Source organism: Odocoileus virginianus, chromosome 23 (assembly GCF_023699985.2).
Source record: "Odocoileus virginianus isolate 20LAN1187 ecotype Illinois chromosome 23, Ovbor_1.2, whole genome shotgun sequence".
NCBI classification, from domain to species: domain Eukaryota; kingdom Metazoa; phylum Chordata; class Mammalia; order Artiodactyla; family Cervidae; genus Odocoileus; species Odocoileus virginianus.
Genome location: NC_069696.1, coordinates 44,311,753 through 44,455,931, shown reverse-complemented (window position 1 = coordinate 44,455,931; position 144,179 = coordinate 44,311,753). Strand labels below are relative to the sequence as shown.

Sequence of the window (144,179 nt, the reverse complement as noted above, 5' to 3'; positions counted from 1 at the left end):
TTCATGAGCAGAATGGCTTCCACAAGGAGAATCTGTTTGAAATCATTCCTTTAACCAATTGCTAAGCAACAGCAAGAGGAGGAAACACATGTGCAGAGTAAGAAATGCAGGTGCTAAGTGGAATGCCCTTTAGCAGGTAGGATTAGACCCCTTCAAATAACATTGCGAAACCTATAAAAACCTGTTGGAAAATGAATAATTTAAAGAGATAGCTCTAGGTGTTTTCCAGAAATAAGCATGTTACGTTGTTATCATTAGAATCAACATTGTCAGAGCAAGTCTTACACATTCATTAAGCTGGCAAATGCTTCTGAGTCTAATTTAGGCATTCAGGGAGTGATCAGAATAACTCCTAACATCCGTATGAATTGATGGTGCATTTGCTTTTTTACATATACCATATTGCTTTGTCCTTACCACAAACCATTAAGACCTACAGGATTTTCATTCAGAATTAAGGAGATGAATGTTAAGATTTTAGGTTTCCTGAATTAAAAGGCATTGATTTTTCCATTATTCTTAAATGTAACAATAATAATACATATAATAATAATAATAATAATGGAAATTAAGGGAATAGCCTGGCAAAGCAGATATACTCACCTTTCACAATTCTGCCTGGGCCTTATGTGATATGTTGGCTTCTTGTATTTTGTAAGAGAGGATGAACAGTGAGTTAAAAATGGATGTGATTCTTCCCTAATGGATGAGTACATTCAGGTGAGGTAATGGTATTGCCTGTCTAAAGAGAATGTGTTTGTGCATTCATCAAATACAAGGACATCCGGTTTTGCTGGCACATGACAAGATTTTGTGCAAATTCCCAAAAGGCGCCTCATCTTCTGGACTGATATGACCCCAGGTAAAGACATATTTACTGACCAGCACAGCACTGACCAGATTTAGCTCCCATTCATCCCTCAGGCTGGATTCCTTGGTCCAGTGTACAAATTGCTTACCCAAAGCAAAGACTCATACTCTAGAGGAGGAGATGATGTATATAAGTGGATCATTGCAGCAATGTAATTAATATCATAAAAGATTTGAGAAAGGCACTTCAGGAGGATTGACTAGGAGTTCTGTTCAAAATTTTACTTTTAATACTACTGTTGAGTACTTTTAACAGTAATACTACTGTTGAGGTTTGAGAGAGCCCAACTAATAGTATTCTTTTTCCCTGACCCTGAAACAACTGAGAGAGAAAATTTAAAAATAAACTGATATTAGAGAATGTGACTTTAAGCCTATGAGCAAGTAGACATTTTCTTACTAAACCTCAGAAAGAAACCAATTTACACATCTGATCAGTTACCAGTCACATTAGGTTTTCACTACCTTCAACCCACCTTGACCCACACTGGGGCCTGGTCATGTCAAACTCAGTGTTTGGAGAATCCAGGCAGAATGTGTGTCCCTACAAAGTGAATTATACATGAGAAATAAGGAAGATGAGATGGAGATACCCATTCCCAGTTCCTTATCCCCAATTCAAAAGTTCAAAAGGCCAGGAATTTTAGCAGAATTACTCCCCCATGTAAAGAAACATCAAAAATGGGGAAGGACTTCCACTCTACCCTGCTCTCATCTAACAAATATGAAGATGTTATCCTGTCCCAGCACTAGATCATGAACAGGGACCATATCTGTTTTACTCTCTACTTTTTCTCCAGTATCCATCACAGCCCTTGGAAAACAGTAGGCCCCCAATAAATTCATTTAAAAAAAAATAATGATTAAGGACTTAACTGGTGGTCCAGTGGTTGAGAATCCACCTGGCAATGCAAGGGACATGAGTTTGATCCCTAGTCCAGGAAGATTCCACAAGCTAAAGGGCAACTAAGCCCATGAGCCACGACTGCTGAAGCTCATGAGCTCTAGAGCCTGCGCTCCTCAACAAGGGAAGCCCCCGTCACAGGAAGCCCACACACCGCAAGGAAGATCAGCCTCTGCTGCTGCTGCTAAGTCGCTTCAGTCATGTCTGACTCTGTGTGACCCCATAGACAGCAGCCCACCAGGCTCCCCCCGTCGCTGGGATTCTCCAGGCAAAAACACCGGAGTGGGTTGCCATTTCCTCCTCCAATGCATGAAAGTGAAAAGTGAAAGGGAAGTTGCTCAGTTGTGTCCAACTCTCAGCGACCCCATGGACTGCAGCCCACCAGGCTCCTCCGTCCATGGGATTCTCCAGGCGAGAGTACTGGAGTGGGGTGCCATTGCCTTCTCCGAGCCTCTGTTAGCTGCAACTAAAGAAAGCCTACATCCAACCAAAAAGACCCAATGCAGTGCTCAGCACTTCAGTTATGTCTGACTCTTGCAACCCTATGGACTGCAGCCTGCCAGGCTTCTCTGTCCACGTGATTTTCCTGGCAAGAATACTGGAATGGGTTGCCATTCCCTTCTGCAGGAGATTGTCCCCATCCAGGGATCAAACCCACATCTCCTGCATTGCAGGTGGTTTCTTTACCACTGAGCCGCCAGGGGAGCCCAATCAAGACCCAGTGCAGCCAAAAATAAATAAATAAAATTTTTGAATGATTAAAAGCTGACTGAAAAGCTCAGAAAAAGCCTTCAGAAAGGAAAAGTCATGTGAGTTAAGCCTTAAAGAACCAGTAGCCAAGATAAAGCAGTGATGGAGGGGAATTGCAGGGATGTGAAAAGAAGCAGCAAGATCTGTGAAAAGGCGAAGGTGGGAGGTGATACAGGGGAAACCAGGTGGTAAGATGCTTCAGGTGTCAATCAGAGCAGTATTGGAAAAGAAAGAAAAATAAACAAGGGTGAGCTGTGCGTTCACGGAATAATGTCTGGGTAAACAGGACAGTATAGCCGTACAGTTGAGACCTTACAAACCTGCCTCCTCAAGCCTCCTATTCAAATGCCCGTGGAGATGTACCAAAGGGCAAAATCATCTTCAACAGAGTGAACAGAAGATTGTAGATTACATCATTCCTGGGAGAAGCTCCACCATCCACTTTATGGAAGGAGATGCTGCTACAAAGCATGTTCTAGAGGTTTTGTTTCATATGCTCCACCTTGAAGCAGAAGAGCAGAACCCCCAAAGGCAGCCACTGACATTGCCACTCACACCGCCACTCCCTTTTAATAGGCAAAGACTTTAAAGGTGCATAAAAGAGAGAAATGTTGAATTATGTGCTGCTTAGAAGATTTCACCTAGAAGAAAATGGCTTAAAACAGTTAAAAACAAAAAGATGAGTATATTATTGACCCGCAGACTTGGAATATCTGGGCTAGGGCAGGCAGAAGAATCCATTCATGAATTCTCAGTGTGACACCATAGCAACTAACTCCAGGAAGAAAATCATAACCAAGGCCAGTAAAATCAAACTACCAGAGTCATTACTTAATCTTTCCATCTTCCTCCTGGCTCCCATATTTGATTCCTACTGCCCGTGTGCCTCTTACCTGCCCCCAGGATGATCACCTACCGGGGCATGCTGGCCTGCAATCAAGTGTATGGTGAAAGCTCTCTCACACAGAACTGGGCACAAACTCTTCCTTGTACAAGACCATCCAATGTTCTCTTCTGGCCACAAAAGATAAATGAAGTGTGTGGGAGTTGTTGAACCTCGATTTTTTCTACAAGTCAATCTTTTAAATACACAGCCCAACCCAGGACCCCTGTGTCCTCAGATACAAGAGCAGATGCGAACAAAGAGGAAGCAAGGATGCCGACAGCCATATCAGATGATACAGAAAGCAAAGTAAAAGTGCTTTGCATATGGGACAGAGATGGTTATGTTATTTTTAAATGTATCTATTTATTTTGGGTGTGCTGGGTCTTCATTGCTGCTTGGGCTTTTCTTTAGTTGTGACACGTGGGCTTCTCAGGGCCACGACTTCTCTTGTCACTGAGCACGGCTCCAGGCTGCGTGGGCTTCAGGAGTTGCAGCTCAACAGCTATAGAGCATAGGCTTAGTTGCTTTGCAGCATATGGGGTCTTCCCAGACCAGGGGTTGAACCTGTGTCTCCTGCATTGACAGGCAGATTCTTTACCATTGAGCTGCCAGGGAAGCCCATTGAGGGTCATTTTAAATGGATACTGGTAGACTCCACTACAAAGACATCGCTAATTTTTATGGACCCAGTGACAGAGCATCAGTATTCATAAAGCGAAAACTGCCACTGCTTATCTCAGTCCCTCTCATTTCTCTTTGTATTGTGCAACCTCCCAGCTTGTCTCCCTACCTTCTCTCCTGGGACTCTAATCTCGCTGTCTACTGAAGACAGAAAAGATTTTTAAATGCATTCTGTGTGTCGGGGCTGTGAGAGCAGGGATTACACTTTATGCTGTTCTTTCTTAAAACTCAGCATGCAGCTCCAGTGCCTGGCACCTGCTAGGTCTACCTAAATGTTTTCAAATAAATAAAAGATAGAGAAAGTTGGGGGGGGGGTGGCATGGAGGAAGTAAGAGGAAGGCAGGGAAGGAAGGACCACTTAGAAGAGGCAAGGACAGAGAACTAGTAAATGTCTTCAGCATGAGGAAAGAAATGGAGTAAGACTCCATCAGGGAGATAAATGAAAGTCGCTTAGTCATGCCTGACTCTTGGAGGCCCCATGGACTATACAGTCTATGGAATTCTCCAGGCCAGAATACTGGAGTGGGTAGCCATTCCCTTCTCCAGGGGATCTTTCCAACCCAGCAATCAAACCCAGGTCTCCTGAATTGCAGGCAGATTCTTTACCAGCTGAGCCACAAGGCAAGCCCAAGAATACTGGAGTGGGTGGTCTATCCCCTCTCCAAAGGATCTTCCCGACCCAGGAATCAAATGGGGGTCTCTTGCATTGCAGATGGATTCTTTACCAACTCAGCTATGAGGGAAGCCCTCAGGGAGAAAGGGAGAGTCAACACATGAGTGTTCTCTGAGTCTTCTGTTGGGGGAGTTGGGGATTTGCTCCCAGAAATCTTTCATCCCTTTGAGGGTCTCAGACCCTTGGAGCCAAGCCAGGAAGGTCTGTCAAATGGACCAAGTATCTGAAACAAAGACACCCTAAAAATCCAGGAATTCTGCTCAGTTGTCCCTGTAACCCACATGAGTGTGTACATGCTAAGTCACTTCAATCAAGCCTGACTCTTTGCAACCCCATGAACGGCAGCCCACCAGGCTCCTCTGTCAGTGGGATTCTCCAGGCAAGAATATTGGTGTGGGTTGCCATGCCCTCCTCCAGGGAATCTTACCAACCCAGGAATCAAACCCATGCCTCTTAGATCTCCTGCACTGGCAGGCAGGTTCTTCACCACTAGCACCACCTGGGGAGCCCTGTACCCACATGCGACAGACCAAAGCCATACTCAGAATGAGGCCCCAGAAATCCAATGCATTCCACTAGAGAAGCAAACTAGCTAAACAGCCCATTTCACTTTCATTTGTCCTTTCAGGGGACATGAATATTATGTGAGATTTGCAGATTTGAAGAGAAGCATCCACCTGGTAAATAATGATGGGTCCTGTCACCTTGTGTTCACCATCATGGCTATCCAGGATCATCATCTTGGAGCCTCCAAGATGCTTCTTCTTAAGGACAGAAAGAAGCTCACATTCCTGCTCTCTGCTCCACCCACCCTCTCTTCCTCCCCTTCTCCCCAATCCTACCCCTCCCTAAACATACACACACACGCACACACACACACAGAGAACCCACCCCCACTCCTTCCCTTAACACACAAACAGCTGTGTTCTCATGATTGGAATGATATGAGATCTATTTATTTGGGCTTAAGAAGAAAATGTTTATAATTCACAAAGTCAATGAATGGTTTCCTAGCAACTTCTTGTATAACTATTATGAAATAATATTCTTCACTTTCTCCCTTGGTCACTCTCTCTCTCCCTCCTTCCCTCCCTCCCCTTCCCTTCCTCATTTCTCTCTCATATCCTCTCCCTGACCACCAAGGAGTCTTTTTCTATTTTAAATAACAGAACACATTGAGGGTTTGATTTAAAAAAAACTGCAAATCTCTCCCTAGAAAAACACATGTAAATAGACACATACTCATTCACACTTCTGTGCATACAATTCAAGGAGTTCATAGCACCCCTGAAAACTACTCATGGAGCCCACTTAATAACCCTTTCCTACACAGGTAATATCCCCTTAGTTTGACTTCTCTCTTATACAGACAAGAAAAAAAAATGGCTATGGGGTGGTTATTCTGGCAAAAACTTGATGAACTAAGCTTGCTTCAAACTATCTCCTCCACCCGTCCCCAGCATTACACATTCTAATCCCAAAGCATGGTTTCGTCGCCCAGCAGCATCTGTTCTGCCTGTCTCTCCCTGCTTCCCTCCAGCTAGCTAGCTGGCAGCTAGCACATGTGGACACACTTTATGATTGCCTGAGAAAATGCCATTAACACAAGGCACCTGCGAAGCTTTCAATGTGTATGTCACCAGTCTCCTCTCTGGGCCTGAGCCACCATTGGGTGGTGGCAAGAGCTATGGCCAAATGCAAATGCTGGAATACCCTGCTCTCCCACACTCCTAAACACAGCTCAAGGTTGACCTCACTGCTTCATGAGGCCCAGGGGCCTCGTAAATGTCAGCTGGTTTGGGGATAACCAGTCACTTCAACATCATCAAGTTGGAACATCTCCTTGATCAATCCTTTAATGAAATGAGAAACAAAATAAAAGCAGATGCTAACAATGATCTCTTCGTATTTATTATGATTACGTTCCAGGCACTGGGTTAGATGCTTACCTTACATATCCTTCTTTTGTCTAAGATATCACTTCCAGGAGTCAGTATGATGTGAAAATTAAATAGGCAGCCTCTAGAGACAGAGTAACCTGGTTGGAAGCCCATCTCTGCTACACACCAGCTATGTGACTTTGGCCAAGCTGTTTAGCTTCTCTGTGCTTCAGTTTTTCATCTATAAAAGAAGTCTCCTTTTACATCATTTACATTATTATTCTAACAATGCTTTCAAATATCTCCGTTATAGGGTTGTTGCAAGGATTAAGAGAACCATTACATATATGACATTTGGAACAATCTAGGACTTCCCAGGTGGCTCAAGTGGTAAAGAGTCTGCCTGCCAGTTTAGGGGCCACATGAGGTGGAGTTTCAATCCCTGCGTCAGGAAGATCAATCCCTGCATCAGGAGGAGGAAGTGGCAACCCACTCCAGTATTGTTGGGATAACCCCATGAACAGAGGAGCCGGGCAGGCTATAGTCCATGGGGTTGCAAAGAGTTGGACATGAATGAACTCATACACACGAACTGACAGTAGTTAAGTGCCTGATAAATGTAAGCCAATACCACTCTATCCATTTCACAGATTATAACACAAAGCCTAAGAGAGGTGAAGTCTTGAGAGAGACTCAAGTCATACTTCCCAAGTCATACTTCCAACTACATCTCTGACAAGTAATCCTAAGGCATGGAGTCATAACCAATTTGTGATGCTTCCAATCTTGCTTGAATTCCAAACCCTTTGAAATGCTCGCCTTTTCAAAGTTAGTCGTTATGACACCACACTATTCCCACAATATTCCTGTCCAAAATGCAAACCTGCATCTAACTTATAAGGAAATATCAGATAAATCCAAATTGAGAGCCTTTCTAAAAATAACTGGCCCCCACTCTTGACAAATATCAAGGTCATGAAAGACAAAACAGGACAATCTTACATTTCAAGAACTAAAGAGACTTCACAATTACATTCAACACAGGAGCCTGAAATGGCTCCAGAGTTAGAAAAATGCTTTTTTCCTTTGCTATAAAGGATATCATTAGGCCAGTTGGCAAAATTGAACAAGATCTGTGAATTACAAATAACATTACATCAATGTGACTTGCCTGATTTTGATCACTGCGAGAGACAGTCCTTGTTCTGGAGGGAATACACACTGAAGTATTCAGAGGTAAGGGGACATTGTGTCTGCAACTTCCTCTCAAGAAGGTCAGAAAAAGAAATGATAATATGTATATACAGAGAATGACAAGGTGAATCCAGTAAAATGGAAACTTTGGGGAAATCTAAGACTATTAGGGGAATCTTTGTAATATACTTGCTACTTTTCTATAGACCTGGAATTACTTTGAAATAAAGTGGTTTGGATGGGCTTCCGTGGTAGCACAAGGAATCCACCTGCAACACAGGAGATCCGGGTTCAGTCCCTGGGTTGAGAGGATCCCCTGGAGAAGGAAATGACAACCTACTCCAGTATTCTTGCCTGGGAAATCCCAAGGACAGATGAGTCTGGCAGACTACAGTCCATGAGGTTGCAAGGAGTTGAACACAACTGAGCTGCAAGGAGTTGAACACAACTGAGCTACGAAACAAGAACAAAAGCAAACTGTTCTGGGAAAAGAAAGACAAAGCATCAATCTTTGTCCATGATCGCCCCTGACCATACTAGCTGTGGGGCATGTTTTCTTACATTCTTAACTATAGACACAGCCTCATTCCAGAGAAGGCTTCTTTCTTGATGTTAAGACCATAGATATGCTTTTCCAAGAGAGAAAATACTCCTAAACCTTCCACTGAGCCCTTCACATTAAATGAGAGATTTTTAAAATTAGAAGGCATTGTTCTTTTTTGTCCAAGAGGATGTACCAATTCCTTATCCCTTTCCCCACTCCTAAAAAAAAAATCTCCATGGCTACACTCATCATCTAACACCCACTCACAAAGCCCTTTTTTGTCTGCCAGATTTTCACAGGCTTCTAAAGAATGCGGTGAATTTGCTGTTGCTGAATGTGGTTCATTTGAGCAAAATTCCTCAACCCCCTATTTCCATCCTCGCTTTCATCATCCCTGCCCTTTTCTCCAATAGGTCACTTAAAAACAGGACCAGAGGATGAGGGGAGGAAAGGCAAGGGCGAGGGGGAGCCTGCAGCTCGTTCCTGAGTAAGATCTGTTTAGTGAGCCCCTACTATGTGCTGCCAACAGGCATAGGGACCCAGCAAGAAGGAGGAGCCTGACCTGCCTGCCTGGAGATCGCCCTGCAGATGAAAAGTGGGAGCTGCTAACGAAAGTGGGGAGAGCCCTCCAGAAAGGGAGATACAGGAGGTACAGGGCACGGGTACAGGGTGATGGTGGGGCGTGCAGGAGAACGGGGCAAGGGAAGTTGTATACCTGAGGGATGACCATGTGTCAGTTAGATCAGAGGGGGTGTGGGTGAGAAGTGGGACGGAAAAAGAATGACTTTTCACTCATAAAAATAGACACCCTACTCTCCCCCACCCCATGTCCACATGTCCATTCTCTACACCTGTGTCTCTATTCCTGCCCTGCAAGTATCTGTACCATTTTCCTAGATTTCATTTAATTTGCTCAGTCATGTCCAACTCTTCGTGACCCCATGGACAGTAGCCCACCAGGTTCCTCTGTCCATGGAATTCTCCAGGCAAAAATACTGGAGTGGGATCAACTCAGGGATCAAACCCAGGTCTCCTGCATTGCAGGCAGATTCTTTACTATCTGAGCCACTTGGGAAGCCCCTATATTCCATATATATGCATTAATATATATTTGTTTTTCTCTTTTGACTTACTTCACTCTGTATAAAGGGCCTAGGTCCATCCACATCTCTACAAATAACCCCATCTCATTCTTTTTTATGGAGACATATATACAGCACCATGTGTAAAATAGCTATGAGAAGATGCTGATCAGCACAGAGAGCCCAGCTCGGTGCTCTGTGATGACCTAGGGGGTAGGATGGGGCGGGGAGGTTCGAGAAGGAGGGGATACATGTATGCATTTATCTGATTCACTTTGTTCTACAACAGAAACTAACATCATACAGCAATCATACTCCAATTTTTTAAATTAAATTAAATTTTAAAAATAAGCATGTACATACTTTCTTAAAGCAAAACCAAACAGCCCACAGTTAGTAGAAGGAAATAATACCGATCAGAGCAGAAATAAATGAAATTTTAAAATCACAGAAAAGGTCACTGAAAGTAACAGCCGTTCTTTGAAAAGATAGACAAGATTGATAAACCTTCAGCCAACCAAGAAAAAAAAAATAGACCAAGAATAAAAGAGAGAGGGTTCAAATAAATAAAATTATAAATAAAAAAAGAAGTTACAAAATGACACCCCAGAAATACAAAGGACCATAAGAGATCACTAGGAACAATTACATGCCAATAAAATGGATAGCCTAGAAGAAATGGATAAATTCCTAGAAACATACAGTTTAATATCAAAACCTCAGGTTCTAATCCAAGCTGAAATTTCTCCGTCCATACCCTGGCCCCTCCCCGCCACTCAGTTCAAGCCACACTCCAGTCTGGAAGTGGCCGTTGACAAGTGGGGACCAGAGGTCTTTCCTAGCCCTGCTCCAGCTCCTCTCTTGCTCCCTAATGCTGTTTCTGGTCCCTCGTGGGCAGGGGGAGAGCAGGAGCGAAAGGAAGCCCTGACTTGGTTGGTACTTGCAAGGGGGCCATCCGTGCAGCAGATGAGAATGATTTTGTGGTTGTTGGAGATTCTCTCCTTGGTACTTCTCTCTACCCCTTCTCTGGCCAAGGTGACCCACCCTGACTGACTGATTACCCCAACCTTCTCCCATCACCCCACACAGCCCTCAGCTCACCTCACAGTTCCAAGGAGAGGGGTGAATCCTGCCGTGATGATCTGCCATGGCTTCCCCATCTGTTCCCTGCCGCTGCTCGCCTCACCACTGGCTATCCTATCACGAGCCATGCAAACCAGCTTCTCACCTTTAAGCTTCTCCAAGCCAGAACCTAGCAACAGTCCCTGCATCTCTCCAAACGTCCCCAGACATCCCCAAATTCTCCCAAGAGCTCTCTAATTACACTCATCTCCAACCCGATGGAGGCCTGGAGGCCAGGAGTTTACACAGCTCGGCCAGTATGGGGGAAATGGGCATATTTGCTTCCTTCCTGGTGGCCCTCTCTACTCTCTGTGAAGGGGAGCTCCAAGTCTCTGACAGCTTTCTGCACACAAAATTCCCCCTCCCCTTCTTTCCTTGATCTGTCTCATATCTTTCAGTTCAGTCACTCAGTCCTGTCTAACTCTGCAACCCCATGGACTGCAGCACTCCAGGCCTCCCTGTCCATCACCAACTCCAGGAGTCTATTCAAACTCATGTCCATTGAGTTGGTGATGCCATCCAACCATCTCATCCTCTGTCATCCCCTTCTCTTCCTACCTTCAATGTTCCCCAGCATCAGGGTCTTTTCCAATGAGTCAGTTCTTCACATCAGGTGGCCAAAGTATTGGAGTTTCAGCTTCAGCATCGGTCCTTCCAATGAATATTCAGGACTGATTTCCTTTAGGATGGACTGGTTGGATTTCCTTGCTGTTTAAGGGACTCTCAAGAGTCTTCTCTTAAGCATTGGCTGAAATAAGTGATGGCTACAGGTCACAGAGCTGGTCTGGGACCACCCTGTACATGGATGGTGTAGCACAGTGGGTCTCAACAGGGACAATTTGGTGCCCTCCTCCACTTCAGGGGCATTTGACAATGTCTAGGCGGTCACACCTGGAGGGGTGTTACTGGCATCTAGAGGGCTGGAGAGGTAAGGATGCTGCTAAACATTCTACAGTGAGCAGGACAGCCTTTCATAGCAAAGAACTATCTGGTGCAAAATGTAAATAGTGCCAAGATATGGAGAAACTTGGCCTTGCACCTCCTTTATATAATGCTGGGGGGAGTGGAGAGGTGCCTCTCAGGTTTGGGACCTTCGTCGAGAGTAGAAAGAGTCCCATGAGACACCTGCCCTTTATTATTTGCAGTAAGAGCTCCTGAGGGACAGTGGCTCTAGACTGGACCAGTTCAGCACCTCAACCCTGCTTCAAGGGCCCTTTGAGAGGGACTGGGGCATCCCCGGTGCCAAACTCACTGTGCTAGTCCATCTGCTTAGACTGGCTCCCCTCACGTTCCCAAGGTGGCTCCTTCACCTTCCAGACTCCGAAGTCTGGGGAAAGAAGAGGGAATCTGCATGCATGCATGAGTGCTGTCATTTCAGTTGTGTCCAACTCTTTGTGACCCCGTGGACTGTATCCACCGGGCTCCTCTGTCCATGGGATTCTCCAGGCAAGGATACTGGAGTGGGCTGCCATGCCCTCCTCCAGGGGATCTTCCCAACCCAGGGATAGAACCCATGGCTTCTGCAGCTCCTGCCTTGCAGGTGGATTCTTTACTGCTGAGTCACTGGGGAAGCCCCAGAAAAGAGAGCGATTATCTTTTTAATCCACAAGGATGGCTACTCACAAAGACCCTGTTGACATCCGTTCCTATCTCCCTGCCAGCACTGGGTCACGGGGCCACACCCACAACTGCGGTGGCAAGGAGGGTCCCTGGCTTTCACCAATCAGGATTTGAGGCTGGAAGTGTCCAGCCTCACCAGAACAGCACAGCCACCCATGACCTCACACTATGTTTTGTCCTGGCAGCAAGTACAAATGTGGAAGGGTGGCTGATGGGTAGGAACCCAACAGTGTCTGCCACATCCTAATCCTATGTCCCTGGCCTTTCCCTCTCACAACTCAAACAATTTGTTCACACAGTGGCCCTAGGGCAGTGCTTCTCCAATATCAACACACATCACTGTTACCTGGGGATAGAAGCTTATGCACTGGGGCCCTTGCAGATTTTCCCTGTATACCACTTCCTCTGATTGCTCATGTATATCCTTTGAATAGTCATCATTCAGTATAGAGATTCCCTGAGTTCCATCAGGTCTTTCTAGTGAATTATCAGACCTGGGACCTATGGATCATGGGGGAAAAAAAAAAATTAAAATGTTAGTCACTCAGTTGTGTCCAGATCTTTTTGACTCCATGCATTGTTGCCCACCTGGCTCTTCTGTCCATGGAATTCTCCCAGCAAGAATACTAGAATGGATTGCCATTCCCTTCTCCAGGGGATCTTCCCCACTCAGGGATCAAACCTGGGTCTCCCTCATTGCAGGCAGATTCTTCACTGTCTGAGCCTCCAGGGATCATGGGGACTGCTGAATTTGTGGCCAAGTCAGGTAGGATGTGTGTAGCCTGGAGACTCCCACTTGCTTCTCACATCTGAAGTAAGAGCCGTCTTTTTGGGGACCTGACCCTTTGACTTGTGGAACGTGATGCTAACTCCAGGTAGTTAGTGTCAGAATTGAATTGTGGGACACCCAGTTGTCAGAGAATTGGTGTTGGAATGCATCAATCACTAAATCAGTATTATACATATATGTTTTAATCATTCCCATTTTGGAGATGAGAAACTGAGACAGAGTGGATTCACATTCCCACAATCACACAGGAGGAAGCCATAGAGCCCAAATTTACACTCATATAAATTTATCTCCAGAGCCTGAGCACAGTGCCAGGGGTAGTGCTAACATTTTGTTCATGTGGATGATCCTCCTGCCATTGTGCATTATTGTGCAATGCACAACAGCACTTCCGCAGCATTGGCTGGACTTGCCTGATCACCAGAATCACCTGGGGCATGTAAACAGGCATCCCCAGCCCCTCCTCCGATGACTCTGACTCAGAAAGTTTGGGGTGGGGCCTGGGAATTTTTATTTTTAACAAGTTGCCCCCCAGTGATTCTGACAATCAGACAGTTTGGCAACACTGCACTGCATTTACCAGCCTGCTTACTCAGGTGTGTCTACCTGCCCTAGAACCCAGCCCTCCTGTTGCCCAGGTTTTGTCAGGGACCTGACGCATCCCTGTGCAGTTTCTAAGAGCTGGATATAGTCTTCTCCAATCTCCATTCTGTTGCTCATTCTTACATGGGAAGACTTTTCATGAATCAGGCAGTGTGAGTCCAACTCAGCAAGGCCAAAGCCAAAGTCATCAACAGCCCCCTCCCGCTTCCTGCTCTTCCTCCTACGTCCTCCAGCTCAGCGAAGGACCCACCGTCCACCCGAACGGCAGAGCCAGGAATCTTTGGCACATCCTTGCTTCACTTTCTCCTTCACTCCTCATTTCCTGATCACAATTTCCTAGTGATTTCTACCTCCCACATAATACAAATTGAGTCCTCCTCTTCCACTCCTCTTTCTTACTGCTTATTTGACATCCCACTCCACTTTTCACCCAGACCAGCTTGCTAATAAGGCTTTCTGCCATCTTCTTCTGCTCCCATAGGAGACAGATTGCATAGTCCAAAGATGGTTACAGTATCTCCCGTCTCATACATTCTTCTAGAATCTTGCCACTACTCCATCAAAAGGTAGGGTTTAATATCCCTTGTCTTGAGTATGGACGTGCTTTTGTGACTATTTCAATCAATAGCATATGCAAAAGCTATGCTATATGACTTCTGAGGCTAATTCCTAAAAGGTGATTCAGATAACCCTTTACTCACTATGACACTCACTCTTGACACCTCCAGTCTCCATCTATGCCTCCACACCAGCAGTCAACTGTTCTGAGACCACCATGCTGAAAAGAAGCCCAATTAGCTCACAAGAAACTCTCTTGACATCACCTTGAAACTACACAGAGAAAGAGAGATGTCTGACCAGCCCCCACTTGCTCCAGTCCAGCACTATTAACAACTCCAGCCATCTCCAGCTATAATTGCACAAGAGACCCCAAACCAGAAGTGACCAACTGTGCCCCTCCCAAAATTCCTAATGCAAAGAAATCATGAGAGATAATAATAAAATAATTGTTCTAAGCCAGGAAGTTTTGATAGTGACATTTTTATGCAGTTGAAGTTAACCAGAGCCTCATTTGATGGGCACACAGTGGCCAGAACTACATGAAATAACAGCTACACAAAGTGTGGCCCCTGGCCCAGGGCTGGAGAGTGAATTGTTTGTTACCAGTCAGTATAGAAAATGAGAGTAAGTATTAAGAAGCTTTCTTAGGGTGGTTTTATTGAATCTAATAATTTTTTTAAAAATTGGACTTATGTTCTGTCTGGATGTGGGCAGACTTGGGTTCAACGAGCAGAGAAGAAAGCTTTTTTGATTGGTTGGTCAGACACAGCCCCTTTGGGAAACAATAGGGCATTGAAATGATGGAGAAAGGCCTCGGGTGAGGAGCAGGAGGAGAAAGAGGAGCAAGCAGAGGTGAGAGTATAAGGTGAGTCCCTATCTAACACAAGAAAAAGAGTGATGCATTCAGGGGACTAAAAGAAATTGAGGTGTCTTTAGACAAATGTTCACCTTAAGAATCCCTTTAGCTGCAAGTCACAGGAAGCCCTTCTCCAGGGGCTTAAAAATTGTGGTTTACTTTTCTCGTTGCATCAGAATCTTGTTGTGGCACACCATGTCCTCTTGGCAGTGGACACTTCTTGTGTACACCAGCTAGTCTTCCAGAGGCCAGAATGTACAACTTTCGAGGGCTTTCTCCAAAGCTTCAGAAGGTCACTCTGCCCTTGAGGGGGATGAGAAGTGTGTGTTTTGTTTGGGCTCCCAGGTGCCCCACCAGGATTCAGCCCCAGGTGCCCAGAGGGGTCATACTGAGTAACCCACCTTTTGTCGATTTTCTTCTCCCTCTTGTCTTCTGCTCCACGTCCCTCATCCACATTTCCAGGGATCACTTACTACATAAACTACTTGCATTCTGCAGAGCCAAAGCAGCCTGAGCAAGACAGAGAATGGTTGATGGTAATGCTGGAAAGTAGAGACCAGAGAGACAGAAGAGCATAGACTTGCCTGAAGACTCACAGAAATTGTCACACAGCTAAAATTAGAAGATGCTCCCACGTGGTAAGTCTGTCCATTTTATGAGGCTGCATTGTGCTCACTAAGAAGCCTGGAGCAGAATGGTCAACCTCGATTTGCCTCCAAAACCTTCCTGGTGATTCTTCCTGCAAAGGATTCCACCCAAATTCTTACTCCTCACGGTTTCCTCCAGCCAGGTAGTACCTACCTCAGAGCGTTTCTAATGCTGAGGCTCTTAGACCAAAAACAAAGGGGAAAAGAGGCTCAGAAGGGCTGGGAGTGCCCCTACTAGTACTTCCACATCAGTCAGCTTGAAGTGGAAGAAACAACCCTTGAAGTCACAGACTCTGCTGCATGTATGCCTCCTCTATCTGTTTGCTGTGCAACTAAGGGAAATTTTATTAATTTTTCTGTGCCTTTTTTGTAAATAGACTTATAAGCTCACAATGCAATCTTGCGGGGGGGTCATTTCAAAATAAAACATGGACGAATGCTGAAATTGTGCCTAACACCCATTAAGTGCTCAGTAATGGCCAATCTCCCCTCTTTCCATACATTCCCTTTCATTACAGAAGGAAAGGTCAAGGAAAGATATATTGGCCAAATAATCAGCTGCATCACCTGTCATTTCTCATCCCACTTGCTTCACATGATTATTTCTATGAGGCTAATACCTCATATAATATCACTGCACTCTAATACCAGCGGGTCCATAAAAAGAGGCCCAACTAAAATAAAACCACTATAATCATGGCCCAGTTTTAATCACTGGCTAGCGGGCTCCCCTGTGGTTTGAGTAAGAGCCAGGTCATAGTCAAATAATCAAACTGCAGATGCTAGGAGAGCAAGTCAGCTCGGATTTAAACAGTGGCGGTGACTCAAATGGCAGTGGGGAGAAAAGAGAGATGAGGAGGGGAGAGGCAACCTTGCACAATGTTGGAATTTCCCTTCCATGTCCTCCCGAGTTAATTGGCCCATAAAATGACCAGGCTTGTTAATGAATAATAGGCTCATTCCTGAGCAGCCCCTGGGTCAGGCAGTCACTCGGGCCCTGCTGGCTGTCAACTCTGCTCTTAGAGCTGAAAGGACCCCGAAGGGTGACATGAAGGCAGAGGCACTGTGATCTCCTCATACTCACTGCTCACGAGAAAGAGAACCCTGAGTCCCAGACCCCGTCAGGAGAGGGAAGAGAGGCAGGTTATCTTGAGGAGCCTGAAGTTAGCTCCCTAAGGCTTAGTGATAAAGAATCCACTTGCCAGTGCAGGACATGAAGGGTTCGATCCCTGGGTCGGGAAGATCCCCTGGAGGAGGGCATGGCAACCCACACCAGTACTCTTGCCTGAAGAATCCCATGGACAGAGGAGCCTGGCTGGCTACAGTCCATGGGCTCACAGAGTCAGATTCAACTGAGCGACTGAGCACGCACACACACAAAGCTTATACAACTGGGGTGGGGGGTGGGGGTTCCTCTTTGAGAAAAACCAGACAAAACTATGCTTATAGAATATACAATACCACTCTGGAGGAACACCATTCAGTACCAACTCACTCATCCCAATTCCACTCAGTCCAATAAGTGTGAAGGAGATGAAGTGGGGTGGAAAGAGAACAGCAGGCAGAGTCCACTGCCGCTAAAATAGCTTTAAAAAGCCCACAGCCAGGTGAACACAAAGCCAGGGACACACCTAAGCAACTGGGGGGCCCTCAAAGCTTCATTAGCTTCATGGTAAACTCACCTCTGATGGAGACATAAGACCATGAACTCCTGAGTTTTCCAGATTTTGTTTCCTGATGTCATTCCATCAAACCAAGAACCTGATGCTATCTAACTTCAGAGCTGGACTGTCAATAAGAGCATGGCTTAGCTAGTCATGCTGAGCAGGGCAAAGAATACCTGAATGTCAATGACAGCACATGAGATTGTTTCCAAAACCAAATCACCAAGGGATTTTTGATTCCTCAAGTTGTTCTCTCTTCTATCCATAAGAAACTACTTTAAAGCTAGGTACTTCAAGAAATAGGTGGATACTGAAGCCCAAATTCTTCAAAGGAACCTGGACATTCAAAGAGAACTACGGTTTAGACCCTCACTGGGCAGACTGTCAGTGGCTGAGAGCATCATGGCTAAAAGTATAGGTTTGGAGGCTTTCTTATTTTTTAATTAGAGGAAAATTGCTTTACAATGTTACATTGGTTTCTTCTGTACAACAACATGAGTCAGCCATGTATCCGCTCCCTCTTGTGTTTCCCTCTCCTCCATCCATGCCGCCCGTCTTGGTCGTCACAGAGCACCAAGCTGGGCTCCCTGTGTTATAAAGAAACTTCTCACCAGCCATCTATTTCACACATGATAGTGTAGGTTTTTAAATGAGGCAGATTTGGGCTCAAGTTCCTGCTATGCTGTTACTAGTTCTGTGACCTGAGATAACTTACTTAACTGCCTTCAACATCAGTTGCCTCTTATGTAAAATTGAGGTAAAGATAATATCTGTTTCATAGAGATTGAAGGGTTAAGATAATTCACATACAGCACTTAGCCCAGTTTCTGACATATCATCACGGGAGACAGATTCACTGAGATTGAGAATAAATCTACTATCCCTTCCTCTAGCCTGAAAGTTTGTTACCTCCCCAAAATTCATATGTTGATGCCCCAGCTGGCAGTGGAGATAGGGCTTTTGTAATTAAGGTAAATGAGGTTATAAGGTGGGTCCCTGATCCAGTGGGGTTAGTGTCCTTATAAGAAAAGATAGCTACCAGACAGTTCTCCAGGTGAGGACACAGGGAAAAGGCCCTTTAAAAATGTCTTTAGTTTAAGCCACTCCAAGCACTATCTGGGGATTGCCAGTCTTCCCAACCCCATTTCCAGCTACAGGGGTGGGTCAGCAATCCAAGATAGTCGATCAGAACATTTTATCTCTCCAGCCACAGGGATTGTACAAGAAGTGGACACATGACCTGAGCCAAGTTAATCAGCCTTCATTGAGACTTTTCTCTAAAAGCTATCTGGGAGGACAGCTTCCTGTTACGGGGGTTCTTGGGAGGATGTACAGTTATAGCTTCCAGGTAATCTTCCTCTATCAGAGGGAGCTAACTTGTCTATAGGTGGAGAAAATAAGGCCAATGAAGAGGAGGAAAAAGAGCAAAGAGATAAAGAAAAACAGGGCACTCTGAAGCTGAGTGAGGCTTTGCTCCAACTATGCCTGGAACCTGCCTTGGACTTGCCAGTTACATTTTACATTTTCCTTGAGCTAATTTGACTTGGGTGGGTGTGGATTTTTGTTGTTGCTGTTGTAACTTTTGTCACAGAGAGTTCTAATACACTTCCCATGATATGCAACCTGACCGAACATTTTCGGCATCATTTGGTCAGATGGGTCACCGCTGGGCAGCATTCTCCCACATTACTCCATACTCAACAGTGGCCATTCTTCCTTGTCGTCCAGTCCTTAGCCACCAAGGGGCATGGGTGGCATCATGCCTACAGGCCTCTGCAAAGCACGTGGCCCACACCGCAGCATCTCTAAAGCGGGAAAAACCGAGTCAGGGCTGCTCTGCTTAAGTCTATCTCAGGCACCTTTAAACTTGCAAATGCAGTTACCTGAGGGAAAGTTGGTGGAGTCTGCCGGCCCAACAGGTTCAGCCTGAGGGAGGGGTCGAAGTCTTTCTATCGCTCCCACAGCTGGCTTCCAAAGCTGGGACTGCCGGTCCAACGTCTGCTCCGGAGAGAGATGCAGTTTGTCTGTCTCGGCTCCTCTGTGCCGAGGAGGAGCCAGCACTTCTATTCACAGGACACAGAGAAGTGAAGCCAGCTGGATCTGAAGAGTGGCCAAACCATCTGACATGTGGCTGGAGGGCACCAGCTCCTGGAAAAGCACATTCCCGTGTGTTTGGTTGACAGCCCAGGGCAAGCAAAACAGAGCCATTGCTGGGCCGCCACGTCACCGCCCCGCACTCGCTGGTGACAACACCTCTGGGAAACAAGAAACCCAGAGGGATGGGATGCAGAGGGAGGTGGGAGGGGGGATCGGGATGGGGAACACATGTAAATCCATGGCTGGTTCATGTCAATGTATGGCAAAAACCACTGCAATATTGTAAAGTAATTAGCCTCCAACTAATAAAAATAAATGAAAAAAAAAAAAAAAGAAACCAGGGTTTCATAGCGTTTCTTCCCCTTTAACCTGTGAGAGGCTTTCACAGACGGCAGCAACATTCGAGTCTGCCCCCAGCCCAAGGACGGGAGGAGGGGACGGGGCAGAAGGGAGTCTCTTCCATGTGCTACCTGGGGACACTGAGGTTAAAAGACACTAAATTAGTTTTTCAAAGCCACATGGCCATTCCCATGCCTCAATTTCCCTGCCTCAGCCATTTCCAAGTGTGCCTTATCTTGACCCCCTGACCCATCCGTCCCTAAAACCCGGAAGGCCTTAAGTGATCCTTGCAGTGTCCTGCCAGAGCATCTTGGAATAAGGCAGAAATTTCTTCAATACAGAGACAAACAGCCCCACACAAGCACAGCTTCTTACACAGGTACACACACATGGACTTACACTCATTCATCCGTTCACAGGCATGTCATGCCCCCAGGCTTATCATGAACACATACACAAATACCTATGCAGGATACACAACAAAAAGACACGTTCACCTCTGGTAGAGTTTGGTACTGGCACCCCTTTAGGCAGGGGTTTCCCTGGTGGTTCTGTCTGTAAAGAATCCACCTTCAATGAAGGAAACCCGGGTTCGATCCCTGGGTCAGGATGATCCCCTGGAGAAGGAAACAGCAACCCACTTCAGCATTCTTGCCTGGAGAATTCCATAGACAGAGGAGCCTGGCAGGCTACAGCCCATGGGGTTATAAGAGTCGGACATGACTTAGTGACTAAACCGCTACCCCTTCAGGCAGCTTCACAACACGGACCCTTAGAACTGATGCCTGCTCTCCTCTGTTGAACCGAGTGTTCCAGCCTGTGACCCCTCCCCTACACCCCCAGAGTGATTTCATTCAGAACCAAGATCTGAGTTTTTCTTTATTCAGAACCTCTTACTGATGCTCCAGGACTATAGGCCTGTCACAACAGCCAGAACAAAATGTGTCACTAACATATGTGAAATGCAATGAAGAGGAGGTGTGATCCAGCGGAAAAACCAGCAATGGTTCACTTGTGCCAAAACTAAATATGGAGAAAATGCTAATAAAAAATATAGTCCATATTCACTAAAATAGATGATAAATTCCAAATAAATATTAACATCAGATTTAGCACTGTAATAAAAGAAATACAGTCATGAAAAGAGTCATGAAGTAAGACATCTATGATTGTAACTCATTACATTAACTCATTCAAAAATACTTATTGTATTGTTTGAACACTTACTCTTTGCCAATGTAGTACTGGCTCAAGTACAGAGCAATAGAACAAAATAGATGGATGATCATGATTAAGGTTACAAATACATAACCGGAACAGGAGATCCCAGAGACAGACTGATATCTAGAGACATACCATACTTTTCCGATAAGGGTGACAATTTAACTGAGAAAGGAAAAAGACTATCCAATACATGATATTGACACAATAGCTCAATTACAAAAGGAAAAAATAAAATTAGATCCTACTCAATGTTATTCAAAATAATATATCCCAGATGCTTTAGACTTCAATATAAAAACCCAAACTACAGAGAATGTCCCATAACAAATGAATTCAGATAAAGCACCAGTGACTGGCAATTAATTCTCATCTTCAGGGCCTGAACACCAGCCCCACCTCTTATGTGACAATGTTTTGGGCCCCACTTCTAGGAACATGATAGGGTTTTAGTATACCTAAAGAGAACATAGGAGAATATTTTTACAACCTTGATCTGGGGAGAAGTCCATTGTAAATGAGACATAAGTTCAGAAACTGTAAAGAAAAGATTGACAGATACAACTACACTAAAATGGAAAGTCCTACAGGGCTTCCCTGGTGGCTCAGTGGTAAAGAATCTGCCAATTAATGCAGGGGATACAAGTTCCATCCTTGATCAGGGAAGACCCTACATGTGGCAGAGCAACTAAGCCTTATGCCATGACTGTTGGGCCTGTGCTCCCGAAGCCACGTGCTGCAGCTACTGAAGCCTGCATGTCTAGAGCCTGTGCTCCGTAGCAGGAGAAGCCACTGCAATGAGAAGCCTGCACACCGCAGCTAGAAAGCAGCCCCCACTCTCAGCAAGTAGAGAAAGCCCTCACAGCAACAGAGATCCGGCACAGCCGAAAACAAATAGAACTTTTTCAAAGATAAGTGAAAAACTGGAAGAGTATTTTTTATTCAGTATTTTTCTTTTTTTTTTCTTTTTCATTTATTTTTATTAGTTGGAGGCTAATTACTTTACAATATTGTAGTGGGTTTTGTCATACATTGACATGAATCAGCCATGGATTTACATGTATTCCCCATCCTGGTCCCCCCTCCCACCTCCCTCTCCACCCCATCCCTCTGGGTCTTCCCAGTGCACCAGGCCCAAGCACTTGTCTCATGCATCCAACCTGGGCTGGTGACCTGTTTCACCCTAGATAATATACATGTTTTGATGCTGTCCTCTCAAAACATCCCACCCTCGCCTTCTCCCACCGAGTCCAAAATTCTGTTCTGTACATCTGTGTCTCTTTTTCTGTTTTGCATATAGGGTTATCGTTACCATCTTTCTAAATCCCATATATATGTGTTAGTATACTGTAATGGTCTTTATCTTTCTGGCTTACTTCGCTCTGTATAATGGGCTCCAGTTTCATCCATCTCATTAGAACTGATTCAAATGAATTCTTTTTAATGGCTGAGTAATATTCCATGGTGTATATGTACCACAGCTTCCTCATCCATTCGTCTGCTGATGGGCATCTAGGTTGCTTCCATGTCCTGGCTATTATAAACAGTGCTGCGATGAACATTGGGGTGCACATGTCTCTTTCAGATCTGGTTTCCGCAGTGTGTATGTGTTACATTAACACCAAGTGAAGTTCCAAGGTGAAGCACTGAAAACAATCTAAATGTTCTCAAAAGAGTAATCACTAATAAATTTAATAACATAACTTACTGTCCAGTCTTTTGATGCAATCTTAGTTCAGTTCAGTCACTCAGCCATGTCTGACTCTTTGTGACCCCCTGGACCAAAGCCTTATGTATGGAATTTTATATGGAATCTTAGTACTGGTTACCAAAAGTAATGCAAAGTTATATGTATACAGGTGGAGAAATTTTTCTAAGACATAGAGCTGTGTCAAAAATGAGTCACAGAACTAATGGGATAGATGGGAGATGACAGATCTCACTCACATTTAAGAAACAGTGTGAAAATTATCAGTGAACTCTGTTGAAAATGAGCAGCACTCATCCATAATGAAGCATTAATAATAGTTATCTCTGAAAGTAGGCCAATAGGTAAGGGGAAATTTTCACTTTTCACTCTATATGCTTCTGAATTTTTGAATTTTTACAAAAAGACTGCAGTTGTACATTCCATGTAAGAGACAAAGAAAATAACATGTGGAATCAGTCAGGCTGTCATCCTAGCTCCAACTTGGATCATCTTTCTGAGCTCTGGCAATTGACTCTGTCAAAATGGGGCAATAACACCCTCCTCATACTGATGTCCTGAGCACTGGATAAATTACAACCACTGTTTATTGAGTACCTACCTCATACCTTACCTGTGCTGTGTGCTAAATCACTTCAGTCGTGTCCAACTCTCTGCAGCTCTATGGGCTGTAGTCCACCAGGCTCCTCTGTCCATAGGATTCTCCAGGCAAGAATACTGGAGTGGGTTGCCATGCCCTCCTCCAGGGGATCTTCCTAACCCAGGGATTAAAACCGTGTCTCCTACATATCCTGCACTGGCAGGCAGGTTATTTACCACTAGCAGCACCACACTACCTTTTAAATCTATTACCATGCTGAACTGTAGTAGCAGCCTCGTAGCTATTGTGTTTTGCTTGTAAGGAAACTGAGGCCCAGAGAGGTAAAGTGACTTGCCCTGAATCATAGAACTGGTAAGGAGCAGAGCTGGGGAAAAACCTGGATCTTTTTGACTCCAAGATCAATGCTAATTCCTCCCATGTGCACCACTCAGGGTCCTTTCATCTTCTCTCAGAGGGGTGATGCTTGCCCTGGACTGAAGCAACAGTCCAGGGTAAATCTTCAGCCAGCTCCAGGACAGCCCCCAGCCTAGACCCTGCAGAAAGGGGACCAGGAATTCCTGACTCACAGCCGCAGCCGATTGCTCACAGACAGTGTCTGGAGGCGCCTATCTCCCACTTCCTCTGAAAGAGATAACAATGGCTATTTTAGCCTGAAATGCCCCTGGTGTAGACGCAAAGAGTAATAAATCTCGGACTGAAAAAACACTCATTGTAAGATAGTTAAGGATAGGGAAGCCTGGTGCGCTGCAGTCCACAGGTTCGCAGAGTCAGACATGACTTAGCCACTGCACAACAGCAATAACACAGTGACAGTAGGGACTTGCATTTTAAACCCGCTCACCCTGCTAAGTCTGTTGGAACTCCCACTTGGGGACCTCCTGCCAAAGAAAGGAGAGAAAGACCAGGGGACCGATACCATAAACAGTAGCAGGCTAATTAGAACAGTTAGTGGCAGAAACTGAACAGATGTAATTAGCCAAGAATGGCTAATCGGCTATTGAATTTTTTATGGCAGGGTACAGATTTCCCTTGGTGAATCCGAAATGTTCAATATACCTACAAATATTAGCCAAGCCCTTTTAAAACTTATTATGTGCCAGGAAGTGTCCTAGGAATTTTCACAAATTGCCCCACTTAATCTCCACAACAATTTAATTATTATCTCAAATTTCCAGATGAGGAAACAGAGGCATAGAGAAATTAGGTAAATTGTCCAAGGTCCCAAAGCTTGTGACAGGCCTGGGAAGTCTGACTTCAGGATCCCTGCCCTTCACTGCCACACCACACTGCCTCTCAAACCTTTGAGGGAGAGGGGTTGCTTTGCATTGAAATCAAAGTAGGAGCTGAAAGTTAGGTTTGGGTTGATGTAGCTCGGAGAGGTTTGTCTCAAGGCCAAAAATGGCCTAGAGGAAGTCAAGAATATTCAGAAGTCTGGAGAAGAGAGTTGGACTGCCTGGAGAATGGGATGAGTTTTCAAGCCAATCTTATCTGGATCTCAAGGGTTCCAGAAACCCAGCTGTTGTCTGAGTTATGTTTCTGAAAGACTTGACCACTTTCTCTCCCCCAGATCTCTTGGGAGGTCAAGAATTCCTAATATGTGCTGGTCCCTGGCAGCTGGGCCCCTCCCTTCTAGTCCCCTTTCATTCCCCAGTCCAGTTTCTGGACTGTTTCACCCTTGTCCTTGCTTGGCTGTGTTGGGATTTAAAGGGATCCATTCACCTCTACCATGAAGACAGGCTTCAACAGTATGTGAACTGTGAATTTCCAGATGTTCAAGCTGGATTTAGAAAAGTCAGAGGAACCAGAGATCAAATTGCCAACATCTGCTGGATCATTGAAAAAGCAAGAGAGTTCCAGACAAACACCTATTTCTGCTTTATTGACTATGCCAAAGCCTTTGACTGTGTAGATCACAGCAAACTATGGAAAATTCTTTAAGAGATGGGAATACCAGACCACCTGACCTGCCTCCTGAGAAATCTGTATGCAGGTCAAGAAGCTACAGTCAGAACTGCACATGGAACAACAGACTGGTTCCAAATTGGGAAAGGAGCACGTCAAGGCTGTGTATTGTCACCCTGCTTGTTTAACTTCTATACAGAGTGCATCATTGAAATGTTGGACTGGATGAAACACAAGCTGGAATCAAGATTGCCAGGAGAAATATCAATAACTTCAGATATGGAGATGACACCACCCTTATGGCAGAAAGCAAAGAAGAACTAAAAGCCTCTTGATGAAAGTGAAAGAGGAGAGTGAAAAAGTTGGCTTAAAACTCAACATTCAGAAAACTAAGATCATGGCATCTGGTCCCATCACTTCATGGCAAATAGTGAGAGACTTTATTTATTATTTTGGGGGGGCTCCAAAATCACTGCAGATGGTGACTGCAGCCATGAAATTAAAAGATGCTCACTCCTTGGAAGAAAAGTTATGACCAATCTAGATAGTATATTAAAAGTCACAGACATTATTTTGCCAACAATGGTCCATCTAGTCAAAGCTATGGTTTTTCCAGTGGTCATGTATGGATGTGAGAGTTGGACTATAAAGAAAGCTGAGCACCAAAGAATTGATACTTTTGAACTGTGGTTTTGGAGAAGTCTCTTGTGAGTCTCTTGGACTGCAAGGAGATCTGGCCAGTCCATCCTAAAGGAGATTAGTCCTGGGTGTTCATTGGAAGGACTGATGCTGAAGCTGAAACTCCGATACTTTGGCCACTTGATGCGAAGAACTGACTCATTTGAAAAGACCCTGATGCTAGGAAAGATTGAGAGCAGGAGGAGAAGGGGAAAACAGAGGATGAGATGTTTGGATGGCATCACCAACTTTATGAACATGAGTTTGAGTAAGCTCCAGAAGTTGGTGATGGACAGGGAAGCCTGGTGTGCTGCCGTCCATGGGGTCGCAAAGACTAAGACACGACTGAGCAACTGAACTGATTTGCCTCTGCTCTACTATCCCCAGGGCAAAATACCTCTCGCACTATAAACATGGAAGTCAGGTGGAGGGTGAAATGCCGATTTTGTATTGTCTGGCTGGAGAACACAGCTAATAGCCCTTGGCTAATGGGGTTCTTATGACTTTCCCCAAATGTCCAGCCCAGTGCCATCCAATTGAACTTTCTATGATGATGAATATGTCCTGTACCTGCACTGTCCAATAGGTAGTCATAAGCCATGTAAGGGTCTTGAATAGTTGAAATGTGACTAGTGCAATGGAGGAAGTGAATTTTAAATTTGTATTTAATTTTAATATCTACATATGGATAGTTAGTGGGCTTCCCTGGTGGCTGAGTCCCTAAAAAATCCACCTGCAATGCAGGAGACCCAAGTTCAATCCATGGGTCAGGAAGATCCCCTGGGAAAGGAAATAGCAACCTACTCCTGTAATCTTGCCTGGGAAATCCCACGGACAGAGAAGCTTGGTGGGTTATAGTCCATGGGGTCTCAGGAATCGAACACAACTTAGTGACTAAATCACCACCAATGGCTAGTGGCTACTGTTGTAAACAACACAGCTCTAGACCTTGGAGCACAACCCATGAAGATGAGCCAGATACCACACAGCTAGAAGAATTGCTGCCTAAAAGCAATTGAGTCTGTATTAGTATCTTACTGCTGCTGTAACAAATTAGCCAAACTTCGTGGCTAAAAACAACACAAACTTACTATCCTATAGTTCTGAATGTCACAAACACATATATTACTTTCACTGGGCTAAAACCCTATTGCCACTGGGCCATGTTCCTTTCTGGTGGCTCTAGGGGAGAATCTTTCCTGCATTCCTTGGCTCACAGCCCCATCCTCAATCTTCAGAGACACCAGCACAGCATCTTCAAGACTCTTTCTTCATCACATCACCTTCTGTCTATAATGACTCTATGATTTAACTGGACCCACCCAGATAAACCAGAATAAGCGTCTCAAGAAGACTCCTGAGAGTACCTTGGACAGCAAGGAGAACAGACCAGCAAAATCCTAAAGGATATCAATCCTGAATATTCATTGGAAGGACTGATGCTGAAGCTGAAGCTCCAATACTTGGGCCTCATGAGGTGAAGAGCTGACTCATTGGAAAAGACCCTGATGCTGGAAAAGATTGAAGGCATGAGTAGAAGGGGATGACAGAGGATGAGCTGTTTGGTCGTCATCACCGACTCAATGGACATGAGTTTGAGAAAGCTCCAGGAGATGGTGAAAGACAGAGAAGCCTGAAGTGCTGCAGTCCATGGGATCAGAAAGAGTTGGACATGACTTACCCACTGAGCTACTCAAATCCTTAACCTAATCATGTCTGCAAAGTTCCTTTTGCTGTGTAAGGTAACACATTTGGAGGTTTTGGGATTTAGGATGTGGACATCTTTGGGAGCGAGATGGCACTATTTTGACCACCAACAGCCTAAATGGGGAGAGCAAGAGATGCACTTGCAGACCTGCCTCTAAAAACTGTCTCTGAGTCCTGATCCAGAGGTGTTTCCTACTGGAGGCTGGAGTTGGAGAAGAATGCAGGGCTAGCACCCTGCTCAACTCTAGGGAGTGTCATTGCCCCTTTATGCAAAGGACTGCAAGGAGTTTTTCGGTGCACAACATGTGGGAGCACAATATGTGGGAGCCCTGGGAGAAAGGTTTCATCCTATGGACAGGTCATAATGAAGGAAGAAATAGAGAAAGAGGTGGGCATATATGTTCATTCTTTCTCCGGGTCTGGCCAATCAGATTAGATCTTCTTCATCCCTTGGGGGAAGATTCAGTGAGCAAAGGTAGAAAATGCATTGTTTTCAAATACTTTCACCTCCTGGAAGCATGAGGACAGAGAGAAAATTTCTCCTAAAGGGCTTCCTGGTTGAAAGCACCCAGCTACTAGTTGGCCAGAGTAAAGATTCCTTCCCACATCCCAACACATACCCAAAACCTCCCCACCTCAAACGCTCCACGGACTGACGCAGCTGAAAGACCGATAAACCCCAAAGTCCCTCACAATCGAGATCACTAGATATACAACTGGCCCACAAAAATGTCCTGTGGGCTTGACTTTTCCCCACTGCAGAGGACCAAGTGAAATCAGCATTCCTTACCCCACTCTCAGCCTCAGTCCCATTCACCATACCCCACCCCACCACCCTTCAAGATGAGGATTTGTCATTTAGCCACAGTTTTCCCCTCTACCCAGTACCAGGAACAAACAGAATTTCTCTGGCTCTAGCCCCACACAGTCAGGGGAGACCCAACCACCATCAGATTCCCCACAGTGAGCTGTGGGGGCCCCAGGTGGGGCTCAATGTGCTCACCAGTGTCCCCTCCCAGAGAACAACGGCCACTCTTCTGTCCTGCTCCCCCCATGACACGTCCCGGCCCTTGATGTCTGGGCCATCACGTCCTCTCTCTTCTCTGACTGCACTGTAGGCTGGGACAGGTCATAGCCTGACTTGCTCTCTGTTTCACAAAGGCTACGGTGCTGAGCTGCCTTCGGTCACCAGAGTCTGACAAGAGTTACCTACGTGGTCCCCTTAGCATCCCCCCTTCTTTGTTACCCTGGCTTCTCTGGGACTTTCCCTTAGACAGTGATGAGTGTTAGAAAGATAGTGAAACAGGGAGAAAATATACGTGTGACTTGAGGGCAAGGGGAGGGCAACTTGAGTGGGGTGAGCATGGTGTCTTCTCGGAAGAACAAGATTTGAGCTAAGACCTGAAGGAAGAGAAGGACAAGCGCTTGAGGAAAGTGTCCTCCAGGCAGAAGGAAAGGGTTATACAAAGACCCTGAGGCCAGGACAGGCTGGCTTTTGTCTGAGGAACAGAATGAAGACCAGCGTGTCTGGAGTTAAGTGAGCAAGAACAAGAGACTCAGAGACAAGGTTGAAATGTGGAAGAGTAGAAAGTGGTCAGACCATGCAGGGCTTTGCTGACCATGACCGGACATTCGAATGAGGCCTTGGAAACTGGGGAGATGGGGAGCCATTTACAGAGGTGAAGTGACAGGGGAAAGGAGTAGGCTTTTAAGGATTATAATGGAGACAGCAGGGACTAGCCATCAGGAGACTGGACACTTGGGATCGTCTGCCCAGTCAGAAAGATGGTTAGAGCAGAGTTTCTCAATGTCTACCTCAATGTCCCTCTAGAAGTGGCCAGACAGCATTCAGGCTGCAAAAACAGAATGAAACTCACAGATGCAGTGATAAATGAAATGCTCACTCACTTCATAAACAGTAGCCCCTCACTCGGTCAGTGAACAAACTACATCCGAAATATTAAGTCTTATGCTACCACTGAAAATCTTCTGTCTCCCATGCACTTAAAAAAAAATCATGGATAAATCCTTATCCAGATGTTAAGGCAGCACTAGCAGCTGTATCAAGCACACACCCAGATCTCAGTGGCCAAACCCAATAGAAGCTTAATTCTTGCATCTGTGCTGTGGACTGAATGTTTGTGTCCACCCCACCTCCAGCCCTGGCCCACCCAAATTCATATGTTGAAACCCTAATCATCAATGTCATGGTATTTGGGATGGGGCCTTTGGGAAGTAATTAGCTATAGATGAGATAATGATGGTAGAGCCCCCAGGAGGTAATTACTGTCCTCTTAAGAAGAGGAAGAAACCACAGCCCAGCCATCTTTCTCTCCCTCCCTCCCTCTCTCTGTCTTTCTCTCTTTGTCTCTCTGTCTGTGTGTGTGTGTGCGTGAGCCGTAAAAGCATACAGCAAGAAGGCAGCCATCTGCGAGAGAGACACCTGGTCCTGGACTTTCCAGCCTGCAGAACTGTGAGAAATAGATGTCTCTTGTTAAAGCCACCCAGTCTTTGCTGTTCTCTTATGGCAGCCAAAGCTGACCATGACGTGGATAAACTCCAAACAGGTGCTACTGAGTGCAGGGTACCTGGCCTCTAAATAATGATTCAGGACTCAGGCTCTTTCCATCCTGTGGTTCCACCATCTTAAAATGTGGCTTCTAATGTTATCATATTGAAGAAAGAGCATCAAGTACTGGGTCGATGGAGGTGCCATTGCCTAGAAATCAGTCAATGACCACACCTAACTTCAAGGAAGGCTGGAAATTGTAGTCTGTGTGCCCAAGAGGATGAGGAGGACATCTAATAGGCTTGCCCTCCATGTTTACAATCTCCCTCACAATCTGGCTTTTGTCTATATCTCCAACTTTCTCCTGGGATGCTCCTGTAACTGCTATGCCTCAGTCTTCTTTCCATTTTTGAATACCAAATCCCAAAACTCCCAAGCTTTTCCTGCTATGAAACTAGCTGTTCATCTGCCCAGAAACTGCTCATCTTCACCCGATCTGTCATTGACTAAATTCTTCTCATCAGGCTCATCTTCATTCAAAGGACATCTTTGACCTAGAAATTCCACTGTAAGTGATTTTCACATATATTATCTAATTTTCAAGTCCTTTTTATTTTGGTCTTTTTTTTTTTTTTTTTTTTTTTTGCACAGCAGGCTACAATAGCAAAACTTCCAGTAAGATATGTATGGACAAATGTCCTTATGGTGGTGACTGGGAACAGGTATGGGTTGAATTGTGTCCTCTCCCCAAAATTATGAAAAATGTCAAAACCCCAGGACCTCAGAATGTGATATTATTTGGAGACAGAATGTGAACTGAACAACAATACACACACACACACACACATATACACACACACATGTATATTTGTTGTTTAATCCTAAGGGAGATCAGTCCTGAGTGTTCGTTGGAAGGACTGATGTTGAAGCTGAAACTCCAGCACTTTGGCTACCTGATGCGAAGAACTGACTCATTTGAAAAGACCTTGATGCTGGGAAAGATTGAAGACAGGAGGAGAAGGGGATGACAGAGGATGAGATGGTTGGATGGCATCACTGACTCAATGGACATGAGTTTGGGTAAACTCTGGGAGTTGGTGATGGACAGAGAGGCCTGGCGTGCTGCAGTCCATAGGTCACAAAGAGTTGGACACAACTGAGTGACTGAACTGAACTGAACTGAACTGAATCACTAAGTCATGTCTGACTCTTTTGAGACCCTATGGATTATAGCCTGTATGTTCCTTTGTCAATGGGATTTCCCATGCAGAAATACTGGAATGAGTTGCCATTTCCTTCTCCTTATGCACACACACACATATGTAAAATTTACAGATGTATTTATAGGTATTTATTTATTTACTTATTTATTCATTTATCTATAAATATTTTAAAATCCTTGATAAATAGCAGTAATTAGTTCTGGATGGTCAGAGAAGGCAGTGGCACCCCACTCCAGTCCTCTTGCCTGGAGAATCCCATGGAGGGTGCAGCATGGTAGGCTGCGGTCCACGGGGTCGCTAACAGTCAGACACGACTGAGCGACTTCACTTTCACTTTTCACTTTCCTGCATTGGAGAAGGAAATGGCAACCCACTCCAGTGTTCTTGCCTGGAGAATCCCAGGGACGGGGGATCCTGGTGGGCTGCCGTCTGTGGGGTCGCACAGAGCCGGACACGACTGAAGTGACTTAGCAGCAGCAGCAGCAGCAGTCTGGATGGTAGGCTTATGGGTGATTTCTTTTTTTTTTTTTCTTTATATTTATTAACTATTCTATAAGAGACATGTGTTACTTACATAACATGTTTTTAAGTTTTGTTTTTATTATTTTAGAAAAGTCTTTGAGATTCTAAAAATTATATTGCAACACAGTGACATACAAGTTGATCAACAACCAGTTAACTAAAGAACATTTTCACCTCTGAGACCTGGGCTTGGGTTGTTAGTGTCATGGAGAAAGAGACCTGCAAATTTGCCGTTGGCAGGATTGAGCCCTCTTCCTGTTCCTGGATTGGTCAGCATGAGGAGGAAGACTGGGTAGAAAGAAGACGGCCTCACAGGTCACACCCCAGGAACAGAGGGTAAAGCTAACCCTTGCAGGCAGGGGAATCTGGCTTTTGATGATCACTCCCTCCATTCATGATGTGTGTCTACACCAGAAAGTTCTCAATTATTTATTAACTTACGTTCATTCCACTCATTGCATTCAAGAAACATTTACTACCTACTACACACCAGGTCTTGTATTGAGAATAAAAAGATGATTCAGATGTAGTTCCTGCCTTCAAAAAGCTCATGTTGCCCTTGACATCTTGTTCTTTTATATTTACACAACCAGCTGAAAAGACAAAGTCAGACATTTGAGAAAGAAAAGTTCTCCAGTCCCATAAAATGCAAACATTCCAATTTTTGACACTGGAAACCCCTGCCGGGTTAATAATATGCAATAAAACATTTGTACGAAGCTCTCTGCAAATCTGATAAAAAGGCATTGTAAAAGATCCTGGACAATGTGAAGAGATATGTAAATGATCAACAACAAGTAGTAATAAGGGGATGAGATGGTCAGACGACATCATTGACTCGATAGACATGAGTCTGATCAAACTTCAGGAGATAATGAAGGGCTGGGAAGACTGTGCTGCAGTTCATGGGGCTGCAAAGAGTCAGACAACTTAGTGAATGAATAGCAACAATATCTGGATAGCATTCTGTAACCTCTCTCCAGAATCTCAAGCCTCAGGCCAACAGAACCCAAATGCTTCATGTCATCATCTCCCAAAGGCTGTGTTGCCTCCTTCTGAAATGTTACCCCTTGGGTTTTCGACCTGCACTGCCTGTTATCAGAGAGAGGCTCTGAAACTGAGGTATGTCAGAAAAGAATAAAATTTGTGAAACCTGGAAAGGAGATTAACAAGCCCTCATCACCTCCATCATCACCATCATCATCCTCTCCTCTAGGAGATTTTATTGAGCACCAGCTATGTGTTCAACGCAACTGCAGCTACAGCACAAGCAACACAGAGGAGGTTTCTGCCCTCATGGAGCTCCCATCCTCATCGAAGAGCGACAATAAAACAATTTCAGAAAACACCAGATAAATGTTTTGAAAGAGGTAAGACAGAGTGACGTGATAGGGAGAAGCTTGTGTCCTCAAGCGGGGAGAAAGCTTAGATAAGGAGATGGGACCCTGGAGGTAAGAATCTAGGGATAAGAAGGAGCCATGAAGCTAAAAGTTTGTAAGGACCATTCTCTGTACATGTACCTTCCCTGGAGACCCAAGTTTGATCCCTAGTTTGGGAAGATCCCCTGGAAAATGAAAGTCCAACCCACTCCAGTTTTCTTGCCTGGAAAAATCTTATGGACAGAGGAGGCTGGGGGGCTACAGTCCATGGGGCCTCAAGAGTAGGACATGACTTGGCGACTAAACCACCACCACCATTCTCCATGCAGAGGGGATAACACAAGCAAAGGCTCTGAGCTGCGAACAGGCTTGGCATGTCAGAAAAGGCAGAGAAAGAGTGGTGTGTGCAACAGTGTGTAATAAACAGCAGGGAGAGGAGAGGAGACAGGGTGGGAGAGATATGAGGGGCCAGAGCACATGGGGCTTGTAGACCACGTCAAGGAGGTTGAATTGTGTTCGTAGTTTTACTGACTGTCTAGTACCTTCCAGGCATTTTACAGGTGCTCTCTCTTTAAATCTCAGAGTAACCACACAAAGCTGATGTCACGATTGCCATGTTTGAGATGATGATGACACAATGCAGGGAGTTTACAGGATATGTTCTATGTCCCACAGTAAAGGGCAGAGCTGGAATTTAAATCCACATCTGTTGGGCTGCAAACCCCGTGCACCTAACCACTGCACCATGCCGGGTAAAAGGATAGGATTTTAGTGGTTACAGTGCCACTGTGTTTTCCCCTCTCCTCCCTCCTCATCACCCCCCAACTCTTTCCCTCAAATATCTGTGGTATGTGAACAATTTGAGGGCCAGTGCAAGACAGCCTCCCTAGAACCTTCCACAAATCTCAGAGCCCAGCATCAGCAAGCAGTTCTCACCATTGAAAGGGAAACTTTCTTTCCCTCCCCTGGAGTAACATTTCTAGCTTCTCTGATTAATATGTACTTAAAAGACTGGGGCTCGAATCTTGGTTCTTACTGATGAACTTTATGACGAGCCCCCATCCCCTATCTAGGCCTCATTGCCATATGTGTAAAATGAGTAAATTAAAAAAGTAAAAACTCTATGCCCTGTTGGTGGAAAGGTAAACGATTATAGACATTTCCAAACGCAATCTATCAGCCCTGAGTGAAATTAAATGCATCTATGTCCTCCTGGGTACATATATCCCAGAGAAATTCTGGTTCACAGTAAGGGTTTATGGTAATAGATGTTGCCAGGGGAAATAAAGTTAAATATAATGAAAGTGGTCCATGGAACATAGTGTTGCAAGGAGAAGCGACAAAGTATACGTCCCTAGGGCAGAGTGGATAGATTTCAAAGAGATGGTATTAATATGCAAAATAAGCGAGCAGCCAGAAACACAAGAAAAGACCTACAACCTTTACTCACAATAACAACAACAACAAAAAAATGCCAATTAAATCTACAGTAAGATACCATTTCTCACCTATTGTGTTGTTTAGTCGCTAAGGCATGTCTGACTCTTTTGTAACCCCATGGACTGTAGCCCGCCAGGCTCCTCTGTCCATGGGTTTTCCAGAGCAAGAGTACTGGAGTGGGTGGCCATTTCTATCTCCAAGATACTATTTTTCACCTATCAGATTACTCCAAATAGACGGGTAGTACTTCACTCTATTGGTCACTGGGAACAGGGCATCTGTCTTCCTGTTCCACTGACCTCATCTGATTGCTTTGGCCTCAAGGTTATTTCATGGTCCAACACCAATGCCAGAATGCCACAGATACATCTACATTACAGGCCAGATAAAGGCGGAAATGTGAAAGACCAGAGGGAAGGAAAAACACTTTGTCCCCTCCCTTTTAAGCTTTCCAGAAACACCAAAAAACACTACAATGTGACTACATTTCATTGGATATAACTTAGACACTTGGGCACACCTAGATATTAGGGCCCAGTAAGGGAACCCAGGAAACACCATCCTTCATTCTGGAGGATGCACCCAACTGGAAATGATCGTTTGTTAGTGAAGAGAGAGAGTTAACAGGAGTTTGGGTAGTCTGCCAAAGGAGAAGGAAAATGGGCTTTTTGAGTACAAACTATGTGCTAGGTATTTTAGCAGACTTAGCACACCTATTCGTGGGTTAACCAAAAATATTTGTTTGAATTTTTCCATAAGATTATATGGAAAATTCATACAAAACTTTTGACCAACACAATATATGACCATAGAGCATGGGATACACTTATACTAAAAATTTATTTGTGGCTTCCTTGAAATTTGAATTGAATTGTGCATGCTATATTTTTGTTAGTGAAAAGTGGCACTCTTATACCTCAGGTGATAAAGGCTAGCAATTAGCCAGGAAAGGGTACCATTTAGCAGCAAAGAGCAAGCCAACTCCAGGGTCTGAGTACAAGGGTTCAAATCCCCACAGGTGATGAGACCTTGAATAATTTCTCGGTGTTTTTAGTCTCTTCCTATGCTTCAAGTTCTTTGATTGTAAAATGAAGATAATAATAAGCTCTATTTCTTAGGGGGTAGTCATTAGGATTGGATGAGCTATGTAAACAAAGCACCTAGGACAGGGTGTGTCTAAACACATATAGGAAGTCGGTTTTGGATAAAGGACCCAGTCCACTGTCTTGTCCTTCCTGCTGTCTTATTCTCCTGTCACCTTAACAGGCTGTGATCCAGAGAGCACATATAACCATTGACTTTCCATATTTCACAGTCAGTACTATTGCTAATTATAATGATTGATCATGATAGCAGATATTCTAATCATCTATCCACTGTGCTTTACTAGGTATGAAAACAGTCTCCCTCATACTAACTCATGCTCTCAGCCTCCATTTCCTCATCTGTAAAATAGCAGTAATGATACCACCTCTGGGGTTGCAGTAACTAGTGAGTGAGGTCATGTGTGTTGAGTGCTTGGCACATAGTAGGTCTTCAACAATCACGTGCTTCATCCCTGTGCTCTACTCTGTAGCCCTAGGTGTGCACCAAATAGCAAGTGTTTATATATTGACTATTTGTTTCATATATATTTGAATATTGAATATGCATTTATATCTTTATTGAATATATAGGTTGCTGTTGTTCAGTCACTAAGTTGTGTCCAACTCTTTGAGACCCCACAGACTGCAGGACTTCAGGCTTCCCTGTCCTTCACAGTCTCCCAGAGTTTGCTCAAATTCATGTCCATTGAGTCAGTGATGCTATCTAACCATCCCATCCTCTGCCAGCCCCTTCTTCTTTTGCCTTCAATCTTTGCCAGAATCAGGGTCTTTTCCAAAGCATTGGCTCTTTGCATCAGGTGGCCAAAGTGTTGGAGCTTCAGCTTCAGTATCAGTCCTTTCAATGAATATTCAGGATTGATTTCCTTTAGGATAGACTGGTTTGAATATATAGGTATATATATTGAATATTTATCATAAATAAATGCCTCCATGAACCAATTCTTGTCAGTGCCACTAGTCATCCTCAAAGATAACTTATTGGGGAATCACCCAAGGCAGTTTTGAATTGGGGTTTCCCTCTCTGGTGTTCTGAACTTAGTTGTTTCCATTTAGCTGGGCCTTCACACCAATATGGTAACTCAAACCTCACAATCACTGGCCAGTGCCTCTTCTGCTCCAAAAATCTTGAGTAGAAATCAGGCTCCAAATGAGAGGGCTTTCTGCTGTTGTTCTTTCTGGTGCTGGCCTGGCTCAGAGCTAAGAGGATATGTGGCAGAGGAAGAAAGGATGCAGTAAGGATGCTAAGTAGTACCTGGAGTGCTGAAAGCACCAGGTGGGTCCCAAGACCCAAGGAATGCTGTGACTGCTGGCTATTCCTGGGTGAGTGGGATTCTGAGGACTCCATCCCATTTCCTGGCAATGCCAGGTGGAGAAAGACAGCGAAGGGGACAGGAGAGCTGGTGTGAGTAGATAGGAGAGACGGAAGGGTGAGGCTTCCTCATGCAGGGGGAGTCTCACCAGGAGGGCTCAGACATCCCTGGTCTAACATAATCACATCTATGAAGTCCCTTTGCCATTAAGGCTGGAGTTTCACAGGGGCTGTAATTCTGCCCACCACACCTTCCTCTCCTAACCTACTCTGCTGCTGCTGCTAAGTCTCAACCTACTCTGCCAAGCCTTAAATTTCTCTCCTTGCTCACTGACCAGCTTAAACCAGGTTTGGAAAGAAAGAAGAAAGTGGAAGAAAGTAAAGTCGCTCAGTCGTGTCTGACTCTTTGCGACCCCGTGGACTGTAGCCTGCCAAGCTCCTCTGTCCATAGAATTTTCCAGGCCAGAATACTGGAGTGGGTTGCCATTTCCTTCTCCAGGGGATCTTCCTGACCCCGGCATCGAACTTGGGTCTCCTGCATTGCAGGCAGACTTCTTACCATGCAAGCCACCAGGGAAGAGCTTTGTCTCCCTTAAATAGATTGATTGATTAGTCAGACCTTGAGTTATTTCACAGACAGCACTGCATCTGTTCAAGTTGGGCGCCCAAGTCTCCAGGATGACCCAGAACCCAGAACCTTCCGTCTACAGAGCTCAAAGAATAGAAATGCTGCCACCAGAGCCCTTTACGAAGCAAGGAGTGCTGCAATAAGGAAAATCTGGCCTCCAGCAGCCCGAGTAGCTAATATGGGTTGATTGGAGACTAGCCAATCAGCTTCCACGTTTTAAATTCCCTGAGCCCTTTAAATTTCACCCTAGATTCTGGATCAGGGAAACAGACTTGTGAGCTTGGCCTCCTGTCTCCTTGCCAGTCGACCTCTCAATACAGCTCTTTCTTTTCTCAAAAGCTGGTGCCATAATATCAGCTTCTTTGTGCGTCACAGAGTGAGCCCCTGTTCAGTGACACTAAGACTGTGGATCTGTCCTAGAAAATGTTTTACAAGCGCGATCCGATCCAGGTTTTAGAGAGACACCTGGGGTGGCAGTGTGCAGGAGGGAGTGGGGAAGGAAGGAAGAAAGTTTAGCTGGTGTGGGAGAGGATGAGTGTGGAAACTAGGATGCTGGTGGTGGGAGCAGACAGGCCATGGAGGGTGATGGAGAAACCGAGTGGAGACGGAGGTAGAGAGCCGGCTCTTCCTAGTTTCCATCCTCATCTGATGCCTTAAAGCAAAGCAGGAAACTAGGGAGGAAGAAAAGCAGGTTGGCTGGGTGGGGGGAAAGTGGCTTTTATTTGAATGTGTTGCATGGGAGAGGCCTGAAAAATATCACAGTGAACATGCATCCCCAGGTCCCAGGAGGAGGCAGAGGGACCTTGAGAAAACAAAAGTTAAAGCCAAAAACAGCGAAAGGAAAGGGAGCCGGGAGGGACTGGGAGGGAGTGGGAAGCACAGTCAAAGGAGGGAGAATTCAGAGCGTCTCAAACATGTGAGAGTGCTGCAGAAGACTCAGATCCTGCTGGCTGGGCTTGGTCCGACATGTGACTTCTAGTTCCCATCTGCTGCCTAATCATCCACGCCAGCCACTGCTTCCAGAGCACAAGGCTCTCAGGCTTCCCGGCAAAGCTGCAGCTCGGCACCGGCCGGCTGGCCTGATTTCGCAGAGATAAAGGCTGCTTGCGGGGACTTCATGGAACTCCAGATGGCACTCTGGGATGTCTGCCCACACGCCTTATGCTTCCCAGTTCAGTTCAGTCGCTCAGTCATGTCCAACTCTTTGCGACCCCATGGACTGCAGCACACCATTCTTCCCTGTCCATCACCAACTCCCAAAGCTTGCTCAAACTCATGTCCATCGAGTCAGTGATGCCATCCAACCATCTCATCTTCTGTCATCCCCGTCTCCTCCTGCCTTCAATCTTTCCCAGCATCAGGGTCTTTTCCAATGAGTCAGTTCTGGGAAGTCAATCATGCTTCCCAGGCCCGATTCTCTTTTCCTGCTTCCCATCCCCAAACGTCCTACGCAACAGCCCCTTATCTTTCTCCTTCCTCCTGCCTCTGCCCGTGAAGCAGCGGAAAGATCATGGACTCAGGAACCCAACAGATTTAGGTTAGTACCTTCACCAGCTGTGTAGTCTCAAGCAAGTTTCTTTTTTTTTTTTTCCATTTATTTTTATTAGTTGGAGGCTAATTACTTTACAACATTGCAGTGGTTTTTGTCATACATTGAAATGAATTAGCCATGGATTTACATGTATTCCCCATCCCGGTCCCCCCTCCCACCTCCCTCTCCACCCCATCCCTCTGGGTCTTCCCAGTGCACCAGGCCCGAGTACTTGTCTCATGCATCCAACCTGGGCTGGTGATCTGTTTCACCCTAGATATACATGTTTCGATGCTGTTCTCTCAAAACATCCCACCCTCGCCTTCTCCCACAGAGTCCACAAGTCTGTTCTATACATCTGAGTCTCTTTTTCTGTTTTGCATATAGGGTTATCGTTACCATCTTTCTAAATTCCATATATATGTGTTAGTATACTGTAATGGTCTTTATCTTTCTGGCTTACTTCGCTCTGTATAATGGGCTCCAGTTTCATCCATCTCATTAGAACTGATTCAAATGAATTCTTTTTAATGGCTGAGTAATATCCCATGGTGTATATGTCCCACAGCTTCCTCATCCATTCGTCTGCTGATGGGCATCTAGGTTGCTTCCATGTCCTGGCTATTATAAACAGTGCTGCGATGAACATTGGGGTGCACATGTCTCTTTCAGATCTGGTTTCCTCAGTGTGTATACCTAGAAGTGGTATTGCTGGGTCATATGGCAGTTCTATTTCCAGCTTTTTAAGGAATCTCCACACTGTTTTCCATAGTGGCTGTACTAATTTGCATTCCCACCAACAGTGTAAGAGGGTTCCCTTTTCTCCACACCCTCTCCAGCATTTATTGCTTGTAGACTTTTGGATAGCAGCCATCCTGACTGGCATGTAATGGTACCTCATTGTGGTTTTGATTTGCATTTCTCTGATAATGAGTGATGTTGAGCATCTTTTCATGTGTTTTTTTGCCATCCATATGTCTCCCTTGGAGAAATGTCTGTTTAGTTCTTTGGCCCATTTTATGATTGGGTCATTTATTTTTCTGGAATTGAGCTGGAGGAGTTGCTTGTATACTTTTGAGATTAATCCTTTATCTGTTGCTTCATTTGCTATTATTTTCTCCCAATCTGAGGGCTGTCTTTTCACCTTGCTTATAGTTTCCTTTGTTGTGCAAAAGCTTTTAAGTTTCATTAGGTCCCATTTGTTTATTTTTGCTTTTGTTTCTAAAATTCTGGGAGGTGGGTCATAGAGGATCCTGCTGTGATTTATGTCGGAGAGTGTTTTGCCTATGTTCTCCTCTAGGAGTTTGATAGTTTCTGGTCTTACATTTAGATCTTTAATCCATTTTGAGTTTAATTTTGTGTATGGTGTTAGAAAGTGTTCTAGTTTCATTCTTTTACAGGTGGTTGACCAGTTTTCCCAGCACCACTTGTTAAAGAGGTTGTCTTTTTTCCATTGTATATCCTTGCCTCCTTTGTTGAAGATAAGGTGTCCATAGGTTCGTGGATTTATCTCTGGGCTTTCTATTCTGTTCCATTGATCTATATTTCTGTCTTTGTGCCAGTACCATACTGTCTTGATGACTGTGGCTTTGTAGTATAGTCTGAAGTCAGGCAGGTTGATTCCTCCAGTTCCATTCTTCTTTCTCAAGGTTACTTTGGCTATTCGAGGTTTTTTTGTATTTCCATACAAATTGTGAAATTATTTGTTCTAGTTCTGTGAAAAATACCATTGGTAGTTTGATAGGGATTGCATTGAATCTATAGATTGCTTTGGGTAGTATAGCCATTTTGACAATATAGATCCTTCCAATCCATGAACATGGTATGTTTCTCCATCTGTTTGTGTCCTCTTTGATTTCTTTCATCAGTGTTTTATAGTTTTCTATGTATAGGTCTTTCATTTCTTTAGGTAGATATACTCCTAAGTATTTTATTCTTTTTTTTGCAATGGTGAATGGTATCGTTTCCTTAATTTCTCTTTCTGTTTTCTCATTGTTAGTGTATAGGAATGCAAGAGATTTCTGTGTGTTAATTTTATATCCTGCAACTTTACTGTATTCGTTGATTAGCTCTAGTAATTTTCTGGTAGAGTCTTTAGGGTTTTCTATGTAGAGGATCATGTCATCTGCAAACAGAGAGAGTTTCACTTCTTCTTTTCCTATCTGGATTCCTTTACTTCTTTTTCTGCCCTGATTGCTGTGGCCAACACTTCCAAAACTATGTTGAATAGTAGTGGTGAGAGTGGGCACCCTTGTCTTGTTCCTGATTTCAGGGGAAATGTCAAGCAAGTTTCTTAAGCTCTCTGAGGCTTGGATTCTTCACACAGAGAAAGAAATCAGCAATACCAGTACCAATAGGCCTGTTGTGAGTAAATTGCCTAATTTACAAAGTAGAAACCCAATCAGGGTCAATCCCCGTGTCCTGCCTGACACACAGCCTGTGGCTCTCTTTTCAGAGGCAGTAAAGCTACAACCACAAGCCCAAGGGCCAGAGTGACAGTGATGAGCACAAGCTTCACAGTGAGAAGGAGGAGTTGCTGTCTGTCTTTGTCACTTCTCATGGATGTAATTGTGGGCTCATTGTCTATCTAACCTCTCTGACTTTGTCTTCCTCGTCCAGGAAATGGAGGCAGTGATCGCACACGCCTGTGCTGAGGATCTACCATCTGTCTGTCCAGAAGCACGCCCCACCTTTGGCCATGTGTGCTGAGCCCTTAGAAGGTGTCCATCACATCAGAGGATGTCCTTGCTCTGTGGCTCCCATTGAAGTCTGGCTGAGGGCGGGGTGGGGGGGCAGCCACTGGCAGATCAGAGGAAGGAGAAGAGTGACGCGGTCAGTGCCAAGCTCCGTCCCTTCAGGGTCACTGTGGAGCAGGACGGTGCCCAGGTCGCCAGTCCCAGGGGAAGGCTCTAGACACTTCTGCCCCCACCGCATCTTATCAGAGTCGTCAAGAATACAGCGCAGTCAAATGCTGGAAGGAGCAAAGCTTCACTTTCACAGAGAAGAGATGGGGCAAGGTCAGCTTCCCACAGTGGGTGTGGTTCCCCCCAGCAGTCAGGCCTCTCTCGGTGGTGGGTACAGGGCAACTGGCCTATGTGGACTCCTCTATGCCACTGTGGAAGGAACCTGTTCCCTCCCGTGGAGGACAGGTCCAGCACTGCTGCTGGCCGGGTGCCATGCCACACACATGCTTTAGAACAAGAGCGCCCACTGTGCCTGAAGCAGGGAAAGATAATCCCACACAGCGCGGGAGGCCCGGCGCAGGTGGGGCGGGCCCTTTCTCACGGAGGAAGCCATCATTAGGCAGCTGAGCGAAGGTTGACAGACGGCCGGCCGGAGACCGACTTTCCCAGTGGACCCTCTGGCTGCCGCTTCCCTTGATGACAGCTCCTGTCCTTCCAGAGTCCAGCACCTGCCCCCTTCATCACACCGACCTCACTACCCCTGGGGACTTCGGAAATTGTCCTTTAATTAAAATATCAGGTTATCCTGTTTCATGCCACGACCCTGCCTAAAGCTGGTAAGGGATGAATTGATTAAAAGATGCCAAGGACTTAGAAAATTTTCTAGTATAAACACTAAATGTTAGCTCTCATGTTACTTCATAGGATTTTTGTGAAAATTCAATGAGATTATTTTTGTAAAGTGCTCGGTAATGTGTCTGACACAGAGGAAGACCCCAGCTAATGGCAATACTAGGAGAGTGTTTATTCTTCCTGCTTTGACAAAGGGGAGGGAATTCCTTTCCTACTTAACAGAGGGAATATCAGGAATATTTTACCCTTCTCTTCACCCCTCTCTCCTATGGGACAGAGCAATCAGCTGGTGAGACCAGAAGAAGGGCACAGAGCAAGGTCATCAAGGAGACTTTGGGTCACTCTCTTGCTCAACATCCATCCACAGGAGCCTCAGGTTCTTCCCTTGGTCCCAGGTGAGGCATCTTGTGTGGGGGAGGCTATGTCATCACTGCTTCATGTTCACCTGAAGAGAAGGAGCAAAAAAGCTCCATATGATCTAAGGGCCAAGCTGCAGTCTCTAATTTTGCTCGAGCATCAATATAGCTAATGATAAAGCTAACACCTGGGGCAGTTTTCAGAAAAAATGAAATTGTTACCTTATCCTAAACTAGAAGTTGATTTGGTAACATCATCACCATCATCATTATTATTGTTGTTATTCTACTAAAAGATAACTTGCAAACAAAAGAGAAGCAGCATTCATTGCTTGGCTTTTTGAGGAAATATGCCATATGAACCTATTTTGCAAAATTTGTCAAATCTTAGTCTTCCTCTAAAGTATACACCAAGTTCTTGGGGCCAAAGACGCTATATGTTCAAACTTAACCTTATGGTAAACACTGTGGATATTTGTCATCCACCTGGCTGCCCAACATCTCTGGACTCTCACCCTTTGTCCAAAGAAGTCCTCATCTTACGAGGCTTAGTGCAAGGTAGAAGTTATTATAGAAACCAGATAGTCACATCCCTTGCTGCTAGGGTACAGGCATGTGACCCAGTTCCCATGAGTTAGACAAACCCATGCCCAGCTTTGACCCATAGGCACACCCCACATGGAGTCTATTCTAGGAAGGGAGGTGGCTGCTATCTCCAATTTTCAGTGGCATCTGTGACAAATATTGTATCATTAGTTGCCTGTCCCCAGCATCACCCTGTCAGATGTTGGCAGGGCAAGGGGCAATGTCTGGAACTGGCTGGGGAATCTCTACCTAAGTCTATAGCAGAACCATTTCTGCACCTGCAGTCTCAACATCTGGCCCTCTCAAAGGTTCTATGTTTACAAAATAGCTTTTAATAATTTCCATTTCTGCATAAAAGACCCAGAATTTGAATCTAATGCTTGAAGCTAAGAACTCTGACTGATACAGACATTGAAATGACAGCCTCTTGGACCATGAACACCATGAGGGCAGAGGCCAAGTCTGCCTTGATCACCACTGTACCACTAAGAGCTCCCTTTGGCTTTTTCTTCCAGGTTATGCTCAGAAACTGTATCAGACAAGAATTCTCGGGCCGCAAGTGACAGAAATCCAAATCGAATTAATTAAGCCTGCCCCCAAAGAGACTAACTCTTATAACTGAGGCCTTGGGTTACCGTTGTCTTTGTGCTCAGTCGTGTCCAGCTCTTTGTGACCCCATGGACTGTAGCCCACCAGGTTCCACTTTCCACAGAATTTTTCAGGCAAGATACTGGAGTGGGTTACCGTTTCCTCCTCTAGGGGATCTTCCTGACCCAGGGATCCCACCCAAGTCTCCTGTATCTCCTGCATCGGCAGGTAGATTCTTTACTACTAGCATTACCTGCAAAGCCCCCTGTTTGCTTTAGGGACAGCTGAACCCAGAAGTTCAAACAATGCTGCAGCGCACATTTCTTCACTTTCTTGGTTCTTTTTTTTTTCCCCTCACTTGGCTTCATTCTCAGGTCATCTTTCTTATCACTTGGTTATAAAACTCTGCATCTCACTCATTTACCTCATTCTTACCGTAATTCCAGAAAGAAAAGAAAAAACACAAACCCCTCTCTCCCAATATTCACACCTGATCACCCAAATGGCACTGATTGACCTTGTTTGGGTTTTGGAGTAAATCTGGGACCCATCATTGGGTCTAGGAGAAGAAGAATTCCAACTCATTAGAGTGGGTAAAGCACTCACTCGTGCAGTGTAGAAGGTAATTACAGCTGGTGGTGCCTCACAGGAGTCACATTGCTTTAGGAGGGACTATTCCCCAGAGGAAAGTGACACAGAACATGCAGAAATGACAAAAGGGCATTCCACCTGGGAACCATAAGTGGCACAGAGTTGGTAGTCAATAGAAGCCAGTAGAAAGGAAAAAAAAGTCTTCTCCTAAAACCAGTATATTTTTCTCTCTCTCCTTTCTCACTGGCCCATACATTCACATACAAGGAAGTGGATTCAAACAGTCCCGGGATCCCTGGAAAGTGGCAGAAAATCACCCCACTATTACTTAGGCCACAAAGCTGAAGTCTCTTGTTACATCAGGAGAAAAAGACAAACCATGAACTGAAGCATAAACTTCCTAATTGTGAGGCCCATAACTGGCAGACAGTAAATACCTCTCAAATAGATCATAAGCTTCAGGAAGCTTTCAGTAAATATCCTTTTATGTTGACATGAATACAGTTGATAAGGTGTGGGCTATGTTTGAGGTAGTAGAGACTGAAAAGAGAAAAGAAAAAAACTGTTTGTGATGTCCCTTTGCATCTCACTCATTTCCAGATACTGACATTGAACCACCACAACGAGCCAAGTATCATATTCCCAAAATATCTGCCAGACATTCTTGCCATTTCAGCCTTATTGAATTACAATGCGGTGCAGCCTTAGAAATATAAATCATGGAGAAGCAGCAAATGCATTTATTTCATTAACCCATGTAGCCTTCATTTAAGGCCTGCTTAAGCCTCTCTTAGGGTCAGCTCAGCAACCTCACCCTGCAAATACATTACATTTTGCTTTCCAGCTGGGGCAGACCTAGTGATAGAGCATCATTTAAGTCCTGCCTCTCCTCAAAAGTCCTTTCTTTCCAATGCAGTTGCCCAGATGGAGTGCAGAGCTTTAAGATGAGAACATCTTTGTATGTTTTTGTTTGTCATTTCTTGGTCTCCTGGGCAGTTGTTGGCCAGACTTTTTTTTCGCTTCCATTCCAATCAACCAGCCACACAGGGGAAGAACTCATTCCTAAGTTTGGCAACAAACATCTGGATGACATGCAAGAGCCCTGATGACCTTTGGCACAGAACTTGGTGCTCTGCGGAGGGGCTACATAAGCAAGTTGCTCATTTGATTGCACGAGTAATGAAGATAGATGATTCGGTCATAGCAAGCAAATTTGCATGCCTAGATGACAGAGCAGATTTTAGGATTGGAGTCTCTGGAGTTACATGACCTGAGTTCAGATTCAGGCCATGCACTTACCAGCTGAATGACTTGAGTCCATGACTTCCCTTCTCCAAGCATCCATTTTCTCAGTGGGATTAACGTTTACCTCCAGGGCCTATTGAGAGGCAGCTTCAAGGTAAAAGATAGTATGGAGGGAACTTGTAACCCAAGGGTCCCCAACCTCTAAGATCTAACGCCTGGTCCTCTGAGGTGGAGCTGATGTAATAATAACAGAAATAAAGTGCACAATAAATGTAATGTGTTTGAATCATCCTGAAACCATCCCCCACTCCTTCCGATCCATGGGGAAATTACCTTCTATGAAACCAGTCCCTGGCACCAAAATGTTGGGAACCATTTCTGCAACCTACAAAACATTACTCGCTTTGTTATTATGACACCCAGACCGAAAAGAGCAAGAAACATATGCTTGCCTCAAGTGGCTCAGTTCAGTTCAGTCACTCAGCCATGTCCGACTCTTTGTGACCCCATGAACCGCAGCATGCCAGGCCTCCCTGTCCATCACCAACTCCCAGAGTCCACCCAAACCCATGTCCATTGAGTCGGTGATGCCATCCAGCCATCTCATCCTCTGTCATCCCCTTCTCCTCCTGCCCTCAATCTTTCCCAGCATCAGGGTCTTTTCAAATGAGTCAGCTCTCCACATCAGATGGCCAAAGTATTGGAGTTTCAGCTTCAACATCAGTCCCTCCAAAGAACACCCAGGACTATTCTCCTTTAGGATGGACTTGAGGCAAATTTCAGAATGTATCTTTGCCACCTTTCCTGTGAGAATTTCTTTGTTTTCTCATTTCCCATTTCTCATAGTCCCATTTCCCAAGGAGCCATGTTGGTATGCATTCTTATTCTCAGTTAGCCCTTAATACATTTCTCCTGAAGCACTGACGGCTGGCTCACGTTCAGTGGCTCGATCTGTGACTCCTCCTAGGGGTTTTGGTGCTTAATCAGGAAGGAGACCCTAACTTCTCTCCTAACCACTAGAGACCTCACCAGAGTCCAGGGAGACATTCTTAAATGTCATCATATGGGCATTCCCCACACAATCACATTAAAGTTCTTGGAGAATGAATAAGGAGAGGAAGAAGAAAGCAAAAGAGAACCTGTGGGGAGTTACTTCTTGTCCCCCAGCATGAAGAAAAGCCTAGTGTCTGGAATGTGGTAGTTATTCCATAATCTTGAATGGATAAATAAATGATAGAGTGAATGAAAGAACAAATTAAGTGAAGAGCCACCCCGCATATTCTTCAGTCACAAGTGAAAATAATGAAAGCTCACTTTGGCAGGGCACCCCTGAGAAGTAGCCAACTACAATGGCAAGCTCTTGGACTAATTCTCTTTACCGGAATTACCAGCGGGCAGAATAATCAACTTGCCTTTCACTAACAGGACTCTTACCTGCCTGCTCTGCAGAGTGTGTTTTTAAAAAGAGGGTGGGGATGGTGAAGAGGAACATGATCTTAGTAACAGTGAAGGCCACAGGCTCTAAATTCTGTCATATCTGTGTCTAAGATCCAGTTCTGCCATGAATTATTTCTGTGTTTGGACAAACGACTAAACTTCAACTTCTATCTGTGAAGGAGAAACTCCTGTGAGATACACCTTGCCCCACTGTTGTTGTTGTTGTTTTACATTTTTTTCCTTTACAAAAAAACACCTCAAGATAGAGCAAATATATTAAAAATATATGTTTGCAGACATCAGACAATAAGCAACCTGGGACTATAATCGCCAATAGAAAGGGGAAAATGAGGTAAGAATTTAACCAGAGGGCAGTTTCTGGTGAGAATCACCAGGAAGGGGAACCCAAACAGAGAAAGTGACAGTACTCAGGAAGACCATCAAGACTCAGGCAGCTGGATTTGGAGATGCAGAGTGCTGGAGAGGACGGCATTATGCAAAGAAAGATTTCCAGAAATCTGTGCAGGGACTCTTTGAGTCTTTAAATATTAATCTGCTCATGTGTAGGGGGAAAGTGAGCAAAGAAAAATAACATGAAAAAAAACTTTCTCGGGAGCAGCAAACCAAACAATTTCTGAGCTCACCCAGGCTGGAAATAATTCAAATTCCCACCAGCCAGAGTAGAGACATTGATGAATTCATGTAAGTACCCAAAAGTACTTTTAGAGATGAAAGTAACAATATCTGAAAATCACACATCTGGAAATTTCAGTAGATGAAATTAACAGCAGATTAAATGCTATCAAAGAAAAGTGAACTTGAAGACATACTCCCCCCTTAAAAAAATCCAAAACAAAGCACAGAAAGACTAAAAAATATGCCAACAAAGCCTCATTGTTTTAAAGCATAAAATGTGTGAACAATATCAAGCAGTGTAACATATGTAACTGGAGTTCTGGAAAGAGAATAAATACAAAGAGTATCTGAATACAAAATGGCAATTTTAAAATCGAAATTTTAGCAAAAACAATAAACTTATAAATGTAAGTAGGTCAATGAACCCAAAGAATAAACACAAAGAGAAGCATACAAAGAGAAATCACAATCAAATTGCTTAAGAAAAAGTGATAACTAGAAAATATGAAATGTTGTTCAGAAAAAAAAGACATGCTAGTCATGCTATACACAGAGAACAAAGAGGAAAATTTTCACAGACTTCTCATCAGAAACTATGGAAACCAGAAGTAGTGGCATATCTTTAAAGAACCAAAAATAAAAACTATCACCTAAAATGTTCTAACTGGAGAATATCTTTCCAAACTAAAGTTGAAGATTTTTTTCAGACAAAGCTCATAGAAGCTGTTACCAGCGAATCATTACTAGAAGAAATATTAATGAAAGTTTTTCATAAAGAAGGAAAATAATACCAGAAAGAGAAAGTAGGCACACAAAGCAGTAAAAATTCAGTGAACATGAAATCAGCGAACATGAATTATATGGTCTGATTCTTTCATTAAGATAATTCTACTTTTAAGATAATTTAAAACAAACAGTAATGTGCTGTGAGGTTTAAAACATGTAAAAGTAAAATGTATAAACACAGTAGGGGAAGTGAAAGTTTTTATGTTATATCAAGTGGCATAATATTGTTTGAAGGTAGATTGTGATTAAAGTTGGATGCAGTAAACTGTAGAGCCATCAGTTTACAAAAAAAAAAAAAAAAAAAAGATCTGTCCTCACTCTGATATGTAGTTGCAAAGATCTGGGGGATTTCTAGCCATCCTTGGGCCATATCTTTGCAAGTTTCAGGGAAATAATCTCTCCATATATTCCACGTGGGCCTCTGTGGCTTGGGATGACACAGCCACCTACCTCCTTGGCATCATCTCCAGTCATTTTCCCAATACTTCCTCTGCTCCAGTCACCCTGGTCCTTGTTTTTTCTTGAGTTCCTCAAATGTACCCCTTACTCAAGGACTTTGCACTTGATGCTTACTCTGGCTGAATACTTTCTCAGTACACAGCTGCAGGGCTTACTGCGTAACTGTCACCTAATCAATAAAGCTTTCTCTGACAACTGTACCAAAAATACTGCTCCTCACCCCATCCCCATTTCCTTGTCCTGCTTTATTTCTTCCATTGACTCATCATCATCTGTCATATTGTTGTTTGTTTGTTTGTTTGTTGCCTGTCTCCTCCCACCCACCACGATTCTGAATCCCAAAAGGACCCAAGCATGTGATTACGAGCTGTTCATCATCATGATGCCCCAAATGGTGTTTATGAGAAATCAGCCTAAAGCAGCACCCACCACCTGGGATCATCTGTACTTCATAGGGATTAAAGCCACAGCCATGGCCTCTTTGGAGCTAACCAGCAGGCCTGGTTCAGAGGTCCACATCTGGCTTTCTGCTTTGCATGCATCTTTCGTCTGGGCTCCAAAGTCTGATGGCTGATGCTTCTGGAATGCCCTAGGCACTGCTGAATCAGATGTTTTTTAGCTTCAGTGATTCACAAATTCCAATTTGCAGGACTTTCTCAGGATGGCCATTTTGGGGAGCTTCTTTTCTCCATTGCCTCTTAAATGAATTGTTCCCACCCTGAGTTTCACCTAACCGCAAGGAGTTCCTCTGGAAGCCCAACTGGAACCACACCTGTACAATGGCCCTGCTCTAGACTTTGAAGACATGGTAATGCTCCGCGTTTTGTGTGATTGAAGTTGCTGTTGCTGTGCCTGACCCCAAGCTCATCCAGGCAGCTCAGACTGACATCCCGTGTTTCCATATGTTTCCAAGAAATTGCTTTGTGCTCTCAGTTCTCTAGAAGCAGGGTCATGTTAGGCACAAGAGCACAGGAAAGAATGCGTGCAACTCTCCTTGGGGGCACATGTGATTACATAGCTTTGGACAGAAGGGACCTGGCCACTGAAGGCCTATGTCCCCTCTGCAGAGTTCTAAGACCCAGCAGGTTCTCAGGATGGGAAAGACTCACTGTTCATCCCATACCACTCTAGCATAAACAAATCTGAGTCAACGATGTTACCTCTATCTACTGATATCAGGTCTTCTCGAATCTGATTCCAATGGGGTACTTGGGGACTATTGCTCCCCTATCTGTGTTTGTTGGGAGAATGCACAGACTCGGGCCAGCATCTTCATTCCTAGTGGTACCTACTTAGCTTCTGCAGGAAAATGCTATTTTCATGAACAGGAATGGTGACAGGATGGGGCATGTGATCAAGGAGCCTGACTTGAAGGATCATCCCAGGTGTACAACAGAGCAATTAAAATCTTGGACTCAGAAGCTGGTCAGTCTGGTTCATGTTTGAACCCAGCTCCACACTGGATCACCTGGACAAGCTACTGGATGTTTTCAAGACTAATTCCCCATCTTTGAAGTGTTAGTTGTTCAGTTTTGTCCAACTCTCTGTGATCCCATGAACTGCAGCCCACCAGGCTCCTCTGTCGACGAAATTCTCCAGGCAAGAATACTGGAGTGGGTAGGCATTCACTTCTCCAGAGGATCTTTCTGGTCCAAGGATCAAACCCGGGTCTCCTGCATTGCAAGCAGATTCTTTACTGTCTCAGCCACCAGGGAAGCCCTTCATCTTTAAAAACCAAAGATAAGGAAACACAAGGAACATTAAAAGAGGTGAAGCATTAAAGGGAAGGCTCAATGCCTGCAGTTCAGTAGGTACTTGGTTGCTATTAACAATAATGATTTTTGTTTATGCTGCCCGCTCACCCATGGTAAACAGATGGAAGTTATGACAGAGCCATTGTTATGGGTCCATCTGATCTTATTTTACTTTTCACTTTTTTAAGTACTGTAGCCTTGAGGACTATGCAGGAAGTTAGGTTGGGGTCAGGTGACTGATTTCTAATGATGAACACCACATCCAGTCCTGATCATTAAGAAGTTCTGACTTGTGCTCTCTCTTGCCCTCATTGGAATAGCTAGAAAAGAAGGACCCCAAGATGACAGAACCACAGGATGAAAGAAGCTCAGATCCTGGAGTGCCCATGTGCAGATGGCATGCTAGGAAGAGCTGCCCAAGTTATACTGCACTTGGTGAGACTAAAGGCCACTGAGTAACCCACATTTCAGGGTTGGTTACTTTAATATAACATAGCCCATCCAGACTAAAAAATGAAAACTAGCATAGGGAGTAGACAGAGGAACCAGCTGGTAAAGATAGAGTTTCTATTCCCAGTCAGGTAGGGATAGGAAGTATAAATTTTTTATCAGTAAGAAAACACCTGTCAGTTTTAAAAGAAAATGGATTGCTAATTTTCTACACAATTCCTTACTGGAACCACACAGTTGTGATAGAATGGGGCAGGTTTTATGATATGAAAACATTAGTCTGCATTTTTCTGGTCTTTATAGAACATCACTGCTCCACTTCCATGCCCCAAACTTCACATGATTCTGTGAATTAAAAAAAATCCTCTCCATAAATGTCAATACATTGGCAGCGAATTTCTGCAGTGGAAACATATTCTCCTTGAAAATTGCATGTCCTGGCATATGTCTCGTCTGGGGACCACCTGTCAGAGGAAGCAGCCATTTGTAATTAAGGATACACAGAATCATAAATGATCACAGCCAGTTCACATTAGAACGTGGCCACATATGTTTAGCAAAACACCAGACTTCCTGGATCATGATTGCACTATACAAATGGACCTGAATTTAACCCTATAAAGCTCTGTTTTAAAGACACCAAGGCCTTTGAATACATTGTTCCCTCTGCCTGGAATGATCACTCTTCGCATAGTTAATTCTTCATCTTCAGACCTCTCCCCAAGGCTCATCTCTTCAGGGATGCCCTCCCTAACTACTCTCTACAAGAGGAAGCCCTCCCTTAATTCTCTGACTCTGGGTCCTATCCATTTAATTTATAGCTCTTCAGTTCAGTTCAGTTCAGTCGCTCAATCGTGTCTGACTCTACAATCTAATTTGGGGTGGTGTTTGTGTGTGTGTGTGTGGGGGGGGGGGTGTTTACTATCCATTTTTGCTGTTTGTTATTTACTATCCATTTTTCCCACTAGACCTAAGTAGCCATGATATCCACCCTACCTAAAATTACAAACATATGAACTACTAAAGCCCCTATGGTGTTTAAACAAGTTTCAGCTGAATTTTCTGATGTTATACCTGATTTTACAGCTAAAAATCTTCCTAACAAATACCTCCTTTCTATATTATTGTCTTTCCTGATCTCGTTTATAAATTAAAAATCTTCTGTGTCAGATCTGGTAGTAAGTGATTTATTTCATTTAATCTTTACAATAACTCTGAAAGTTAGGATCATTTAATGCTATTTTATAGATGAGGAAATTAATGTCCAAAAGTTGCAACTAATTATGGGTCACTTTTTGTCAGGTTTACATCCCTTCTTTTCGGACAACAGGCCCTCCCCAGCTCTGTGATTCTGAAGGAGGTGTCACTCAAGCATACCACAGTGGTCACATGATCCAGGCTAGCCAATCAGAGCATCTCTCCACGTGGGCTCTGTGATTGGGTCAGAGGGAGGCATGTGACCCCAGAAAGCCAATCACGTCCTTTCTTGGCCCATAGAAGCTAGTATATTAAACATCTCTCTTGACTCTAGGATCAAACACTAAGAGGACTGCGTAACTGTTACTACCTGGAGCTCTCTTGCTGCCATGCAGAGAGAACCTGCCCCAAAATAAAGCTTACATCGGGCAAGAGTTAAGGAATCACTCGAACACCTGGATCAGCTGTGCCTGAGACACACATCTTGGACTTCTCAGTTGCATGAAGCAGTAAATTTGTCTTGTTAGGTAATAGGGTCTGCATGTGTGCATGCTAAGTCGCTTCAGTTGTGTCTGACTCTTCCAGACCCTATGGACTGTAGCCCACCAGGCTCCTTCTATCGATGGGAGTCTCCAGGCAAGAATACTGGAGTGGGTTGCCATTTCCCCCTTTAGGGGATCATCCTGACTCTGGAATCGAACCAGTGTCTCTTATGACTCCAGTACTGCAGGCAGATTCTTTACTGCTAAGCTACCTGGGAAGCCCTAACATGGTCTAAATTGGGTTTATACCACTTGCCACTGAATAGGATGAAGGGAGCACCCATGTAGAAGCTCAATAAATACTAAATCTCTTGCTTTTCCTCAAAGTTACCATTTTACATTAACCTCACTGACATAAGTTGACAATATGTTAGCTGTGGCAATCCAACCAGCTCTATTTTCTGGCTACCCCTTACATGTCACATTTGATTCAGCCTCTACAACAGGGTTTCCCAGGTGGCACAATGGTAAAGAATCCACCTGCCAGTGCAGAAGACATGAATTCAATCCCTGGGTCGGGAAGATCCCCTGAAGAAGGAAATGGTAATCCATTCCAGTGTTCTTGCTTGGGAAATTCCATGGACAGAAGGAGCCTGGTGGTCTACAGTACATAGGGTCACAAAAGAGTCCCACACTTCTTTGCAGCTAGGCAACAACTGCCTGGATGGAGAGAACCCTGGCAGGGGGCAGGCAGAGGAGGCTAACATGGAAAGCCAGTGTGGCTGAGTTAACCTTTGATGCCATCTCTAGTACAGGTTGCAGGAACCTGGTCAACTTTTTGGAAACTAGAACTGAGAATGTGTGAATTTGTAAGCTATGGGGTAAGCCAAGGTGTGTCATTAAAACCTGGGAGGAGAAAACAAGGCTACAGAAGGAGAAGAATAAAACTGGACTGTGAGAAGGAGCAGAAAAGAGGGCCTGGATCCTGCTTTTTCAATTCCTGGTTCCAACTGCACTGCCAGCTATATTTTCTCTTCTGAGAACTTTGAAGAAATTTCCCTTTTGTGCTTAAGCTAATGGGTGGGTTTCTGTTACTTAATACCCAATCTATCTCTTAACTAAGAGAAAAACAACCAAATAAAGACACAAGTTTCCAGTTCACTTCAGTTCATGGCAATTTATTTAATTTAAAAATAAAAACAAACAAAAACAAAATCAGTTTCCAATGAAAATGCAAACACTTTGGGTGGTTATCCAGCTTTTTTTTTTTAATCCCCTGTAGGCTGTCCTGGGCTCAAACCAATCAAATGAATGAAAACTAATTTTGACTGGAGCCATAAAGCATGTTGCACCAATTAAATTACACCAATATATTATTATAATACCTTTGAAATGCCTTTCAGACCAATAAATAAAAAAAGACAAATTCAAATAAAAAAGTCAACTTTTTATTACCAAAAAAATAGAAATTAAATAAAAGTCACAACATGGATTAAAAAAAAAAATGTGCAGTCAAGTTTCTCTTTTTTTTTTTTTTTTTCTTCTAGGAATGATACCATGCCAGTAAATCCCTACAGAACATTTCCAGTTTGGCAATAAGCAGTCAGTCAGTCATTCACATTTGTACTCAAGACAACAGGCCTGGCCAACACTCACCTGAGTTTCACCCCAAAAGGTACTCTTTGCCATCTGCAGAAGCAGCACCTTGTAACAGGGATGGAAATTCAGAGAGCACTTGGCATTTTCATTTCACCCGGGGTCTTGAAGCACTTCCTGAAAACTGATCATGCCTTGAAATTTACCTGTAAAAAGAAGTATTAACTCTACTCCTTTGGCAGATGTGTAAACTAAGACGCTGAAAGGCCCACGGAGGCAAGGAAGGACCAGGAGAGTGGACCCCGAGTCTCCTGCTTGGCCCACCGAGTCATCAAGGTGTCTCTCACTTGTAATTCCATGGAAATAAATCAAGCACGATTTCCTTGGCTGGAAGGGATGAGAGGACTTAGTAAGAAGGAAGGGAGCTGCTTTGAGGTCTTTTCCCTCTATTCCAAGTTTCTTCTTTCTTTTTTGAAAGGACAGAGTCAACATCATATCCAGAATCAACATCCAAAGGATGTTAGCAGAATGTCAGAACTAGGCAGGGACTTGAGAGATCAGCTGATCTCCAGCCCTCTTTGAAGGGAAAACTCAGCCCCTGAAATACTGCAGGTGCCTAAGACCACCAGCAGACTAGGAGTCAATGCAGTCTCTGCCTCTGAGTGGAGGACTAGCTTTGCCACAATCCACTGTCTGGGTCCACTGAGAAAGAGAAAACACATGTATTTTGGAGGCTAGGGATAGAATCACTTTCCTTAATAGTGTCACTTTTACTTAAAGATTATAAGGATGGAAAATACCAAACAGACACAATCACTTGGGCAAAAGGAAACTACATCAACCAGTAGGCAGATGTTATACCTAAGTCACACTGACAGCTACCAACTAAACAGGCTGCCATGCATGAGGGACCAGCAATGTGGCAGTATAGGCTGTCCAGAAAAGGCTGCATAAAGTGATACAAGGAAGAGGGAGCTTTAGAAGTTGGAGAATGCCCTCCACGCACCCACATACCCCACAAACAATTTGCTAGCTATAGGGTTTTTTTTTTCCCTTTGAACCTATATTGGAGTTCAGGAAGGAGGTGGAATTGAATGAAAGAAAACCCGCAAAGCTTCCCATATTACACTACTCAGCTCAACCCGAAGGGATGCACAAGCCAAAACCCCAGAGCTGGTGACAAGGGGAGAACTGGAGCCATCTCCTTCAGCAGAGGGCAGTTTCACTGTAATCAATGTTCTTCGTGTGTGAAGGTAAATTCCTTCTCATCTCCCCATGTTGGTTTTCCCCCAAATACCCCCCAAGACTAGTTCTCCTCAAATATCCAGGTGGCTTTCAGAAGTTGGCCATCTTGAAACAAGAGTTTCGATTAGCTGAGGTCATCCCAAACTCCCAAATAAGACCATCAATCCCAAACTCAGTATCTGAAGATGTCCCATTGTGGGAGTGATGTTGTCTCACCTGCAATCTGGGTGTCCAGGAGTTACACAAGTGAGTTATGTGACTTTTCAAGATAAGAGTCCTGTCACACCTCTCGTCTGCCTTCTCCAGAACCATCAGGATGACATCCAGGGAAATGTTCCCTCTCCACTTGCTTCCTCCCAACCCACTCTACTCTTTCAGCAGCTTATTCATTTGAGTGGCTGGAACCTTTCCCTCAAAGTCTAGGAGTTCAAACCCATGACACAGAATACCTAGATTTGAGGGGGAAAACACCTTCTGCCTGACTTAACTTTCCTCCTTCAAATATCCCACCTACACACTAACTCCCAGAAGCAAACTCGCCTACCTCTGAGGATTCTACACTGAGTGGATGAGGAAACTGTTTACTGTGAGTAAACAGGGTAAAGAGTTGACTCAGTTACTCCTTTGGAGACTGTAGGCAGTTCACATCCAATTCAAAACATTCATGCAGGTGAGAACCCACAGGCAGCATTCCAGTTAATATTGAGACATTAAAGAAATTGACAAGTTGCCCCCTTGCTGATACGGATCAATTTCCGTTAATTTAGAAAGATCACAGAGGGTCTCGAGCACTGTTCTACACCATAGTTTTGACCTCTGACACCACCAACGTTTCCCCTGCCCACCCTCAGGAGGTTGTGCTCAAGAGCCAGGCAGACACTAGGAAAGAAGAGGCAGACAACAGGAAGCCAAACAATCACCATGGGCTGACTCTAAGTCCTTAGCAGTGTCCAGAGCATTCTTTCTCTGACCAAGGCCCTGTTTTCCATTCAAGGTAGAGTAGCAAATTAACAAATGCCCCACGGTGGCATGAAAGAGACAACATAGATCCCATGGGATCTACACTAACACTCCCAGGGCTTAGCCAGGTCAAGGATGATAACTACAAGGCATGAGTGCTACTGCACCCCTTCCCATCCCCATGATAGCCATTACTAATCAATCACAGCACTCCTTCCCACTGGGCTACGCAAACCAACACCCCCAGCAGCCCCTATCAATCAATCACTGATTCAAACTCAGATAACTAAAATTGACATGCCCTCCCTATGCAGTCAGACCAAGCCTGCTAGTAACATGAGAAGGGGCAAGTTCTGAGTGATTTTGAAACAGATGGCTATAGTCTGTCCTGCCCTCCTCCAGAAGCATGCAGATGACTTCTAGAGAAATGCTTCCTCTGCCATATGCTCCCTCCCTATCCTGGAAATGCTGGCCAACACCACCTCCCCTGGACAGCTGGTCCCCTAGGAGATGCCATAAAGCAAAATGCCAATTAGGATCCCAATTCTAATTGGCAGTCAGCAGGACTGGCCGACTGCCCACCTCTCCCACATAGGCACTGACTCAGCCTTCAAATTTGGCCAAAGCCAAACAGCACCAATCCCTCTGTCAGTCTATTGTCACGGCCAGCACAGAGGTAACCAGCTCCAGAGCCCAGTCATCACCCGCACTCCTCTCCCTTGTGCCCAGCCCCCCCCGCCCCTGCACCCCGGGAGCTAGTTGAGCTTGTTGCAGATCTCCAGCGCCTTCTTGTAGACCTGAGTCACGTCGTCCATGTCCGTGAGGAGGGAGAAGCTGCTGTCTGCCAGCCGGTTCCGGTACCGCTTCAGGTACTGGGGCCGGGGCCGGCTCTGGAGCCCCTCAAAGTCCTGGATCTGGAGGAAGTTCTCGGCAGAGACGCAGCTGCGGATGCGCTGGCGGGTAGGGTGGTTCTCCTGCAAGTCGAGCAAGTCAAAGGAGTCGCTGGACAGGACGCTGTCATCGCTGATGACGCTGGAAGGCCGGCTGTAGCTCCGGGAGAGGCCCTCGGCAGGGACACCCGGCTCTAGCAAGGATTCCAGTGTGGGCATTTCGGGGCTGGTCAGGGCCGGGTCCATGGTGCCTGCTGAGTACTTGCTGCTATGCTTCAAGATGCCTTTCCTGCGACAGGAGAGGCTGTGGGATGGCACCCTGGCCGGGTCTGGGGGGCTGGGGGAGGGGATGCTGCTACCCAGCCCATCGTTACTGTCCAGCAGTTCCGAAGACTCGCTGCGCTCCGGGGATGAATAGTAACCCGATTCTCTCTGCTGGGTCTTTTTCAGGATGCCTTTCTTGGGCATCGTGGCCGACTGTTTGGGGCTGAGTTTACCTGGTACTTCAGCCTCGGGGGGGCTTGGCAGGGGCACAGCAGTCCGGCACAAGTCCTGTTCCAGCTTAAAAGTGGGCGGTAAGGCCGGGCTGACGACACCCTCGATGAAGCCAGTGCTGTGGGAGCGATGCTCGCTGTTGCTCCGCTTCTTCAGGATCCCTTTGGGCCGCTTGGAGCTCAGTTTGGATGGGCTCTCGGGCACCAAGTCCTGGCCAGACTGAGGGAAGTCGTTCTCTTTCTTGGACTTCTTCAGTGACCGCTGACGCTCCAGCACGACCTCGGGGGCCCCGGGTTTGGCCAAACCTTTAATTTTGGCTTCAGCTTCAGCCTGCAGCCCCGTGGAACGGTGGTGCCAGTCGATAATGCGGGCCAAGAACGGGGACTCAGAGCTGTGAAGGGCGTCACAGTCGCAGACACTGCTCTTGTAGCCCCAGTTCACCCACCAGTGGTTGGCGATGTCCTCGATGGTGGCCCGGCGGTCGGGGTTCACCATTAGCATCCACCGAATGAGGCCTCGAGCATCTACAGGACAAGAAACAAAAGGAACGATGCATTTTTTTGTTTGTTTTTTGGCATGCAGGATCTTAGTTTCTGGACCGGGGATCGAATCCATGCCCCCTGCTGTGGAAGTGCAAAGCCCTAACCAATGGTCTACCAGAGAATTCTAGGAACAATACATTTTATGGGAGCTCTGGGCTGTGCCATAGGGCTGACACGCCAGGAAGACACTCATTTGAGGAAAATCCAAATGAAGCCCTAGTTCAGCCACACTGTGGAGCGGGAAGCTGCAGCCTTCTAGACTGAACATCAGAGAGCACCAGCCAGACTCAGAGCCACAGGCCAGGGTGCCATCACAGCCTGGCATGCTTCGCCACACAGGTGATGCAATGTCGAATTGATGAGCTTTCCACCAACTCAGACCTTTATAAAATGGGGAAGACCAGGTAGCCAGGAAAGAATCTAAGCCCAGCCCAAGCAGGGCCCCACCACTCCTTGGATGGGCGTCGTCTTACCAAAAGGGGAACAGGCGTAGGTTACCATGACCCTCGTTAGTCCTCCAAAGGTAGCCTTTTATAAATACACACTGCTCGGGTCACTGGGAAAGTATGTCAGCACAAAGAGGGAATTTTAGGGCTGAAGTGGCAAAAAAAGAGGCCATCAAGGGGGCGACAGAGAAGGATGGAGAGGTGCTCATAGCTGGCACACCTGGGCACTGAAAGGCACTGTGCTCAAGGCTGGCCTGAACCCCAGGGCCTCAGAGAGGCTCTGAGACCCACAGCCAGCGCTCACCTCCTGTCCCTCTCTGACATAATCCATAGCCTACCCCGCTGTCGGATCAGAGAGCTGATCTCTATCTGCTATCCGTTTACGGCCTGTCTGAAAAATTCCATTTGCGAATTTCTGCAGCCAAAGAATTAAGAGGAAGCCCCAAAGGGATGCTGAGGAGGCCACAGGAACCAATTGACTCTCGCAGCTTATAAATCACCTTTTAAGATCAAACTGTGCTTCCCTAGTGGGGGTTGAATTATATCCTGGGAAGGTGCCACCTCCCGTCTGCTACTTATGCAGTTAATGAGTAGCTGGCAGGGGCCTGGCAATGGTGCTGGGGGTGAGGCATACCTCTGTACGGCAACAGGATGTTCATTCATTCGGTCAAGAAATAGTCTCTGAACCCCTGGAATGTGCCAGAAACTGTGCTGGCACCATTTGGCTACTGAGCCAAGAATGCTACAGTAGAGGTCCCCCTGAATTTTCTCCAACAAACCCCATAGGTTGGCTCATTGAAAAATATATACAGATATAGATATGTGTATATCTATATCTATTTATATAAAATAAGTCAATGTTCATTATTCAGATTCTGTATTTGTAAACTTGCCCACTCACTAAGCTGTATCGGTAACCCCCAAATCAATACTCGGGGTGCTTTCCACAGAGAGGCAAAAGATGAGCTGCCTCCACTGCACATGTGTGTTCCCAGCTGCGCCAGAGCCAGGCAACAAGGCAGTATCTGCTTGCTTCTGCCCTTGTGCTGCAAGTGTCCTTTTCATCATCCATTCAGTTCATGCTTTTCACGTTGTTGCCCTTTCTGTTGGTGATTTCACTGCTGAAATGGCCCCCAAGCGTGGTGCTGAAGTGCTGTCTGGTGATTCTAAGGGCAAGAAGACAGTGAGGTGCCATGCAGAGAAAATGTCAGACAGGTATCAGACAAGTGTCAGACAAGCTGCTCTCAGGCATGAATGAAAGTGCTGTTGGCTGTGAGTCTGATGTTCATGAATCAACAGTATAGTTTAAAAGAGGCATCTTTAAACAGAAAGACAAGGATATGGAGTGATCAGATGACAAAAACGTTGTGACCAGAGGCTCACAGGAGTCGAGCCCTGTATCTCCCTAGGAGCAGTGGTTCAGTATTCACGAATTCAGTATTCACAGCAACTTTACTAAATTGCTGCAAATAATGAGAATCAACCTGTGTGTGTGTGTGTGTACACACATGTAGGATCCGTGTATATGAAAGGTCTGTTAATTACATTCTAAAGTCGACTACCTGTACACACCCCTTCTACACACACATGATGCTTTCCTGTCAAGAGATGGAGCTTATGGCCTTGGTTACTTTGACTGATAAAACATGGCAGAAGTGACCTTATCTGGCTTCCAAGGAGACACTAAGAAGACCTGGCAGCCACTTCTTCCTCCATCTTCGAGCCCTGAACTGCTATGTAAGAAGTCCTGGCTACTCCCCGAAGGGACAGGCCTGAGGAGGCCATTCATAGAGATAGCCCACACAGAGGGACCCCAAGGTGTCCCCACAATTGGCCCCAACCTTAGCTACCATCTGACTGCAACTGCAGGAGAAACCCCAGCCAGGCCAGAGGAGCTCTCGCCAATCCAGGGAACCAAGAGACATGGCTCATCGAAGTCATTTAAACCTCTGAGTTTGCTAGGAGCTGGGGGCAATGGGACAGAGTTGTTCTCGGTTATGGTAATGAAACAACACCCTGCACCATACCCCCAGCGGGGCAAGGTGTGGAAAAGAGTAGCTGCCACCCTCATGCACTTGGAGTCTACCAAGGGAGTTTATGTCTACACAGACTAGAAGGGGTTTCATGTCATACCCTTTCCAAAATGTGCACCAATAGCGGAAAACAGAATCTAAACAGGGTAAGAGCCTTGCCCAAGCGTGCACAGCAAGCAAATAGGACTCCTAGCCTGCTCTGTAGAACAACTGATCTGCAGGTACCACAGCGGAAAGGCTTGGGGAAAGCGGACTAACAAGTCAGCTCAGCAAAGACCTGGGGACAAGAGGAATAGCAGATGTCTTCCTTACAGACATCGACACAAAAGTGAGACATGTGAGCTGGCCTCGCCCGGCCCAGCTGCTGACCATCCACGGGCACGCACCTGAGGGCTGCGTGGGCTCCCGATATTCACCACTGCTGATCTGCCGGATGAGGTTCTTGTGATCGAAACCATCGAAGGGCATCGTTCCGTAAACAAGAGTGTAAAGCAGTACGCCCAGGGCCCAGCTGTCCACCTGAAGCAAAGAGAGACAGGACAAGTAGATTCCCTTCCCAAACATCAGCATCACAGACCATGAGCAGCCACCCACAACGACCCCAGGAAGGGAATTTAGCACCTGGCAGCCAGGTTCCCACCATGGCCTGACACCTGATATGCAGTGCACCTGGGGCCTGCTTCAGAGCCTGACCTTTCCATTTCAAACAGCCCTAACTCAGAGAACTTTCTTGAATAGATGATCTTCTTTGATCCTCACTATGATCTGGGGAGACAGGTAGCGCCCTGCATTATTTTCAGCCCCATTTGACAGATGAGGCCCAAGGAAGTTAAATGGTTTCTCCGGAGACGCCCCATCCCAGTGATGGAGGTAAGATGGGAACACAGGTCTCTGGATTCCTAATTCAGGAATCCTGCACCTTCTTCAAACGGCTTAGAGGCTGCAAACCCAAATGGCTACAAGAGCCAAGCAGGCAACAAACATGAACAAACGAGATAAGGTGGGGTACAACTGGAGTACTGGTCTGAAGGCAAACTGGGGAGGACAGTCACCCACTCCTCTGGCTAGTGGGTACCATGGAGTCAAACAGGCCCAGCACTACTAGAGCCTTTGGTTTTTCAAGAGAAGTCAGAAAACAGACTTTTATGTGAAATCTCCCACTGATTGAATGTTTGTTCACTTTTTTAGAAAGACTAACGTGGCCAAATAAAGTATGTTTGCTGGCCAGATCACAGGCTGCCAGCTTGTAACCTCGGAAACAGACCATCAGTGATCACAGGAGCATTCGTTATCTATGATAAATTTAGTGTCGAGTTTCTGCAGTTTTGTAAATTGGATCCTAGCCTCCTCCCTTACATTCTTATTTTAGAAAGACTTTACTGCAGTTGATGGAGGCTCTTGGCATCCATTTCTCTACCCTCTTGCCCTGCCCCTAAACACTCTCAAACAGATAAATATTTGGAAGAAAACATTTCAACCCATTGAACGGCTGCTATTTAAAGGATCCTAAGTAGATGACTCTCTCTGCAAACTGAACTATTTTTCTAAAAATGAGTAATCAATCACAACTCACCCATTTTCAAAAGGACATTCTCACATACATGTCTTTCATTGGCCCTGATAGCTTTAGGCATATAGAGAGATGCATTTCTCATGAGTCAGAAGATGCAATTAAAATGTATTTCCTTGATCAAAAATACATGCTGTCCAAAATGCATGCAAAAAGATTCACTGCAGATTGAGACAGTTTGCTTTGTGTTTTGCCTGTTATAATAGGGAAAAACTAAAAACAATCTGCCTAAATCTTGGTAAGTGATTAAATAAATTATGGTATATGCATAAAGTGAGTGTGTCATCACTAAAAAACATGTTTTTAATAACAAATTTAGAAAATGTGACAATTTCAAGTTAATAAAAGGTGAGATATACACATATATAGCGATCTCAATTATTTGAAATATGAGATCTACACTGGGGGGAAAACCCTTAAAAAAATCACATAGATATTAATTGGTTACCTCTCATGGGGAATTTAGAGGCAACTTAATTTTCTCTTTTAGGCTCTTCTGGATTTTTCTTCCAGATATATATATATACACACATATATATTATGGCTTTTATAATCATATAAGGTTTTGCTTGCTTGCTTTTACGGTTTTTTTAAAAAGTATTCCTAGGTTAAGTTCTTTTCTTCCCTTAAGCACCCCCCCGCCTTACACACCAGGCAAGCTGCTTACCTCTGGCCCTCGGTAAGGCCTCCCGTTGACAATTTCAGGAGAAGCGTAGAGTGGGCTCCCGCAGAACGTTTGCAAGAACTTGTCCTTCTGGTACAGGTTGGAAAGCCCAAAGTCCGCAATCTGCAAAGAGAAGCGAGACCCAGGGAGCCTGTTAGCACTGCAGTCAGTGTCTGCACCGGCTCCACTCACCCCTCCCAGACTAGAGCATCTGAGGGGCCCCAGCCTCTGCCAGCTGGGTTGGGTCGTCCTTTGCTCTCCAGCCCTGAGCTTTTCACACAAGGACCAGTCTGCACAACTGGGCCTGAGACTCCTGACTGCAGTGCTTGGCACCCACAGCATGCTCTATTACTTAAAAATCACTCTGTGCAAGGACTCTCTTCTCACATCAGTAAAGATGTACCCTGAGAAATACCCACAGAATCACATGCTTGGTGTTTCTGATGAACACTAAAGTGTATAGTTACTACTCTGAGAACTGTCTGCTGCTGCTGCTAAGTCGCTTCAGTCGTGTCCGACTCTGTGCGACCCCACAGACGGCAGCCCACCAGGCTCCCCCGTCCCTGGGATTCTCCAGGCAAGAACACTGGAGTGGGTTGCCATTTCCTTCTCCAGTGCATGAAAGTGAAAAGTGAAAGTGAAGTCACTCAGTTGTATCCGACTCTTCGCAACCCCATGGACTGCAGCCCACCAGGCTCCTCCGTCCATGGGATTTTCCAGGCAAGAGTACTGGAGTGGGTTGCCATTGCCTTCTCCGAGAGAACTGTCTGCAGCCTACCAAAGACCTTACGGTACCCATCCATGTGGTATATATATGCACCTACCTGTGCCCTGGACATCATTGCCTACACGCTGATCAGAACTGTGTTGTGCACACCTTGGAGCCCTAGATGAAACGGACCCAGAGCACCGGCTCTGCGTCACCATATTGCGGCCCACACTCCACCACCAGCCATCTGAGTGACATGGGGTAGGGTCACTAAGCCACTCTGAGCCTCAGTTTACCTACAAGAAAATGAAAACCCATGATCCCTATCGTGTTCTAGATTGCAGGACTATTGTGAGAATGACAGGAAAAACTTTAATCAAGGTGAGATCGTGAAGGCCAAGGTGCTTTGTAACTTTCAAGTCTTTAAGGTCTAGCCAAATGTTTTCCTTGGAGAAGACAATGGCACCCCACTCCAATACTCTTGCCTGGAAACTCCCATGGACAGAGGAGCCTGATAGGCTACCGTCCATGGGGTCATGAAGAGTCGGACACGACTGAGCAACTTCACTTTCACTTTTCACTTTCATGCATTGGAGAAAGACATGGCAACCCACTCCAGTGTTCTTGCCTGGAGAATCCCAGGGACGGGGGAGCCTGGTGGGCTGCCGTCTATGGGGTCGCACAGAGTCGGACACGACTGAAGTGACTTAGTAGCAGCAGCAGCAAACGTTTTCCTTAACCTTGCTTCTCTTGTATCACACACCCCTGGGAATCACTCTCTTCTCCTTTGGTTTCTTGAAGTGTTTTATTATCCTTCATGGCAGTGCTCTTCTGTGTGTTTATGTGTGCACCTATTCACATATACATATAATGTATATATGTTACACGTATACACATATTGTCACATATATATGTATATTATGCGTGTATAAATTATCACATATATTCATATATACTACATATGTACATATAAATCTGTATATACATATGTCCTGACATATACATAAGTATGTAGTATATATAAGTACATATATACTATATATATATATAGTATCTATATACTATATACTACTTATGTGTGTATGTACACGTCAGGACATATGTATATACAAATATACATATACATATTTATATATAAATTCACCTTGCAACTAGATTGAGTCCCCTGAGTCAGGTGGCAGGTTCCACATCCACTCCTCATCTTTGTATCATCCACTGCTTACCACCCGTCCTCACCCAAGAAACACCTGCCACCAGAATAGGCCTTATATTTTGAAAAGCACAAGATAACTAGTAGATAATACAAAACAATAATAATAAACTTAGTTACCACTTACTGAACAACCTCCAGTTATCAGGCTCTGTTCTAAGCACCTTAGCACCTTACACTCTCCAATCTAATGCTATCTAAAATCCCATTTACACAACAATGTGAATGTATTTCATGTCACTGAATGGTACATCTAAAAACAGCTAAAATGGCAAATTTGACGTTATGGATGTTTTATCACAATTTTTTAAAAACCCACTGAGCAGATGAGGAAACTGAGGTTTAGGGAAATCAGGTTATTCATCCCAGAGCTAACTAGCAGGTGACAATGTAAACCAGGTGCCTCCAAAAGTTCAAACCGCTGCCTTGTGCTACCCCTGGGCAATCTGCAAATTTCAGCCCGTCTAAGACAGCCTTCCACGCCGAGCCTCTGAGGACTTTTGCCCTACCCCAAACCCATTTCCACTTGAGGCTTATAAATAGGATGAGTGATTTCACATCCAGCCCAGCTGAGGCTCTGAATGCAGCGCCAAGAAGCCAGTTTTGTAAAGTCACCCCCAATGAATGGAATGGCACAGAAAGCAGTTGGCACATAACTGCACTCAGAAAATGCATTCTCGGGACTCAGATTGTACTTAATTGCCCTGAATTTCACTTTCTTATCAAGACCCCTCCCTGCCTGGCTTTCAGGAAGTTGGTTAGAAGCTTTATGAAGTATACCCTGTCAGTCAGGACAGGAAGGGACCAGCTGCAGCCCCGGAACATTCCAAGAAGTTGGCTAAGGCAGGAGCCAACACAACACTGTGAGCGCTGGTGGTATCTGGGGCACTGCATGAGCTTCCAAACACACACACACACACACACACACACACACACACACACACACACACACACACAAGACACCCATCACCACTACGTGCAAATCCCCACATGCACACCGAGTGCTCCAAGCCTAGGCATCCTTGCTTTCTTTGTAGCCCTTCTGAGAAGTTTGTTTATGTTACGTCCCACTCCCATCCTTACAGACTGATTCCTATCAGCCTCTCCCAGTAAAACTGTCATTGCTGCTGACATAAAATTAATAGAAATCTAGATTAGTCCATGTTCTTGGCACTTCAACGGAAAAGCAATATTAATCAACACATACACTTTTCTATCTTTGAGCCACTTAAACTTGGGCTGCAGCTCTAAGATTCCACACCACATGGAGCATATAACAACGATAAGACAGGGAATGGCCACTGGTTATAAAACTTCTCAGTCTCCATTTCTCACCTGTAAAATGGAGGTAGGAATAGTATCCAACCCCACGATGTCATGGTGAAAATTAAATGACATAATGTATGTGCCAATTACCATTTTAAGCATTTTTACAAAGTTGGAGCTCAAATATGTGTCCCCATTTAAATCCACATGGGTAACTTGATTAGCTTCATTACACTCAAAGCAATACTGGTTTTCCATTGGAAGTAAGTATGTAAGGTTTCTTTTTTAGATACATAGGATTTTTTAAATGAATTGAACTCAATAAAAATATGAAAGTGAAATAGCACAGAAGATACTAGAAAAAGGCAAAATTCAAAAAGAGAACGAAATAAAAGACATTTGGGGGTTTGGGGAAATGATTATATTAAACATAATAAAACAAAAAAGAATCCCAGATATGGTTCCAACCTGAAAAAGTCATAATCAAGCTAGCCCTGCCCCCTGCTCTGTAAGTGAAGCACATGAAGGTTAGAGGACTTAAGAAGATCCACTGTGTAAAATAGTGAGAACCACTGCACAGTTCGGGGACCTCCACTCAAAGCACTATGATGACCTGAACGGGAAGTCCAAAGGGAGAGGGCATGTGTACATGTGTAGCTGGTTCATTCTGCTGGACAGCAGAAACGAACACAACCTTTAAACCAACTACACTAGGGTAAAAATCAAGTTAAAAAAGAAGAATCATCTCTTGAAGGTCAGAGCCAGAAGACCCATGTGAACACTGGGTTCTGTAAGACTCTCTGTAGCAGAACCTCAGTTGTGTGTGGAGAGTGACTCTCCACCAAGGAGGCACCTGGTTTTGCTTTCAAAGGTGTATTTTGCTAACACACTGGTAAAGCTTTGGAGGAGGTGACCACTCTGCATCTGTACCGCGAATGGGCTGCGGCTCTGCCCTGCTCAGAACCACCTCTGTCCTCACATCGGGCTGCTCAACTCAGCCTGGACTCTGAAAAAGACGTCAACACTCATGTCCTTCATTTCTGGAGTTTTGTTGTTTTCTAGAGGTGTGCCCTGCTGGATGAAAATCAGAGACACAAACTGGAAAATGATTATTCACATTTCAAAAGAATTAGCCTGGCTACAATATGGACGAACCTTGAAAACACTATTCGCCAAAGTGAAACAAACCAGACACAAATGGATAAATATAACATGATTCCACTTATGTGAGGTACTTAGAGGAGTCAAGTTCATCAAGACAGAAGGTAGAAGAAGGGATGGCAGGATCAGGGTGGGGGAGGGGTGGTGCCGGGGCAGGGGTTTGTGAATGGGGAGTTCCTGTTGAATGGGAACAGAGTTTCAGTTTGGGAAGATGTAAAAGTTCTGGAGGTGGATGGAAGTGGTAGTTGCAAAACAATGTGAATGTACTTAATGTCACTGAACTGAAAACCTAAAAATACTAAACTTTATGTTACGTATATTTTACCACCATTGTTTTAAAGATTATTGTGAGTAATCCCTGGGAGCTCACCCAATGAAAAAGGAAGTACTGGCTTGCTGATGGTTAACCTCTGGGAAAGAAAGCTGATGTTGATAGCATAAGCAGTGGTCAGACAGTAACTGCAGTGACTGAGAGGACGTGCACTGGACAGATCAGAGATTGTGGAGCCAGAAGAACCTGGAGCTAGCCTTGGCCTTGGCAGTGCCAGGTGATGTGGGAACTGCCAGCAATTTCCTCATCAGCAAAACAGGAATAATAGAAGAACCCACCTCTAGAGCTGCTGTGAGGATTAAGGACATGTATGTAAAGCCCTGCATGTATTACACGTATGTAATAGCCCTAGTACTGGCCAGCTCTATAAACTACAAGCATTAGGATAATGCCAATGGTTTGGTTTACTTAACAACTGTTTGCTCAGAGTCCACTAAAGAGCCAAGAGAAATGATTAAAATCCATTTCCAAAATAAGCATGTCCAGCCTTACAAGAGGCTGCATCATATGATGGGGAAAGCAAGGGATGCTGGGTTTGAGTGTTTGAGCTAGAATCCTGGCCTCGCCACCTACCAGCTGGGAACCCATTGGAAACTGAGGCTCCCAGGCCCTGCCCAGAGCCTACAGTGTCAGCGTCTGCACTATCACAAGATCCCCAGGGGATCTGCTGCATGTCAGCTACTCTGACCCTGGGTTCCTTCAACTGTAAGTTAGAGGATGATGGTTATGATGTAACCTACCTCACAGGGCTGATATGAAATCAAATGAATTGGTAGATGTTAAGTGTCTTAAACCGTGTCTTATACATAGCAGGCCTTCAGTCAATGTTAGCGATCACTACTTCCAACTGAGTCTGTTTCCTTTGCTGGAAAAGGGAATTGCAACAGCCCCAACCACACACTTTTGTGAAAAGCAAAATCAGACTAAATGAGAAAATCATAGTAATGGCAGCATTGCTACACAACAGTCACCATTCTGTGAGTGGTACGTATATTAAATCCTCACACCAACCCTAGGTGCCAGGTACCACTCTTATCCCCATTTTGCAGACGAGGAAGCTGAGGCCAAGGGAAGGAAAGCGGCTAGTCTGAGACGTGAGTGAAGAGCTGCACTGGCTGTAAAGCTCCACATAAAGGGGAGTTACGGCTCTTGGGGGGTAAGGAGGACATGGGCTTTTTGTGTCACTCTTTAGGAAGACACACTCCATAGCTCTCTCGGAATCTGGAGTTCACTACTGTGGCTCTTCCCATGACAGCCTCACTCGAGTTGTCCCGAAGTGACAGTAGGGAGTGAACCGGTGAGCAGGAGTAAGTGGGGTTGGCTTCTATCTTAAGATCTAAGATCACACCTCCTCCCGAGAGAGACAGGAAATGACGCACCCCAAGCTATCTGGGGAAGTTCCATGAAGCAGCCTCTCGGGGGGCGCGTTCAACCATGGTTTCCCCGTACAGCTGCTCTGGCCACGGTAACCCGGGCTGCCTGGCCACAGCCACCATCAGCACTTGGAGGGTTTTCCCCTGGGCCCACTGTCTGCAAGCTGCCTACACAAAACATCAGATCAGCTGAAGCAAGAACGAAGTGGCCTTAGCTTGTGAGTGTGAGGATGCACTGTTGGATTTAGGGCAAATTTGGGTGGGAGAGTTAGAGAATTTGTCAGGTACCTGGCCTTCACAGTCCAACAGCCCTTAGGATGGTGGCCAGCCTCACTGTTTATCAGCTATGGGAACCTCATCTGTAAAATGGTGGTAACCAGATCCACCCTAGTGGAGGCATTCTCAGAACCAAATGAAATCAGGCTGTGGAAGCTCTGCCACAGGGTTCTGGCTTCTAGCAGAGGCTCAGAAAAGGCTACTTTCCTAATCTAGCCTCCGTGACTTGCCCTATTCCTGTGCTTACTGCTTCTTCCCCTTGGAAGGTCATCATCGCATTGGGCTTCCCTGGTGTCTCAGCTGGTAAAGAATCCGCCTGCAATGCAGGAGACCTGGATTCAATCTCTGGGTTTGGAGGATCCCCTGGAGAAGAGAACAGCTACCCATTCCAATATTCTGGCCTGGAGAATTGCATGGACTATATAGCCCATGGGGTCGCAAAGAGTCAGACACAACTGAGAGACTTTCACTTTTTCTTTCACCCCTTGGAAGCCTGTCACCACATTCCTTTCTATTGAATTCCTACTCATCCATCAAAACCCAGTTCAGTCACCACAACCTGAGCAATGGCTTTCTGATCCTCCCATAGTTCAGACCCACTTCCTTTTAACAGGAAGGTTACAATGGGGCTATAATGCACACAGCAGAGCCATCTGGGCCTGCTAAGAAATAAGGACCAATGAAGGCTTTCTGGAAGAAGAGGACTTGAAGGTGAGACTCGCAGGACGGGTAGGTAAAGACCAACAGGAAGAGCATTCCAGGTGGAGGGAACTGTGTGTACAGAGGCCAAAAAGCCTAGTGGATTTGAGTCCTATGCAAGGGGCCTTCTCTGACTGCCCCCACCCCCACTGGCCCCTAGCTAAAATAACACCCCCATCCTCCAGTCTCACCCTGCACGGATTTTCATCACCACCAGAGAATTACATGATGTGTTTGTTTATTGTTTGTGGCCCCAACTGGAATTCTAAATCCATTAGAGCAGGTACTTTACCTTCCTCATTCACTTCTGTAGCCTTCTCATGGCTCATTATTACTACAGCTGGTTTAACAACTGCTAGAGCCTGAGCTCTGAGAAGAGAAGAACCTGGCCATCTGGTTCACTATTAAATTCCCAGCATCTAGCACCACGCCAGGTACACGGTAGCAACTTAGTAAATACTTGTGGTTGAATAAATAGTGCTCATGGGAGATATTCAATCTGCTGAACGGAAAAGTGCAAGGACGGAGGAGAGAATACAGGCATTCATGGATACATATGTACCCACACACACATAAGTGGACAAGTGAACAAGCAAATGAATGGATGTGTGAATGCATGAACGCAGTGTCCTCACATTCATATAATCAAAACCCAGAGGCCCATACCCTGAGCTGCCCATCCTGGTCTTGTTAAGCCTCGGGGCTTCCATTTCAACTTAGTCCTGGCCATTCAGAGCCGCTCTTGTCCGCAGCAGCGGGTGTTTCCATTGTCATCAGGGGCAACGGGCCATTTCCCCTGTGTCCTTCTACTCTGAGCCCTGGGAGCTCACCAAATTCCCAGCCCTCTTTTCTGGGGGTTGGTTGACCCTGGTGCCGGGCCCTCTTCTCATTGTCAGGCACTTTAACAGGAGCCATCTATGGGAATTGTCGGCATTCCATTCTCCCAGAGAGTGGGATGTGAATCTGGCCCGTTTTTATTAATTGCAAATTAATGCTATGCTGGGTGTCTATTTTGGTAGACATGCTTCTCCACAGAGGACGGAATGCAACCCAGAGAAGCACATTGCTCTCATTCTTTCTGCCGACTGACTGTGTGAATATTTTTAGAAGCCGCACCCTTGTGCAGTGGCCAGATAAATAATTCCCAACTCCAGATGTGCTCTTTGCAAGTCAACATCAGGCAGGGAAGGGAAGAGGAACGAAACAAGAGTCGTGGCTCACACCACAACTGCAATGACATGTGACAAGTTTCCACCAGTAACATTTTTATAGGCTTCCTGGGCAAAGGCCCTCTACCCTTGAAATACGGAAGATGGACCCACATTTTGAGAGGTGCCTGCTGCTCATACTCTGCTGGTTGGTAACAGACCTTCAAGGTCAATGCCCCCCTCCACCCCTTCCACCCCACCCCCCACCCCCATCCAGACACTGATGACATGGGATCTCTTGAATGCGGAGGCCAGCTTGCGGCCATGTGTCTGTCTGTCTGTCTTTGCTACAAGTGCCCTTTCTAAATATATTTCCAGCAAACTGCTGAGTCAGGAAGAGCTGAGCACATGCAGCCGGAAGACAGATCAACAGCAGCTGAAACACATTTTCAAAAACCTTGGAAGTGGGTGTGAGATGATGAAAAGAGAATCTGCCTGCAAGTCAAACATGTGAATTCTAATCCTGGCTGTCATCCCTTCACTGCAAAATCCAACAGTTCAGAGTACCTACTGTGTGACAAACTCTGTGCCACTTTCCAGGGAAACAAAGACACAGTGATGTACTGAGGCAATCAGACTCTGTAGGCCATGATGGTTAAAGCAGAAGTCAGAAAATGACCTAAAGACTCTTTCAAGCTCTAGGTTTCTCAGATCCTTTTAGGAGTCCTTGAACAAGCAGAAGGAAGGGATAGCATCAGAAAAAGGGAAAGTTATAGCTTCCCAGGTGATGCAGTGGTAAAGAATCTGCCTGCCAATGCAGGAGGCTCAAGAGACAAGGGTTCAATCCCTGAGTCAGGAACATCCCCTAGAGGAGGAAATGGCAACCCACTCCAGTATTCTTGCCTGGGAAATTCTATGGACAGAGGAGCCTCGTGGGTTACAGTCCATGGGGTTGCAGAGAGTTGGACATTGAGCACACACACACTCTTCTCACTCTCAACATATGCATTTTAGCTTGGTAAATGCCAGGAGCAGAAATTCTTAAAGATTCCTAAGGCAAAAGGACCAAAATCTCAATTTTCATAATATTTAATGTATCTGCTTTTTCCCTATATAATGGTCAGGGACCCTGGATGAAGACTGGGTCCTGGGAGCTGAGAGGCCCTACATCACTGCCCTTTTGCTTTATGTAAATGAGCCATTCTCTCAGGCCTCCTGCGCATTGTTCCCAGCACAATTGCTTTCTGAATGCTAACCATTCTTCTCCTCCATTGGGGAATTCTATGACTCCATAGGAAGCTATGTGCCTTATCACTTCTGCTACTACATCATGGGACCAGGAGGTCAAGCTGTACCACAGACCCCAATTCCTCCATGACAGGCTTGCATTCCAGGCCTTGTAAAGACTACGTCTTGTTTTGAGAGCTCTGGGAGCAGGTGGCAGGAAGAACCTGCAGAGAAAGTTGGCAGGGTGGAAGACTCAAACCCTTAGAATGTGTCCCTTGGAGCAGAACCCAGTTCTCTAGCTGTGGTCTGACCACCACGCCCCAGGCACCTTCAGTGCAGCTGACTTCCTGTTCAACCTCCTCCCGGACGACCAGCCTTATCAGCAGGTGCCTTGGATTTGAAGAGTCAAGTGCTAAGAGCTTTGACTGTCTAAATTCCTCACATTTGTCGTGGATTGTCCAGGACTAGGCACAGGACCTGACATGTGGTAATGAACAGATAACCAACAATCCCCAAAGAAATGGGTTGGCATCTCTACTGGACAGATGAGGGAACTGAGGTTTAGATAAGTGAACAATTTCTCTAAAACACTGCTGTCGGTAAGAGGCAAGGTTGCATTACAAAACCAGGCCATCCAACCCCAAAGCCACTGCTTTTCTTAACTCTGACTCACTGAACAGTGCTCAGATAAAGCTAAACAGAGTATCTTGTTCAGTCCTCAAGACAAGCCTGTGGGCATTACCAACTCCCTGTTTTATGGCTGAGGAAACAGGTTTAAGTGGCTCCCCCAAGGTCAAGCAGCTAGTAAACCACACAAAATGGAACTCTTTTTAGCCCTTTAGCCACTGTTCCTTCAACCCACTTTGCCAGAAATGGAGAAACCCTGAGATTCACTTCCTGTTCCTAGAAAGACTAATTTGACCAACTGTTTCCTTCTTATGCTATGGACTAGAGAGAAATATGTGATCACAGTCAACCACTCACCAAAAAAAAAAAAAAAAAAGAGGTCACCCTGACGTGTCTTCCAGGGGCCTCTCATAGGATGATGGTGACTAATGGTTGCTGCCATGATCCACGGACAGAATCCAAACAGCAAGGCAACTCCATCCTCCCCAGTAAGGAAAGAGTCTCCCTGTGATGCACTCCCCCAACTGAGAGCAACAACTAAAGAAGGGGATGATGCAAGGTCATTCCCATGCCTGGTTTGGGGACCAGGGATGAGGCACTAACGTCACCAGCAGCCAATGAGAGGGACCCCTGGTGCCGGGAGTACCAAGGCCATTTCATAATGAAACACATGCAGCGAGCTCCCGTTTATTTTGAAACTGCATTTGCTTATTTTGCAGCCATGATCAAAAGGCCATTTGGAGTGCTCTGTGGGAGGCACTGGAACCCTGTTGGCCAGGAGAGCTTTCTACAGCTCCAGCAGCAGCCAGCAATAATATTCCCCTTAAAAGTCAACCCCCTCACTTGCTGGTATATTCTTTTCCCAACAGCATTTCAGTTTCCCAGTTCCACAGCTGGGGTGGGGGTGCGGGTGAAGGAAGAAGTAGGAGACGGGGTGGGAGTGACAGAGGAGTGACGAGGATAGATAATAAAATTGGGGACCTGAGGGCAAATCCAGCAGAATGGTTCAAACTTGGGCTCAGTGGGTCAGAGAGACATGGGTTCAAACCTCCAACTCCGCTGCTTACCACTGTGTCATTTCAGGACAGTTATTTAACATCTCTGTGCCTGAGTTTCCCTATCTGTTAAATGATATAAATAACAGTCTCTATCTCACATGGTTGTTGTGAAGATTCTATTTAAGTGATATCGGGCAAATATGATGTGACATACAAATGCACTGGGCTATTGTAAGTATTTTGATGGTGATCATTACAGAGTATGAGCTTCCCAAGGGCAGAGACAGTATTTTAAATCCGCTCTTAGGACAATGTCTGACATGGAGTTGGAGATCCATAAATGCGCGTTGCATGAATTCAACTGAACTGAGGGCTCAAGCCTAGTGATGCTCCCCGCCCCGCCAGCCAGGGAAGGAAGTGGCTGCCTTATTCGTAGGCTGTAGCTTGGAGCAGCGTTTCACCACCACCACCACCCCACCCCCCACCAGCTACAATCCCCAGGTCTGGCACATCCATCAGTGAGGCAAGAGCTTTACCTTAATATTACAGTTGTCATCGAGCAGTATATTTTCCAGCTTCAAGTCCCGGTGGACCACACCATTCTGAAATGAGAGGACATGCAGGGAATTGAATGGGAGCAGTTGGGATGAAGGAGAAATGTGGGGAGGGGGGAGGAGGGGGAAGGAGGGTGAGCAAAGGGGAAAAATCTTTGACAGATTAAAGTGCACCAGCGCCGGTGGTCTTCACCCCCATCCTTCGGGGGCCTCTCTCACTGTCATGAAGCGCCCCGCCAGCGACGAGCACCAGCGACAGGAGAGCATTAGTCACTTGCTGGGTGGTTAAGGGAAAAATGACTGGAATCCATTCTCCCCCAGAGCCTGTAAAACAGCGGGGGGATTCTCTGTGGGAATGTCATTCCACCGTGTGAAAGCAGTGTCGTCCCAGGCAGGGGCAGACACCGTCTGTCTGTGATGGCGATTCCCAGGGAAGAGGCAGATTTCCCTGCTGGCGGCTCAGAACGCGGGGCTCACAGACCTGGCTTGTCTATCTGTCTACCTGTCTCCCCAACACGGGCTTCAACCTTTTCGGACCTAGAAAACCATGCACAAATGTCCTGAGGATAACAGAAGCCCTTCCAAGGGTTATTTCCTAAGCAATTGGGAGGGAAGGTTCTAGAAATCCCTCTCTGCTGGGCAGAACTCAATGTGGGGGTAAGGGTGAAAGGGGAAGAGGCCAAGGAGACCAAAGCAGGCTGCTACCACACTGCAGGGCCTTTCCGTTCAAGCAAACACTGGCAAGGTTGGCCGTTGAGCCCAGGGACGAGCAGCCAGCCAGTTGAACAGTGAAAAGAAATCCTTAACCAATAGGCCACTGGTCTATACAGCAGTGACAACTGTCCAGTTCAATTCTTTTTAAAACCCAACGATCTTTTAAGGGGGTGGGTGGGCAGGGAAAAAGAAGAGGAACTGAAAGAACCATCTACTCAGACCGGGAGATGTTTTTAACATCATTCAGCAATTGAAGCTGCCCTTTTAAGCAAACCAACTGGCTAGGAATTCTCTTTCATTCAGGATTTCTTTAGTTCAGAATCTGTATGTTCACAGCTGGTACTTTATTGCTTAGTTTCCTTTCCATTTGACAATTCCTAGTTTCTCCAAAAACACTGACTGAAGAGGATGAAAACATGTATTTCTACCACTCTTTCTAATTCAAACCTTCAGGGATGTGTTCTGAAATCAGAAATGCACAAAGCAGGGCTCCTGGACAAAAGATACAGATCACAAGGTGGCTGATTTTTTTAAGTATTGGGAGTAGTTTGGTTTACATGGCTGCATTCCTAGTTTTCATAAGATAGAAATCCCATTCATACACAACCGAAGTTTCACACTCTTAAATAACGAAAGTAGGATCTACAATGCTTTATAATAATGCATGATGATAAGATACAAAACACTGTACAATCTGAATCATAGTGCCTTTTGAGTCAGCTAAGAAGTCAAATAACGTTCATGGGTTAAGGGTTTTAGATTATAAATAATTAGAAGATGGTCATCCCAGAGTCATCCTCAACAAGGAACAAGGAACAAGCCAGAAGGCCCTGTGTTGCAATCATTTCAATGAAGAAACTGACTCTAGTTTGGACACTATGCTGTATTCAAGTCACTACAGTCCTCAAAGCAAGGGACTGTTCCAGGTGTGACAGTTCTGTGGAAAAGTATGAATGGGATGAAAATCAGGACTAAAGTGATAAATAACAATTGGGTGAAGTACAGCTTGAAGTTATCTGTGTACTTCACTCTCTTCTCCAGAGGCCAAGGGTAGCTAAACTGGGGGGATTAAGAGTACATCCCATTAGTTGTGTTGCAATAAATTGTACACGTGTGTACATAACCTGGCTTCCCAGGCGGCGCTAGTGGTAAAGAACCCACCTGCCAATGCAGGAGACTTAAGGGACTCAGGTTCAATTCCTGGGCCAGGAAGATCCCCTGGAGGAGGGAATGGCAACCCATTCTAGTATTCTTGCCTGGAGAATCCCATGGACAGAGGCTGGTGGGCTGTGGTACATAGGGTCACAAAGTGTCAGACACAACTGAAGTGACTTCACACACTCTCACAGTCATACATAACCTATGTGGATGTAACCTATGCAAGGAAAAGAAACCAGGGCATAGGAAAGTTCAGAACCTATGGTCTACTAATTCCGGTTATGGAATTTCTCTTAAGTCGATTATTCAAATGATAGAAAAAAGGTTAATGTAGAAAGATGTCAATCATTATTTATAATAACCAGAAATTAGAACCAATCTAAACGTCCAACAATCACAATAATGATAGAGAATTTTTAGTAACATAGGAAACTGTTTAAACTAAAATCCTACGTGAAAAAAACAGCAAGACAGAAATGTAAAAATGCATACAAAGTGGTGTCTGGATCGGATCCCGGAATGGAAAAATGGTCATTGGTAGGAAAACTGGTGAAATCCAAGTAAAATCTGGAGAGTTTTGTTAATCACAGTATATGAATGTGGGTGTCTCCATTTTAATGAGTGTACAACAATCCTGTAAGATGTTAGCATCAGGGTAAACTGAGTGTGGTGCGTGGGGACTCTGTATTATTTTGGAAACTCTCCCGTAAACCTAAAATTATTCAATAAGTTTTTAATAAATGTGAGGAGTAGCGGGAAGAAGATTGGAAAGAAACAAACAAGAATGTCAAGAGTGGGTGATTCTTGGATCCTGGGATTCAAGGTGGTGGTGATTTTCTTCTTTCTAGTTTATAAATTCTCTGTATATACTACAGTGACTTACAAGGGCCTCACCTACTCGAGGGGCACGGGATTGAGCAAACTCCAGGAGTTGGTGGTGGACAGGGAAGCCTGGCGTGCTGCAGTCCATGGGGCTGCAAAGAGTTGGACACGACTGAGCGACTGAACTGAAGCGATACCACAAAGAGCAGATGTCCCCTTCCTCAGATGAACAGCATGGCGTGGTGCCATGGAAAGCACCGCGGCGGGGCGGCGGGGCGGCCGGGGCGGCGGGGCGGCCATACCTTGTGACAGTGGTGCACGGCGGAGACGATCTGCCGGAAGAAGTGCCTGGTCTCCCGCTCGCTGAGGCGCCGCCGCTCGCTGATGTAGTCGTACAGCTCCCCTTTGCTGGCGTACTCCATGATGATCACAATCTTATCTTTGTTCTCGAACACTGCGGGGGGGACGGCGACACACAGACAGCCTGTTTACCCGACACGCTCACTCAGGACGACAGACAGCGCAGCAGAGAGAGGCGACGACGGAGATGTCGCTGCGCCGGGGGCGGACCAGTCAGGCCAGCGACCTGACGAGGCGGTGGACAATGACGTCATCGCTGCTGTGACTGGACGCCCCTCGCTAATGCTGCGGGGCAAGTGCCTCTCTGCCGAGGACCCACTCCCTTCACCAGGTTCCGCTCTCACAAGCCCCTCCCACCCCGACATCTCCCCGTTGATGGGATGATGGGGAATAACAAACACAGCGACCATTTATTAATCATTGGATATGGACCAGCTACCTGGATCCCCAAATGGGTGGCTGAACCTGTCACCTCTTTACTCAAAACCTTTCAGACTCTCCATCTTACTCAAAACAAAACCCAAACTTCCAAATGCGGCCCCCAGGTCTGACAAGTCCTATGGGCCCTTCTTATCCCTGTTACACATCTGTGCATTTATTCTGCTGTCCCACTAGAATGTAAAGTAGGCTTGGTCTGTTTTATTCACTGAGGTATCCCAAGCATTCACGGCCTTTTGGCAAAGGGGTTCAATTAATATTTATTAAACGAGGGGACTCAAAACTTCATAAGTGCATTCTGGACCGTTACAGTAAACCATTACATGGCACTAAATACTTCTCTCTGCTCAACCCTGATGTTCTCTAGCAATGATGCTCAAAGTCTGCTAGACTGACCTAGGAGTTCCGGACAGTCAGATGACCATGGGGCCAGGTCAGAGGAGGCCAGACGGGCTCTTGGTCCTCAGCTCCACCTCAGTCAAAGCCACTCCACTGCTGTTTCATAAGCAGAAAGCTTGGGGCTTTCACATATGATGTCTTTTGAAGAAGTAAAGTCATTCAGTCGAGTCCGACTCTTTGCGACCCCATGGACTGTAGCCTACCAGGCTCCTCCCATGGGATTCTCCAGGCAAGAGTACTGGAGTGGGTTGCCATTTCCTTCTCCAGAGGATCTTCCCCACCTGGGGATTGAACCCGGGTCTCCCGCATTGTAGGCAGACACTTTACCGTCTGAGCCACCAGGGAAATCCTTTTGAGCAAAGACAAAATAATCATTGTGTTGAAATCCATCTCTCCCAAAGGATATAGTATAAAAATGTTTGCAGGATACCCAAGACCCTCCTTCTCAGGTAGACACCTGCTGACCTCCCTCCATCTCGTCAGCTTCTGCCACTCCCTGTCAGGCCCCCTCTGCCCACTGATGCCAGACTGTTCACGGTCTTCTCACTATCTCACACACACACACACACACACACACACTGCTGTTTCCCACCTCCCTGCTCTTCCCTCTTTCTTTACTCCCACCTGTCTGACCTACCAGGGCCCCTCCAACTCATCAGGCAAGAATAAACTCAAATATGGCATCCACGTTGCCTCCTTTCTACCTCTTATTGTACTAATGGATACTGCATCACAGCACTTTCCCACTGCGTGGATATATTTACTGACTTACATATTTATTTCCTCTGTCAGGACTGTGAGCCTGGACTTAGAGAGGTAAAAACCAGTTTTGGAACCAGACACCCCTAAGCAGATTCCTGGATCTGCCCTTTACTTGCTGTCTGACTCTGGGACAGTTGCTTACCCTCCCTGTGCCTCACTTCAGTCAACGGGAAGGAAAATGTGAACGTAACAGTACGTACTTCTAGAATTTGTTGGGGGGGGAGGGGGCGGTTATTGATATCAGGTATTTTAAATGCTTATAACAAGGCCTGCCTTTTCACTCAATAATAGTTACTCTTGTTGGCATCCACACTGTTGGACCCCAGGGCCCTAGCACTGAGCCAGACACACAGACACTCAGTGAACCAGAATGTGCCCCAGGCCTGGGCCCCCTGTCCTCCCACACCTCGTCACAGGCTGCTAGAAGCTCAGGCCCCCCCAGTTCCTTTTGGCTCCTTCAAGCCCAGCCAGACCTCTCTGATAAAAAGAAGAGAGAAGCAGGAGGGCAGGGAGGAGGAGGAGAGAGAACAGCCAGATAAAACTGGCTGCTCCCAAGTCTCCTGGCCTCGGTCACCCTGCAGCTTTGGCTCCTGCTGGGGATTTCAGCCCGTTGTGCACTCTTCATTAACAATAAACTCTGGAAACTGGAAAACCTGCCTCAAGATGCACGGCTTAGCCCAAAAAATGACAGAGTGACAGGCCCTGGAGAGGGCAGCGGGTTTTCTAATTTTAAAAGTTGGGGTGGCACAGCAGGTTTTGGGGGAGGTAGTTGAGGGGGAGAGAGGGAAAGTACTTTGACAGGGAAATAAACACAGAGCCTCACACTTCCAGCAAGCCTGATGCATGCTTAAAGGAGGCCGAAGCCACTGGTCCCTTCAGTGACCAGCAGAAGGTGTGGTCACTGGCTGCATGCAGACAAAAGGCCTGTGACAGTGACCAGATGTGTCCCTTTCCAACTGGCTAACTTGGTATCAAGGAGGTATAAACACAGTTCTGTTTGATATAGTTCAATGTGCCAAAGAGTTTACTAAACAGCTTCCAACAGTCAGTCCTGCTGCTCCTAGCTCTAAAACAGACCCTGGTCCTGTCCACCTGTCTCATGTTCCCAGGCATCCCTTTCCTAATAATCTCCCCCAATCCTTTCACTCTTGTTCCTTTGCTGACTGTGTTTGGAGGGGCTGGGGAACAGTTCTAAATACATGTTTCATGGAGTACTAGTCCCACAAGACATCCAGAAAAATAAAGGGTTCCATGGTCAAACATCGATAAAATATTTGGAAAATGCTGATACTTGATCACCCCTGGAGAACCTGGCTTCTTTAACCCTGAGTTTTGCAGGGTGATTTGACCATTTCAGTATTCCTACTGAACTAACTAGGAGCCAGTTTGGGAAATACTGAATGAATGAGGCAAGAGCCCCACTGTTGCCAGCAGGGCTGGTGGGCAGCCGGGTTAAGAGAACTGTCCATGTGACCAGGCCTGCCTCTGGAATCCCACTCTTCAGTCCTCCAGCAGGAAACAGCTGGAATCTCGCAGTCAACGCCATGACTGCAACCCTGGATAAGGTGACTGCAAACATTTCTAGACTTGGAGCATCAGTGATTCATCAAGGAGGCCATGTAGTGTTATATATGAAGCTTTCTGAGCCTTTCCTAATAATAGCATTTATGGAAGGCCTACTCTGTGCAGGCACTGTGCCAATATTGCATGAATTATATCACATGGCTCTGGTCTGTTCTGAGATAGAACATGACTATCCCTGTTCTACAGATGAGAAAGCCCAGGTACAGTGAGGTTAGTGACTGCCACGGCCACAGAGCAAATACAAGGCCTGAGCCCTCGAATGCCTGCACACTCCACGCTCTTAGCCCCTATCCCACTATCCACATACATCAACCTCTCTGAACCTCAGTCTCTTCATCCGTAAAGAAGGCCAGGAACCTCCTAACACAGTAAGGGGGGATTCAGTGAGCTCACGGGCCCTAGCCCCCGAGCACCGTGCCCAAGCCCCTGCTCAGTCACCATGAGCTATTCTTGTAATTACTCTGTCTGCTTCGTAGGCAGCTCTGGCAAAACAAAACCCTAACTTTCCTCTCCTCCCTGGCATCACTCTTTAAAACATGCGCTGGCTGCTCCAGAATCACAGGATTTTCGAGCAGGAAGAACCTTAGAGATCAGCTATTATTTTTCCAGAATAGCCCAAGATTTATCACATATAAGAGCAAGGCCTTGGGAATTCGTCCTGAAGAATGACCGGCTTCCGCACCCCCAGCCCACGGCTCGGGCCTGCCCACTGTAAGGTCTCTATCGGCCAGGTGATAGGAACACTCTCAGCCATTCTTCTGGCAAAAAAGGGCCGCTTCCCTTGGGCACTTTTACAACTGGTTATTTATAAGCCCAGAAATCTCGTCTGTGTTTATGTTATTAGTCACTAAGCAAAAGCTTATTTTCCACCAGTTGGGAAGGGTTTCCTTTCTGAAAAATGAAAGCCTGTGTCTCTTGGCCAGACAGTTTTACCCAGAAGCCTGGTGGCTCCAGAATGGTAAGGAAAACTATAGCCCTTGACAAGCCAGGCCTACCAGGAAAATTAAGCCCCTGAATAGAAGCTGAGCTCAGCTTGAGTCAGCCTACGGTGTGGGGCCCGAGGCCATGTGGTGCAGACCCAGGTTTTTAACAGAGCAACAGAACTTTACAAAGCATCCATGGGGGACAGTGGAAGAAGTCTTTACCAGGGTAGGAAGGGGAGGAGACACCAGCCGTCGGAAGCAGCAGCATGAGTGAGGGGGAACCAACAGCGTGTTAAGCAGGATCACCAGAGTGGACAAGTGCCGGGGACTAAGACAAGAGAAAGAAGGAACAGATATGAAGAGAACACAAAGCCCTTGAATGCCCACAAGGAGCTCAGCAGACATGTGACCGAACATTGCCAAGAAAAATAAACAGATGAACAAGGGCAAGGGTAGCATCTAGGATCCTGGACCCATGAAACAGTGCAGGATTTCATCACATCACCCCGAGACCTTCTCCAGACAGTGATCCCTCCTCCCCTAGAAGGCTGATCCATAATCACTGTGCATGGTTCAGTCGTGTCTGACTCCTTGCAACCCCATGGATGGCAGCCCACCAGGCTCCTCTGCCCATGGAATTCTCCAGGCAAGAATACTGGAGTGGGTTGCCATTCCCTTCTCCAGGGCATCTTCCAGACCCAGGGATTGAACCTAGGTCTCCAGTATCACAAGCGATTCTTTATGGTCTGAGCCACCAGCAAAGTTCATCATAATCACTGTGGCGAACATTTACTGAGCAATTACTACATGCCATAGATTATCACATCCAATCCTAACAATCCTATGAGATTAACATTATTCCTACTTCATAAATAGGGGACCAGCACTCAGATCAAGAAACAATGTGGCCAGCACCCTGCAACTACCCCCTATGTCTTCTTCAGTCACTAACCATCTCCCCAAGGATATGTATATAGGCCACTATCACAGATTAGTTTTGGATTTTGAGTTTTCTAAAAGTGGAATTGCAGCATGTAGTATATTCTTTTGTGTATGGCTTCATTCGTTCAACATTTGTAAAATTAATCCATGCTGTCCTATGGAGTCAAAGACTGTCCATCCTCACTGCGGTTGAGTACTCCGATTTGTGAATGGATCCATTCTGCTGGTGAGACACATTTGGGTTGTTTCCAGGTGAGGGTCACTATGAACCAAGTCGCTATGAACATGCTTGTGCTGTCTTTTGATGCTGCTCTGTATGCACTTCTGTTGGGAAGACAACCAGTTAGGATTTGATCCCAAATGTGTGTGACTCAAAAGCGTATGTTCTCGTCACGACTCCCCACCACCTTCCTCCATCATAAGTTTACCCTCTTTGCCTAATACTCAATAAAGACTCTCCTTCATTAAACAACATCACTCCCTTTTCTGAAAATACTTATTTATAAGCCTATCTGAAGCATTTATCTGAGCATCTTGCTACATGATAAAGGGGAAACAAACATAGCATAAGACATTGTTTTTTGGAGGAGTTGCTATCTAGTTGAATAAAACTGCATGCACGCATGCATGCATGCTAAGTTGCTTCAGTTGTGTCTGACTCTTTGCAACCCTATGGACTGTAGCCCACCAAGCTCCTCCGTCCATAGGACTCTCCAAGCAAGAATATTGGAGTGGATTGTCTTTCCCTTCCAGTACTTACAAATCAAGGGCTAACCTGTGAGATACAGACTTTAAGTACTTAGATGATCAGAGAGGAAGATGGGAAAGGCATTCTAAAAGGGCCTGCAGAGAGATTCCTAGAGAAAACAAGGGTGGAACTGAACCATCAAAAACGCCTTGCATTCTGTTTGCACAAACTGGTTTTACCATTGTCTCAGCAAATCCTAAAATACCCAGACTCTCTCCTTTTTCTCCTACTGTTCCACAGAAGGGCCTTCTTTCCAGACACTCACTTGAAGTATTTGTCCTGTTTTCTGTTTATTTTCCATTTCAAGGGAGAGTGGAAATTGGTTACTATGGTAACAGCTACTTCTCCCAATTAATTCTGAATTTCATCAGATGTTGAGTTTGACAGTCCAGTTCTGCCTTCTGATTGCCTGGCTTTCACAACCTCCCTAATTACCCGACTCCTAACCATTCCCTCCTGTTGCCCTCAGGGTTAATAACACAACTTGTAGAACTTGAGAAAATGCATATGATAAAAACAATGCCCTGGCCTGGGAGAAACGCTGATGAGTGAGATCTTGGGATTTCAACCATCCACTGGCTGCTTTAGAGCCAAAAAGAGGCCATTTAGGAAGAAAATGGGCTTGGGAAGGGAGAGGGTGGGAATCATTTAATGTTCCATGAGAAGCAGGTTATAAAAATTAGAAGCTATCATTCTGCTTTACATGTAACCTCAAGAGACGCAGGCAGAATTTCCATGGTGGTCCAGTGGTTAAAAATCTGCCTTGCAATGTAGGGGATGTGTGTTCGATTCCTGGTCAGGGAACTAAGATCCCACTTGCCTCAGGGCATAAGCCCATATGCCACAACTAAGACTCAATGCAGCCAAATAAATTTTAAAAAAAAGAGGAAGGCTCATTTGTTAGTTTTAAGCAAAAAGCCAAGGGCCTAAAATGGATCAGTCAGAATTCTTTTCACGCCTTTGCCTTCCATTAGCTCCATTTTCTAAATCAGTTCCAGGATGCTGCCCTTCCCTCCGTGGTGGGGCCTCCTCACATTGCCAGCATTTTTATTACTTTCCTAAAACCTCAGACCATTCCACTCCTCAGGGATGCTCTTTTATTAAAGTTCAGAAGGACCCTCCCAGAAAGCCTCTTTCTTTTTCATTTCAGAAATAGAGTGATCTTTCCTTTGCAAGAATTGTCTGCAGCCTAATTAGGTCATTTAGTCAATACAAGATTCATTCCTCAAGAGTTCCCTCCCCAGAACTAAATTTCAAACACCTCATGGGCTCACGGCTTCATAAAATGGTCCTCTAATCCCTTACATCAGAAAGCCTAGGGCAGTGAGAGTGAGAAAAATAACCTGAACTGGCAGCTCTCCCATTGTCCGTGAGTTGGTCAGAGTTGACTCAATGTGTTTCCTGGTTTGGACAATGAAAGGCTCTTTAATTCACTCATTGTCTTTTCTTAAACCAAAACTCTGGATGTTGGCTGGCATGCCCAAGGAGAACCAGAGCCAACCAGGCCACCCACAGCCAGCAGTGGACTCCACAGAAGGCAGACGAAATGAAAGAAAGTGTATACACCACCTAAGGAAGAGCGGATACAAAAGGCTGGCCAAGAACCATTCATCAGTGTTATCTGAGGGGACCAACGGCAAATACCGGGATGGCAGGAAAATAGCCAGCAAAGAGGGGTTGTGTGGGAGAAGGACGCCAATCAGGGCGCCATGGTGGACCAACTATTGGACTCCACCCTCCTCCAATGAACTTCTAGAAAAAAGCATGCATCTCCAGTTTGGGCAGTGAAGGGGTGGAAATCCCATCCTCTGTGAAAACAACCTTCATCTCCCTCCCCTGAAAATCACCGTAGCGGACTTCTCTATATGGTTTCATTCCATCTTTTTTTTTTTTTTTAACTTTCTATTTTGTATTGGATTCCTTCAGGATCTAACTTGCAGAGTCTGAGATTTCTTTGATTTGGGAATATGTGCTCTGTCCCCTCCTGTAATTCCTGACAGTGGGTTCATCTGGTAACATGCAGCTCCAAGATTGCTTTGGAACTCCACTGGAAACTGAAGAATGGACTCCAGTTAAGAGAGGAAATCAACCCTGAATATTCCTTGTCAGGACTGATGCTGAAGCTGAAGCTTCAATACTTTGACTACCTGATTCGAAGAGCCAACTCACTGGAAAAGACACTGATGCTGGGAAAGATAGAAGGCAGGAGGAGAAGGGGACGACAGAGGATGAGATGGTTGGATGGCATCACCAACTCAATGGACATGAGTGAAGGACAGGGAAGCCTGGCATGCTGCAGTCCATGGAGTCGCAAAGAGTTGGACAAGACTGAGCGACTGAACAACAATTTTGTATTGGAGTATAGCCCTTGGACTGCAAGGAGATCCAACCAGTCCATCCTAAAGGAAATCAGTCCTGAATATTCACTGGAAGGACTGATGTTAAAGCTGAAACTCCAATACTTTGGCCACCTGATGCAAAGAACTGACACATTTGAAAAGACCCTGATGCTGGGAAAGATTGAAGGCAGGAGAAGGGGACAACACAGGATGAGATGGTTGGATGGCATCACTGACTCAATGGACATGGGTCTGAGTAAACTCCAGGAGTTGGTGATGGACAGGGAGGCCTGGCATGCTGCAGTCCATGGGGTCACAAAGAGCCAGACATGACTGAGCGACTGAACTGAACTGATAGCCAATTAACAGTGTTGTGATAGTTTTCAGGTTCATCCTGCCCTTATCACATAGGGTGGAGAAGTCAGACTTGCAGTTATCATCTTTCTGGTCCCGGTCACCGCCTGACCCTCCAGGAGTGGCTCAGGACTATCTTTCCAACCCTAAATCTGAGTCCGCTTCATTGGACAATAGGGTGCAGCGTTTAAGAGCCTGACTCCCAGAGCTAGGCCACCTGGGTTCAAATCCAGGTCTGCCATTTACCCAGCTGACTTTCCTCAGCAAGTTACTTCACCTTTCTGTCCCCTCAGCTTCTTCATCTGTTAAATGGAAGCTTCTAACCTCATTGTAAGGATTACCCCAGCACACAACAAGTGAACACATGCCTGGATCAAATCCAGGATTATTATGAATCTGTATTGGCAGAATCCACTCCTGAGATTGCATTTGTGCCCTTGGATAGTAGAGGGGTGTGAGAAGACAGGAGATCATGAACTAACACTCAAAGGCATCAATACTCAGCAAGCCTGACTCTCTTAACTAGGGTCCATTCTTCAGTTCCCAGTGGTGTCCCAAAGCACCGATTTCGATCTTGGAGTCACACCTACCAGATGAACCCACTCTACAGAATTACTGGAGTGGGCAGAGCACAAATTCCCAAATCAAAGAAATCTCAGACTCTGAAAGTTATAAGTTACAGTTCATCAAGTACAATGCCCCTTTCAGGATCCAAATGCCCCTGTAGGGTATGGTCATTGTAAAGATAAGTCTCCTACACTCCATGAGCCTTCCTAATACTTGCAGCCTTGGCAAATTTACAGAGACATCCCAGTTCATTTCAAAAGACTGTATGTTACATGGCAATACAGTTCCTTTTTTTTTTTTTCTTTAAAAATTAGCTTCAAGTACAAGTGGTATTATTTGAGGCACTAGAAAATATTGAATTCCAGGAAACCCAAGAGGGCGAGGTTGGACAGCCAGGGAGTAGCATTCGCGTTTGGTTGTTTTATGTCTAATCTCCAGCCTCTAGAAAAATGACTTGGGTGTAATCAAATGAAAACAATGAAAATAATACACTTGAAGGTCAAATAGCTAACTTCATAGGAAACTCATTAGAAACGTGACTGGACAGATTCATAGCCCAAGAGCTCGTTCGTCCGATTCTAAGTGAAGAAAACTCTCTGGGGGCTGTGCGATTGATGGGGGGGTGGGTCCTCCATTTGGATCCAGTCTGATGAGAGAGACTTCATGTGGAACTTGTGAATCTGGCAGCAGAAGGAGTGTGTTAAAATACTCAGCAATTCGCCATGGGTTCAGAAGAGTAAACACAAGCATAACACACCACTTTGCCAAGTTCAACAAACTGTTTCATGGGGCTCTGAGTCCCTGATGAGGGCAGCAACCAAATGGCTGAGGAAGGAAACCCAGGCCCAGAGGTATCGCCCACGGCTCGCTGGTGACGACTGCCAGACGCACGTTCTGCTCTGGAATCCACTGATGACAAATGATCGGACCAAGACAACCGTTTCCTCCTAGCTGGAGGATCAAGCCAATCTTTCTCAGCCTGGCCAATTAAACTGAAATCTCTAGGGGTGGCATCAGCATTTCTTCTTACAAACACCCCATGAGATTCTAATGTGCATCCAGAGCTCAGAATCACTGACTTGGGCAATCTGGCCTCAACCCCACCACCACCCAACAGAAGTTTCAATAACCTCTCAGATCTCTAACATCACATCAAGAATAATCAGTATGGCTTATTGAGCATGGACCATGCTTAGCAATTTTATTCGTTATCTTTTCTTTTAAAATTTTTTTAATGTGGACCATTTTTAAAATCTTTATTGAATTTTCTACCTTACTGCTTCTGGCTTTTTTTTTTTTTTTATGCTTTGATTTTTTTGGCCATAAGGCATGTGAGATCTTAGTACCCCAAGCAGGGACTGAACCTGCATTCCCTGCGTTGGAAGGTGAGGTCTTAACAACAAGACTGCCAGGGAAGTCCCTCCCCATTAGCTTAATCCTCACAGCTTATAAAGTAGCTAGCTATTGACCTCATTTTATAGCTAAGAAACCAAGCCTCAGCGAGGTTAAGTCACTACCCCAAAATCACACAGTAGTAATTGCAAAGCAATTGATTCATTCAACTCTAAGCCCATTTGGACAAGAAATACATACTTACCCTACTAGACCAGTACCTGGAACATAGGTGCTTAATATATTTTTGTAAAATGAATGAATGAATGAACGACTACGGAAATGAAGAACATGGGCTACTATTAGTGACCCACAGATCTTGTTAGATCAATTCAGTCATCCCCTGCCTTCAAAAGGGCCAAAGTCCAGATCTGATATTGCCTGAAAAGCCTAGATTAAGGTTTTTTCTGCCAGAGGAGAAAAGTGTTAATTGCTTCTACTACAGGTGTTTCCAAACCATTGATGCTCGCAGCGCAGCCCTGCTTCGGTTTCTAATCTAACCTACTGAGCAATGGTTATTCTAACATGATGCTTCTCAAACTTGAGAGTGCATTAGAGTCGCCTAGGGAACTGGCTATTACACAGCGCATCAGGCCCAGCTGCAGGGTTCTGATTCCGTAGGTCTGGGGCGGGGCCCAGGAGACAATGATGCTACTGGCTCTGAGTCTCTGTTAGAGAACCGTGCTCAGATGTATTATTCGGCCGTTTACTGGGATCCCGCCGCCCTCAAGGGGTTCTTTTCCAGGGCAGCAACAGGTTCTGACTCCAGGACCTCTGCTGGGGTCGTGGAAGCACGTTTTACTGGCCCAACTATCTCTGGCCCCAAGTTGTGAGGGAGGAGAAGGCAGGAACACCCTTCATTGAAGCCTGGATTTTTAAAGCAGTGATTCTTCACTAAGAGACAAGCAAACTCTTCACCCGCTGAGCCCTGGGAGAAGCCCATATCCCCTTCCAGAAAGATCTAATGGAATCTCAGAAGGCACAGTTTGCTTGAGAAAGCATATTATGTTTCTAAGAAGCTGGAAGGAGCTTTTAACTGATGTAAACTCATGCAAGACGTCTCCATGGTAGGAGTTCTGAGAACTGAGTAGAATACAGTCTCTTTCATGCCTTCTCATGGGCAGCAGGTTTAAGGCAGATGGAGCCAGGCCATGAAACTCGCATGATTATCAAAAGAGACACATTTGCTTGCGATTTTGTTTCTGAAGTTTGAGAGACTCTCCCAAAGGCAAGCAATCACAGCTGACAAATGCCAAACAGCCATCCAACTTTGTCCCAGAAGGCCAGGCTCCCTCTTACCTAAGACAAGGGATGTGATGAAAGGGCTAGCCAGTTCCGGAATATCACAATGCAAAGGGCCGAGAGAGAGATGTAATCTTACAGGGCCAAGAAGAGAGATTTCCAGGAACAAAAAAACCGAGGGCATCAAAGTGAAAGCTGCAGCCCAATCTCCCCCACTCCCCACCTTTTTGCTTTTACGTGCGTGACTGTTACCAGATGGGGTGCTGTTTCCCTGAAGTGTTATGCAGCAAGACACTGCTTCAAGGTTTTGCAGATTTGAATCTCCGGGGCTTTAAAAGGGGAAATGGGGGTGAGACAATGTGCCTTTGATGTTTGAACTTGGGTCCTGAAACCAGAACCCCAGGCAAAAACCGTTTTTATCTCTTCCATCCTAGGCAACCCACTTGAATGCTCAGGCGGGCACTTCCTTTTCAGCTATTCTTTCCTTATTGTCAATTACCTCCCTGCTGAGAGAATGGAATCCCTTTGACTGAAAACAGGGGTCCAACTTGAGACGGGGCCAGTGATTTCTTTCTTCCTTTTCTCTCTTGATTAGGTTACCCTTAGCATCACACACCAGAAGGTAGATGTCTATCCCCTTTTATTTACTTAGCATTAGGAGCCAGTGATGGTTTGTGTTTACACAGAGTTGACAAATTTGAGGGTCAATCACATTCACCTACAGGTCAACACGAGAGTAACCCTGGGGTCTGGTTCAAGAAAGAAACATTTGAAAGGAATTATTTTTGAGATTTGGTGACCAGCAGCACTGATTCAGTGAAGTTGCAGATTTTATGAGCCTGCAGGTATTCTGTGGTGGTGGTGTAGTCGCTAAGTCATGTCTGACTCTGCGACCCCATGGACTATAGCCTGCCAGGCGCCAGTACTGTGAATAGTATACAAATAACTTACATTTCCATGAACTAATGCTCAGAAAACACTTGACCAGTGAGTTCACCAGACTGGGGACCCAAGCTTCTTCTTGAGATATATGCAGAATTATTTTCTAAGGTACACACCATGCTGAGATTGAATGCTCTCACATATTTAAGACAGTAACCACTATGAAGGCCAAGAATTTTGTCATGACTGCTATTATTGTTTCTGCTACTGTTGCTGTTGCTAGGGTATGTCTGGTGTGTATGTTTGTGTGTGTGTGTTTTAAATCACAAAGGTCCTTGTTTAAGAAGAAATTGTAACGTTCACTTGGTTAATGTCCCAACAGCCACTTAGATGCTTGGGCACTGATTTTTCACTCTAAAAATTAATGCATGTCAGCACTAAGCTAAGGCTTCTGATTGGCACATCAAAACAATCAGCTGTCAAGAAGAAGGTTCCCCTTTCACTCTGTGAGCTGCAGAGAGACCAGTGTATTAACTGATAAACTCAGGTTTCACCACCATTGCTGTCACCACATTGCCCCTGCCATGCTCCAAGGTTCAAAAGAAGGGGGAAAAGGCCAGGCTGAGGGGGATGCCTGGAGCACAGTGGTGGGCTGCAGAACCAGCAAAATATGACATGAGGTCAGAGATCCAGGGCTGAGGACTGGCAGAGGAAAAAAACAAATGCAGTAAGAAGAACTTTGTGCTAGGGCCATCAACTAGTCAGCATCCTCAATATTACAAGCTGAATGTGCTGTGCTTAGCTGCTCAGTCGTGTCCAACTCTTTGCAACCCCATGGACTATAGCCCGCCAAGCTCTTCTGTCCATGGGGGTCTCCAGGAAAGAATACTGGAGTGGGTAGCAATGCCCTCTTCCAGGTATAAGCTGAATATCCCCCCCGAAAAAGTTCGTATGTCAAAGTCCTAAACACCTAGCCCTTCAGAATACAACCCTATTTGGAGTCTTTAAAGAATGATTACGTTAAAATGAGGTCATTAGGGTGGACCCTAATCCAAAATGGGCTTCCTTGGTGACTCGGTGGTAAAGAATCAGTCTGCCAATGCAGGACATATGAGTTCAATCTCTGGGGGAAGGTCCTCTGGAGGAGTAAATGGCACCCCACTCCAGTATTCTTGCCTGGAGAATCCCATGGACAGGAGCCTGGCGGGCTACAATCGGTGGGGTTGTCAAAATGACTAGTGACCTTCTAAGAAGGAGAAATTTGGACACAGACACACACAGATGTGAAGATACACAGAGAAGACAGCCATCTACAAGCCAAGGAGAGAGATCTTAGAAGAAACCAACTCTATCCACACCCTGGTCTTGGACTTTCAGCCTCCAAATCCAAAATAAACTTCTATTGTTTAAGCCACCCAGTCTGCGGTAGCAGCCCCGGCAAGCCAACACACCCAGCAAGTCATGAATCTGCCTCAGTTTCCACAACCACAACATGGGAACACCTGGGCTGATCACCTCCTGGGTAGGCTGCAGGGATCAAAAGAGAGTAGGCATGGGAGAGCTCTGTGAACAAGGCAGAATTCTACAGATAACATCAGGATGTCTAACCTCACTCTGGGCGCTGAGTTCTCGGGTCCTGGACAGGGGACAGATAGTCACAAGACCTGGAGACTCTGGGGTCACAGGCGGGGGGTCACAGCTGGAACCACACTTTGGGGATCACCTGTTCCTAACCCCTTGGGGAGGGAGGGGAGCTGCCCTCCTCCACAGTTATTTAGTGGATGTGGGAGAAAAAGGACTTGTGTGGGAGAAAGGAAAGAACAGAACAGAAACTGGAGATCTCCAAGAAATTAAAAGAAAAAAAAAAAAGCATATTTAAATTCCTGGGAGTTCTCTGGATTCAAACAGTACCTTTTATTTGTAAGGTACACTGCTGGTCACAAAACTCTTAAAGACAACATAGTTCTTTTTAACCTATCTGAGGTCAGGAAGGGCTTCCCCAGTGGTTCAGACAGTATAGAATCAGCCTGCAATGTGGGAGACCTGGGTTCAATGCCTGGGCTGGGCAGATCTGGAGAAGAGAACGGCGATCCACTCCAGAATTCTGGCCTGGAGAATTCCATGGACTGTATAGTCCATCCATCTCAGAGTCTGATGAAAGCTATGCATTCACCCCCTACCTAGAGAAAAATAACTATGAACTTAACACATAAAACATTATATACCAACATGGTCCCATCCTGCAATAATGAAAATGCTCTATATCTATGCTGTCCAATATGGCAGCCACGAACCACAAGTGGCTGCTGAGACACTTGAAATGTGGCTAATGTGACAGACCAACAGTATATTTTATTTATTCCAATTAAGTTTAATTTAAATATCCATCTAGGACTAGTGACTTCTGTTTTAGACAATACAGTTATATACTTTTCCAGAGGATTTACAGACCCCTGCTATGCACCCCTGAAACACCCTTGTCAATAGACCCCACATTAAGAACCACTTGGGATGAAGCTGACACATACTTCACATCAATGACCTTTTGGAACCTACCTTGTATATGTATCATCTTATTTAATCCTGCTGCCAAACGCTAGGAGAGGAGTAGAATGGCTATCCCCATTTTATAGGTACAACCACTGAGGCACTGAAAAGCCCACCATCCTGCCCAGAGTCTCATGCTGAGTGTGAGAATTCAAACTCTTCCTTGACTCCCTAGACCAGTTCAAAGGGTTTTAGAAACTGAAGCCCTAGCTCTCGCCTGAGGCCTTGGTAGAAATTATTTCTAGTCACCCAGAGAACTTTAATTCATGCAGATACCCATCTTTAAAGTTACAAGCAAAGGCTTCTCTCCTGGAAGCCACCAGCAAGGGCTGAACTAAGGCCATTTTGACCTTGATAATAGTATACAATTCCACTGAGGTTCATCTCTGGCCTTCCTTTGGGAAGCGGATAGACTCCTGTTTCCCATTCAGCCTGAAGAATTCCCAAGGCCAAGGAGGGCATGATGCTAATGAAGAAGTAGGCTTCTTGGTGCCAGATTTCTGTGACCACAAACTGTCTCCCAAATAAAGAACTGGAAACTTCACACTGGATCAAAACTCTGCCTTCCCGGCAAAGAAGCCTTCAGCTCGAGGCCAAGAAATCTCAAACACAGAAGTACGCACAGAGCACGTGACCCACACTGGTCCATGCCATGCACAGTGGCCTTCAGGTTTCCATGTTTCCATGGCAACTGGGCCACAATGGGCAAAAACACTCCACATTTAATAAAACTCACTTTCATCCTGAATTTTCTATCAAGACTCACTTCTCACTTCTGGAAATTCCCCTCAATTACCAGGCATATTCAGATTTGTTTCTATCAGCCTGGAATTCTCCTTTTATCAACTCTTCCTCGGGCTTCCCTGGTGGGCAGTGATAAAGAATCTGCCTGCTAATGCAGGAGACGAAAGAGATGTGGATTTGATCCCTGGGTCAGGAAGATCCCCTGGAGTAGGAAATGGGAACCCACTCTAGTTCTTGCCTGGAGAATGCCATGGACAAAGGAGTCTGGTGGACTACAGTCCACGGGGTCGCAGAGTTGGACACGACTGAGCACACACAGGCATGCAATTCTTCCTCAAGAAAAAACTCCCTTCAAGGCCCAGCCTGGATGCCATATATTTCCATGAAAACTTCTAAGCTTAGGCATCCATGGTCCCAGAATATATTATTTACATATCTACAGCAGGCCTAGGACTCTTACATTTCTAACAAACCCAATTTATGCTGATACTACTGGTCCAGGGGCTGAAATCAGAGACTCACTGCAAGAGATGTTTGTGGAATGAATAAATGACTGAATAAATATAAATTTCCCCTAAAACCTTATCCCCAAGGGCCCCAAAAAATGAGCTTTAGAGAAATCAAGATAAAAGATATTACCAGCACTTACTTCTAGATGAGGAGCAAAAATAGAAATAGCAGGGGGCAAAAAAAAGAAAAGCAAAAATCAAAAGAGAACCAGAAAAAGGAAAATTTGAAATATCAGAAAAACTTTAGGGTTACCATCTGGTTTCCTCTTAGCCCTTACTGTATAAATTATGATGAACAAATAAGACATTAAAAATAGGTTTATTTTTCTGAATCATGTATTAAAAATATTCTGTAGAACTGTTTTGACTCAGTAAGTCCAAGACTAGAACTATTTCATAAGAAAATAATCAGAAATGAATGTAAAAATGGTCTACAAGGAAAGCCATTAAAAGCCCTGTTTATTATAAGCAGAAATGTGAAACAATTTATATATTTGACAAAAGGAGATAGAGCCAATAAATTATGGTATGCCCATAAATGGAATACTATAAAGCCTTTTTAAAATGTCCTTATAGGGGAATATTTATTCACATAAGAAGAGATGTATGATATAAAAAATGAAAAACAATAAAGCTAAAACCCAGTATAAACAATATGATCTCATTTTGGATAAAAAACACATACAGATACAGAGAAGTAGATACGAATCTAAATATGGATGCAGAGCTATTTATCAAACTAATAATTATGTTAATTTTAACAGTTATATTTTGATCATTTTTGCAATAAACACATGTTGCTTTTACAATTTTTTAAAGGATATTTTTTAAATGTGAGAAGTTTATTTCTTCCTGTGAAGGACCACAGAAGTGAAGCCCGAGCACATATATAAGCTTTTTCCGTCCCCATTTTTCACCAAACACCAACAACATAAATTCTATTTGTAAAATATCTGTCACACCAACTGATCCCTCTTCTTTCTTGGTATTTCTTGGACCTGTTGAAAATTCCTAACCCAAAAAGGCTAACTTTCAATAACTAATGACACCACCCCCAAAAAGGCTAACTTTCAATAACTAATGACACCACCCCTGAAGCATCAGCTTTGGGGAATGACATTTACAACAGATTCACCATTATTTGGCCACCCAGAAAACTGCCATTTTCCAGAAACCATGAGTGTCTCACATACTGGCTGTCAATAAGGTGGGTTGCTTAGCAACTGCCAAGAAACGGGGAAGATGGAAGAAGGCACCAGCCAGAGCTATTTTATGACCAAAGTACACTGTGCTACATGTGTCTGGTTGCATTCAAGGTAACCAAATAAGAGATAACACCCGGCTATTTTTGCATCATGAGGAAAAATACTTGGCTCCTGCCCAGAAGGGCAATTACCTAAAAATCTTGGCAGGCCCCATGGTATGAGAAATGGTAACTGATACGGGGGTGAAAAAAAAAAATCACTGACCTTCATAAATACTGATGATATGAGGATGGTTGAGGGATGACATGATCTCAATCTCTCGTCTGATGTGAACCATGTCTTGTTCATCCTTAATTTTGTCCTTACGAATGGATTTTATAGCCACCTATAAAGTCAGGAAATGAAATGTTACTCCGAGAACTAAACAGATGCAAATCAGCCATTGGGAGAGTTTGGAAAATAAATACAGATGTTACTTGTTGGCAGAACTGACAATAACCAAAACTTCGAAATACCCCCTATCATGTCTTTCATTTATAGCAAAAACACCCTTCTCCAGACAACAGAAAACATCAGATTTTAACAGCCTCAGTTTGGGATGGTGTTTTTCCCCCCTCCCCCCATAAAGCAAAGGGCTCCTTCAATGGGGCCAGGTTCATTTACTCTAGGAATCCTGATCCTTTTTGAAAAAAAAGAAAAAAGGAGAGCTTGGTGTACAGGAGGTCGGTGACTAACACCAAGAGATGAAATTAGCATCAATCGGCCCCACCGTGCAGCTGCCACAGTGATGGACAGAAAAGGCCTTATTGCATGGCCTGTCTGGAGGCCAGTTCTGATTAAAGCTTAGATTTTAAGACTTTTAGCCTATACTGTGCTAATGCAATTGCTCAGAAGCCAAATCCTCCCTACATCCTTCCTCTCACTAAGGCACCTTTGATAGCACGTGATATGACCAAAAGGCTCTGCTAAAGAAAAAAAAATCAGAGTAAATCCAAGAAAACAAAGCTAGACTCCCTGCCTGGGCCCAGTTGATCCCAAAGCTCTGTGCCAATGTCGTCTGCAAATCCAAACTGTAGAGACTTCCCAGCGCCACGACACAGAGCACTTACTCAAAAGAAACACAGAAATAAAAAAAATTTTTTTAATTTTTTTTAATTAAATAACAATGGGAATCTCATAGGGAAAAACTGTTTGCCAACGGATTCATCTCTGCTCATAAACAAGTTGGTTGGTAATTTCATCTGCCCTGGCTCTAAGGCGGGCAAAAACTACTTTGTTGGGGGTGGGGGGCGGGTTATCCATGGGTAAGAAGGAAAGCTCGCCAAGGGTTTTGCTGCCAGCTCTGAAAGCCTGCTTAGTTCCCTCCAAACTAGTCCTCTTGTGACCTCAGCCCTCAACTTAGCACTCTTTCTTGGAGGAAGGGAAGTAAAACCACCTCTTGGATTGCAAAGGCACAAAGCATTCTGGAGAAAAAGGCCTTGTTAGCAGCCGCCCAGGGTCACACCCTGACTGTATCTCAGGGGCAGTCTCCGCAGGAATGCACTCATAGCTCTAGGAACATCTGCAACTTCCAACTTGCAGCAGATACCCAGGCAGCCCTAGACACGGAGATGTTTCCATAAAATACAACCAGTCCAAGAGAACTAGGAAACTCATTATTCTTGACTTTGCTATGTGTTGGTTAGATCAACCAGCAGGTCCCTGGATTTCTCTTTTGCAGAACTTTCCCCAGTTGTCATTAAATCCATATTGGTGTCATTACTACACTAGTGGGGATCTTATTCACTGCTTTAGCTCCAGAGCTTAACAACAGGCCGGGCGCATGGCAGGCCTGAGGAAACACTGAGCATGGGCAGGAAGGGAGAGGGAAGGAAAGGGAGAAGGAGGGAAGGACAGTGGAGAATGGGGAGGCTGACGCTACTGGGTGGCCGAGAAGCCAGACCAGGGAAGTGACAGTTGAACTGAAGCACAAAAGGAGGGACCATTCCAGTCGAACGTCACCACCAAAGACAGGAACGTTAGGTTGATGGCTTAGGATTTCTTTGCATCCTATCTACATGGGCAATCGAGGAATGGGGAAAGCAGAGGAGAAATACATGATGCCCTGCTATAAATCCAGGGGCAGGCAGCATCTGCCCTACACTGTGGGTGGACCACATGGCTGGAGAAAGAGGCTGCACAAAGATGAATGAGCTTCCAGCTTCAAGGCTCCCTTTCACCAGGGTGTCAGGCCCCCCAGCTCACCCAGGCCCTCACCTCAGCCCCATTCAGGACACAGCAAGAAAAGCCTGCCTTTGCTTACGTCAAATGTAAAGACATGACTGGAAGGCTTTATTGTATCTGAGCGGGGCCTGCAATGCTGGGAGCCTGCTCTGGAGGAAGCCGACAGTGAACACACGCAGGCCAGGGAGGATGTGGGTGGCTCTTGGACCAACTCCTGCATTCCTTTATGAACTAAAGATGGGCTGAGGGGAGAAACCACCCCTGTGATTATGGAGCAGACTGAACTTGGCCTTGAGGAGGCCCTATTGTCAAATGACAATAGAAATAAATTCTTTCACCATTCAGGGTCAGGCAAGGGTAGTGGCATTCTCGGGGGTAAGAAAATAATCCCACCTGTCAATCTCCCCAACAGTGCAGCGAAAGGCTGACGGGCCCACGGCATATTTGCCAGGCGGATGCTTCCAGCCCAGTGTGGAAAGGAAAGTGTCCGCATTCTAAGCAAAGCCCACTCCAGCACTGAGCAAACTAAAAGGGCTCCATAAACGTTAACAGCCGTGGTGGCTGTCTGTCTACAAAAGCTTCCCTCATCCAACAATGAATCTTCTATTGAAAGTGTAAAAGAGGGCTCATCCTGCCCCTATGTCAAAGGCATAGTGGGAGACAAATGCTAGAAATCACTTAGAACTGTGCAACTGTCAAGGACAGAGGGAAGACATACAGTTCAACTCCCAAGAGTGATGACTCACCCAAGGTCACAGATCCAATTACTGGCCAACCATGAGAGCAACAAGGATAAGAATAATAGCAGGCATTCAAGAGGCACTTAATATACGGTACAGACATCAGCCCGTGGTTCTTCACATCCTTATCGTTCAGGCTTCAGCTCCACGGTCCCTTAGGGAGACCTTCCCTGACCCTCCAGCCGCTTAGGCCACTCGTCCCCTGCCCTCCCACTCCCTTCCCGCACAATCTGAAATTGGCCTGCTGCATCTTCAGCCGGAAGCCAAATCCAGCTACCAAGATGTTTCCAGAGGAAACCCAGAGAGCTCAGAACGGTTGTCACGTTTTTGAAGAGCTGTTTAAAGAGGAGGATGGGCTCATAAACGCCGCTCCTGTAACGTGGCGTGGCGCCTCCTCTGCGGAGTGGGAGGATATGAACGGGGGCAGCACAGTCACAGCAGTCTGGCAGGATGGGTGAAGGACACGGCTTCGAGCTGGGGCTGAGCCACGTGCCAGTTGTGTGACCTGCCGCAGGGGGCACAGCCTGTTGGTGCTCCTGTTTCTTCATCTGTCAGGCAGGAAAACACAGCACCTGTCTCACAGGTCCTTATGAAGATTAAATAAATGGCTCAGAACACGCCTGGCCCAGGACAAGTGCTCAGTGAATGTTTAAGGCAGAGAGATCGCCCCATAAATAGAGCCTTCCTTCCTTACCCTCCACGCTGGGAACACACTTCATTCCTCATGCTTCCTCATGGGGCAGCAGGAGAAGGTCTAGGGAATGGGCACCCCCTTTTGTTCTCACAGGGTGTTAAGGGAACGAGAATTTCTCTCCTGGGTCTTTAAATTGTACCCTCAGCAGAAACGTCCAGAAGCTCAGAGCAGCTGGGCTCACAGGAGCATCATGGCTCCTGAGTGTGAGACCAGACAGGAGGAGGATCAACTGGAATCCAAAACACAGCCTCAGAGCTGATTTCCCTTTCTTCTTCCAGTGGCGACCAGGTGAACACGGGAATCAATGTTCCCGCTTGGAGACGAAAGCCTGACTCGTGGCATCCACTTGCGCCTTTCTGGATTTTGACTGTTCGTGGACTTAATCCTTTTGAGGGCCCGCCTGGGACCGAGCACAGTGCTGAGATGTCGTGATGCAACGTAATTCTGCCCCAGCCCTTGGCGGGCGGGGGATGAGGGGACAAGGGCAACAAGCAAAAATCACACAAGTATCTACATGATTACCCTCATGGCCAAAGGCTACCAAAGAGACCCACAGATACACGATGTTATGGAGCAAACCTCCTCTCCAGTTTTCCTCAACCTTCACCCATATCTCCCAGGCGGCTCAAACGGTAAAGAATCCTCCTGCAATGCGGGAGATGCAGGTTTGATCCCTGGGCCATGAAGATCCCCTAGAGTAGGAAATGGCATCTCACTCCAGTACTCTTGCCTAGAGAACCCCATGGACAGAGAGAGGAGCCTGATGGACTATAGTCCATGGGTCACAAACAGTCGGACACAACTGAGCAACTCACCCACACACACATGTCTACAAAGAAACAGAAGCAAAGGGCCCAGCAGGAAAAGACTACCAAACGTCTGAAATCATAAACCCTCCCAAAAAAGGTTCAGTTTGTCCCTGCAGGAGTTGGACAGATTTCACTGAAGCTGGGGACCCAGGTGTTTGAGCCCAACACACAGCCCGGCCCCTTTCCTAAGTGTTCCCAAGTCTAGACAGCACCATGTGCCTTATAAAATGGTCTGCTTTTAAATAAGGCCAGCCTATCGTTTAATGATTAAACCTTATGGCTGTGGACCTGCGAATTCTGCCCCACGGTGCCTGCCTGTTTAAGAGGCAAACAGCCCAGCCAATTTTGACCCCGTGTTTCATGTAACAGCCTTCTCTTCTGCAGGGTTCGTTTTTTCTCTGTTGAATAATCACCCAAAACACCTGCTCCGCAGCCGCTTTTCCACAGTGAATGTTAAGAGCTCAGGGACGTAGGCAGGACTACGCGGAGCAAAGCAGTATGATGAAAGCTCAGGCTTCTGCTGACCGGGTGACCTCAGGGGAACTCAAACCTCACAGACCTCAGTCTCCTCATCTGTAAAATGGAGTCAGCAAGTCCTAACTCTCGGGGCTGTTGTAAGGAAGGGAAGTAATGTAAGTAAAGTGACTGGTACTCGGGAGTTCATTCAACGGCACTGACTATAACAAGGTCAGGACGATACAGTGATACAGCGTCTTGGGCCACATTTAAAGGCATAACAAGCCCACAGGATATCATCATACAGACTTCCCCCCATGCCGATTCCTCCCACATACATCCTCCCCTTCCCCACATTTGTACTGAGGCAAGAATAGGTGAAAATTATATCCACCCTGCCCGCCTACAAGGAGCAGGGCAGCCAGCCATCTTCCTGGCCCGCTTCAAAATGGGGAAATCCCAGGCAGACTGCATATTTGAGCCTCTAACCAAGAGAATCACTGCCCTGCTCTCTCCACAGCCTCCTCCCATGATGCTCATTGATTGACACATGTCAGTCTGAAGAGAGGGTTCTAGAACGGTGTTTGTGCAAGGGGTCCTGGGTTTCACGTCAAAAATGAAGATTTTGAATCCAAAGGTCTAAGATGGAGCCTGGGATTCTGGATTTCTAGCAAGCTCCCAGGTAATGAGCCAGTGATGTCAGCCCAGGGACCACATTTTGAGGAGCAAGATCTTAACGCTTTGTCTTGAGCCTTAACATTACCAACTTTCTTAAAAAAGTAGCAATATTCCTAATAACAACAACAGCTAATATTTATAATGTGTTAACCAGATGCCAATGGATCATATCTCATTTAATCCTAACTAAAATCCTAATCCCCACTATACAAAGCCACCAAGTCACCGAGAAGATAAATATTGCCCAAAATTCCACAGCCTGTAAAAGACAAAGATAAGATTTGAACCCAGGCTGGCTGAGCCCAGAAGCTGCTGATTCTTGAGGTTATGGATAAAGTTGGGGTGGACAGCAAACACGGCAGGTGAGAGAATTTCTTCAAGGATCCCAAAGAATCTCCAAAGCCCAGTGTGATGAGCATCCTCCAAGCAGATGAAGTTTTTGTACGGGGTCCCATGTGAAGTCCCAGGGAGGCAGGACTGGAGGACCAAGCAGCAGGGAAGAAATGGGGCCATAAATATGGCATTAGTCACACTTAGTGAGAACAAGTTTGAGTCCTGCTCCAGCAATGGGAGCTGGCCGCTTCCTTGCCATTCATACATATGATCTCACACCCGGCCACATTCCACGGGAGCTGCAGGGCACTGCGTCAGAGGTAGCTTGGGGGATCTTTTCTTACCAAGGGGCCCAGAGGCCACTAGCAGTGGGAATGGTTAGCCAAGTCAAGTTGGAAGCCAGCAGAGATGGGGGTTCCTGCCCTGGTCTGGTTGATGGTCAGAGTTCAAGGCCAGGCACCACTCCTCATGGGACCCATGGGTCCAAAGTTCCCCATTTTCACCAAAGAGCTCCCATTCAGAAAGGCTATGCCCAGCCATGACCATGATGATGCCAGCCAGGAAGCCACCTTCGAGCCAAAGCCCCTGATTCATTAAATGACCCCCAGCATTTTGTGAGGAGTCCGGCCAACTCAAGACAACACTCACTCCTGCAAGTTACCGTGATGCAACCAGCCCCGCAGGGACCCAAGCCAGCTCTGCCGCAGGGCCTGTGGGCCTCTTCCTCTCTGGCCTGTTGATTCATGTTGATACATGGATGTTTTTTCAGACAGAAGCAGGTTAGAAGCCAAGAATTGTATCAACAGGCTCCGAGGAGAGGCACCCTGATGCCAGGGAGCACGGCATGTGTAAGAAAGAGCTTTTTCTTCAAAGAAAAGCATCCTATCATTTGCCGCCACCAGCCCTTTAATCGTGCAAGAGGTTCTGAAAATATAACCCTAAGTAAATCAGCTCTCAATCTTCAATTTATCAAAATTCCCCATAAAAGATGCTGTTTCCTCAGATGACACTGATTTTTTTTTTTCTCCTGCCATGAAAAATGTGTTCTATCTCTAGAACTAAAATGGCAAACCAGACTTTGATTTGACCAAGCCAGGGCCCGCCTAAGAGGACCTCAGAGGGCCCGGGGACATGTCTATCTACTTGTATACATCCCTGGTTCCGTGCCCGCCCCCTCAAGGGTTGAGCCGAGCATGTCATCATTACACGTGGCGATGCTGCAAGGGGAGTGGAATTAATGACTAAGAAACGGAGGGCAGATTTACACTCCCTGTATGGCACTGAGGTTTGTAAACAGGAGACAGTGGCCAGGGCTGACCAGATAGAAACCAAAAGAGCCACCGATGGAAAGCTAGTGTCAGCAGCGATGCCAAAGGGAGCCATGAGCCCGCCCCCAGGGCACAGTTAGATTCCAGGGGACTGCATTTTACCAAAGGCTGGTCGGCATACCACCTGCATCAGATCCCCTGGTGGGGAGGAAAGGGGATGCTGATTGTTCAAATGCAAACTCCAGGGCCCGCCCCAGACCTACTAAATTCAAGCATGAGGGCAAGCTGTAGGCACCCAGGTGATCCTGTAACAGTGATGTCTGAGACCCACCACCTTAAACCTCAATCAATGTGGCTAGAAGGGCACTCATCCCCTAACTATGCAGGGGACTTCCCTGGTAGTCCAGTGGTTAAGACTCCACCCTCCCAAAGCAGGGAGCACGGGTTTGATCTCTGGTCAGGGAACTACAGGGCTTCCCAGGTGGTGCAGTGGTAAAGAATCTAGCTGCAATCAGGAGATGCAAGAGACATAGGTGTGATCCCTGGGTCAGGAAGATCCCCTGGAGTAGGAAATGGCAACCCGCTCCAGTATTCTTGCCTGGATAATCCCATAGACAGAGGAGCCTGAAGGGCTATGGTCTACAGGGTCACAAAGAGTCGGACACAACCAACCACATACACACAGAGAACTAAAATAAAAACGGTACACCCAAAAATAAAAAATAAATACATAAAATGAATTAGATACAGCTTGAGTAAAAAAAAAAAAAAAAAAAAAAAAAAAATATATATATATATATATATATATACCCTGCAGCCAAAAAGCTAGATAATTTAAAAAGCTAGATAATTTAAAAAGCTAGATAATTCAGGGAAATTCATGAACTGCCTATCTATAAAGAAAGGAATTTAAAGCAAGTTACTTCCTTGAGGAGACTCAGTGACCTGATTGAATTTGCCCCTGGGAAAAGGAAGGTCTGTTCCCAGAAGACATCTGGGTCATCTGGACATCTGGGGCCCGTCCTAACCCAAGGCGGGCCTGTGGATACCCGGAGGCCACGGACGCTGGCTGTTCAGGGGTTACTTACGGCTCTGCAGGCCCCCTGCAGCCCCCACGCCGGGTCACAGTGAATGTGTCCCAAGGAAGAAAGAGCAAATGAGCTCTGGGGCCCCACCCCCAGTCCGGCCTGCTCTGTGGGAGAGGGTCTGGCTGGGGCTGTGAGCAGCCCCCTCTTACTGGGATCCACTGGAAATCTCTAAGAAACAACCCCAGGGCTCCTTGCAGGAAAGGGCTTCTGGTAGCAGAAGAGATGCCACAAAGGCAACACCAGCGTCACAAAAAGACTGAAAATGCGAGGCTGGGACCACAGGGTTTATCTGGGGACTCACACATTCCTGAAAGTGAGATGCCACAGCAACTCAGAAAGAAAATACAACAGCAACTTGGAAATCTAAAGGGCAGCAGCTCTTGCTCCAGGTTTCAATCGTTCTGGGGAGAGGACAGATCAGACCAGAGGGCTGAGGTTACTTCTAAGTTGGACAGCCTCAAGCAGTAGCATCTGATCACTCTGACACTGTTTACACCATGGCTTGAATAAGCTTAGGGTTGTGCAACTCTGATTCATCCAGCTCCAAGCCCAGCAGAGCCCCAGCCAGCAGCCCTGCTAAGAAAGCCAGCCTCAGCCCCTCGGCCCTGTCATCAGTCACAGGAACGTGGCCCGGGAGCCCCCCTTCACAGGGAGGTCCTCGGGCCAGCATGTCACAGCCTCAGTTACCTCACCTGTAAGCGGGCTGACAGAGCACCACCCCCACAAGGTGGCCGCATGGATCGTATCAGATCAGATCTTGCACATGATGAAGGGTGAGAAGGCGGAGCCGGTATCATTACTGACAGCAGATGTCTGAGCTGCAAGGACCCCAGAATGTTCTATGCCAACCCCCTTGTTTTACAGATGAGGAAACTGAGTTCCAGGGAAGTTAAAGTACAGATCCAAGTTCACAAAGTTAAGAGCAGCACTGGGACAGCAACAAGGGTCCTCAGTTCCTCCCTAGTCTGGGACATAACACACCTGGGGTGAGCATTCCTAAACAAATTCCAAACCACAGCTAGCTTCAAAACTGAAACTGCCACCCCCAAAATGTCATATATTAATGCATACACATGGCATCTAGAAAAAACTATACTGATGAACCTATCTGCAGGGCAGGCACAGAGACACAGACAAGAGAACAGACCTGAGGACACACCAGGGAAAGGAGCGGGTGGGACTAGTTGGGAGAGCAGCATTGAAACGTATATCACCACATGTAAAGCAGACAGCTGGGGGAAGCTGCTGTGTAAGCTAGGGAGCTCAATACAGTGCTCTGTGACAACCCACGGGGCGGGGTGGGATGCGGGGTGGGGAGGAGGTTTAAGAAGGAGGCGACCTATGTATAAATATGGCTGATTCATGTTCTATGGCAGAAACCAACACGACATTGTAAATCAATTATCCTCCAATTAAAAACAAATTTTTTAAAAGGGGTTTAAATTAACATTTACATGTGAAGCAGGCCCCAGCACAACAAAGTTCCTATGATTAATAAATAGAGACGGGGTGGGGGGGCTGGAGGGGGGCAGGGACAGCCACTCGTAAGCGTGCTAGCAAAGTAGGATCCGCTGAAGAGCGCGACACATGATTTCATTCCATTTGGTGCCAGGGAGCTGTCCTCACACAGACATGCTGGGGACGCTGTTTTCAGTCCAACTCGGTCCAAACCTGGTTCCAATTCCTGAAGCCTGATTTGATATCACACATGAGTAGGCATACCTGGGAGGTTCTTATCCCATTTTTTCTTAATTCACTGAAAACACTTCTTTTAAGTGTTAACTTCAGACTCCCACTGGATCACTGACCTCGGGAACCAATGAAAAAGGGACACAAAAGACCTAAGAAACAACATTAGTTTTCCAAAGGGAGAGGAAATCAGCTACTTGAGTTTGGCTGATCCAGGTGAACAGAAGAAAGAAAAGAAATTCTTAATGTCTTAAGATGGTAGGATACACATAACACACACACACAAATGAAAGGGCAAGGCTTTAAGTTTTACATTTTTTCTATGGGTGATTTTACAGACAAGTGAAAGAAGGGAGTCTTCAGAAGTTATTTTTATCCTGACTCAATCCCCCTTAGTCTGAAAAGGGACATATAGCAATTAGGGTGCACAGACAGAACAGTCAGGAAGGAACAAGAGGACGGGCTGCAGTCGGTCCCCCCGAGGCCTCATTCATCATCTCCTCAGAAGCAGCAGCTTCCTTTTGAGGAAGCTCTCAGTGGCTCTCAGTGTCCATTAGCCAGAGAGTTCACAGGCTGGTCCCTACTCCACAGCCCCCCGCACACACCCCCACCATCTATCTGGATGCTTGTCAGCTCCCTAATTACCGCCCCACCATCCTTCCAGGAATGCTGTCGCAGCGGCACCTCCGGCTACAAACACACAGACCCCACCCAGCACTGACAGCCCGACTCTCAAGGAGCAAGCTCAGCCCCCTTGTGCCCGACACCACATCAGGCCGGGTGCCTCCGAGACCCTCAGTCAACACCCATCACTCAACTCCCACCCCTGGGGACACTGGGGCAGGGTCTGTTGGTCTTCCCAGGGACTCAGGGAGCAGCCTGGGTGTGTCCATGCCCCTGGACATTTGTGCTTGTCATTTCCTCTGCCCAGATCCCTCCATGCCCTACTGTCTGCAACTAACTTCTCCAGCTGACCACCTCCTCCACATCCACCCCCTGCGATGAGCCCCCACGACACATACACAGGTCCCCTTTCATAACCTCACTCACCATTACTTGTAGGTTTCACTCACACAGAGACCATGTCTCTTTTATTCACTGCAATGTCTCCAGTGCCTAGCAGGTGACTGGTGTTTTGTATATGCCAAAGAGCTGTGGCTGAAATGACCCCCCCCCCCCCATATCAAAAAGACCTTTTATAAAACTCTAAAACAATAACAGGGCATCTTATTCCACCCAACCTAGCCCCCAGCTCCCTGTCACTGACTCCTCTCTGAACTTGCTGAACTCTCAAGTGTCAAATCCCTACTTATCCCCAAATTATTGGGCCTGAACTTCCTCGTCTTGAAAATGGAGTGGTAATAGTGCCCACTCCAGAAGGGCTGGAAGAGAATTCACGACAACAGCTAATGGTAATCATACTAATCACCAGTGATCGAGCCCTTATTGTGTGCCAAGCATTGGCACCACTCTGTTAAACCTCTCCACCGCTCGCTCACTCATTAAATTCTCACTAAAACATTATTTCTGCTTGCTCGATGAATTTAAACTGAGTCTGAGGGAGGTGAACAACTTGCCCTAGGGCACACAGCTAATGAATAGGATAGCTGGGTCTCACTAAACCCAAAGACCACATTCCGAAATTCGGTGCCAACATGGACAAAGCAAGGAGCACAGGGCCTGGCATTTAGTGCACGTTTAGAGGAAAAAAAGAAAAAAAGAGCTGAATCAGAGTCTCTGGAGATGCAGGCAGAGGCTTTATCCTCTGAGCCACCAGGGAAGTCCCTCTGGAGATGCAGGTCCCACCAAAGCCAAACTGCACTGCCTTGTCCCCACCTAAGTCTTTTTTTTTTTTTAATCATTTCATCTTCAAAAACACAACCGCTGCTGTTCCTTGCTGCTCTCTGTGGGATCAGTCAACATAGCTGAGCAAAAGGCAGAATCAGACAGCAGGGTCTGGGAAGTGCATCCCTAAAATGATGTAACAACGAGTCAATTCTCCAGCACGCAATTCTGGGAAATCTGCTCTGGATAAGGCACTGATCAAGGTCCAGCAGATCATGGACCTACCCTTCCAGTTGCTTGTAATTCCCCGGAGAGGGCAAAGAACAGGTGGGCTCCATCCTGCCCTGCACCTGTTCATCCTTCTACTAGTAGGAGCACCCTGACTTTGCACTGGGGATCACCCCTACCCCACTGGATACAGTTTTATAGAGACTACCAGAAGAGATGCTTCATGTTCCCTGTGCCAATGAGTAGACATGTGACCCAGGGTTTGGCCAAGGAGATGCTCTTTCTAGGACTCTGAGTCCCTGGCGAAGGGTTCTTTTGTGAGGTAACAGGCAGAAACTGATGTCTGTGTGCAAAGGCAGGGCCTCCAGAGAAGTCCTTCCCTGCCTCACTTCCCATCTCCACCCCCGAGTCTCACTCTTGCTCCTAAACACGGAAATGAGTCCCACTATGCTCACAGTATGAATTTTCCCATCCCCAACAAAGAGACCCTCCCCTGTCCCCTTACACGCACTCTTGTCGTGAGCCTTACCCTCCATTACCTCCAGTGTAAGATGGACCTCTGACCACTTCACTTGACTGGTACTAGTCAAAACATCATCATCAGGACCCAGGAAGGTTAATTTTTACAACAATTTCCTCTCGCGTCCCAATAAAGCCAGAGTCAATTATTATGGAGTTTTGCCCTTTTTCTTCTGGCTGACTTGGGGTCCAGTCAGGTCATTTTGATCGATTTTGCAAAAGAGGTACAGGAAGTCCAACTATATTCTCTGCCAAATGACATTCACCCCTATAAAATACGTGTGTATGTGCTCAGTCGTGTCCAAGTCTTTGCCACCCCATGGACTGTAGCCCACCAGGCTCCTCTGTCCATGGAATTTTCCAGGCAAGAGTACTGGAGTGGGTTGCCATTTCCTACTCTAGGGGATCTTCCCAATCTAGGGATCAAACCCGAGTCTCCTGCATTGGCAGGGGATTCCTTACCACTGCGTCACCTGGGAAGCCCCTATAAAATATTTACCAGTTGTTACAAACTGAACTGTGCTCCTCTCCCCCCAGCATTCTTGCCAGGATAATCCAATGGACAGAGGAGGCTGGCGGGCTACACAATCCATGGGGTCACAAAACGTCAGACGTGACTTAGCGACTAAACAACAACTACCATGTATACAACGTCATCCACTTCATTTTGCTCTCTCTACAACCCATAAGGCAGGCTACTTATTTTGCAGAAGGAAACTAATACTGGGGAAAGGAGTGCCCTGAGTCCCTGCAGGTCATCAATGCAACATCCCAAGTTCAACCGAGGTACCTGAATTGTGCACCCAATACTACTTGGGACACACCTGTTTGTGTCATCAAATAGAACCACAGGGAAAAGAAGAAACACCCCAAGTCCTGGCACTGCGATGCTTCCTTCTTCTGTCACTTAAACCTTGGGGGAAAACTAGCTCAGATATAGAACTATTCCCCGTGGGCAATCTGGCCGGAGAGCTAATCAGAGCAATTTGAGTACACAGCTAAACGAGGACACCGCTTCCTGGACCAAGCCTTGCCTTTATGGCAACACTTCATAAGAACCATTCCCTTACAACAAAACTGTCAAATCCAGCAACCGCAGGCCAGAAACATCCCAGCTGAAGCCCGCCAAGCTGCTTTCTGATGTACTGTACACACAAATACCAATATTCCCCAGATGTTCTCCATGTAAAACATTTGGTTTGAGACACAGCCCTCCTTGCCCCAAAACTCTTACATTTGTTTAATGGACTCATACAATTCAGCTAAAATATCCTGGAGCCGACATCTGAGGCCAGCCGGGCTCTGATGCAAGCGCCCCATCTGCAGAAAACACGAACAAGTAAATAAGACCGTCCTCCCCGAGATTTATGCGCCCTGCATCTCTAAGCAGGTCATAAAATGTAAGCTATGTACAGAGACTGATGCAAGTTGCTTTCAAGTGTGTTTCTGCATCCATCTCAGTATTAATCTAAGACTGATGTTCAAAAAGACAGCAGGTCTGGCATGCTGAAGAGGAGGCTGCATCCTGCTTCTCTTTTTTTAATTGATTTTATTTATTTATTTTTGGCTGTGCTGGGTCTTCGTGGCCACGCCAGCTTTAGTTGCGGCAAACCCAGGCTACTCTAGTTGCAATACGCAGGCTTCTCATTGCAGTGGCTTCCCTTCTGCCAGAGCACGGGTTCTAGGGCACGCAAGCTTCAGCAGTTGTGGTTCCCCAGCTCTATAGCACAGGCTCAATAGCTGTGACGTGCACACTTAGTTGCTCCGCAGCATGTGGGATCCTCCCAGGCCAGGAATCGAATCTGTCTCCTGCATTGGCAGGCGGATTCTTTATCACTGAGCCACCAGGAAAGCCCTGCATCCTGCTTTCTACTCCTTCAGAAGTTAAAAAATCTGTCACTTGAGCAACCTAGGTGAATGAGGTGAAGGTAGGTTTTCTCCTGGTTTTAGTTTTCCAAATACTCCAAAGTCATTTATCCCTTAACCGACAATCTGGAACACAGGCAAAATGTGAACAAAATGGAAAATGCAGTGGACCCTGAATCAAGAGAACTAGCTCACCCACATACTAAACTGAGTGAGTCTAGCTGGCCCAAGTCCCCCCAAAATGGCTCATTCCATTGCATGAGAAAACATGCAATGTTTTCTAGAAAACTTTTCTAGATTCATTGTCATGATTCTAGACTCTAGGTTCTTTTCTAGATTCATTTCTAGATTTGTGGCCCTCTGAAGATTGTATGAGGAAGGGAAATAAATTCTTAGAAAAGCCACCCCAAGAAATGGCCTAGAATCTATCCACTGAGCCCCGAATACGGTCACCCAATGTCTTCCGCTAACACAGTTCTAACAAGCTTGTCATGGCCAATCTGTAAGGAAGTGGGAACATGACACTAGTAAGCCACTCCAGACAGCCTCACTGATGGATCAAGGCAGGACAACTGGCTTTACCTTTCATCGTTAACTTTTCTGTGCCTTGTGAGTTTTCAGTTACCGATCATGCATTATGTTTGCTAGAGGTGACAGAAAAATGCTATCATGTAAATGGGTCACAAAAAGTCATGAAAGCTAATGAAGGAGCAGATTGAGAAACTATGAATAGCAGGCATGGGAATGCCAAAATACGGCACTGAGAACAGTCTAGAAGTTCCCCCAAAGACATCAAGAAGAGGTTTAACTACCTTCAAGGTACTTTATTTTAAGAAGGAAGGAAGTGTACATCTTGAGAAATCTTGAGAAAGAATTCCATAAGAAACAGCTACAATTTTTTTGAAAGACTGGCTTGTACAACTCCATTGAAACATGGAGTTTCAATTACCTGAAAAAATATATATGGAGCTCTCTATTATAACTTTTTAGTATTTCCACTTGACCAATGCATCAGACTAATGAGAATTCTCCACTTTCTTGATTGGGACTCATGGCAGGTGAATCCTAGGGACTGCTGGGCTGCTTTCTGCTTTTCCCGCCCTCCTCTGCTCAATCAGCCAACGACCGACCACCATCCCAGCCAAGCCAACTGCCCCAATAGGCAGCTTCTATAGTCCATGGGACACCTCATCCTCCCAGTGTGTGCAAGTGAAGAATGAAAGTCACTCAGTCGTGTCCAACTCTTTGTGACCCTATGGGCTGCAGCCCGCCAGACTCCTCTGTCCATGGGATTCTCCAGGCCAGAATACTGGTGCGGGTAGCCATTCCATTCTCCAGGGGGTCTTCCCAACTTAGGGACTGAACCCAGGTCTCCTGCACTGCAAGTGGATTCTCTACCATCTGAACCACCAGGGATGCCCAAGAATACTGGAGTGGGAAGCCTAACCCTTCTCTAGCAGATCTTCCCGACCTAGGAATCTAACTGGGGTCTCCTACATGCAGGTAGATTCTTTACCAACTGAGCTACCAGGGAAGCCCCCTCTCCTCATCCTCCAAAAAACACCAGCAAACCAGGCTACAACTGTAACTTCCTGCACTCAAGGATAAAGATCCCCAGATTAGAAGTGTTTACGCTCATCATTGCCAAGAAAAGGCAAAATGCAATGAGACCATGTATAAAAAATGCCCAATACTGTCCAACATACAGTACGTGCTACAAAACCGCTTTTTAAATTATTATTATTATTAACAAATAGGCCATATGAAGAAATGTGTGTAAGTAAAAATCCTGCAGCGAAACCTTCCAAATATGAGGTTGAGAGGACGGTGTCAGAGGGCGAAGGGAGACGGGGGTTGGGAGACAAGGAACAGCTGTAGCCTCTTTTGAAAGGGGACATTTCGGGTCACCCCAGTAAAAGAAGTCCCTCCAAATGTACTTCTGTAGCACTCAGGGAATCGATTTTGCAGGATGGAATTATTTCCCTGAAATAAACAGATGCACAAAGGTTGCTGCGATTGAAGCCTAAAAAGAAAACAAACCAGCTGCCGATTTACGGGCAGCCTCTGATGCAATGGAGCAAAAGGTCCCCGGCTCAGGTCCAGTAGGATGGCTGAGGCCACGCCAGCCCTCCCTGGAGGAAGGGGGCCACACAGGGGCGGGGTCTTGCCTTGCTGCAGGCAAGGTCCCAGGGTGACCAGGCACGGGGGAGACACCTTCAGGACTGCAGACCCTAGGGCCCCTGTCGTCAGCAGGCTCCACCAGGGACTCAGCTATGCACTGAGGCATCTGTTCAAAAATGGTGCTGCCTGGGCCCCATCCTCAGAGAGCTTCTATAAAAGGGCCCCAGGCTATTCTAATGCTCGGTGGGACAGAGAACCCACAGTGTAGAGGGAAGAGCCCATAATAGGGTCAGATGTGCCTGAGTCTTCAACTCAGGTGCTACCCTGCTTCCTTGAACAGATGAGTTACCCTTTCTGAGGATCAACTTCTCTAACAGAAAGTAAGGATAATGGTCACTTCACGACAGAGTCGCTGTGAAATGGAATGATGCACGGAAACACTTATGGAGGGTGATTATCCTACCAACCTCACTTTATTCTCCTTCTTTCAAGGTTCTCCCAAGAGGGTCAGGAGTTTTGGCATCTCTCAACTCTAAGCGGTTGCCTGCCTTGCTAGGTAGGGGGAAAGGGCACATTGTCCCTTATGTTGAATCCCACCCCCCATCACACACACAAAATACTCACACTCAGAACCCCTACCCGGTGATATAGGCTTATGTGCTAAGTCACTCCAGTTGTGTCTGACTCTTTGCGACCCTATGAACTATAGCCTGCCAGGTTCCTCTGTCCAAGGGATTCTTCAGGCAAAGAATACTCAAGTGGGCTGCCACGCCCTCCTCTAGGGAATCTTCCTGACCCAGGGATCAAACCCGCATCTCCCGTGGGCTCCTGCATTGCAGGTGGATTCTTTACTGCTGAGCCGCTGGGGAAGCCCCGAAATAGGCATATTCTACAGCAAAACTGTGTAAAGAATGGAGTCACAAGCAGCAAAATGAGGGAACACCTAGTTTGTAAGATTTGCTTTGGTCTTCCTGTCCAGAGGACAATCTAACCAGGGGCAACACTTTCTTGGGAGGTCCCTGCCCCTGCCTCTGTCTCCTCTATGAGCTGCAAGCCTCTGTCACCTGCCAGCACCACACAGAGATGGGGCATCTTAAGCCCAAGCGAACGTCTGAACAAATGACGCTCCCTAAAGCCAGGGACGGGCATTCGTAGAGCCACAGAGTTCCTAAGGCCCACACGTTAGGTCCCTAAACAGGCAATTCATAAATATAGCTGAACTTTGATTCTGAGCAACTGGCAAAAAAGGATGTCAAGGCACATTTGACTTTTGGGGAGCAGCTGCTCAAGGCCCAGTGACTGAGAACAGCAGCTTCGCAGCACTTCAGGGTTGGAATTCCACCTACAAGTAGTGTAAACGTGGGTCAATGACTTCATTTTCTGTGCCTCAGTTTATCCATTGTAAAATGGAGATGATAATGCTGGGCATCTCCTAGGGGGACATTGAATTAAGTCAGTGATTCAGTGAGCTGCCTGACTCAACTCCTGCTATGTAATTGTTTACTCTTATTATTATTCCTCCATGGGATAACAACAGACAAAGAGATCTCAAACTATGGCTCCAATATAAAGGTCTGGTGCCTTAGGGGGGCTCCAGTTATCACAAAAGGTGTGGAGTGAAGAAAGTGGGGTGATATATCCTCAGATGAATGCTTCCCACTGCTGTGTTTCTCAAGGATACACCATGGACCAACCCCATCACATTTCCTTATGGTATTTGGTTAAATTGCTGAAGACTCCCAGGTCTCCCTAAGTGCCCCCACCCTGCTGGACCAAGCTCTCTGGGGTGGGTGCAAAGGATGGTGCATTTTAACAGGCACACCCAGAGACTCCCATGTCCCTGCAAATCCAAGAGCCCTTACACTGGCTAAGCTCCTTAACTAGAGAGTCATGTCCATTTGCTCACCATCACAGCCTTTGAGGCTTACACATAGCATGCCTGACATATAGTACGTGCTGGACAGGTATCAGGTGAATCCATTCAAGTGCTCCAACTCTGTAAGTAGTCAGTCAATTGTTCTGAAGGTCTGCTATATGGCTGCCGCTGCTGCTAAGTCGCTTTAGTCGTGGCCGACTCTGTGTGACCCCATAGATGGCAGCCCACCAGGCTCCACCACCCCTGGGATTCTCCAGGCAAGGACACTGGAGTGGGTTGCCATTTTCTTCTCCAATGCATGAAAGTGAAAAGTGAAAGTGAAGTCGCTCAGTTGTGTCCACCTCTTCATGACCCCATGGACTGCAGCCCACCAGGCTCCTCTGTCCAAGGGATTTTCCAGTCAAGAGTACTGGAGTGGGTTGCCATTGCCTTCTCCACTGCTAAATGGAAGGTACATGCAAAGCGATGCTAAATCAGACAAACAACTTCATTCATTTACTCAAAATCTTCACCATGCTTACTATATACTAGGCAACCGTACTAAACCCTGGAAATGCAGAAAAGATAATGAATGAGGCTGCTTAGAGGTAATTACAGATGGTGACAAGAGCTATGAATGGAGCTAATAAACAAGGAAGCGGATGGAACGTGTCCCTGCTGTCATTACACTCAGCCTCTAGAGCAGCACCATCCTTTAGAACTTTCTATGATGATGGAAATAATCCTCCCCGCACTGTCCGATGGTTGCCACTAGCCCCGTAGGGTTATCCAGCACTTAACATGTGGCTTAAGGAACTTAAGGTTTTAATTTTATTTCATTGTAATGAATGTTAATTTTAATAGGCACATGTGTCCACAAGAGACAGTGCAGGTCTGGAGGAGGAAAGAGATTAGCAAACGGGAAATTATAACACAAGGCACTCAGTGCTATGGCGGCGGGGGGAGGCAGTGGGTCAAGCACCATGTGTTATCAAATGCCTCTCACCCAATTACCAGATGCTCTAACATTCTCTGGCTCTGGGAATCGAAAGAACAAGGTCAGGTACAAGGCATTGTACTTGGGCTGGAATTTTTATAGGCCATGATCAGTTGGAAGTGGTATGCAGCCCAGTCAAGCCCCAGAGACCGTGGTTCAAGAACACACCATCATCCACCAAGCCTGCCCACAGCTGCCAAAGAGATCTCTTTCGTCCCCGTCATTCCACTGACGGTCATTTTGTCCTTGGCTACAACGTCCCACTGGGCCCTGCGTTGATTTTACGAGATTTCTTCGCTTCGAGCATAAGTATGAATACAAGCCTCCTAAATTCCACCGGAAAATTGGTGGCTAATCCAAACATTTCATAAAATTAGAACTCATTGTGGGACTGAAAGGAATTCAGACTGTGCCGCCACCAGAGAAATGCAAAATATTTGTTATAATTTCTTCCTTCATAAGCTGTTTCAAGCAGCAAGAGCTCTTTGGGCTTGAAGTTAAAGGAGGCAGTGGGGCGGGGAGGGGAGGAATGGGAGAGTTTTTGTTTTGTTTTCTTTGTGGTTTGCAAAAAGCATCACCAGATGATGAAAATCGAGGAATCCTGCCTGCCTCCCTAATCCCTTGACTAGCAGGGATAATAAACTGTCCCCATCTCGGTTGCATCTTGGCTTTATAAAGAGGGTGTTTTTCCTGGAAAATGGTACTTTTGCTCCTTAATTTTCTTCTTGGGCTTCAGTGACAGAATTTTTGATATCCTGAGGTTTCATCAGCAAGAAAGATACCTGCAATCATTCATTCAGGCGTGCATGCAGGCAGGTCAACAATACGGATTTGCCAGGCACTGTGCGAGGCACTTGGGCTACACCAGGAAACAAAATTGGTGAAAATCCGAGCCCTGGGAGAGCCCGCCTTCCGGGGAAAGAGGACCAACAACAGAGGATTCAGTGATTCCCACTTTGAAGCAATTTGGAGACCAGACCTGAAGACTCACCAACTGCAGAATCTGGATGGGGCTGGAGTGGAAGTCCAGATCAATCCTAGAACTCTCATCTCACAGAGAAAGTAGCTGAAGAAGTATAGAAGGGACATCATTCTCCCAAGGTCACGGGGTTCACTTGGTGGCAATGGGGGAACCAGCCCGCAAGCGTCCTGACCACACCCCCAGACTCCTGACATGCCACAGCCATTCAGCAAACACGGACCGCCTTCTTCCCGTGAACCAGACACGGGCACCAGGAGTAAGACACGGGGCAGCCGGCTTCACAGAAACAAGTTCCCCCAGCTGCTATTTCCACAAGCCTGGAGACAACAGTGAGTCTGGCTGGGTTCAGTGGGACTCCACCCCCGGCCCCCAAGTGTGTGTGAAGAACCAAACAGGAAGCTGCAGAAGATTCCAAGGATTCACACCCGTGCAAGGCCATGGAGCCCAGAGATTACCACCTTGAGCCTGAAGTCAGACAGCCCAGCCCTAGATCCCAGCTCTGTGACTCTGCGAAAGTCATGTGACTTCTCTAAGCCTTTCCTTCCCGGTCTGCAAAATGAACGTACTAATAATGCAGGTTCAAAGGAGAGAAGGCCCCTAGAGTGGTTAGAACAGTGCCTGGCACGCATGCACCATTCAATGCGTGTTTCCTGCTATTATAATCATTAGGGAAAGGATCATCCTTCCACTCTGGACCTTCCTACACATTCAAGAAGGTGGCTACGAATCAGTGAAGATTTCCACTTCATCCCTCCCCTCTCCAGGATTGATACCACCAGCTGCCAGAATGCCCATTCACACACTGGTTCCCTCCCACAGCATTCCATTTGATTCTGCCTGGGAGGCAGAAGTCAATTAACTGTGAGGAAGACGCAAAGCGAGGTTCTCCTGAGCGGGTGCATCACAATCCTGCCTTTCCATTCAAACACATCCATGTGCTGGGCTCTGAGCTCACTGGGTCAACCCAACTGTCAGTCTCTCCCTCCCAGGGCTTCTGCTAGTTGGAGAAAGATTCACTTTCTAATCTACCCAGAACTAGACAAGCTGGAATGTTACATCAAGGACTGCTGAGAGCTTCTCAAAGTTTGCTGGCATTTCTTCTAATTGATAACAAGAAAGTCAAGGTTGTATAATGAAAGTATCCAATACAAAGAGATGAAATTCTAAGAGATGAGAGAAAGGGAAAAAAAACACACAACAGGGAATGGGTCTCCTTCAACAGACGGGCAGGAGGGGTAAGTGTACACCACAAAGGCTGGGAGGCTGGGGATGTAGAAATGACAAAGGGTAGTTGCATGTTCTAGAACCCAGAGCTGATTGAGTTCCTCTGGGGCAGAGGCTGTCCCCTGTCCCCTTGCCCCGGCCTCCCCAGTGCCTACAGAGCCTGGCACAGAACAAGAGCTCAGCCAAAATGTGCAGAAATATGTTTAAACGTGCGACCTGGGAAAGGCAGAAGGAAAACTGACAACTGTTTCTACTTCTTGGAAGCCATCTAGGGTCATAGCCAAGAGCTCAGACAGACGTGAGTTTCATTCCAGCCATCATCCCCAGGTTGTCACAGACAGTGTATCCCTGGGGGCTTCAGTTCCCTCTGCAGTAAAGTGGGGGCTGTGATAGCATCTCTCTTGTGGGAGGGGGGAGGCTCCAAGAATGACCAGGAATTCAGTGAGATGATGCAGATAATACACTTACCCTAAGGCCTGGCGGATATACAGTGCTCCACAGAGGTGAGTCTGATGGTGTGATTTCATCTTTAAGGATGAGAGAGTAGTAAACATAAGCGTCTATTCTGCCTTTTACATGAAGCTGCCAAAAACATGCCTTTCCGCGGGGAGAGGGCCTCCTCCTTGAAGTCTTGCTTTTGCTTCCACCCACCTGTCCCGGGGATGAAGGAGCTTCCTGGATGCCGAATGCCCCCATCACTGCTAAAAGCAGGGGGACACCCAAACGCACAGACAGCAGAGGTGGTCACAGGCCTGCAGCCTCCAAGGCAAAGTCCCCTAAACTCAGAGTACCCAAGGAACGAGTGAAGATCCCGTCAAGCAACCCAGCAGAACATGAGACTGCCCTCCTCTGAATCCCGAATAATAACAGCCTGTAATTACTGACAACCAGCTATATGTCAGGCACTCTTCTTGGCACAGTCCCTGACAACCTAGGGAAGGAGGTCCTACTATCATGCCATTTTATAGATGAGAAAACTGATAGCTTCTTTCAAAGTATTTTCTGACTCACATGGGTTTTCCAGAACCCACTTCATAAACAAGTTTAAACAGCAATTCCTGCCCTGAGCTGAAAGGAAATGCAGGCTCTCCCTACACTTGACAAAGCCTGCACCAAACAATCTTAAAAGGGTTCGGGGAGCCGAAGATATTTCCCTTTCCCTCAACAAAGAGACCGCCTGCCAAAAACCAGGCAAGAGGAAATGAAGTCTGTTTCATCAGTTCCATTCAGCAAATCCCAGGATTCTCCTCCTATAAGCTGGCAGGAACCTTGCTGAGCATTCTGTCTTGGTCTCTCGATTTATAGGTGAAGAAAAGGGATCCAACACTGGGGCACCTACTCTGTGCTGTCCCGGGCCCAGGCTGCTGGAGGTACAAAGCCGGCTGAGACCCTGTCCTGCCTTTCCCAAGAAGAGGGCTCCTTCAAGGATAACATTTCTCTATGGGCCAAACACTTTTCTAAGAACTTGACAGGCAATTCATTGATCCTCACAACCACTCCCCATTTCAAAGATGAAGAAACTGAGTCTCAAATTTACACAGGAGGTTAGAGCAAGGTCTCAAACCCCGGTGCCTGGCTCCAGAGGCAGACTCAGAACCACCCGTTTTGCACACTTTCCTTCCACCTTCCTGTAGGAGATTGAGGGTATGAGTGTCCTTGGCAGCAGGGGTGAATCAGACATGAACTGAGCCCGATCACAATGAAATGACAACATCCAGCAAGGATTCCTTCCAACCTGCACCCATCAGCTGCCTCTGTGGCTTTAGAGTCAGAAGAACCAGCAATACACGAAGTGTGACACCTGCGAGAGGGGATGGGGTCGTAAGGAAACACTGATGAAGCAGCAGCTCCCTTTTCTTACTCTGGGGACTTGCCCCTTTGGCCACAGAGATGCAAGCTGCACTCTGAGCCATCTGGACACCGCCCTTCCCCTCCCTTCCAGGGAAAGAGGGAACCTACCATGGCGGCCTCTTAGCACCCTCCCACTAAACACCTCGGGCTGGCTCTCAATACCTCTAATGAAAGTAAACCAAGTGGAATTCTTTTCTCGAGTTTTAAAGGCAAATCACGATGGTGTTTTTTTCCCCAGACATACATTAACTCTGCACTCCAGCTGGTTTACAATTCTTTAAGTACTTGATTTACAACCAGGGAGAAAATGTTTTGAAAATCTTGCAAATGCATTTTGCATCTCAAGCTTGCCTACTTGCAGAGTTGATCACCGGGGATTCTCAGACAGGGCGGGGGATGCAGTGAGGGGGGACGGTTGCTGGCGGCTCCCGGAAGTTTGGGAGTGACCAGGGAGGCCAGAGAGTTACAAAGAACTGCGGGAAGCAGCCGCCAAGGGTGGGAATCGGCTCCCTCCTCCTCCCTGCAGCCTCAGCGCAGAGCTGCGATGGAGAGGCACCTGGCCGTGCTGGGCCGACCCCCCACAGCTGTCCAAAGGGTGGTGAGGAGAGGGGTAACCCAGAAAAGGGGGAGGATGGGGGCCCAAGGGGCCTTCCCTGCTGCCTCCCACCTCCACAGACCCCCCCCCTTCTCGGGACTGCGGGTGCACTCTTCATGCAGCTGTTTGTTCATTCATTCACTCATTCATTCATACTGAGCATCTACCATATTGCCTGGCTACAGGCCAGGATGCAGTGGTAAGACAGTGACCCTGCTTCCCTCCTAATGGGGGAGGAAGGGGAGGGTGTGTACAGACAAATCACCAAACCCAGGAGCTCTGGAGGAAACCGACATAGGGCCAAGACAGGAGGATATGGAAGCAGGACTTGGACAGCCAGGCAGGACTTGAAGGATGTGGCAGATTCAGAGCTTAAGTCCTCAGCCACCCATGCTAGGGTTTAAAGCAGGGACAGCCACGACCAGGAATAAGAAGGCCACCAAGGTGCTCCTTGCTTGCACTTCTCACTAGCTCTGATTTCCAAGAGCCTAATATGCACAAGCTCTGCATCGGAAGGCTCCCAGTCCTACTTCTCACGGCAATCCCACTTGGTTGGATGTTGGCAGCCGTATTTTCTAGAAGAGAAAACAGAAGCTCAGAGGAAATATGCAGCTTTGCCCAGGATCATCCAGGTGCTGAGCCTCAGGGGAGACTAGGCACCCAAGTCTGTCTGATTCTACAGTCACTTCCTCCTCATTCATACAAGCCCCCCTGAGCTGTGTTCAGTTATTCCAGATGTGTTCATGACACGCCCCAACCAAGTCCTCAGTACCTCCATGGCAGGGCTTCTCATATTCTATTCTGAAACTTCCCACTGTCTTGGGCACTTTAGGAAGCCCTCAGGAAATATACCTTGCCAGAGGGAAAGGAAAAGATGGGCTGACCCCAGTGGAGGCTGTGTCTTCATGATAGGGAATCTTTAGCCCAGCCCCGGGTTGAACATGCAGTTAAAAGTTTACCGAAGAGCCTCACTGTGAAGTCAACATCTGGCTGCTTCTGGACCATTTCCAGAGAATTTTATCAATACAGCCAGACTCTACTCATGGGTGGGTCATCTGGCCTGGCCCCTCCTGGGCCCTGGGCCTGGGATCTTCTCATTCCTGCACTGCACAGCGTCGTCTGGGCCGGCGGGATGATAAATGCATTCTGCTTTAAAGCAGATACTTCGCAAATCATAACTTACAGATGCTCCAGGACTTTCATGTGGGAAAGACAAATGAGACTTAGGCTGTCTGACTCTGGAGCCACTGAGGACAGGAAGCCACAGTCAGCGCGGCTCTCCCCTCTCCACGAGCACAAGACCGAATGGGAATTCGAGCAGGGAAGGGTCTGCCTGACTTTGCAGACGCTGCTGTTACCCGCCATTCATTTCCAGCCATTGTCTTTCCAAGACCACAAATCAGATAGCTCCTTGAGGTCAGGGGTGATGACCTACAGCTCCCATACCTCCTGAAATAGTTATTCACTATTGTATTCCCTTCTGTGCCATCCCATGAGCCTTTTGCCTGGCACCTCCTATGTGCCTGGCACTCTGCTAGGCGTGGACAGCAGGTCCAAGTTGGTTGGATGGGGCTTGTCAGCAGACAAGACACCTTGACTCAATCCTTATCTCCTGCAGCTTCCTGGGAGGATGTGAGATCAGACGTCCTGGAGCGGTGAGGGAGCACTTCTGTCGCAGGAAAGTGAACAAGCTGACCTCCAGAGGGCCCCGAGGGATTCCAGAACCCGAGGCTGCTGAAGGCACAAAGAACTCAGTGTGTGCCCAGGAGAAGCGCTCCTGGACCTGCTTCATTAAGACAAACTCGTGGCCCAACAAGCAGACATCTCCCCCCTTCACCCCTGACACCATTCCGATCTTTATCCTCTCATAGCTCAACTCTTGCAAAAACCTCCAGGTTGGCTCCCTGCTCCAAGCCAGCACTGCAGACCCCTGGGCTCGGAGCCCCACTGTGATCAGAGCCCAGTTCAGCCCACCTAGGGGAAGGGTGCTGGCCACGGTCTTCGCATTCACGCTGCCTGAGTCCAGACCCCGGCTCCACGGCAGCGTGTGACCTCAGCAGGCTAGCAAACCTCTTTGTGATTCAGCCTCTTCATCTGGGAGATGAGACGATTACAGGATTGTTATGAGAACTAAATTAGTTAAATGGACCTGGCAAGTTATAAGCACTCAAGAAGAATTAGCTGCTATTATTTATTGTTATTAAATGTTATTATTATCCCACCTATTCCTATCTTACCTGCCTTGCCTCCTACTGCATCCCAGCATAAAGCCCGCATTCCAAGAGATCTGGCCTGCTCACCCCGGAATCTGCCCTCTGCCTGAAAGCTTCCATATTTTGGTCTTTGGAAATACAAATCAAGGGTCATCTTTAACAGTCCTTTCTCTCCCTAATCCTACCATGTTCCATGGCCCTCTCTCAATCCCCTTCCTGAACAATGAGAAACCTCCCAGTAGAAGCATCTCCCCATGGCTAGTTCTCTGGAACGTAAGCAGAACACCACATCCAAATCCAGAGGTCACCCACCATGCAACAAAGATAAAAGGTTCTCCGTGTTTCCAGCAGCAGTGGGTCTCAAAATAGACTTGTTTGATGCTTCCTTGCTACTTAACCCTGGGCAAGTTACTTAAACTCCCCAAGTATTGTTTTCCCCATCTGTTAAATGGGTCTAAGGTGAATGTATCCTCTTAGGGTCATGGTGACAATCAGACATGAGAAAATGTCTGTAAAGCACTTAGCACACCCTGACATACCCCAAACTCTCAAAAATATTGGCTGGTAGCAATAAGAGCAGTTGTGGCATTTGAGGGAGGGGGTGTTCCTACCTAGGATGGCGCTCAAGTTAATGAACTGATCTTCAATGAGCTATGTTTCAACTTGAAAATCTCCAGAAGTAATCAATTCCTGTACAGAAGAGGTACCCACAGCCTAGCAACTGCTCACTCCTGTCTCTTCCACCAGACTACAAGTTCCTTGGGTCTTATCCATGTGTATGCCCCAGAATTTAACATGGTGAGAAGCATATGGCAGATGCTAATAAATCTTTGCTGAACTGAGCAGAATTAGTTCAATATTTGTAAGTACATTTCATCATTGCTACTAGATTGTAAACTCTTTAAGACTAAGGATCATGTCTTGTTCTAGTGAAGATTTATTAAATGAGTGATGGAGAAATACTGAACGAAGAATCAGGTTTTTTAGACTCAGCCTACTCAGTTACCAGCTGTGCAACCTCAGAGAAGTCACTTGACAATTCATTTTTCTCACCTCAAGGATGGATGAAAAGTTTGGACTACACATCTGTCGAGGTCCCTTTTACTTTAAAACTAGGTTTGGGCCTTAGCTGCAATATGGTACCCCAGCCACCCTGCATATGACAGTCATACACCCCTGGTTCGGCAGGCCAGCTTACTGATTTGCATCCCTGAGCTGGAGTTTTCCAGCACCAAGCTAGGAATAACTTGGGGCCAATGCTTAAAACACCCACTTTTAGTCAAGTCAGCTCCTTTGCTGGGTGAGGATGCTCCATCACCGATCCCAGGGCATCATAGCAATTTGGGGGCACAATTGACCCACCAGCCCTGCCATTCCCATGCCAGACCCTCCCAGAGACCTGCTTCCTGCTCACACCACACCTCACACCACTCACAAGAGATAACCTGGAACAGAGAGAGGTGAACTTAGCTGACGGTGAGCTGATCGCATAACACCTCTCCCCAAAACGTTGTTTATTTTTGCTGTTGGATTTTTGGCAATGCTTAGTGCAGCCTGAGGGTCCAGGGAGCTTGGCTCAAAGAAAATGCCATGTTATAACACAGGGGCTTGCTCTGCAACCCTGCCTGAAACTGTATCAAAACGAAAGTTGTGCAATAAACAAAGCCCAAATTCAAGGCCTTAGAAATGTGTTCAGATCCTATCAGAATCTGGCTGATGGTCTTGGCTTCCTATGGGTGCACTTCCCTAATTAACCTGAAAAGTTGATTATTTCTCCTACCTCTCTCTGAGTGATTTAATTGGCCAATGCATCATGCCTCTCTGATGGTCTTAAAACGTAAATGAAAGCCCAAGTGAAATGAGGGGGTAAAAATCTGCTGGAAAAAGACACTGAATTTGCTAATTTCACCTTTTGAGGCTTTCTAAGGGCTTCTCTGGTGGCTCAGCTGGTAAAGAATCCACCTGCAATGCAGGAGACCTGGGTTTGATCCCTGGGATGGGAAGATCCCCTGCAGAAGGGAACAGCTACCCACTCCAGTATTCCAGCCTGGAGAATGCCATGGACTGTACAGTCCATGGGGTCACAAAGAGTCAGACACGACTGAGTGACTTTCACTTTCACATAGGTTATTTTATTCAATTCTCATAACTAGTTCATATGGTGGTACTATATTAGCCCATTTTACAGATGAGGAAGTAGAGGCTTCTGAAAGTTACATAGCTTGCCCAAAGTCACAGGGCTAGTCAGGAATCGGTCAGGATTTGAATATAAGCCAGGGCTCTTAGTCCTTCTGCCAGAGGGCCTCACTTGTGCAGCTTATGAACTCTGGAAGAAGCCATTTTGAGTCCTTTCTCATAGACATGCTCAGACAGTAGCAGCAAGACTACACTTAGGATGCAAAGGATGCCTGGAGAATGCCTGGACCACATAGAGGGCTGGACCAGCTGACTCCAAGCTCCTGGTTCTGCAACCTCTCTCTTCAGAACTGCCTTTGACAGAATGCTGATGCTCCATGGTGCGCTGTTTGACTCAGAAGGCCCTTCCAGACGTGCAATTAAAAGCCACAAGATTCTTAAACAATCCTCTGTCTCAAGGGTGCTGATTTCATAGCATCTCAGGCAGCTTAACACCCAGCACTCTACTTGGGCCACTCGTGTTGGCAAAGCAGCTGAAAGGCACGGCGCCTCCTGGAAAGTGCTCGGAAAGGCGTGGGTACAAACGAAAATAAAGCATCACTTCGCAATACTACCCAAAGACCTAAAAGGCAGAATTGAGACAACGTGCTCTGAATTCTCTGGAACTGCACCTCAAAAGCAAGTGGATATTCAGTGTATCCTTGGAACCAGCAGAAAACTCCAAAGTCACACTTCAGATGAAAATTTCTTGCTGCTCTTGACAGATTCTGAGTCACCAAGCACTGTACAGGCAAGAACAACTTGCTGACCAGTTTTTTTTTTTTTAATGTTTGTTTTATTTTCTGTCCAGTCAGGCATAGGGAATTTTCCACCTGACAATTTCTGTTTCTCACTTAAGTTCTGACACCATCTGTGAGCAGCGAGCTCCGTGAGGGGGGACCGGGGTTGGGGGTGGGGGGACGGACTTGAAGTCAAGGAAGCCTTCCCTTCACCCAATCTCAGTTTTCTCATCTGCTTAATGCATCTACTTAGATGATTTTGCTAATATCCGAAGCTTATCTATCAGGTAGAAAGCAGTCTGGGGACTGCCAGTTTCTGGATGTGGATCTGCTACCAGATTTAGAATCTTTGCATAATCTTTGAGTAAAACAAGAGATGGGGCTGTAATGAGCAGCACAATGGGAAACTGAACAGAGGGCTGGACAATACAGCAGGACTCAGCAGCTTGCTGCGGTGAAACGGGCCTCCTCCGTTCTCAGGGCGCCCCCTAGTGGCCATTCTATTAAATCCCGAAGGAATGTTCAGAGTTTCTGCAAATAAAGGGAGAGACACCCACCGCAAAAGAAAGGCAGGCTCGCGCCTACTGATGCAATCAATCCGTTTCGCTCTGTCCTAGTCCGTGGATCAGACAGCTATCAGAGGGAATACCTGAGGCCCCAGTGAAGCTCAGAAAGATGTCTGCCGCCAGACAAGCTTTCACTCTGGCAGTTGGCGGCAAGATACTCAGCATTCCGGAATCAGTGCCCCCTCACAGATCCCAGACACACCCTTACCACTCAGCCCCTCACAAGCTCACATCCTCAACCTGCAGCTCCAACCGCGTCTGGTTTTCATTACTCCGCTTTCGAACTTCCCAGCGTGATTCTTCAACAGCTATTAAGACAACATGAGCAAGGAGCTAGGCTTAGTTTTTGCTTATTCAACATCCAGCCTGGGGAATATCACCTCAGACAAAAAGCATGAATGAAGCGCACGTTTCTCAGCCTCTTCTTCCACAGAACCTTGGAGTGTGCTCCTCAAAGGACATTTTTGCATCTCCTCTTGAAAATTTTCAATCTACAAAAATGGCACCTGCTTTCTCGACTACTTGCTATAGATTTTGATGATAGGAGACAACTTTTTTAAATACTATGTACAATCTCTCAAATTTCCAGTTAATCTATAATGGACTTTAATTTTTAGGATCTAGGATAAAGCTGTATCAACCCAAAGAGTGAAGCCTAGAATGAAGGAATTATCCAGATAAACCAATATCTGACAACTGGGCTGGCTGAACTTTCTGATTGGTGCCATGTTTTGTCCACAGAACTGTCACTGAACAGATGCAAAAGAAAAATACTGACATCACCCACCACTTACTTTATTCAGCAGCCCATTTTGCTTTTCCCCTGTGATCATTTGTTAAGTTTATAAGCAACCCTGGGCCCCCAAACACCCCCCAAAAGTGTACACAAGGAGTTCCATAATTACTTCCTGACTTTGGCCCTAAATCGATTAAAATCCATCTGATAACGCTGAAAATCAAAGAACCATGTTAATTTTCTGCCACACACCACACAAAATCTTTCTGCAATAGTCAGTCACTTTGAACCCAATCCTCTAGCCACAAGCAGCATGGATTGCAAGGGCCTGTTCTGCAGAAAGGAAAATGACAAGCCAAGGTTGGGACAATGCAAAGACTCCAAAGCACTCAAGATGTTACTTGGGGCTGAGTAATGGTCTTAGGACCCTGGCAGGGTTACAGCTGTCACAAAGAGTGGGGGTGCTGGGTCAGACCCCTTACACAATACAGCGGTCTTGCAGCCGGGGCCTGAAAGGCAATTGAATCTGCAACTCAGTGTGGCTATCCATGCCCTAGGCGTTTCAGTCCTCCCAGAAGCCAGCAGCAAACTGTCACCCTCATGCCTGAGGGTTGAACCTTCACTTCTATTCCCCTAACCTTTTCTCTTAAAAACTGGCAGGAGTCTGTCCTCCCTTGCAGCGACCTCAGCACCGCGGCGACGGGGACTGGGAGGATGCAGGGGAGGGGGGGGTCTCATTCATCTATAGGATATGGGGCCAGGCGAACCAGCCCCGAGCTGCGGATGTGGCTCTGTGTGGAGTTACAGAAATAAGGCATTCCAGGGCATGAATGCGTGCCCGCGAGGGAGACCCCAACGGTCCCGATGGTGCAAAGTGTTTGCAAATCATAAACACTACTTTGCTGCTGGGATCAAAACCCCCAAAATATGCGCAGACAGGATGTAACAAGTGTTTCGGGAGAAAGACACGCCTGAGCCACTGGGGGCTGGGGCGGGGGAGAATGAGGAATCTGGGGGCTCCGGAGAAGCCCCCTCTCGGGCCAGAGACCCCCTCTGCGCCCCCAAACCCCGCCGCGTGCGCGCTGCGTCCCCAGCCGCGCCTAGACCGAGCCCCCCGGGTTTCCCCCCAACTCACCACTCGGCCCGAAAACCTCTCGGTGGCCCGCTTGACTTTGCCGTAGGTGCCTTTCCCCAGGGTCTCCTGCAGCTCATAGCGGTGCTTCAAGTTGTGTTTGTGGTGATGCCGCTTCACACCGTGCGGCTTCCTGGGTTCCGGGGCCGCCGCCGAGGGGGCCGCGATCGCCCCCGCCTCCGGCGGAGAGCCCGGCGCCCCCGGCCCCAAGTCCGGGCCGGCCGCGGGCGCAGCGGCCCCCTCCATGTCCGAACGCGGGGCAAGCCGGGCCGGAGAGGGCAGGACCGGGCAGGGCGCTCGCGGTGTCGGGGTCCCCGCCGAGAGAAAGCGGGGCGCGCTCACGGTCGCCCCCGCAGCATCGGGAAGGCGGCCGGCTCCCGCCGGGGCTGCGGCTGGGTCACTGGCGGCGGCGGGGACGGCACATCTGGCGCCCCCGGCGCGCACGATCCGCGCACCGCCCACCGGCCGCGGCGAGCTGCGGCGCGTCGGGCGAGGTGGCGGCGGTGGCAGGGGAGGCGGCGGTGCTCGCAGGAGGGAGGGGAGAGGGGTGGCTCGGAGCGCAGGAGGGGGAGTGTTATGTGCGGCGCCGCGCCCCCAGACCCCTCCCCGGGAGGACGCGCAGACTGGGCGGGCGCGGGGGCGGGCGCGGCGCGCGGGCCGGCCTCCGGGGAGGGGGCGAGGGGCGGCGCGGCCCGGGCTTCCCCCCACCTCCCGCCCGCCTCCCGGGCCCGGGGCCACCCCGAACTGGGAGGGGGATGGAAGCGTGTCGCGACTCGCCCTTTGTGCAGCGCCGGCTAGGCCGCGCCGGCGGCCAGGGGGCTTTGTCCTCGCGCGGCTGGGAAAGAGACGGGGGGGGGGGGGGGGGGGGTGTCCCAGCCCGGGCGACCCCTCCACCGGCTCGCCCGCCGCCGCCTCCGCCGCTACCGCGGGCCCGCCGCCGCCGCCGCCGCCTCGGACTCCGGCTCCAGCCGCCCGGCCTCCCTTCCGGCTCGCGCCCTGGCTGCGGCGACGGCGGCGGCTCGCCGAGCCCCGGGGCCGGGCAGACGAGAGCGCTCGGAGCCGGGGGCCCCCGGGGCCCGCTGGCGATCCGGCCGGGGGCGCCGCGGGCTCGGGCGCCCCTTCATTTTCTTTTAGGTGTCGCCGCGGCCGCCAGGCCGGAGACGGGGAGAGGCTGGGGGAGGGGAGGCGCGCGGGTGTCGGGTTACAGGCGGTGAGTCACGGCTCCCCCTCCCCCGCCGCGGGGCGCACCCCGGCCTCGCAGACCCCCATCCCGGCTGGCGTAGGGCGGCTCCCCCGGGCCGGGGCCGGGGCAGCTGCGCGCCCCTGAAAACCCCAAGAGGGGCGCGTTGATCTCGGCCCCGCGCCCTCGCCGGAGAAAGGCGAAGGCGGGGAGGAAGGGAGGCTCCGAGGCTGAACCTGCGGCCGGTCGCCGCACTGCGGCCCTCCGACACTGTCCAGGACTCCCGCCTGGGAGAGGAGGAGAATTGGGTCGCTGGAGGTACCTGGATGCAGCTGGGCGCCCACCCTGCCCGCTAAAGCTGTGTTTGGAGATGGGCAAACCAAGGACCTCGGATGGAGCAGGGCCTAAGACCGGCTGAGCCAGAGGCGACAGGCAGGCAGGCCTCTTGGCCCCTTGGGCGTTTTTATTTCTCCTTTAACTGAAATGGCCAGATCCTGGAGGTGGTACCCAGCACCCCACTCCCACAAGCGGGGGGCAGACAGGAAGGGCTACGACTGTGGCAAGGCTGCCACCTTCTAAGAAGCAGCAAGGGAAAATAAGGAAGAAGGCAGGAGAAAGAGGGCTTCGGGAGTTTTTTTAATAGTGCGGTATACAAGACTGGGATGGGAAGAGTGAGCGGTGAGGAATGTCTGGTGCGTTCTACAGATGGCGCGGTGGTTCATTTTTTCACCGGTGAGCCGGACTCGCGCTTCCTCCGCAGCTCTCAGGTTCATCCCTTCTGCATTCCTGCTGTCTTCAGGCTTGTCTATACCTTATCACCTTACCCTGGATCCAGCAACAGCACGTCCTCCCTGCAAGCCCCCTCCCCGCTGCCAGAGTAATAGCCTGTAACACCACAGTCACCGAAATGTGTCCTCCACACTTGCAGGGTCTCCCTGCCTGCCTCCGGCAACTATTTTGCTTTTATACAAAATCTGTAGACTTTGCATATGTAGATTAGAAAGTCAGTATAAATAACATGCCGGTTGAGCCTGGCTTCCCAGTGGCTAGGTTGTGTGACATTTGTCAAATGACTTAACCTCTCAGAGTTTCAGTTTCTTCTTGAAGTGTAGATTAGCGGATCTGTTTTACAGGTAAACGGATCATGTCTGTAGCGGTAATTAAAACTGCTAACCCTGGGTCTTTCCCTTCCCAGGGACGAGTGCTGTGCTTAGTCATTCAGTCCTGTCCAACTCTTTGTGACCCTCTGGGCATGAGATTCTCCAGCAAGAATACTGGAGTGGGTTACCATCCCTCCTCCAGGGTGTCTTCCCAACCCAGGGGTCGAACCGAGGTCTGCCACATTGCAGGCAGATTCTTCACTGTCTGAGCTACCAGGGGAGCCCATGGACATGGTAGGAATCCACCACCCCATCTCTTGAAATTGAATGTGGCCACGTTACTTAGACCAGTGGAATAAGAGCAGTGATGTGCATTGCTTTTAGGTGGAAACTTTGTAGGACCAATGGGTAAATGCCCATGTCTTGACAATCCTGAAAATTCAATGTTGGCAATCACAACCACCATGAAGTACAGAGCTAGAGCCTCCCTCATCCAGCCTGGGCCTCTGTAATGATGGCAGAACTGGCCCAAGTAACCTGCATTGTAAAAGTAGTGTGAGCAAATATTAAATGTGTTAAACCAGGGAGATTTAGCGGTTGTTTGTTACAGCAGCATAACCTAACTTACTCTGGCTGATGGTGATCCTCCCCAGTGCCTAGGACTTAACCAGTATCAAATAAATAACACCTACCATGTGCTGATCCTATTTTATGACAGTAAACCCTGTTTTCAGTTGAGGAAACCATATCAGAAAGGTTAAGAAATTGGCCTGAGATTACACAGGTTGTAAATAGCCACGCCAGGAATTAAACCCTACCTGTCCAGTTCCCAAGCGTGTGTTCTTCCACATATGCAGTTCTACCTCTCCTTAATTGGGAAGGATGGAAACAGTACAATGTCTGGCACACAGTCATGCCCGAGAACAGGGAGTTCCTCTCCAGACTGAATTCCTATAGCATTTATAATTTGAACCACACTTTAGCACAATGTTATCGTGCATTGTGCTCAAGTGTTTTCACACAGATAAAGCATTTCCTCCAACAAGCTCCCAGGCGCCTTGGTTAAGAGCTTGAGTTCTAGAGTCAGACTGCCTGGGTTCAAATCCCTGTTCCACCACTCATAATTGAGCATTTTGGACAATTGCTTTCCCTCTCTACCCTTCTGTTCTCTCATCTGCAAAATGGTGATGGTAATAACATAGGTGGTATTGGCGGTGGTAACAGTGCGTCTCAGGGGTTGGTGTGAGGATTAAGAAATATACTCAGTAAATCATGGCTATTAATATTGTACTCATTTTTCACCTTCTTATGACTCTTACTAGAATTCAGGCAATTATAAGCAGGTTAATCACACTGCCTGATTAGACTCTGATTTCTGGCTTCATTATGGATATGGGACCAATGTTGTCACATTAGCAGTTGGAAGCGTAATATAAGTCCTACAACTTATATTTTCATAAGGCCCACTATTTGTTCTTTATTACACTTTCCATTGTCAAGGCAATTTTTTAAAAAGTAATTTTTTTTCTATTAAGAAATAGCTGTTTAGAAGACCTCATAAAGCCAGTTATGGTTTATCTGCTATCTACCGTCTGCCAGGACCTTTATATGTATTGGGGGCTTCCCTTGTGGCTCAGCTGGTAAAAAATCCACCCGCAATGTGGGAGACCTGGGTTTGATCCCTGGGTTGGGAAGATCCCCTGGAGAAGGGAAAGGCTACCCACTCCAGTATTCTGGCCTGGAGAATTCCATGGACTGTATAGTCCATGGAGTCGCAAAGAGTTGGATACGACTGAGCGACTTTCACTTTCACTTATATGTATTACCTCTAATCATCATGAAACTGCAAGATGGGTATTAATGACCCCCACTTAGCTGTTCACACTGAGTCTCAAAAAGGTTAAGTTGTCTGTGATCAGGCTTTCCTCTGATCCCTGTTCCAAGCTGCCTGACATCCCAGCTCATATCCATGAATGCGTATGCTTTGGTTAACTTAAGTCTTACATTTTTCTAGATGAGGTTTTGGAAAGTTACCAAAGGTTGTAATATTTCTAACTTAAATATGTTGTTTGGTAGACACCTTACAATAAAAAGCAACCCAGGAAAGTGTTTATTCTTCACAGTGGCAGACTTCTAGTTGTTCAGTTACAAGTCATGTCCGACTCTTTGTGACCTCACCAGGCTCCTCTGTCCTTGGGATTTCCCAGGCAAGAATACCGCAGTGGGTTGCCAGCATTCCCTTCTCCAGGGGATCTTCCCGGACCAGGGATTGAACCTGTATCTCCTGCATTGGCAGGTGGATTTTTTACCACTGAGTCACCTGGGAAGCCCAGATTTCTAATTGCCCACCAAATATTCATGCTTCTCAAGCAGGTGAGCTCACAGACAGCTGCTCTGCTGGGAATGTATGTCCCCACCTCTCTTGCATCCCAGTGTGGCCATATGACTGGTTATCTCTAACGGAACATGAACAGAAGTGATGCGCGTTACTTCTAGAGCAGAGTGTTGAAAAATGGATGTGCATTCCCCTCTTGGCCTAGCTGGAAGCAGAAGGCTCCAAAGCCCCAGACGATGGTGAGGTCACCAAATAAAAGAAGCCTGTGTCCCTGCATCACCTTAGGAATAAAGCCAACCTCTGGCCAGGTCATTGGACTGGTACATGAGTGAGAAGTAAGCTGCTACTATGTTAAGCCCCTGAGATTACAGAGTTTCTTTGTTACAGCAGCTAGTACTATGCTAACAAATATATACAGTTTATACTGTGTGTGTGTTCAGTCACTCAGTCCTGTCCAACTCTTTATGACCCTATGGACCATAGCTCACCAGGTTTCTCTGTCCAAGGGATTTTCCCGGCAAGAGTACTGGAGTGGGTTGCCATTTTCCCCCTCCAGGGGATCTTCCAACCCCGGGATGGAACCCTCCTCTCCTTCATCTCCTGCGCTGCCAGCAGATTGTTTACCACTACACCACCATATTTACATATAAAAAGCACAATGGGAGATTATAACAACAACCTCAACAGTTGGAACCCAAAATGCCACTTTTATGTTCTCTGTCCCCTTGCTTATTTAAGGAGAAAGTTTATTATTTGGAACTGGAAGTTTTTCCTCTAATTTTCCCTGTATTACATGTATCCAAGATCCAAACAAGAATAGTATTCAGTATTCATAAAATGATTTAATAAGAAACAAATTTAGTCATTCAACAGTATTTCTTGTTTCTCCCGCTACATACCAGACATCTGGGGCTGAGAGCGCACAGTGACGGGACAGGCCTGGTCTCATCTTCAGGAAGCTGAACATCTTACTCACCCAGTCTGTGGGTAATAAATACCATTTACAGCTTTCAACTGACCTCCAGCCACCAAACTTCTTGGGAGATCCCAGGGTATTTAAAAGTGGAAGATATGCTTAAAAACTAAAATTTTCTTGTACATCAAAACAGAATGCTATGTTCCTTCTGCAGCTAAGTGGCTAGAGAAACAGTAAGAATGGTGGTTAAGCACACAGGCTTCAGAACCAGAACTGGCTGAGTTCAAGTCCTGGCTCTACCATTTTCAAACTGTGTGATCTTGGGCAACTTCTTTGTTTCTCAATTTCCCCATCTTTAAAATGGGGACACAAATAATACCTAGCAGAGAGGGTGTTTGTTGAGGATTGACTGCGTTAATGCAGAAAATAAAAAGCACTAAGAGCAACATGAGACGGCACGAGATAGCACCCAATAAATGTTGGCTGTTCCTATCTTTGGCCACCTTCCCACTGGAGTTTTGTGTATACAAGGATATAGTGGACAGCCATTTCAGGGGGCTGACGTGACACCAGTAAAAAGAATTATCAATAGAATCAGTGGTTATTACAAGCGTTCAACTGAAATAACCCAGATTGAGATCCTACTTTCCATTCTTCTCATCTGCTTGCTGATTGAGGGGCCAGAGGAGTCCTGTTGGGAATAGCATCACTTTGGGTCATCCCCGGAGAATGGGACAACCCATGGGACAAGAGACAGGGCTCCTAACCCCTGTCGTGCCCATACCCCGGTCATTTGGCCAGGTACCTTGGCCTCTCTGTGGAATCCTATTATCAGGCGGGATGCTCCTCAGGGCTGACAACTCTAGACCCCTTTTGGAGATTTCAGTTTGACATCCCCAGCATGTTCCTTCTTTTCCTCCCCGCTTCGTGCACGTGTGAAATGAATGGGGCAAGTGGACGATTGGCAGCAGCTCCATTTGCCTTGTTTTCTCTGTCCTAGACTTTATACTGAAAAATAAGATAGCAGCTTCCTGTGGGAACACAACAGCAGGGATTCATCAGAAGGTTCTGTTACTGAGAAAAGAAACTGAAATGTGATAAATTCCCCATCAACAGAGAAAGCGCTGGCAGGACTCCAGCAGAAGCAAACAATACCATACCACCCTGAAAAGAGCGGCTGCCAGAAAGTCGAGAGAGCACACGTGTCACAGGCAGAGAGGTAGTGGGGTCACGTGGGAATAACTCTCATTGGCTACAATGGAAGAGACTTTGGGTTTCAAGGAAGTTGAATGGAGATTTCTGGGCAGGTTCGAGAGATATAACGAGTTCTTAATGGGGAGGAGGGGATAGTTAGGGAGTTAGGGATTGACATGTACACACTGCTATATTTAAAAGGATAACAAATAAGGATCTACTGCATAGTAGATCTACAAAGAATTCTTTACGATGTTATGTGGTTGGTCTGGGATTTGTGGGGGAGGGTGAAGTGAAAGTTGCTCAGTCGTGTCCAACTCTTTGTCACCCCATGGACTATACAGTCCATGGAATTCTCCAGGCCAGAATACTGGAGTGGGTAGCCTTTCCCTTCTCCAGGGGATCTTACCAGCCCAGGGATGGAACCCAGGTCTTCCACTGATTCTTTGCCAGCTGAGCCACCAAGGGGGGTGATGGATACAGATATATGTATGGCTGAGCCTCTTTGCTGTCCACCCAAAACTATCACAACTTTGTTATTCTGCAATATTCCACTGTAAAATAAAAAAAAAGTTAAAAAAAGTCAAGATATTAGAGATAGGGTTTCCCTGGTGGTCTAGTGATTAAGAATCCACCTGTCAACACAGGGGTTGCAGGTTTGATCCCTGGTCCAGGATGATCCCCCACAATGAAGAGCAACTGAGCCAATGCGCCACAACTACTGAGCCCACCGCAGCTACTGAAGACCCCATGCCTTGGAGTCCATGCTCTGAAACTAGAGAAGCCACTGCAGTCAAAGGCCCCTGTTTGCTGCAACTGGAGACAGCCCACGCGCAGCAGTGAAGGCCCAGTGCTGCCATAAATGCATAAATAAGTCTTTTTTTGGAAAAAGATACTAGAGGCAGCCCTGCAAAAATAATTAATAAATAAAAATAAAGAGTTTTCCTTTCTTACACTTTATAAGTGTATTCCTCATACACTCCCTGTATGGGTGAGTGCACTCAGTCACGTTGGCCACGTGCTTACCATGGGCTCATCATGACTCTCGGCACTGCAGATACAGAAGTGAACAAAAGCTAAGTCCCTGCCTTCATTCAGTTTTGTTGCTGCTGTTCAGTCACTAAGTCACGTCCTGCCGTTTGCAACCCCATGAACTGCAGCACGCCAGGCTTCTCTGTCCATCACTATCTCCCTGAGTTTCCTCAAACTCATGTCCATTGAGTCAATGATGCCATCCAACCATCTCATCCTCTGTCATCCACCTCTCCTCTTGCCTTCAGTTTTTCCCAGCATCAGGGTCTTTTCCCATGAGTCTGCTCTTCGCATCAGGTGGCCAAAGAATTGGAGCTTCAGCATCAGTCCTTCCAAAGAATATTCAGGGTTGATTTCCTGTAGGATTGACTGGTGTGATCTCCGTGCTGTCCAAGGGACTCTCAAGAGTCTTCTCCAGCACCACAGTTTGATAGCGTCAATTCTTTGGTGCTCAGTCTATCAGTTTACAGATGGACAAATAAATGTATTATATGTCCTATAACTGTAGGGGTTAGCAGGAAGAATAAAACCAGGTAAAGAGGTACAGAATGATGAGGATGGTAAGAAAAAGACTTTCTGATAAGGTGACATTTGAGCAGAGGCTCCAGGGAAGCGAGAGGAGAGACCATGTGGGTCTCTAGGAACAATATGGATATCCAGGGAAGGACCTTCTCAGGGGATAGGGTCTAGAAAATGCAAACGCCACAAGGCAGGAATATCCTTGGCCTGTTGATGAAACAGTGAGTAGAGTAGAATATTCCACTGTGAGTGGAGTGAAATAGGAAGAGAGGAGTAGGAGTTGAAGTCAGAGAGTTAACCAAAGGAACCAATCCTATAGGGCTTTGTGGAATGGTGGGAGAGCTCTGGGTTTTATTCTGAGTCAGGCAGGAAGCCATTGGCCAATTCTGATTAGAGCAGTGACATAATCAGACTTGGTTTGGAAAGTCTCTTTGTACCACTGTACTGAACGTAGGCTTGAGGAGGGAGGGAAGGGATCTAGAGAGGTATCTCTGATGATAGCTAAAGAGAGGCACCTACAAAAACTACAAAGCAAGGACTTTAGTTCTTTAGTTGATCTCCTGTCTGCCATCCTTCCTCCACGTGGTCACCATAAGTCGTTCCTAAAGCACATGTCTATCTGACCCTGTATCTCCCTCCTCTGCTAACTCCTGGCTTTCAGGACAAAGTCCAAATTCTCTAACCTCACATACAGGGCAGCTGGACAAGGTAATAAGAATATCGGCGTTAGCATCAGAAAGACCCAGGTCAGAATCCTGGCCCTGCCTGTCAACAGCTCTGTGATTTTACCCAGGTCACTCAGCCTCTCTGACTTTGGTTTCTTCTCTTTCCTCCTTGTCCTGGATGTTACTATCTGCATGTCCTCGAGAGCAGGAACTTTGTCTTGTTGCCTCTGTATATTCAGCATGTAGAACGATGCCTAGCACACAGTAGGTACTCAACACAATTGCGTGGACTCCGCCAGTGAGCTACTATAGAAGAAAGCATCTGTTATGGTTGCTGGCTCACAGGTACCCAGCCATGCCTTTTTCTTTGGCTGAGTAATGCCCGCTTCCCTTGCCCTGATGCTGTGACCCTAGAAGCCCTCTCCTGATTCGTATCCACACCACCTCCTCCCACTGAGTGCCCGTTGTTTCTGGGGTACCTCACTCTGTTTTATATCTCTCCACCTTTATAAATGCTGAACCCAGTGCCTAGAACACCGCCTTTCCTGCCCTCCAGGTGACAAACTCCAGCTCACCTCGGACACTGAGCCTGAGATGTCACTCTGCCTCTGATCCTGCGCTGGCCAGAACAGAAGGCCCTGTCCCCAGAGCACTCAGTTCCTGGGTCTGTTATAGCACTTGCTTCACGGTAGTATAATCACTCAACTGTGTGCCCAGCTCTGCTCAGTTTCCTGAAAGCTCCAGGGCATTCAGGTCTAGAACAGCACCGTCCAATAGAAATACAATGTGAGCCACATACAGCATTTATTTTTTCTAATTCATCCTTTTTTCTTTTTTTAGTATTTATTTTTCTTTACTTATTTGACTTCTCCAGGTCTTAGTTGCAGCGTGTGGGATCTAGTTCCCTGAGCAGGAATCAAACCCGGGCCCCCTGCGTTGGGACCACAGAGTCTTAGACACTGGACCACCAGGGAAGTCCCTGTATAGCATTTAAACTTTTCTAACAGACACATTAAAACTGAGTTTAAAAACTGAGAAATTAATCTTAATCCTATATTTTATTTAACCTAGTCTGTTCAAAATATGATTTTAATGTGCAATCAAGATGTAATCTTGACTGTAATATTAAAAAACTCATTGATGAGATATTTGACATGCTTCTCTGTGTACTAAGATGTCAAAAATCCCTTGCATAATTTACTCTTACTGTAAATTTCAATTCAGAGCTACGTTTCCAATGATTAAACTGAAATGTAATCCTAGCAAAACAATTAAGTTGTATTTAACAGAAAAATATTTTCCATTATTCCAAGGTTTTCTGCTTTGAATTTTAATTAATTTCATGAAATTAAAAATTTAGTTTCCAGTCACATAGCCACATTTCAAGCACTCAATAGCAACATCTAGCTAATGGCTACTGTATCCAACAGTACAGAGCTAGATCTTATCTTCATTCTAATAGAAGTATAGATCAGACTTATAATGGGTGCCCTACAAACATTGGAAAGATGATGGAAGGATGGATGGATGAATTTGACTACCTTTACTTTCTCTCTAGTTTACCTTCTTATTTCTGACTCTGGAAATGCATAGCCCCAGAAAGAAAGAATGAACTTAAGAAAAAGGTGAATTCATAGAAATCTTCCTTGAACTCAAATTTTTCAAGTTGCCCAATGGGCAAAGTTCAAAGGCGTTAAAATTCTATCTCTGACCCACTTCCACACAACTCAGCAATCCAGCTCAACTCTTTGCTCAGATGTCACCTTGCCAGTGGGGTCTTTCCTGATCGTCTTGCTGAAACCTACAGCCCACCCTCTCTTCCCCGACTCCACCAGTGGTGCTCCTTACCCCCTTTATTCTTCACTATTGCATTTACCAATGTATAATATTATGCATGCCTGCTAAGTCCCTTCAGTCATGTTTGACTCTTTGCAACCCTATGGACTGCAGCCCACCAGGCTCCTCTGTTCATGGGGATTCTCCAGGCAAGAATACTGGGTGGACTGCTGTGCCCTCTCCAGGGGATCTTCCCCACCCAGGGGTCGAACCCACATCTCTTACCTCTCCTGCACTGGCAGGTGAGTCCTTTAACCCTAGTGCCACCTGGGAAGCATATAATATTATACAATTCACTTATTTGTTGTGTTTGTCTGGTCAAAGCAGAGATTTTTATCTATATTACTTGCTCATAAATCCCCAGGATCTGGTATATAATAAATGCTCAATAATTCTTTGTGAAATGAATGAATGGATGGATAAATAATTTGAGTTCCAGTTCTTTCATCCGCTGCCTCTATGAACCCAGTAAATAGGTAAAGATTAAACCTCAGTTCCCTCATCTATAAAATGGATATCATGGTAATACTTTATAGTATTGTACAATGTGATTCTATGGGGTTAATACTTATGCTATAGGAGTAAATAAGATGTCTACGAAGTGTTTAGCATGGTACCTATATGTGATAAGCATTGACATAAAGGGAGCTGCTATCTGACTGTTTAATTAATAATTTTATTCAGTTTATTCCATCAGGTATAACAACCTTGTAAAGCAATCACAATTGTCCCAAACAAACAAACAAAAGAAAACCTAGGTCAGGGAAAAACAGCCTTGGGATCTAGATAGCCTACATCATTGCCTGTATTTACCTGTTTTGTTTTTATTTGTATTTCTAACCCTGGGATACGGGTCCCTCCGTCCTGCCCTGCCAAGACCCAGGGCAGCTCAGTGGCAGGCCCTGCGTCGGTTATGTTTACGGTCACCAGGGACTGAGGCACCGAACACGGGCTGGAGAAGAAGGGCATTCCGGGCGTGGCACCAGCCTGCCTGTGACGGCAGACGTTCCTGGCCCACCTGCTCGAGAGCGGTCCCCTGGACCTTAGATGGCCTGTGGCCTGGCGACTGGGCCCAGCTGGAGCCAGGCTGCCCAGGCAGCCAGCTGGCGAGGGATGTGTTAGCCGCCTGCTCAGCACCTGCAGCAGGGCCCCAACTTCCTCTCCAGGATCGATGCCCAGCTCCCCCTGCAGCCTCATCTTTTGAAACCCTTAGTTCACCAAGCACATTGCCAGTCTCCCCTTCCCTTCGCAATCTCTGCATCCCCATGTTTCATTCGTTCATGCAACAAATGTTCCCTGAGTGCCTATAAGAGGCAGTCCTTGTGGCAAGACTGGGGATCAAGAGTCAGCTAATAGAGTCCTCTGCCCTCAGGAAGTTTCTAGTATCTCCCATGGGCTTGCTTGAGAGTCTACCAAACGCCTTCACACAACTGGCTTCTTTTCATTCTCATAATGATATTTTACTTGAGATTAGAGATTTTGATTTTTCGCTCATTTTACTTGATGTGTTAAGAGACTGAGTGCCTTATCTAAGTTCTCACAGCTCATAAATGGGGAGCCAGGGACTCAAACTCAGGTATTTTGGCCCCACCACAGCTAGTATCCAAGCAACATCACATCTCGCAAACAGCACTTCTATAAAAGTCACAAAAAGTCAGCTCACTTTTTGTGAAAGATAAAGGCCATTTGAATGGCTCCAAAGAGAATTGCATGTTTTGTTTGGGGAGGGGAGGCACTGACTCCCTCCCTAAACAAGACAGAAGTGGGGGTGAGGCAGGGATCTGGGAACCAATGTCTTCCCCTGGTCCCTCCAATGCATATATCTGACTTGGGATTCCTGAAACCTCAGAATCCGGAGCCCTGAATACCCAAATTAACAGAATGTGGCCAAAAGCAGAAAACACATGCCCAGGTATGAACCACACCTCTTTCCCCACCTCCCCCCAAGAAATGCCAATTCTGGTGTCCCTACCCTGAAACCTGAAGTTCTCTGGGAGGAACGTCCAGGTGGCATTATGAGTAGAAACATTTTCCCATAGCACCACCAAGTGGCCAAGTCTCTGCCCACGAAAATCTCTATGAAACAGGCGGAAGAAATCTAGTTCACTTCAGGGCGAACCAAGGCACAAACTAACTAATGACCAGGACTGAGAGGGGGAAAAAAAAAACTTGGCTAAAATAGAAGCAGAGTGGAGAGATTCAGGGGCGATCCAGGAGGCGTGGATGTCCTCAGGCCCAGGAAAAGACAGGAAGTCAAAGCTCTTTCTCAAGAATTTGGCAGGAATTTACAGACTACCAGGCCTGCAAGTGGCCAGCCCTTCACTCTCTGTGCTCAGTCGCTCAGTCGTGTCCAGCTCTTTGCGACCCCATGGACTGCAGCCCACCAGGCTCCTCTATCCATGGGGATTCTCCAGGGGTTGACATGCCCCTCTCCAGGGATCTTCCCAACCCAGGGATCGAACCCAGGTCTCTTGCATTGTGGGCGGTCTGAGCCACCAGGGAACGGAAGCCCAGGAAAGCCCATGCTCTGATAGTGGTACAGAAGAGCGATGATGTCCTCTGTGAAAGTGTATTCCCTGTCTGATCTAATTTAATCCTTAAAATCTAAGAGAGAGGTATGCACGCTCCCCAGTTTTACAAGTAAGATAGAGCAGGGGCCCGCACCACCTTTTTTTGTGCCCCACACAAGCTGAGACTGATTTTCACATTATTACGTGATTGGAAAAATCAAATAAGAACAACACTTTATGATATCTGCAAATTATATGAAATTCAAATTTCAATGCTATACATAAAGGTTTCTTGGAGCACAGCCATGCCCATTTATTCATGTCCATCTATGGCTGCTTTTGAGCTATAAGAACAGAACTGAGTAGTTTCAACAGAGAACAGATGATCAGCAAAGCCTGAAATATACATTGCCTGGCAGAGAAAAATACATTGACCAGCTCCTAGGACAGTGACTCAAAGAACTTGAGGAATCCAGGGAGAAGTGATGTGATGGAAAGAGTAGAAAATGGAGTTAGAGGACCAGGTCTGCCACTAAACTTATGACCTATAAAATGGGAGATAATATTCCATCACAGGGACTTTGTCAAAATGAAAAAAGAGGGGATATGTTTGTGAAAGTCACTTGTGAAATACTTTCTATGTGGTTCATTGCAGGGTCTCGATATCCTTTTTCTAAAGAAATGGAATGTATGGAGCTATCGGTCTCCAGATTAGAGCATGCTGCTGCTGCTGCTGCTAAGTCGCTTCAGTCGTGTCCGACTCTGTGTGACCCCATAGACGGCAGCCCACCAGGCTCCACCATCCCTGGGATTCTCCAGGCGAGAACACTGGAGTGGGTTGCATTTCCTTCTCCAATGCATGAAAGTGAAGTTGCTCAGTCGTGTCCGACTCTTCGTGACCCCATGGACTGCAGCCTACCAGGCTCCTCTGTCCGTGGGATTTTCCAGGCAAGAACACTGGAGTGGGTTGCCATTTCCTTCTCCGAGATTAGAGTATAGTGAGCCACAAAAAGGGCAGGACAAAGACCCGGCCTGGCTTCAGCTTGACCTCCTGCTCTTTCAAACATCAAGCTACCTCGATGTTCTCTGAAAAGGGTGCTGACCAGACCCTCCACACATTCATTAAGCTGGAAGGGCTTTTAAGGGAAGTTCGTATGCCCTTGGAGTATTTTCACCCAGTAGACTCTCACTCTGGTTCTCACACCTGGCTTTCATGTGTTACCAATGGTCTTTCTCATCAGCAGCATGACCATATTGAACTGTGTTTTGCGTCTGGTGCATAACAAGGGCTTGATTAAAGGGAGATGCTATTTTTTTTTACTGTTGCAGCAGCTGTTTCTCCTCATGCATCTTGGTAACCCTCTGCCCCTCAGATCAGAACTACCAAGAACCACCTGCTAAATGTGAATGATGTTCACAGGGGCTTCCCTGTGGCTTCCTGGGAACAAGCAGGGGCTTCCCTGGTGGCTCAGTGATAAAGAACCTGCCTGCCACTGCAGGAGGCATTGGTTTGATTCCTGATCCGCAAAGATGACACATGCTGAGGGGCAACTCAGCCCATGCATCCCAACTATTGATCTTGTGCTCTAGAACTGGGAACTGCAACTATTTAGCCCACATGCCACAACTACTGAAGCCTGAGTGCCCTAGAGCCCGTGTGCTGCGATGAGAGAAGCCACCGCAATAAATCCACGTACTGCAACTAGACAAAAGCCTGAGCGATAACAAAGACCCAGCCCAGCCAGAAATGAATAAATAAAAATATTTTTTAAGAAAAGAACTAACAGGCAAAAGAGCAGCATGCTTCATTTGGTCCTCCTGATGACATCCATGAGAGCTGTGCTATTGCATTTTTTTTTTAACTAATGATAACACTTCCTTTATTTTCTTTAATTTACTTTTGGCCTCATGGCATGGCATGTGTGATCTTCATCCCCTGATCAGGGATTGAACCCAGGCCCCCTGCAATGGAAGCACTGTCTTAACAACTGGACTGCCAGGGAAGTCCCAGCTATTGTATTATGGTGTCTGATCTTCACATGAGCAATGTGAGACCCAAGGGCCCCCATCCCCCATAGAAATTTGAAATTCAAGCTAAGGGTTTAGATTTTGGCTTCTGTTTGGGTCTCTGTTTCCTCATCAATTAAACAAGTATATCAAACATCATACTCGGCTGCTCAGAGGCATCCAGTGAGAGGCAGGAATACGAGAACATCACTTTTGTGACTAGTAAATTTAACAGTTCACTCTCCAAGAAATGTACTTAACAAAGCACAGATTGCCTGTTTGACTTTAGCCGAAAGGATGAAACTCTAATTACTGAATTTCAAGCATAGCCAGATGAGCTTAAGAAGTGTCAGTGCAGGTGAGAGAGAACTTGCCATCACTTTTGCAAATAAGTCCTATGTGACAGTGTTGGCGAGAGGTGAGCTTGTCCTCTAAGGGTATTTTCCTGGATTTGTAAAGAGTCCAACCTTGATTGTGATCCTGGCCTCTTGAGTGAAACCTATAGACAATAGAGTTGCAGAGACAGTGGATCCTGCAAACTCCATCCATGTTATTCTAGGAGTTCCTGACATTGTCCCTATTTACAAGCACCCTGTCAGAGCTACACGGGTTTCAGGCTACAGAGAGCTGGGCTTTGTTCATTGCACTGGCTCTGCCATATATAAAAGTCCATCTGAGGACATCTTTCAGATTACACACACAAAGAGGATTATTTAACACTAAAAAGTCTCCCAATAGAAAATTACCTAAACTGTCTAGACTTAACCTTTGCCCTAATGCAAACACATCTACTCCTTTGAGATAAAAGGCTTTATCAGTGCCTTAATGTTCAGGAAGGTACCTGTAGGAATCGCTCACCTGTAGGAATGAGTATTCTCTCTCTTGCCTCAGTAATTGTCTCCGCCATAACTGTGGTTATATCCAGTCCCAAAGTTCTCATCAGAGCGTGATCCAGAGCCTCTGGCAAAAGACTTTCCAGGGTTCCTTAGGCCAGTGAGCGAGGGACATGTAGAGGTATAACGCGTGGGCCCTGCAGTGTCAGCAGATGCCACCCAGCACTGAAAGCTCATGGTTCCCAGCTCCTTTTATGTGATTGGTTTCACTGGAGTGTTGCTGTTCACACTTTTGCTCTGATTGGCTATATGCAAATAAGCAACCCCTAATATGGTGATCCTAGGTATGTTATTAGTGCCCAGGCTGGCTATGCTACCCCCTCATCTCTCTGTCATTTATGGAGGTGTAAATTAATCTATCTTACTATGATGATGCCGAAAAGGTGAGGGAGGGAGTTCTCATGAGCTGATGTAGGTTTCCAGAACTAGGAATTCAAGATACAAGTCAT

General features: G+C 46.4%; 1 protein-coding gene across 2 annotated transcripts; it reads right to left on the bottom strand.

Annotated features, from left to right (window-relative positions):
* Nucleotides 1-54,491: 54,491 nt before the first annotated feature.
* Nucleotides 54,492-128,738, bottom strand: NUAK1 (NUAK family kinase 1). Of its 2 annotated transcripts, XM_020883170.2 has the most exons (7): nucleotides 127,547-128,738; nucleotides 96,245-96,365; nucleotides 78,346-78,497; nucleotides 75,332-75,397; nucleotides 63,774-63,893; nucleotides 61,923-62,055; nucleotides 54,492-59,039 (listed from the first exon to the last, which is right to left on the bottom strand). In XM_020883170.2, exons 1-7 carry the CDS (start codon nucleotides 127,787-127,789, stop codon nucleotides 57,886-57,888), a joined length of 1,989 nt encoding a protein of 662 aa, XP_020738829.2. In that variant the 5' UTR covers nucleotides 127,790-128,738; the 3' UTR covers nucleotides 54,492-57,885. The 2 variants fall into 2 exon arrangements, with proteins under 2 accessions (XP_020738829.2, XP_070310114.1); XM_070454013.1 differs by lacking the exon at nucleotides 96,245-96,365 and having other exon boundaries at nucleotides 127,547-127,637.
* Between the last annotated feature and the right edge of the window lie 15,441 nt (nucleotides 128,739-144,179).

Coding starts and splice junctions, on each gene's coding strand:
- NUAK1 (XM_020883170.2), bottom strand. CDS start 127,789: ATGGAGGGGGCCGCTGCGCCCGCGGCCGGCCCGGACTTGGGGCCGGGG. Junction 78,498..96,244: donor TATCATCAGTATTTATGAAG/GTCAGTGATTTT, acceptor TCCCCCCCGCAG/TGTTCGAGAACAAAGATAAG. Junction 75,398..78,345: donor CCGTGCACCACTGTCACAAG/GTATGGCCGCCC, acceptor CTCTCATTTCAG/AATGGTGTGGTCCACCGGGA.